Source organism: Notolepis coatsorum, assembly GCF_963971535.1.
Source record: "Notolepis coatsorum genome assembly, chromosome: 1".
NCBI classification, from domain to species: Eukaryota; Metazoa; Chordata; class Actinopteri; order Aulopiformes; family Paralepididae; genus Notolepis; species Notolepis coatsorum.
Window position 1 is genome coordinate 216,315,203 of NC_140165.1, and position 121,896 is coordinate 216,437,098.

Here is a 121,896-nt window from a genome sequence, read left to right on the forward strand (position 1 = left end):
CCAGAATAGGCATTGATATATCATGTAGATTAATAGTTGAATGGTCATAGTTTGGCACCATACCGTCGAGTTGGACGTATTCTATTAAGCTAATAATAGTCTATTTATGTATGGTGCATCGTTCGGTTCGAGTTCTACAGTTATCAGTACCCCCATCGTTCCTGACGTTATCTGGACGCTTATCCAGGCTGGTCAGACCCCTAGTGGTGATTGCATCCGAGGAGCTCCGGGTCAAGAGCGACTGGACCTGTATATTGGATTACTCTACCCGACGACGGCGAGCCTTCCACGGCTCTTGGATTATGCTTTATGTGCTTTGATTATTCCATGGATAAAGGCCAACACTGTCGAGTGTTGGAATTACCCCCCGGAGAGGACTACAGGTGAGGCGGCGCTCTACACGTGAGGTCGCACCACGTCTCTCCGTTGTGGACCGGCAGATACCGTTCCACAGAGGGTCCAGCTGTGTTCGTCTACGGCCCGAAGTTCTGTGGGCACTGGGTCTAAGACTTTGGATTCTCCCAAGACACCGTCGGCCAGATGGGATACCGCCAGCGACTTCTCTAACCCCCCCCTCCTACTGTCTTACAACCAGCGGGACCCCCCCCCCCCTTAGTGTATCCAGCTATAATTATTTAAGTACTATCGCTATCATTTCCTAAATATTCCAGGTTGTATACTTACTCCCTGCGCAACCAGAGATTGGACATTCAATGTTGATTTACCTACGAATACTCATTTGCCATAAAAGTGCATACTTAACATTTCAAATCATAAATGTAATTAAGTGAATATTGTGTACACCCTTTGCTGTATTAAATATTCGATTTGGTCCATTTGTGTTGGTTCGTTTCATCAGGTGGGAAAGTGTTCATCATACTTATATCTTGTACTGGGTGGCCAGAAGTTAAAGTACATGAGGTAGTGGTATTAAATATCATATCTAACAATACAGTCAGGGAATTGTACCCCTCAGCTACACTAACGTTGCCTAATAATAATAAATTACCCTCCAATAGTATTTCTGTGTCAATGCCGTGTACTTGTGAGTGTTCACCATCAATATTTGATGTACTGTTTGGCCAGTAATTAAAGTACATAACTAGCAGTGGTTTAATATATCACAATCTTTAATACAGTCAGGGTTTTGTAACCCCTCAGTTACACAAACGTTCAAACGCACACACACTAATAAGCATTGGAGGCTTTTAACCAGGGCCGGACTGGGGAAATCATTCAGGCCAGGAAATATAGTGTGAAATATAGCCCCAGTCAGGCCACTTTTTAAGCGGGGGGTCTGGGGGTCCCCCACCAGGAATTTTTTTCTTACAAAGACTTCATTTCCTGCATTCTGGTGCAGGCATTTTTTTATTTGTACCCTTTAAATGCCAGTATTTGTGATGGCATCACAAATTATGGTAGCACTTTATAATAACACCCTGTTATAATACATTTATAAGGGATTTGTAGATAATGAACTAATCATGAACAAATCATTTATATACATTCGTAAATTATTATTAAATCATCATATATTTGTATAACATTTACAAATTAGTTCTACATTATTTATAACTCATTATCAACATTGTTTGTACTTGATTTGTTCATCATTAAATAATGTTGTTTAATGTGTAGTAACACATTTGTAGACGCTTTGAAAATGGATATGAAAAAACTACTATACTGTACCTCCATTTATTTGTTCATGTTCAACAAATGATTTGTTAAGACATTCATAAAACATCTATAAATCATTTGCAGATGCTATTGTGTGCCCTAATCTGAAGTGAAGCCTATATTCATCATTAACAAATGTCTAATACAGTTAATTATTTGTTTACTTTTTCATCACCTGTTACAAATGTTGTAGACAGCTTTCGGATACACCCTTCTTTGTGACATCAAACAGTGACAGAATTAGGACTATAGATAAATGCAATTTTATTAACATATAAAATACATGCATGACATATAGTGTAACATGGGGGGGCACTAGGACCCAGGAGTACCCTGGCCAGGTAGAGTATCTAGAGAGGAAGTCTCACGAGACTTGACGTCACGTGTGTTGCCGTCTGTTTGAATGGAAGCACGATACATGCAGAACCAAGTTATCCGTGCTGCTCCTGCCCCACGCTTTTAATAAAGGTATGAGCAGGTTAAACACCTTTTTTGTTGGTAAATCTATTCCATCATTTCCGACCTACAAACAACTCTTATATGTTGTGTAGACGTACTTGATGTGGTGGGTGCTAACGTTACATTTGTTCCTAATGTGTGCTCAGTGCTCAGTATATTGCGGTATGTATACCAACCTGGCCTGCTTCGGAGTTCAGTGGCCTGACTGCGGGCACAAACAAACAAATTTAAAAATAAAAAAAAGCATTTGCCAGTCTGCCAGGGCAGCCAGGCCATGCCAGTCTTGCAGGCCACCGGGAAAACTCCCGCTAGTGACCCTGATCATAACACCACATATTCATTTTATAATTCTAACCCTTTAAATGCCAGTGTGTGTGATGGCATATATTTGCAATATATCAAAAATGTCTGGGGGGGATTATTACAGGCTAGCATGTGTCAATGATTAGCAACAACACTGATTTTGATGGATTTTTGTTTTTTTGTATGGGTCCCGCCTCCACCAATCACATGCGGCTCCCTTTGTGTGTGTGTGTGTGAGCAAGAGAGAGATAGTTCTCCAACTTGTGTGAGTTGCAGTGATCTCCTGGTTGTTCTCCACCTAGGTTATCTAACTATTGTGCCGCTGCAACTAGAAACACTGGCCTGGCCTGCTTCTAAATTCAGTGTTCAGTTCAGTTAAAAAAGAAAATTATAATTTTTTTTATCATCTGGCAACCCCCCCCCCCCCCCCGCACGCGGCGGCGCAACCTCCACTTTGGGAACCACTGCCTTATATGAATGACTGTTGTTGTTTTTCTTTGTTTTGTTTTTACCACAATGTCAGATGGAACCTTATAATTCCCAAATCTCAACCGTCTCCATCCTCGTGATAAAAATGTGACTAGATCCTAATGTCCCACCCCCTCCCATCTCTCTCTAATCCCAGGCCAGCTTGTCGCACAGCCAGCTCCTTACTGCCTGCCTGCATTGTAATTACACTGTATCCCATATCACATGGAAAATTGTTAACAGATGCTGGGCATCTCAGATAAGCATTATGGGACTCATGGTGCTTGGGCTGTCCTCTGGGCCTGCTGATCATAGCACCGTGTGGTGCTGATGTAAATAGGGAGGTCAAAGGTTTTTCTGCCGTCACCGAAAACCAATATTTATTTGAATAGCATATTCCACCTCTGTGAGGTGGTCTACAACATAACCAAAATCAAAACGTCAGTTCTTAGTGGCGAAATAAAGCAATAATCATTTGGTTACAGCAAATGTGATGTAATCTGTTACAGCCACAGACAAGGCTTTTCTGGCTGTCAGCAGGTTCCCATGCCCATACATGGCCCTCTTCCTGTTCCCATTTCACCATAAACCTACTCACCTGTGCCAGCGACTCCTACAGTTCGGTCGGGGCGCCTGCTAAGCGCGGATAGGACTTGAGGGGGATAGTGTGATCCTCCCACACGCTACGCCCTCTCGATGAGAATCCGCGCTGCCAGGTGAAAAGAAGCGGTGATTGGCTGGACGTGTGTCGGAGGAAGCACGTGGTAGCCTCCACTCTCCCAGATGATCTGACTGTGGGGGGTAAGTGCGCAGCGACCAGGAAGGGACTGGGAATTGGCATACGACTAACATTGGGATGGGAGAAAATCGGAGGAAAATGGAGGGGGGAAAATAAAAAAAAAAAAAAAAAATGAAATACGTCATCAGTATGCACCCAAAATATAACAAAAAATCCGCTGAATGACATTCCTAGTTTAAAATATCAACATGTTTCTAAGACACTAAACATGGCAAAGCTGTTGCTCAATCAAATAAGCCTCCCCTACTTTTACTGGTATAGGCCTAAGCTATTTTACGTCTCACTCCATTAATTTCATAGAGTCCCTTGTCTTCTTGTTTTCCCAGAGCTGGTGACGGAAGTAACTATAGAGTTCCAACTTCCACTTCCACCACGTCTCGGTTCCTTCCCCTCTCTGCCTGTAACACTGAGAGAGTCAGGACTACTGTTTAACAGGTGGATGGGTATATATACATGGTGGTCTGGTTGGTAAAGAGCATCACTTTGTTATGGTGATGGTGGTCTTGTGCTCATTCACTGCCATCACTGTTAGATGTCTCACCTTGATTCACAGGCCCTCATTACAATGGAACAACACCCTCTGACCTAGCTGGCGTGCCCTCTGACATAGCTGGCGTGCCCTCTGACCTAGCTGGCATGCCATCTGACCTAGCTGGCGTGCCCTCTGACCTAGCTGGCAAGCCCTCTGACTTAGCTGGCGTGCCCTCTGACCCAGCTGGCATGCCCAACCTACATATTTGCACAACCGCATAGTATGAGTTTGGGAAAAAATACCATAGAACAGAAAACAAATGTTCACCAAACGGGCACAACTCAATGTAAAGAGTTTGTAATGGGTGATGTTTATAATCCCAGCACTGTTTTTGCATATGGCTTTTACGCAGTCTGGCATGTGATTGCATTTGCACTAAAGGTGACCTGCCGCCTTGCCAAAACGAGGGGTTCCTATGGGTTTCCCTAATCAAGATTACCTGCCAGGTCATCTGCAGAAAAGCCATATCCTGTGAGGTAGGACTGCTTTGTTCCATGCGTCTCTCTCTCTCTCTCTCTCTCTCTCTCTCTCTCTCTCTCTCTCTCTCTCTCTCTCTCTCTCTCTCTCTCTCTCTCTCTCTCTCTCTCTCTCTCTCTCTCTCTCTCTCTCTCTCTCTCTCTCTCTCTCTCTCTCTCTCAGGTTGCACAGCAAACTGTAGAGCTGATGGCTCCTCTAAACTGACATTTGCTCCGCTGTAGACTGTGCTACCATAGATTATAGTGAAAATGGAGTAATGGCGTAGAGTGCCCTCTTGTGACCAGCAATGGAACTGCATGAGAGGGGTGGGACTCCCTGAAAACTTGGTATTTCATGTAAACTTACTCCTGCTTTCTAACCTTAACCTCATTGGACCTCACGCCATACCTTAATATCCCATTGGACATGGAGGTACATGAGATACCAAGTTTTTAGTGAAAGGTTTCTTGTTGACTAATAAGCCTTGTTTTATTGTGGTGTTTCTTTTTACATTGGTGTTACTGGATTATTTAAATTGATTCATTGTCTTGTTTGTCTGTATGTAGCTACTGACCAGATCAAAAAATGAATTTCCCTTGTGGACAATCGAATCTAATCGAATCAAATCTAACTGCATTTGGCAAATAATAGGCTCATTCAGAGCCACTGCTGGTATTTCTAGGCCTAGGTTAGATCATTCTCAGTAGTTTTTACATTCAATTTCACACTAAATAATAGCAGTGGCTATGAGTTTATAAGAATTGTGCCTCAGCCTAAAGTTAGCCTAAACTAAAGTTAGCCTAAAGATTCAGCTTGATCCACCATGTAAGCGCAGAGCATGACTGTGAAGCTTTTAAATATAATATAATGGGAAGTTGAATGTGTTTACATTATAAATGCGGGGTAGGCTATATATATTCACAAACAGTAAGCTGTAGTTTGATTTGTAGATAAATAAGCGTATTGGAACTTTCAACCCCAGTTTAATCATAATATACAGTATACCTGTTGTTGAGTGTTAGTTCACGAATGATGAGTTCGGTCAATAAGAAAATATGTTTCCATACCTTTTATATATCCCTCCGGCCTCCCTCGAACCAGGACTCAATCTGTATCCTGTGGTGACCAGACATAGACATAATTCACACACGGAACTGTGGTTGAGAACTTTGGTTCCGCACAGACATTAGACACTGTGACTTTCCTGTTACCTGACCTCATTCGTGTTGTAAACGTTACAGTGACATGTTGTGCTCAGTGCTTTCAATGCATATAAAGTTTATTCCATTCTCCTTCGAGACACCGCCTCCGACTCCCATCTCTCAGCACTACACTGGTGACCCCGACGTTGGTCTCGCTGAAGATTCAGAGACCGAACCGAACATGGCAAACAACGGCGTTATACTTCGACTGCTGGATTTTTGGAAACCGTCGGCGGCAGCGTGGTTCGCCCAGGCAGAGGCACAATTCGCCCTCCGCGGGTTTGACGACGATGCCACAAAATATTTTCACGTCGTCTCAAGCCTCGGGAGCTCTACAGCAGCGAGAACGGTAGGCTTCATCACAGCTCCACCCGCCCGGGATAAATACGCAACGTTTAAGGCTCACCTCCTCAAGACCTTCGAACTGTCATGGTCAGAACGAGCCCGACGCCTGTTTGCTATCCAGGGCCTAGGAGACAGCAAGCCTTCGGAACACATGGAAATGATGCTAAACCTGCTAGGTACGGAGGAACCTAATTTCCTTTTCATAGAACTGTTTCTCAGACACATGCCACCGCATGTACAGACGGCGCTCGCTAATACCACCATTACTGAACCCCGCACTTTGGCGGAGGAAGCAAACCGTTTTTACCTAGCTACTCAACGCTTAGCCCCTGAGGTGCTAGCCCCGACACGCAGTTACACACAGCCGGGGGGAGGGGCACTGAAGGGCAGAAGACCCGCTACTGCCGACAGCCGTGATAACACAGGCCTGTGTTATTTCCATGCAGGCTTCGGTGCGAGAGCAATAAGATGCCGTTCCCCTTGCACCTTCGTCATGGCGGGAAACGCCAAAGCCTGCGCTCAGTAGCGGCCGTGAGTGCAGGCATGTCTAACCGGCTGCTGTTCATTAAAGACACCCTCTCCGGTTGTAAATTCCTCTGCAACACCGGTGCTCAGAGGAGCGTCCTGCCAGCTACAGTGGATGACACCGCTGGCGGAATTAGAGGCCCATGCCTGACATCCGCCAACGACACCCCTATCCGCACCTACGGTGCAAGAGCCATAGAGTTATGTTTCGGGGGCCAGCGGTTCACGTTGGACTTCGTCACGGCCGACATTTTGTTTCCACTCCTCAGGGCGGATTTCCTGTGCGCACACGAGCTCCTCGTGGACGTCAAACATGGCCGCCTCATAGACGCTCTGACATTTTCCTCGTTTGCATGCATCCGGGACAAGGCGGCATACAGCGGGCTAGCCAGCTCACTCGCAGAGGGTGACATATATCAACGCCTGCTCCAGGGATTTCATGATGCTTGATGCAACCTACGTTTTCTGCCACGACTACCAAACAAACACGGGGTCGAGCACCAGATTGACACTAAAGGGGCCCCCGTCTATGCTAGGGCCCGACGGTTCAACCCCGACAGGCTAGCAGTCGCTAGATCAGAGTTCGCTAATATGGAGCAGTTGGGAATTATTCGCCGCTCAGACAGCCCCTGGGCCTCACCGCTCCACATCGTCCCTAAGGCGGACGGCGGATGGCCCCCATGCGGCGACTACCGACGCCTCAACGAAGCTACCATGCCAGACCGCTATCCAGTCCCCCACATCCAGGACTTCTCGGTGCACCTGGCGGGTAAGCGGACCTGGTGCGTGGTTACCACCAGGTTCCGGTGCACCCCTCAGACGTCCCTAAGACGGCAGTGGTCACTCCATTCGGACTCTTTGAGTTCCTGCGAATGCCGCTTGGACTTAAGAACGCGGCACAGTCTTTTTACAAGACTTAGTTGATGCAGCCTGATCATCAACCCGGCTAAGTGTCTGTTCAGGTTGACCGTCATCCACTTCCTTGGGCACCTCATCGACAAGAGGGGGGCCGCCCCCCTCCCGTCAAAGGTGGAGGCCGTTTCCGCATTCCCCCGACCACCGACGGCTCGAGCCCTCCGGGAATTCCTCGCGATGGTGACATTTTACCACCGGTTCATCCACCGGGCGGCCCACACCATGCGTCCGCTCTATGAGGCCTTGAAAGACAAGTCTCCCAACCAGGCCATCATCTGGGCGGCCACCAAGACCGCCCTGGGTGAAGCCGCCATGTTGGCTCACCCGTCACCCGGGGCCCCGGTTGCTATTCCCAACAACACGTCTGACTACGCCATTGGTGCGGTGTACAAGCAGTGGCTCGCATTTTTCAGCCGCCAGTTGACCCGCAGGGAGCGCAAGTATAGATGCGTTTGACAGGGAACTCCTGGGCCTCTGGTTGGTGGTGCGACACTTTCGTTTCCTGCTGGAGGGACGCAAGTTTACGGCCTTGGTTGACCACAAACCCCTCACGTTCTCTATGTCAAAGATGGCAGAGCCGTGGTTTGCACAACAACAGCGCCAGCTTGTGTACATTTCCGAGTACACTACGGACATACAGCAAATCGCTGGGAAGTCCAACGTGGCAGAGACTCGCAGTTTACCTCAGAGCTCTGGAACGCGGTTGCCAGAGGTCTGGGGGTTAAGCTACATCGCACTACCGCCTATCACCCCCAAGCCAACGGGCTGTGCGAGCGCTTCCATCGGTCCATGAAAGCGGCACTGCACGCTGGCTTGTCGGACAGCAACCGGGTGAACAGGCTGCCGTGGGTGATGCTCGGCCTTAGGAGTGCCCCGAAGGAAGACCTGATTGATTGATTGATTGATCCCCCATTGACATTTATGACATACACGACATACAGATATACAGTACTGTTACATCCAGACATTTATGACATACAAGATATACAAATATACAGTATTGTTTAAGAGACAGAGATTCTAAAAGAGAATATATACATTTGAGGGGGAAGAAACTGTACATTGGAGGGGGTTGGGTGGGGGGTTGTTTGGACATTTGCCGGGCCAGTTTCAAATTGCAGCTCCCGTAGGTGCTCTTTGAGAGCGGTTTTGAAGGTGGGTAGGGATTCACATTATTTTACGGCTGTGGGTAGGGCGTTCCGCATTGTTGTGGCATAATTGCGAAATGTGTTTACCTACAGTCCTTGTCCACTGAACTGGTGTACGGCCAGGCATTACATGTCTCGAGGGATTTTATCCCTGACGCGACGACCCCCTGGTCCAAGGCCGGACACCGCTCCTCCCTGTGGGAAGCCGCCGAGACTTTCGCTCTGGTCCCCACGTCGCAGCACGGCACCCCTGTTTCCCAGGTTCCTTGCAGCATACACACAGCGGATTACGTTTTTGTTCGCCACAACGCCCACCGCGGGCCCCTGCGTCCCCCTTACGATGGCCCGTTCAGGGTCTTGCAGCATGGGGATAAGGGCCTGGTGATTGACATGGGCGGTAGGACTGAGACTGTGTTTGTCAGAATTAAGCCCGCCCACGTGGACATTTCCCAGCCCTTGGAGCTGGCCCTACCCCCCCGTCGAGGCCGCCCGCCGCTGCCCCAGCGCCCGCCTTCTGCTGAGGCCCCCGTGGCCCCGTTGGTGCCTGTGCCCCCGGGTGTCGTGGCTTACGCTGCCCCTCCCTCCCTGCCCCCGGTTTTCCGCACTTGCCGTGGTCGGGTCGTTGCCCCTCCCCGCCGTGGGGATTTTGACTATGGGTGAATTCTGGGGGGACTTGTGTGGTGACCAGACATAGACATAATTCACACACGTAATTTCGGTGGTTCGGCCCTGATTGCTGTGGTTTTGGCAGTCTTGTCTCTGGGCTGCTGGGGCCCCGGGTTCGGGGAGTCGGAGTGCCATTGAGGCGTGGTGCTCTGGCTCTCTGGGTTGCTGGACTTGGGGTTCTCGTGGACCGGGGGCCTGGCTGTCGGGCTGGAGCGGGTGGGGGCTTGGGGTCCTCGGCTCTATGTGTGGTGGACCTGAGATATGCGGGGGTCCCGTTTTTTGGGTTGGATGGCAGGAGTGGGTGGACTCTCCTATGGTGTTCTGATATGCTGAGCTTTGCCTAAATTGTATGGATATATATATATTAGGGCTGGGACTTTATCGCATTAATTTCGATTAATTAACTACAGAAAGAATTAAAAAAGTAAAAAACAATTATGCATTTAATCGCATGATGATTTTTCTTTATTGTGTAATAATGTTACCTTTCAAGGGAAACCAAACTCATACATTTATAATGCATGCATTATAAAGTATAATAAATCGCAAATAACCTTTTTTCTTAGTCTGGTTTGTTCATACAGAATACTGAAAAAATAAGAGAAATTGAGATCAATCAAGAGTTTTTTTTTTAATGGTCAACTGTTCTGGAATGTAGTTGAAAGTACTGCGTTTTACCTTTACCTCGAAAGTGCTTGAGTTTACAAAAGGTCCTTTGCGCTATATATTATTCCTAAAACTGCTGCACTTTGTTAAAAATTGCAATTATCTGTTGGTCTGTGTAGTAGCTAATGCAGGATTTTGCTGCATAAACGTATGTATAATGTATATTCATTGATTTACTTGTATACCAAAATCCATTTGAATTGAAACATTTTGCTTTTCGCATCAAATATTGATATGCGATTAAAATGTGATACATTTTGATTCATTAACTATAAAGTCTCAAATTAATTCGATACAAATTTTTAATCAAGTCCCACCACTAATATATATATACACAATATTTTTATCTTTTTTCTTTTTACATAATTTATACAATACTGCTTTATCGATTTAATTTAATTTGATTTAATTGTCTTGTAATTTTTGTTATTATTATTATTGACGTACTGTCCTGTGATGTCTTGTGTATTATTATTATAACTGTATTGTGTTGTGTCTTCTTTCATGTGGAAAATAAAAAAATGCAATCACAAAAACAAAAAAGGATGTAAATACAATAAAGAAATATTACCCCTTAGACATTGATTTCTATTTAAGACAAAAAAACACAAAAGGTTTATTATTTTCCTTCCCATGTATGCTAAATAGAATTTTTTATTTGGTGGGATTATCACAGCCTGGAGTGTCAAAGATTGGCAATTTATTTTGATGCATTTTTATTGTTTGTGCAGTGACTATATATAATTATTATTATTATTATTATTATTATTATTATTATTATTATTATTATTATTATTATTATTATTATTATTATTATATAATAATAATAGCTTAAATCTGTATCCCTTATATAAAAATGTACATGCAATAAATACATTGAAATATTACCTATTAGTGTATCATTCAAATGTTTTTATGAATACTATTATTTCAGTCCTCACCATACATACATTTTCTGAATTGTAACCCCTTAAATGCCAGTTTTTGTGATTATACCTGAATTTCTATGCAGAATAAAACACACAAAAGGTGAAATATTTTCCATCCCATATGCTGTATGCAAAATATATTTTTCTTTTGGTGGGATTATCAGAGCCTGGAGTGTCAAATATTCATTCCTTTTCAGAATTGTAACCCTTTAAATACCAGTTTTTGTGATAATACCTGCATTTTTATGGGAAAAATTTGCCAGAATCTTTTTTAATTTGTATTTATTATTTTAAGGTTAGCCCTCCTTGCATAATGTGCAGATGCACACAGTGTGCTCCTAGCATACAGCATTTCCGCGCTAGGAGCAGGTCCTGGCAAACTGGCAGCGATGGCACTTTCTGCCATGTTAAGCAGGTGAATGAGGCTGAGGGCTTGTTGTACCTGCGTCTGCTCATCTTGACAGTTAGGATGAAATGAGCCCGGATCCAAGTGACACATATTTATTTACCTGCGATAGCAAGATAGCACTGTGTAAACAAAGCCACACTATCCCAGATTTTAGTTTTGGTTCACTTTGTGTAAGCCTTCTGCCCCCCCCACCCGCACACACACACACACACACACACACACATATACACACACACACACACGCTGTAAACACACACAAACAGGCAAGGGCTGCATTGTAACTGCATTTTGGCTACACGTATACGCATGCACGCACGCACGCACGCACGCACGCAGGGGACAGGTCTCCCTCAATATTGAGAAGAGGTCAATTTGTCCCCCTCAAAAAATATAGCTAATATGAACGACAACCCCCTCCCCAAAAGAGGTAAAAAATAACTGTAACCGTTACATGTGTAGGCTAACCATGCACAATACAAGACCTGTAAGAGTAGCTTAATCTTGATGGACTTCCGGTTTACGCTCAGATCAGATGGCAGCGTAATTTTTCCGAGATATGTGACCACTTCACTTTTATATTGATTACGACGTTAATTTTACGACATACTTTCACATAATACATCGCAGAGATGTGAAACAAATATCGAATAAGAAGGGGACATTAAATGAGGCGGACATTGAATGTATCAGGTCTTTGTTCCGTGCTGAGCTCGATGCTCCAGCTATCCAACAGACTGGACTCGCTCCAGGAGGAGGTAGCTAGCGTGACCACGCGGCTCTCTATGGTGGAAGAAGGGATGGCAGAGGTTGCGGTCATGGCTGAAACCAACGCCACAGTGATCTCTGCGATTGAAGATAAATTCCTTTTTTACGAAAATAAGATCGCGGAGCTGCAGGCTATTTTACGAGAAGCAATAAAACATCCCCCGAAAATGGGCAACTATACACTGAGATTTGCCGCCGACTTCAGCGACAATACCGCCAGACGCCGCAGGGCCTTCTCGAAAGCCATGGGGATTGCTTGTGAGAGGGGCATAGAAGCATTCCTAATTTACCCTGCGACTCTGAAAATCAAGGTAGGCCGCGGAGTTGTGTCTGTCAAACACCTATTCACATCGGCGTCCGAAGCGGAGCGGTTCCTCAGACGCGACATGACGACGATGTCCACCCCGCCCGAGGTTGGTGAGCCGCCCCCGGCGGGGCAGGCAACGAGCACTGGGGAGTAGCAGAGCTTCGGGCCTTGGTTAGCTTAGCGCAAGCTATGCTGACTAACGATTTTGTTCCATTCTCCTAACACGGCCTTTCGATTCAACAGAACGGTAACATTCATGGTATTATCTACACTGTATTTCTCCAGAAATGGGTATGTACATTAACTGTTTTCGAATGTAATTCAGACGACTTGTGCTTTTTGACGCACTGGTCTTTTTATAGTCTGATCATTGAACTTCGCAGCTGGACTTCGCATTGACTGTTGTGCATACTGTCTTTTTTCGAGTTTGTATTTGGACGAACTGTACTTCATAACTTTCACTCGAACAAGCTATATGCTAGCGTATCGGCCGGTCGGGAGGGAGGGATCTCTCTTGGCGGAGCTACGTGAATCGGGCTAACAAGCCCTAGCCTAATTACGCTATGCTCAAGGCATGCCGGCTAACCAGCTCTCCTAGCTAACACTGCCTCGCCACGTGTTTACTGTGGCTCTTTAGCTACAGTTGCACACAGACTTTCTTTTTTCAAGTATAATGCGGACGACCGGCGCTCTTTAACGCATTGGCCTTTTATTGTCTGCTCTAGTTAATCTCAGACGAATTGTGTTTTAATATTTCTGCTGTTACCGTCGGCACTTTAAACTGCACATTGAACGTTGTATTGATTTCCCCTCTCAGTTGAGTGAAATGGGTTAAACCTTTCTGATTTGTTACAATATACCTTACAAGTTATTAGTATGGTTAAGATACATATTGTTGCTGTGGTTGCTGTGCTCGGTCAGGGTTGACCAACTGATGTTTGATCGTTACCGGACAAGTATTTTGAAGGAGGGGAGGAGGGCAGGGGCGGGGCTAGGGGGTGGCTACCCGAATGTTTTCTGAAAAGCCCTGAATCTATTTAAAAAAAAATTATAAATAAAATTATAATTTTTTTTTTTTTTTTTTTTTGACAATTAATCATTGTTACATGAAAATATGTTTGCACCAGATTTAGCAGAAGCTAATTTCCATCTGTAGTCTATCCAGCTGCTAACTGTATTTGAGTGAGTTAAGTCTTGGTGTTATGGTAGACTCAGACCTAAGCTTTAAATCACAATCAACAAGTTGAAAAAAACATAATTCTTCCACCTTAGAAACATAGCTAAAGTACGGCCATTTATAAATCAAAAGGACGCTGAAAACCAGATCCATGCCTTTATCTCAAGCCAACTCGACTACTGTAATGCACTCCTTACCGGCCTCCCGAAAAAATACGATGATAACTATTTTTATTGCAATGCACTATTGCATTATTTTATTCTATTTTACTAACTATTTTATTGCACTGCACTATTTTACTTTGTATCAGTGATATAATCAAACCGTAAACAAAGACGCATATTAACACTTCAGTGCCAGATGGCGCTGTTTACTGTTACTGTTGAAAGGCCAGCGCCTTTTAACATGGGGATATGTGGCTGTGTTTGCAGGCCTAAAGCTATATTATATATTATAGCTATGGATCTAATAATATTGTCGATTGTCATTGAGTTTCTTCCGGTCAAGATGCAAAAAACAGAAAATGTTTCCATCCATACATTTCCGTTTTATACCGTCGTGAATATGAGTGTAGTTTCAGGGTGGTCTGGTGTCATTTCCAAAATGACAGACACCAAGCCACCTCGTTTCAAATGGAGTGCAATAGCGGCCGCAAGGTGTTAGGCGGCGGTATTGGACTTTTGAGATCTCAGACCTATCCCCAGTGATAACACGGGCTGCCGGCATGTCTTTATGAATGGAAATATCGAATAAAAGAAACAACGATGAAAACCCGACTATACTCTGGTTTTCGGGGGTCCTGGCGCTCAACGTTCGGCGAGTTAACCCTAGATCTTAGATCCTAATATGAAAAACGATGTGATTTAATGTTCTATATGTCTTACCTTGACTTTGTCTATTTTACTGCTATCTATTTTATGCTTTATGTCTGCACTTTATGCATTGCTCTTGATCTGCCAATGTTGTGCTCATTTTATGCCTGTCTTTTTGTACTGCTGTGAAGCACTTTGAGCTGCAATTCTTGTATGAAAGGTGCTATACAAACACAGTGTATTATTATTATTATAAATTATTATAGTTTGCTTCACGGTGGTGTAGTGGTTAAACACTGTCGCCTCACAGCAAGAAGGTCCAGGGTTCGATTCCCGCTTGGGGACCAGGTTTCCATGATGCCAGTTACCCAGGTGGGATATCTCCCAGGCCTTTCTGTGTGGAGTTTGCATGTTCTCCCCGTGCTCGCAAGGGTTCCCCCCCCCGATAAGATAAACCCAATGGAAAAACATGCACAACAACAAGATCGCTAACGCTGTGGCGTCCTTGACGAAGACGGACAGGAGCACTTGGATTGGTCCCCTGGCGCGGCTCACGTTGCGCCTGTCTGCTCCCGGCTGCCCTTGGGGGGGAAGGACGACGGGATGGGTTAATCGCAGAGACGAATCGCATACATGCATCGCATGCATGCCGATTAATGACCTCTGAGCAGGTCCTAAATTATTATTAATTAAAGGGTGTGAATTTAAATGTTCTCTAGTGCCTTTTGTCCGCTTTAAGGTGGTGGTATACGTTAAAGGTTGTGGTGTTGAAGTAAAAAAAATCTATCTGGGCTAAGCCCCGGATCTCCTACAATCCTAAATCCGCCCCTGGAGGAGGGTGGGAATGGGGGATTGTGTGGTTTTATTTATCCATTCGAATTGCTCTGTTTTATGTTTGTTCTCATGCTCACGCTCTGATCTCAATAGGACCTTAACAAATGGTTATATAACTGCTATGGTACTCTACTCCAAATGAATTACATTCAGTCATACTGCAGCCTTCTTGACTATGGCTAATTTGAACATATTGATCTGGAATACAGGGGGTCTCAATATACCGCATAAACGAACAAGTGTACTAGGGTCAATGACATGACACCAATCTTTTCTGTCCAACTGCATTTTTTACCTTAAAAAAACATCAAAATTCATAAAAAGATAACATGTATCTCTAATACCTTCCCCATATACAGACCCACTCTAACTCCTCCAAACATTTTAGTTATTGGTAATTTTTCTGCTATCTGAAGTGTCAAAAGTCCATGTGGGGCGACCGTCCAGCATTGACTTCTATTTGGACAACTGGCTTAAAATCACTTTAAATCTATTTCAATATATCCCTTGCCCTATTTGGCATAATTTCAAACATGTTTTGCATTCATTGACAAAATGATGAAGCATTTGCACATATATTTCCATCATAATATACAAACGAATGTTGTCAGAATATGTTCATTTTATGAAATATCATCTGGGGCGACCATCAAGAAAACACAATTGTGGGACTTTTATTTTGAAACCACCTCAAGGACAGATGTTGCATCAGCCAGTCACATGTGAGGGACCCAGAGAAACAACTGGCAGGTTAGTAAGTCTCTCATATTTGCAAATAAAACTCTTTTTGAACTGCTGTAATGTAGTTGCCACTTTTGGATGTCTTGTGGGACGACCGCTCCAAAACTGTGAATAATGCGTTTTATCTTCAAATCTATATTTTGACGATGAAATTGATAGTGACATGTGGTAAGAGCTAGCTAGTTTGGTTTCTGTAGCTAACGGTTAGCCTGTAATATTTGACTGAACTTGAAAACATCATCTGGGTGACCGAGTATCATGTGGGGCGACCACTGCTGAGTGTTTTACATGATAGATATGTCCTGTATTTGTAGTTTCTGTATATTTATATTTTATTCGTGATTTATATACATAAAGTTCTTTCTTTTAGCATAACTCTTTGTATACTTTAACATGTATTTTTCAAGATTTCTGTAATTTCTCATTCCTATTTAGGAATTAACGTTTCTTTTTGAGTATTGTACAATCTTATGAGAATTTTTAAAATATGTATAGCATGACATTCCATTTAGGTAATTGTACATGTTTTAATCATGTTTAACAAGTTTAACCTATTGTCTAGATGGCACAAACAAGCAAACAGAAGACTGCTTGCTACAGACAGCAGGTCAATGCAGACTCTACAGCTAGAGCCGACTATCTTGCCAGGAAAAGAGAAAGGTAAAAATATATAGGTAACATGCAGTATATCTTTCTCTGGTGTATTTTAAACTGTCATGTTAGTAGGATTAGGAATGACCTTTTCTGTAATATTTTGAATTTAAGTTTGTTGTATGTAATTTAGCCCACCAGAATCTTTATCACATTATACACTATTGTTTCAGCTATCAGAGAAGAAAGCAACAGGGCAAGATTCAGAAGTCAGATGAGCTATCGGAGAGGGAGAAGGCTCAGAAGTTACAGGGAGAAGGAAAAAGGCAATGCTGGACCTGACACCACCATCCATGGAGAACACTCCACCAGTTCTAGCTGGTGTAGGAGTAGAGAAGAGCAGCAGGGCAAGCTGTGGTGGATCCCCTACAATGAGGATTTTAATCTCTAAAATGTACTTGAAAAAAATCCCTTGAAACCATAGGTTATATATCCAGCTCATGATCAACAGTGACATATTTCAACAACACATTTTCAGTGGATTGCACTGTGCAACATCTGCATTATAATCTGATCAAAGTTTGTTTCGTGTTTGATATATCTTTGGGGAATGTTGACCTAAATGTTCAAAATATCAGTGTTTTGTTTTTTGGTGTGCTTCTTATTCAAGGTTATCAGGGAAAACTGTTTGTTTCAACACCAAAAAATGCACTTGTTTTTCACTGTTTTTTTATGCCATTGATAACATTATTTGTTAAAACATGATTTGCGTAGTGTTGAATATTTAAATCCCATATGTGGGATTTGAGTCACTACCTACCTGTAGCTAAGGGGCTACACAACCCGGACTGTATTAAAGATTGTTTAGATTAAACCACTACTAAATATTATTACTTGCCAGACAGTACAGTTAGATAAATATGGCAGACACTCAATTGACGGCACGGGGACAAGGATATCAAGTTTACAGTATTTTAATCGTCATATCAATATACAACTGAATTATCACGTTGCTCTTTTAATAGTAGAATGTCAGAGTATCAAAGTCAGGGGGAATGAATATTTCCTAGGTTAAGAATACTCGACCGGAGCTCTGCAGGGAGTGAGAGTAGGTGATACAGGGCAAAGCAAGGGGGGTAGCTGGAGACGATGATTTCCCTCTCTGGAGTTGTAATCTCCGGAGGAATTGAAGAATGGTCGGATAATCCTGTGGTCACTGAAGAAAAGGGGTCTCGTACGGAACCGGTCCTTGTAATCCTAGCGCCCGATGGCAGGGTTAATAGCTTTTAATCCAAAGCCTGATGGCATAGATGGTAGCTAGCTAGCTTCGTTTGTACTGGAAGCTAGCCCGATGACGGTCTTCAGGGAGTAGTTAGATCCAAACGCTTATGGTTTTAACTATACGTTTCTCCAAGTTACTTCGCTTACACAAGTCACTATACTGCGCCAATAATGGCTCTACAATATTATGGTCGTATCTAAGTAGCTACTAGCTATCCGTAACGATACACCGCTGGTAGGTCTGTGTACAACTGTACCGAACGTATTACAATCTCGCTCTGCTGCTTCTCCTGTTCTGATACTGCCGACTCGTTACTTCCACTGCTGTTAGGTTACTGCTCACACGGCTGCTTGCGCCATCTACAATATATATACTCAGACTGATTTCTAGAGCGCAGCCGATTTACCTGTCCGGAATCAATGCGCCTGCTATGGGCATGTCTGAACTTGCCCGGACACGTCTTTGAACTCTGTCTGAGGGGCTCGTCTGCTGGCGCCTCCAATGTCAAGGGCGGTGCCCAATGAGGCGAGCGAATAATACTATGGTGCAAACGGATGGCTTAAAGGTATATAGCTTATATATATAAACAATATACAAGTTATACAAAATAATAAACGCAGACTTTCAGTATTAATCTGGACCCTTCAGAACACTACCCATGCACATGCACCTCAATTTGAAATGCCTGCAGAATACCATGAGATAATATAAAAGGAACTAGGGATGGCACCGATCCGATACTCAGTATCGGTATCGGTCCAATACTGGCCAAATTCACAGGATTGGATATCGGAAAAACAGGAAATATTTCCCGATCCGATACAGGCCGTAAAGCATGCCATCACGTGAACAGTAGTAGCATGACAACAACGTTAGCATTAGCTAAACGTGAGTCAACTTGTTAGCAGCGCGCCGCAATCATGTCAACTGTGTGGAGTTATTTTAAGGCGAGACACTGCAGGTGAATAGTCAAATATACTTTTTTTGTTGATTTTGAGATTTTGTTATATTTTGCTTCCTAAACATGTCTTCTATGAAACTAGTGACAATAAAACGTCAATAACACACATTTAGTTGTTTATTTTACATAATTTCGCCTTATTGCATCCATAATTGTGCACATATTTAATGGAGAAGTGCCTAATTTGCATATATAAACATAAATTTCAGAATAAAGACACTCACAAACAAATACAGAGGACTCACGTGTATACTTGTGGAATTACACGACACAGCCGAGTGTAATATCTGCAACGCAAGTATTTCTAGGCGGGGCAGCAACACTGGAAACTTCAACACCACACAACACTTGCAGATTCATCATTGAAACAGAGTATGCCGAGTTCATACGTGCAACGAATGCCAAGAGGAAAAGTTTTTCCGCAGCAGCTAACGTAGCTGGAAACCATTCAGAAGCGTGAGAAACTCCCTGCAGACGGTAACAAAGCAAAGCTGATAACCGAGAAAATAACCAAATTTATTGTGCTGGACAACCAGACCCTTTCTGTCTGAAAATGTAGGTTTCCGACGCTTAGCCTTGCTCCATGTTGCCAAACCGTCATTTTATCTCCGACACGGCTATCCCAAATAAGTACAATGTTGTGTTTCTTTTTCAAATGTAGTAAAGACCCTAACCCATATGTGTCAAACTCAAGGCCCGCAGGCCAAATGAGGCCCGCCATGTCATTTTATGTGGCCCGCGAGAGCTTAACCTCTTAACTGGCACCGACCCGGCCCCGGGACGTTTTAAGGATGATTTGCCCGCCGGCGCCCCACTTTGGCGACCTCTAGCGGCTCGGGTGTGCATATATTTTAATACAATATATAGATCGAATTAAAGCCCTATTTATTGTCTGTCGATAGTATACAGTAGCACATTTAGTATAGTATTGCAGTTTATCATAACAGGATAATATAGCATAGCATTACAGTATAGTAATATAGTATATATAGTATATATATATTATAGAATAATAATATATTAAAATAACAGTATATAAAATAATATTGTATATTACTGTATACCAATATAATATAGTCTACTTACTTTAGTATAATATAGTATAATTTAGTTATAGTATAATACAAATAATACAATTATATAGAATAATACATGATATAATAGAACAGTGTACTATAAATATATAGATACATGTGTGTGTGTGTGTGTGTGTGTGTGTGTGTGTGTGTGTGTGTGTGTGTGTGTGTGTGTGTGTGTGTGTGTGTGTGTGTGTGTGTGTGTGTGTGTGTGTGTGTGTGTGTGTGTGTGTGTGTATAAATGAATGAACCTCAGTAAATATGTAATTTAACTGATATACACAACATTTATTTATTTATGTTAATTTAATTGTGTTTATGTTTTAATTTCTGCAAAATAAGTATGTACATTTTGTTTGGTTTGGTAAACATTGCGCTATGAACAGTCTATCAGTGTACTGTATGTGTGTAGGGGCAGGTACAATATTGAGCCTTCTTCTTCCTGTTCCTTTCGGCCATGGAGTTTAGTGGGTCATATTAAGTCAATATGTACTGAAGACACTGTTGGACTGTAACAATTCCATGTACAAATAAATAAAAATTAAATGAAATGAAAATAAAAAATTGCTTGATCATTGATTGATGGAGTAATATGGGGTTCTTAACCTGATAAATCAAAAGGATTTATCTTAAAATAACGTATATTTTTACATCTATGCAAATGCATATTGTGGTGGCATTTTTGCAAAAAATTACCCAGTTGGAACTGTGAAAGAATGCTTACTTGAATCAAGGATAGAAGCTGATAAGCTAAATGTATTATCTGTGTATTATGAGTGTCACTTCAGTTTACAAGGTGTAGCTGAAAAGAGTTTAAATGCAGAGACAGGATACTGCATACCGGGGGTGGGGGGCAAAAATGCAAACCTGCCATTTCTAACTGGAAACAAGCTTCCTGTGTTGCCCTGGTAACGGGCAGTTTTATCATTATATTTGACGTAGCAGGATGTGTAGGGGACTGGAAGTAACACCTGTGTATCTCCTTGCATCTTTACGAAGAAATATAGAGCAGAAAAACTTTCCACAGAAGTGCATTGTAGACATTTTCTGAGCAGGGTTAAAGAGCAAATAAAAATGTTTCCTATTACAATATGTAATATTTGTAACTTGAAGTTATAGAATAGAAGTAATGAATACAGAAACAGTTATTTAACAATATGTAAAGGAGTAGTTGCATTTATTTTACATTACATTATATTTATATTTACATTTATACTTTGGCCCTTTGAGGGCTACCATGCTGATGTGGCCCTCTGTGAAATATAGTTTGACACCCCTGCCCTAACCCTATCAAAACAGCAGTCAAAGTGTATATTTTCAGCACTGTTTGTTTACCAATGGATTTTAAAATCTTCACGCATTGTACCAGTAAACGGACGTTTTAGACGCGAGGACAGGAAGCCATCATGAAATGTGTGCTATGTATTTCTTCCTTTAAGAGAGTTTTTGATGTTTTATAGATGGACAGGTTTTAGTTTTTTAAGGGGGGGGGGGCAGTATCGGATGGGTATCGGTATTGGCAGATACCGGTATCGTGCCATCCCTGGAACTGATACAACTGTGTTGTAGTTGTGTATTGTTGGATTGTTTCATCCATGCAACTATGTTGGTGGTTATAGTGTATTGACTCTATAGAACTGTGTTGGTGTTTCGTTTTTATTCCAGACATACAACTCTGTTTACTTTCTATTATTGACTGAAATTGTTAATCCCTGTCCAATGTGTCTACCAGGGTCCACAAAAGTAATGCTACCTAACCCTCCTTCTCTCTCTCATACATTGACAAAACCAATGATGACATGACAAGGACATGAAAATGGACATTTGTGAAATGTTCAAGTTCCTGAAGTAATGTGTATTGCACTTTATCTTTTTTTTTCTTTTTTTTTAACTTAAATTTTTTTATTAAACATTTATAGACAAACAACACGACATATACAATAACCTCAACAACACTATTAAACAGACATAAATAATAAATAAAAAATGTAATACCCAAAAGACGAAAAATAAAAAAATACTGACTTAAGCAAATAAAAAACATAAAACAGTTGTCATACCTTAAACCAAAATTAAATTAGAAAACATTAAGTGTGTGACATGGGTTCAGAGACCCTCTTTGAACCTCTTTCCTCCTTTACCCTTCGCCCTCTTGTGGTGTATTTGGTTCTTCCTCTGTGATGTCGTTTTTGTTCCCCTTGTAATCCTCCCACTTACCCCATCTTTCTCCAAATTTCTCTTCCTGTAACCTCAGCATGTGTGTTATCCTCTCCATATCCTGTATCTCTTCCACTATTCCTACCCATTGTGCTATTGTCAGTGGGTCTTCCTTGTACCACAGTCTCGTTATTGCTTTTCTGGCCGCTATCAACATTATCTTTATTAAATATTTGTCCCCCCCTTGTATTCCCTTGTGTGTCAGGTCTCCTAAGTAAAGCACCAGTCCTGTTTGTGGTAATCCGTATCCTAATATTCTGATCATTGCCTCCCCTATCTCCTCCCAATACCCCTTCAGCTTCTGACATCCCCAGAATATGTGCGTGTGATTTGCCCCCTCCTTCCCACACATCCTCCAGCATGCTCTTTGTGTTGGTGTATATTTTCCCTTCAGCTCTGGGGTTATAAAGAATCTGATTATGTTTTTCCATCCAAACTCTTTCCATATCCTCAATCCTGTTGTTGAATGTTGCACCTCGCATATGTTCCCCCATTCCTTCCCTGTTATTTCTATCTCTAGCTCTCTCTCCCATTTCTCCCTTATGTAATCGGTCGTGTGTCCCTTGCTGTTCATTATAGCCCGGTATATTGCTGATATTACTCTTCCTTGCCCCCCTTCGTATGCCCATACTATCATCTTTATTATTCCATTCTGTTCTTCGTCTTTGGCCCCCCTTATTTCTTTGTTGTATTAGTCTCTAACCTGTAGATATCTGAAGTGGTCCCTGTTTTCTAGTCCAAATTTCTCCTTTAATTTATGTAGTGTCTGCATTTCCCCCTTCTCTATCATTTTGCATATCGCTGTCATATCTGACCCGTGGTCTTCTCCCCGCCCATATGAACCTCGATATCAGTCTGTCCCACTCCCTGAATTGATTCTGTGGTATTTGTATCGGTAGTGACTGGAATAGGTACAGTAACCTTGATAGTATGTTCATTTTAATGACCTCTATTCTTGAATTGAAGTCCAAGGGCATTACTGTCCATCTCTCCAAGTCTCTCTTGATGTTCTGATTTATCTGTGTATAGTTCACCTCAAACAGTTTCTCCACCCCTCTCGTGATGTTCACCCCTAAGTATTTAATCTTGTCCATGTCCCATCTTATCCCGTACTGTTCCCTAATTTCCGTCGTTGGGGTATAGTTCCATGCTAAGGTCTGTGTCTTTGTCACGTTTAGTTTGTATCCTGAGTAGTGGCCATATTCCTTCAGTAGATCCATCAGTGCCGGGAAGCTCTTGTCTGGTTGCCTCATGTATACTATCACGTCGTCCGCAAATAGGCCTAGTTTATATTCCGTTCCCTTTATCCTTACTCCCTTAATGTCCTCGGTCTGTCTGATCAGTTGTGCCAGTGGTTCTATGAAAACGGCGAAGAGCGTCGGTGAGAGACAACATCCCTGTCTGGTAGCCCTCTCTAATCTGATTCTATCCGTCAAGCTGCCATTCACCTTAACCCTCGCTGTCGGTTCTTGATATAGCGCCTTGATCATCTTCATCGCCCTCCCGTTCAGTCCGAACCTCATCAATGTTTTATATAAAAATGTCCAGCTCACACTGTCGAATGCTTTTTCTGCATCTAGGCTAATCAGTACCGCGCTACCACCTTGTTTTTGTATCTCCTCTACTATGTGTAATGTCTTTCTCACGTTGTCCTGTGTCTGTCTCCCTTTAATAAATCCAGTTTGATCTTCATCTATAATGTCTGGCATAAACGTCTCAAATCTCTTTGATATTATCAATGTATACATCTTGTAATCCACGTTGAGTATGGACACAGGTCTGAAACTACTACATAATTCTCTATCCTTCCCTTCCTTCGGTATCGTGGTGATTATGGCTTCCTTCCACGAGGGGGGCATTTTTCCCTCTTCCATCGTGTGTCTGAACGCCGCCCCTAACATGGGTGCTAATTCCGTTCTAAATGTCTTGTAGAATTCCGATGGGAATCCGTCGCTCCCCGGAGACTTGTTGTTTTTAGCTCTACTAATTGCCTCTTCCAGTTCTCGTTCCGTAATTATTTTATTTAATTCTTCATTCTGTTCTTTCCCTATCGATGGTAACTCTAGCTTCTCCAGATATGCTTCTATTTCCTCTTCTCCCGCTGCTTTTGGCTGTGTGTATAGTTTCTCATAGTATTCTCTAAATGTCCTCTCTATTTCAGCTGGGTCTCTCAATATTTCATTAGTCTTTATATCCCTTATTGTGTGTATCGTGTTCAACTTCTGTTGCGTCCTAATTCTCCTAGCCAACAGTCTGGTCGCTTTTGGTCCCCCTTCATAGTACGTTTGTTTCATGAACCTCGCTTTCTTTTCTATTTCCGTCAATAATTCCCTATTTATCCTGGCCTTTACTTCTTTGATTTCTCCGAGCGTTTCCTGTTCTTTTGTTATCTGGTGTCTCCCTTCTAGCTTCTTCAGCTTCCCTATCAGATTGTGATATGTCTCCGTTCTGGCCTTCTTCAGCATTGCTGTCTTCTCCATCAATTTCCCCCTTATCACCACCTTCAGTGTGTCCCATAGAATGTTCGGATCTACCGCCCGTTGTCATTTTCTTCCTTATACCTGGCTATCTCTTCCTTGATCTGACTCACCACCCCCTTGTTATTTAATATTCCTACATTTAGTCTCCAGATCGTGTTCCTCCGTCTCCCTTCTAGATCTACTCTCAGATATATGGCACTGTGATCCGATATGTCCACTACTCCTATTCTGCTCTCCCGTACCCTGTAACTGTCCCCCGTCGTCATCAAAAAGTAGTCTATTCTCGCATATGTCACGTGCGGGTGTGAGTAATGTTTGTATTCCCTGTCCATGGCGTGCATCCCCCTCCAAACATCTGTAATTCCCATTTCCGTCATCTGAATATTCATATATCTACTGATTGGTGCCCGTCCTTTTCTAGTACTCGTGGTGTCTAGGTCGTGATTCAGTACTACATTAAAATCTCCCGCGCATATCAATATCCCTTCTAGTTCCATCACATCATATCAAAAATGGTCTCATATAAATCCCTCTCACTCTCTGGGGGTGCATAAACATTCACTAACGTAATCATTTGACCCTCCATTTTTCCCTTCACCAGAACAAACCTTCCCTCCTTGTCTCTTACTTCCTTGATCAATTCAAATTTGACTGTGTTTTTGATTAACGTGATTACTCCTCTCCTCAGGTTCCGTTTAAAGGAACTATAGTATGCATTTTCATATCCAAACCTCTTCAGTTTCTCATGATCCTGTGCTACCAAATGTGTCTCCTGCAGAAAAATCACTTCCATCTCACTTTTTTTACATTTCAACATCACTTTGCCCCTCTTTATCACATTATTCATTCCATTAACGTTTAACGACATCATTTTTATACCTTTAACCATTGTCATCTTTCTTCTTCTTTCGTCTGTCAGTCCCCCCCATGTCACATTCATTCCAGTGGCGAATCCTTATGGAAGCCAACGGAAGCCATGCCTCCCTATAAATTTATATCAAATATGAAATATGAAAAAAAAAGAAAAAAAATATATAATTTTTTTTTAATATAGTTTACATTCTTTTTCATCTGTGCATCTGTGTTATATATATATATATATATTTTTTTTAATGTCACCCTCTTCTCCTTCTCACTCCCTCTAACACACTGTCAGACTCACTGTGCTCACTGCAGCTAGTATAGGAGAGAGGCAGTGGGTAGGTCTCTTTCTCCAGGCTTCCAGCATTATAGAGTCCAAATCCGATCCTAGCCAATCAGATTCGAGCTGACTGCCACACCCTAAAAGTTTAAAACGGAGCTGGGAGGAAAACACTCAGCATATTTTCCCCCCTGGAGGCGGGGCACTCAGAAGTTCACGTTTCCACCTGACTACCTAACGTGACATCCCATTAGTAGTATAAAACTGTCTGGCGTCACTCAGTCTAGTAGTCTACTACAAACATGGATGGATTCTTACCTACCTTGATGTGATATATCTGGAGATATCCACTGCACGAGTTTTAGGGGTTAACGAAGCGAATATTGCTATCTGGTTGGCAGCGTTTGCAAAACTTAAAGAGCGCATATAACGATCAATTGCTAGATAATCTACCATATATTATGTTATGTAGTTAACTCACGTTGGGGTCCTGGGGTGAGTGTGGGGGGGGGTGAAGAGCGAGCGAACACTATTGTCCACTTCTTTTTTCTTTTTGTTTTTTATTGTATTTTTAATTATGTATATATTCTGGGCCCCCTTTAGATGTGGGTCTGGTGGTTATGGGCTCGGACTGGGGGGGGCCGTGGTTCGGTGTCTCTGCGGGTCGCCTATTCTTTAATTGGAGCCGAAGAGTGCAGCCGAGTGCTTCCGCGTTTTCCCTGATTGGCTGCGACACGCCCCGCGGCAGCGCGGCAGCCGCAGAGCGGAGCTCTACCGCGGAGCGGAGCGGCAGAGCTTGCGGCATTATGTAGCCGTAATCCCCGATGTTTTTCCATTGAACCTTAGCTCAACTGATATGCCGCCGTGCTGTGGAGCCTGCAGTGCGGTTGGTCACAAGTTCAAATCACTTCATTTTTTTTTTTCTTTTTTACGTTTATCATCTCTCGCTATAAACGTGCATTCTTCCGCTGGTTAAGTTTAGGCATTCTTTCGGAGTTGGTTAAGGTTAGGGTTAAGTTAAGGTTAGGCATTATTTCGGAGTTGGTTAAAGTTAGGGTTAAGTTAAGGTTAGGGAGGGTTAAGGTTAGGCATTCTTTCGGAGTTGGTTAAGGTTATGGTTAAGTTAAGGTTAGGCATTATTTCGGAGTTGGTTAAGGTTAGGGTTAAGTTAAGGTTAGGGAGGGTTAAGGTTAGGCATTATTTCGGAGTTGGTTAAGGTTAGGGTTTGTCACAGAGAATGCCTGTCTGTCTTTCTTGACGTGGAGGATGCAGCCTATTTCCGCTCTCTCGCGCTGCCGCGGTCACATGGGCGTCATGGCCAATCAGAGAAACGCAACGCACTCTTCGGCTGTGATAAATATAGACGCCTGCGGGTCGGGGCATTAAAGAGGCGTGGTGCTTTGGCTCGTGGGGGCGCCGGGCTGCCTCTTCTTTAAAGGCAGCCCAAGAGTGCTTCCGCGTTTCTCTGATTGGCCATGACGCCCACGTGACACGCCCCGCGGCAGAGCGGCAGCGGCGTATAGGTTGCCGCGGCATTATGTATTCGTAATCCCCCCTGTTTTGCCATCGACGGTTAGCTCAACTTGTTCCTCAGCTTGCTGTGGAGCCTGCGGTCAGTTGGTGACAAGTTGGAATCATTTTTTTTTTTACGCTTAATTAATTTATCATCTCTCTATATAAACGTTCTTTCGCTGGTTAAGTTTAGGCATTCTTTCGGAGTTGGTTAAGGTTAGAGTTTGTCTTAGAGCATGGCAATAGAATGCCTGTCTTTCTTTCGCCGGTTAAGTTTAGGCATTCTTTCGGAGTTGGTTAAGGTTAGGGTTAAGTTTAGGCATTCTTTCGGAGTTGGTTAAGGTTAGGGTTAAGGGGAGACACTGCAGGTGAATAGGGTAAAAAAATTGACTAATAGATATCACAATGAAACTTCCCCAGTTGATTACTTATATTAAGACAAGACTTTTTTGTATTACAAGTTTTCTGAAATTGTATGTTTAAATATGCAAATGAGGCACGATCTACTTAAATATGCACTAATTTGCATATAATTCCAGGACAGAAATCTGAACATTGGATAAAGCCATTTTCAAAATTATAGTTTAATTTTGTTGACATATTAGAGCCAAAGGTTATTACAGAGGGGATTTTGGATATCTCTTTTTATCACTCCATAAATCAGAAAATACTCCATTCAGTCCATTTTTATGGTAAAATTCCATATTTCGCCATGTTTTTAGGAATAAAATGTGATACAAATCAGGGTATGAATGCGCTATCAACAAACCCTTCTGTAAATACCTTCAGAACATAGATATGAATAGAACTGGAAGGTTTGGTGTATGTGAGTGCTACTGAAGTGGAGATTTCTGGCTCAGAGTATGAGGAAAAACTCTTAAAACGCATTTTTGGGAAAACGCCTTCAAAGTTCTGTATTGTAAAATGCCATACTTTTTTTTTTAAAACAGATATTTACAAACACAATACCTAATCAAACCATTTTAATAGACAACCTAAACACATGCCTGATAACTGAATAATAATAATAATGATGTTATTGAACTGAACAGAACTACACACAGGCTACAAACAGTGTAGTACAGTGTAGTACCCCCTAATAGGCAAAACATTTTTGAATAGATATCACTATGAAACTTTCCCAATTTGTTATGGACATATAAACTAAGAAAAAATATATTGCAAGTTTTCTGAAATTTATGTTTATATATGCAAATGAGGCACTTCCCCATTACATATGTGCACATTTATGGATGCAATAAGGCAAAATGAAGTAAAATAAACAACTAAATGTGTGTTATTGACGTTTTATTGTCACTAGTTTCATAGAAGACATGTTTAGGAAGCAAAATATAACAAAATCTCAAAATCAACAAAAAAGGGATATTTGACTATTCACCTGGGGTGTCTCGCCTTAAGTTTAGGCATTCTTTCGGAGTTGGTTAAGGTTAGGGTTAAGTTTAGGCATTCTTTCGGTGTTGGTTAAGGTTAGGGTTAAGTTTAGGCATTCTTTCGGAGTTGGTTAAGGTTAGAGTTTGTCGCAGAGCATGGCAATAGAATGCCTGTCTTTCTTTCGCCGGAGCAGCAGCCTATTTCCGCTCTGCCGCGTACCGCGATAAGCCGCGGTCACATGGACGCCCAATCAGGACGTAGCCAATCAGAGAAACGCGGAAGCACTCTTGGGCTGCCTTTAATATAGACGCCGCCGGGCTGCAGATCCCCCGGGGTCGGGGTTTGCGGCTGCTGGGCCTGTAGATGGAGGGGGCTCAGGAAACCCATTATGTTTGTGTTCTGGGCCCCTTTTGATTGTGTCGGAGTGTCACGTGCTAGGGGTGGGGGGGGGGCCTTGGTTCAGGCCCTCGGCGAGTCTGGGTGTTAAAGAGGCGTGATGCTCTGGCTCGCCGGGGTACCGGACTTGGGGCTCTCAAGGGTTGGGGATCGTGACAGTGATGGGTGGTGAGGGAGGGGGCTTAGGGTGTTAATTGTACAATCTATTTTATTTATTGTCTAGTCATTGTAGTGTTGAGTCGATGTTTTTGGTGTCTTTTTATGTATTATTATTGTTGTAGGGATTGTATTATTGTTATTATGTTGTGAATTGTGTTGTTTCATGTTTGAAAATTAAAGAAAATGTATCACAAAAAAAAGAGTAGCTTAATCTTTAAAGATGTCTTGTGATTTTGACTGTCAAGATTGATCATGCTGCATGTACATGATTCTGAAGAAAGACAAAAAAGAAACACATGTAATATGTTTTGAATGTACAGAAACAATACAAGAGAATAAATATTTGAAAGCAGTAGAGAATACCTAAGAGCCTTACTGCATTATATTCCATTATATTTGTGTCAGCGGGTACCTGAATGTTGTCTCTCCTTTACATAAATAAAGACCATAAATGTATGCAGAAAAGGCACAAATTGGTGCAGAAAATTACACCAGCATGCAAGAAAAGTGTTAGGTGCTCAACCACCGCCCCCCGCCCCCAACTAAACCTACATGCTTTAACCACATCCTTTCGCCTCCTTCACAAAACAACATGCAGTGCAAGACAAATTAAGAAAATGTTGTGCTTATTGGAATTCCCCTTAAGGGGTTAAAAGAAGCAAGGTGACAGAACACCATTGATAAATAAGAAAAATCAAGAGAACATGTGACAGTGGAACTACCTAGGCCCCTGGTGGAACTCATTGAGGTTCCAGAGGGGGAACAGTGGCTGACTCTGTGTTGCCTTAGTGTGGAAAGGAGCTGTGACATATTGATCCCCTGACCACCGGTGTCTTCCTCCTCCTCCTCCCTAGCAACACAGACATAACAGCCCCGATGCACGGACGGAGTAATTATGGACCCCCAGCGGGTCGGGCACGTTCGTTATATGGGGCACGCAACCCACCTCTTCAATAGAGGCCTTTCACATTTAGAATGCCCCGTTTGTCGGGGAGGAATGTTGGAGGAAACAACCGTTGCTATGTGTTGATATACGAGAAAGATATCAACATCACTGTGATAAATCTGTGTTTTATTACTCTATCTTTTCCAGTGTTTTACCTACTCTACCGCTGCACAGAAATTAGGCATTTTCTTTCTGAAGTAGGTACAGGCAGCCATGTTGGAAGGAAGAGAACTACTCAAACATTCTGCGAGAAGGCCTCTGTTGGAATTGTGTCTTCAACGGCACATATTCCAATGAAAATTGTTACCCCACATCAGAGTTGCACTGGCTTCCCATTGCCGCATGAATCCACTTCAAGGTCCTTGTCCTAGCATACCGGCATGCGGTCAATTGTCTCTAACTACACACCCTCAAGACCCCTACACTCTGCATCTTCTGGCCGCCTGAGACCCACTCCTATTTGAGCTCCGGGAGGGTCATCAAAGTGAAGCCGGCTATTCTCTGTCCTTGCTCCACAATGGTGGAATGAACTTCCCACCACAGTCAGGACAACCAAAACACGCCCAATTTCCTGTCGTCGACAAAGAATACACTTCTATATCTAAATATTTTTTATAAATACTAACCTTTGTACTGTCTTTTACTATTATGGACTCTGCTACTAAGGAATCTACCTAATCTACTATAGTATTACCTACTATGCTAATATGCACTCAAGTCTGTAGCACTCAAGTTCAACACTTACCCTTAGCTGCCAGAGTTGTACCCTTCCTGCTGACTTGTTGTACACAACTTGTAAGTCGCTTTGGATAAAAGAGTCAGCTAAATGACTAAATGTAAATGTAGTGAGATGTTGCAAATTCGTATACATGCAAACACTACCGCTAATCCTTTGGGGCACCTGGTGGTCTTTCTTTGGCCCCAGGGGATAATGCCCTCTGCATGCCCGGTCAGTAATCAACTCTTCCATCCAAACTGACAACATTCCCTTGGCATCGGTGATCGGGTGAATGGGAAGTATTTCCATTCAACTGACTGAAATTAGAATTTAAACTGGAGAGACCCGTGGCTGGAGTCCTGTAACCCTTTGACACTTGTCTTTCTTTATAGTGTGAAGGCAATATCTACAGTCCTTACAGAGGCTATTATATCATCAACAATAGGTCAACAATAGATTAATCATTCAGTGTGATCATATACAGATGATTAATGGTTGGTAGGCGTAACTAAATACAATGTTGAAATATTTGTACCTGCGCGGTGATTGATTGAATGAAATTTGTATGAACAGATTGCAGAATGGGTACAATACAGTACGGCTCAATACACACAATTGTTAAGGGGTGCAGACCAGAGAAAGACTTAAATTGTCTTGTTTACATCAGGGTCCCCCATTTTCAATTCATCATGAATTGTAAGTAAGGGTGCAATCCATTCTTTGTGGATCTAGCCCTAAGAAACAAGAGCAAGGTGCAATATAAAAAGAGACAAGAAGTAATAAAATAGATACAAAAAGTCCAGAGTAACAGCAAACATAGTTGACAGGTGGCAGGCTAACTCTGATAAAAGGCCAGGGAGAAAAGGTGCGTTTTAAGCAGCGGTTTAAAGGCCTCTAGGCTCTGGGCAGATCGAATGTGTTTGCTGGGGACCCCCTGGGCCTATCCTACTTCATCCACCTGATATCGAGGCCTGTGTCAGAGGTCAGGATGAAAGGAATTGATCATAGAAATATTTTGATTGTCCTGAAGCTCAGAATACACCTGGAGGTGTTTCAGTCATACAAAAAGACATGGCACTTTCACAAGATTGTGTTACACGACGACTTAATCTAGGGTGACCATATTTTGATTTCCAAAAAAGAGGACATGCCCCCCCAGCCTCGAGATACTTAATGATACTCAGGCATGCGTTGCTCATGGGACGACTGGTTGCACTATGTTTTAATGACGCCGCGTGCGCACGCTCCCGCGCATGCGCATAGATGTTCCCTCGCATAGCACAGACTAAAGACAGTGCTTAATTGCCTCTACGAATGGAATGTAACACATTTCATTCACAAGTTTTGTGTGAATGTATCTGAGAACGTATTTGAACACACCTGACGACCGGCCATATTGTTATGCAAAGTAGTACTTAGCGAGTTGGCGCATCAGTCAAGTGCAGCGCATTCAAGATACACAAGTTTTATTTGTCACGGCATACAGGTATACAGTGAAATGCGGGGGGTCTTGCCCGCAACGATGTGCATAATACAATAGTAATAATATATAATAAGAATCTAACCAATAGAGCGACATTGTGCAATAAACAAGTAAACAAAGTAGGGCATATCGGTATCTGTACATGAGTTATTTACAGAGCATGGTAGGACATGCTAGGTCCTGTGGTAGTGCAGTACACTGTTATCTACGGATGAGGCACTGGGTCTTTATGTACACTGCTATACAATGCTATATTATACAATCTCAAGTTATACTATACTATTCTTAAAGTGACCTTTCCTTCTGTAAAGTGTCCATAAGTGTGAGCGTGTGCAGCATGAGTGTGTGTGTGCTCATGTTAAAGTGGCTGCTAGTGTGTGACCGTGTACAGTGTGTGTGTTGTGTGTGTGCTCATGTGTGCTTGTGCGTGGAGAGTTCAGTGTTCACGGCTCTGATGGCCTGGGGGAAGAAGCTGAGCCGAAGTGTCGCTGTCCTCGTTACTGGTGTTCGCAGGCGTTTGCCTGACCGCAGCAGCATGAACAGGCTGTTGTTGGGGTGGTGAAGGTCTTTCATTATCCTGCAGGCTCTGGATTTGCACCTCTTGTTGTATAGGACCTGCAGGGTTGGTAGTGCAATACCCGTGGTACGCTCGGCTGAGCGCACCACTCTCTGTAGGGCCTTCTTGTCCTGTGCCGTGCTGTTGCCATACCAGGCAGTGATGTTTCCAGTCAAGATGCTCTCTACAGCTCCGGAGTAGAAGGACTGGAGTATCTTCCCAGATACTCTGAACTTCCTTAACTGTCTCAGGTGGTAGAGGCGCTGCTTCGCCTTTTTTACAACTGAGTCTATGTGTGTTGTCCATGTCAGGTCCTCTGCGATGTGGACCCCCAGGTACTTGAAGCTGCTCACCCTGTCCACGGTAGCCCCGTTTATCCTCAGTGGTGTGTGTGTCTCCTGCTGTCTCCTCCTAAAATCCACGATCAGCTCCTTGGTTTTACCAATGTTCAGGAGCAGGCTGTTGTCCTGGCACCAGCGTTCCAGCACCTCAACCTCCTCCTGGTAGGCCTTCTCGTCGTTGTCCGAGATTAGCCCCATCACCACTGTGTCGTCCGCAAACTTCACTATGGAGTTGGGGCTGAACTTGGCCACACAGTCGTGTGTGTATAGTGAGTACAGCAGGGGGCTCAGAACACAGCCCTGGGGGGACCCGATGCTCAGGGTGATGGTGTTGGAGGTCTGACCCCCCGCCCTGACCGCCTGGGGCCTTTCGCTGACGTGTGTGCACATCCGTGCATGTGCGTGCTTCTGCTCACAGACTGGTTGCAACCCCGTCCCATGAGCAACGCATGCCTGATGATACTCAACGTTTACTCAAAGATGCATTATTGTTTTAATATATTTAAAGTATGCCTCCTCTCTATGGATATACAATTATTATTTATATTATTTTACTGTATATAACACAACAATATCTCTCTATAACCAAAGACACACCAAACCAAAGTTACTCAACAATCAGCATGCTTGATTATGCCTAGAATTATCTGACAAATCTCAATGGCACAATAATAACTTAAAAATCAACCTGTAACAAAATAATAGCTCTCTTTTCAAGTCTTACTGGACAAAAATAAATAACAAAATATATGAAATAATAGAAAATAGAAAATCCAGTTTACAAATATATTTTTCAGACAAATCGTTTTTTTTTTGCCATGTTTCAATGATATATTGTGCAATGGTTTCTGCTGTCTCATTTGGTGTATTTGACCTCGATTAATTTTGTTTGCATGTCACCCCTCTTCCAGTCAAAGTACTGTATTATGATTGGGAATATTTTCACTGCTCCGTGGTTACTCCTGTCTGTAGAAACACCACAGTACTGGATTTGATTTGAGTGCTTCATGTGCGACATCAATCGAGTCGAGTGGGGCGCTATAACCTATAACACATTGGCTTCGAATTTAGTGCGCGCACTACTGAACTTTTTGGCAGTGTCAGAGTCTGGAAATGCCTTTTTTAGCAAGGCACTTGTGCAATCCATAGATTATGATGTTTCACAGTATGAAATGCAAACGCACCCTCCGCTGCATTTACTGTTGAGATCAGAGGTTCTGTGTAGGATTGTTAGTAACTGTCTAACTGTACATATGGCACTAGTAACTGCTTACCTGCATATATAACTGTCTCCACCAGTGACTGTTTAGTTGCATATATATCTGTCCCCACTAGAGGGCGCTCTAGGCGGAGCCACCCAGGTACACCACCTTGTGGCGAGTATAAAAGCAAATGTATCCTCCCACTTCGCTCTCTCCCCCTATGTCTCTCAGTGAGAGAAGACCTGTATGTTACTGCTGCTCTTTCCATGTGAATAAAAGAAACCACGCCAGTTCAGGCTCAAGATAGAAACCATGCCTCTTGACCACATTATTGTCGCCCTATAGCCGAATTCTGTTAACATTTACTTTACAGTATCCTCTGTTTTCCCGGGTTTAACAAAGAAGTCTGTCAACTCTCTTAAAAAAATTAATAAAAAATAAAAGACAGTGACACTCCACTAGTAGCTTTTAATAAAGTATCTGACTCTTTATCGATATCAGTGATACTGACCCTGGTATTACTTGGTATTATATCCAATGCAAAATGTGTGGTATCGCCCATCTCTAAAGGGAAGTCGTCATGCTACTGATGTCCGTCATCCAATAGGGTCCAGCTGCAGCGCCGGAGAATCCTCTCACTGGGCAAGCCACAGAGGGTGCGCGCTGATGTACGTCTGGCATAAAGTGCGCTGTTTTAAGTGAGCGTGTGTTATTGGATTGATTGATTGAAAATTGTATTAATGTCCGCCTTGTTTCGAACTGGTTATGCTTAGGCCCTCTTTCGAAGTCGCCCTCTTTCGAAGTCGGTTATGCTTAGAGTTTGGAATCAGGGCTGATGGTCTATCGCCCTGCTCTAAAGATAAACTCTAAGCATAACCAACTTCGAAAGAGGGCGACTTCGAAAGAGGGCCTAAGCATAACCAGTTCGAAACAAGGCGGACATTAATAAAATGTTCAATCAATCAATCAATCATTCCAATAACACACGCTCACTTCATTCTTAGATGGCATGCACCTCCGAGTACTTCGAGAAACGTCCGTACTTTCCGCCAATCAGCGCGCTCTCTGTGGCTGCCGGATTATCCGGCGCTGCAGCTGGACCCTACTCCCGTCATCAGCCATGCACGAAGTTTGCGCCCTCTCCACCGCTGCATGATGAATTGAAAATGGGGGACCCTGATGTAAACAAGACGAAAGTCTTTCTCTGGTCTGCATCCCCTTAACAATTGTATGTATTGAGCTGTACTGTACTGTACCCATTCTGCAATCTGTTAATAAAGTTTTCAATCAATCAATCAATCATGCAGCTGGACCCTACTCCCGTAATCAGCCATGCAGGAAGTTTTCGCCCTCTCCACCGCTGCAGCTGGACCCTACTCCCGTCATCAGCCATGCAGGACGTTTTCGCCCTCTCCACCGCTGCAGCAGGACCCTACACCCGTCATTAGCCATGCAGGAAGTTTTCGCCCTCTCCACCGCTGCAGCTGGACCCTACTCCCGTCATCAGCCATGCAGGAAGTTTTCGCCCTCTCCACCGCTGCAGCTGGACCCTACTCCCGTCATCAGCCATGCAGGCAGTGGCGGCCGCCACTGGGGGGCGCTAGGGCGCCGCCCCCCCTCAGGCCCTGCCCTGGTTATATGAGAGAAGAACAAGAACAATTATTTTTTAGTTTTTAGTTTTATAGCCCTATAAATAATATAAACATGTTTAAAATGAATAATATTTACTCATTTTAAGTATGTTTCCAATGCACAATATAACGTTACTATATAAAATAAAAAATACTCGTTTTCCTGAACAGGAAGTGACTCACTTTTTTTTTTTTTGGTCCGGGCTAGACGCGATAGCGCTCTGAGTGCGCGTCACTGTGTGATCGCTGTATCCGTCTCAGCCAATCAGTGCGTAACGCGTTGTGCGTTGAAATATGATGTTTATGATGGAAGCCGGGCGCGATTTGAAGCGGTCTAAGCAGCAGCGTCTATTATTTTTTTCCGTAGCAGCATTTTTTTCCTTAGCCGCATTTCGCGGAGACGCTCTCTGATTGGCCGACGCGGCGATGCCAGTTTTTTCCTTAGCCACAGTTTGCAACATGTTCGAGGCTGTGTGTTGTGAACTTGTGATTCAGTCTGGAGTCTGGACAGTGGGCAGTGAGTGGAATGGATATACATCGACAACAGTCTGGGGGACAGTCAGTGGACATACACTTTATTAAGCCCTCCGGCTGGACCACGTTTCAATTAAACAAAGTGAGTTAATTCTCTCTCTCTCTCTTAGCCAACTCAGCTAACTTTAGCTGCTGTTAGCCACTCAGCTAATGCTTAACTAACGCACGCTCGCTCGCTCTCTCTCTCTCTCTCTCTCTCTCCCCCTCTCTCTCGCTCTCTCTCTCTCTCTCTCTCGCTCTCTCTCTCGCGCTCTCTCTCTCTAATTTCGCCGCGGGTAGAGCATAACCACTCAGACAATGAATGGTAACTTGTTTAAAATGTCAATATATACATATGTGTTTCTTATTGAATCGATCTGAGAGAGAGAGAGAGAGAGAGAGAGGGAGAGAGAGGGAGAGAGAGAGAGAGGGAGAGAGAGAGAGAGAGAGCGAGAGAGAGAGAGAGAGAGCTGTGCGTGTTTGTGTTGGGCTATTGGAAACGTGGTTGCATTTGACTGACTGTGATCATATATGGTGATAATATTCGCCAATGCGTGACTTGTACATGTTTGCAAAATGTTTGGTATAGCGCCCCTAGTGGCGAAGCATCCAGCAGCCGCTACTGCATGCAGGAAGTTTTCGCCCTCTCCACCGCTGCAGCTGGACCCTACTCCCGTCATCAGCCACATAGATATATATAGAACACTAGATAGCTTAAGGCGGAGTCACCAGCGTCACTGAGCCGCCGCCATCTTGCAGAGGTCAGCCTTGAGTGAGAGTGAGTGAGCTGCACAGACAAAAATACTCATAACTCGCTGAAATATTGACGGATTTACAAACGGGTTGGTTTGCTATAAACATCAAAGATGTAGTTATGATACATACGTATAAAAAAAATTAAAGATGTTTTTTTTACAAACCGCTTGAATCATAGCCACGTTATAAACCAAACCGTTTGTAAATCCGTCAATATTTCAGCGAGTTATGAGTATTTTTGTCTGTGCAGCTCACTCACTCTCACTCAAGGCTGACCTCCGCAAGATGGCGGCGGTTCAGTGACGTCGCTCTCCATTGGCCGGCAGCGCCATAGAAGCGCGGGCAAGCTATCTAGTGTTCTATATATATCTATGATCAGCCATGCAGGAAGTTTTCGCCCTCTCCACCGCTGCAGCTGGACCCTACACCCGTCATCAGCGATGCAGGAAGTTTTCGCCCTCGCACCAACCAAGTGAAACAGCTGCTAGAAAGGGAAATAACTTGGAAGGCGCGCACCGTAACTACAGTACGCGCTTCTGCAAGATAGTGGAGTTCTGCCTCATTTCTCATTCTATCAATGTGTACTGTCTGTTGCTCGTCTTCATCTCGACGGCGAAGAGACGGCGTATTATTCACGATGCCGGTCACCGCTGCACAGGAGTTTTCACGATGGCTAAGATGAAAGTTAAGGAGCAAACTTCATCAGAAGAGCAGGGCAAACTTTGAACAAGGAGCTGGCATTTTTCTCCGAGCTCTGAATCGTCCCTGGTGTTCAGTGTTTTTACCAGAACCATGGCGCACGCCAACGCTGTTCTGCTCTGGACATTTGTTTTCATTTTCTGTATTGGAATGTCGACGTGTTACTTGGCCATTCCACTCAAACTATACGCAGGGAAGTTCAATACCTCTTTCGATTTGTCGTCCGTTCAAAGATTACAACCCGCTGGTGGAAATGTCCTCTCCTTAGCCTCTGATCCAGCGGGCATAGTGAACTTTTTGGACATGGTCGACAACCTGCAAGGTGACTCTGGAAGAGGGTACTACATGGAGATGTTAATTGGTACTCCTGGTCAACCGGTAGGTAGTGCAGCACATTGTAGGCTACATGTCATGTCATTGTTACTTTTCATTTGTACGTGTACACACACACGCACACATAATGTATAGTGTAAGGAGTCAGACATCGTATACAATTGTTTTAAATATTTGAACCAGTTGAGAGCAGTGTTTATAAAGTGACTGTCTGTGTGTGGTACTGTATATTCATTGAGAAGTTGTATCTGTAGATGGAAAATCTGTTACAGACATAAACGACCATAGCTTTTTTACAGTCATAAAATACAACAAATACAATTTTAAAAACTCATATTTACCTGTTATTTAGTCTTAGTCTTTGTATCAAAAGCTCAGTCATTCAACTAGACAATGGAAATATTTTTGGTGGAGCCATGCATAAATACATTTGGATCACTGATTGGAGATCCAATCTAAACAGTCTCTGTAGTGGGAAAAACATAGGAACTTTTTTGAGGAACTCTGTGCGTTTCCACCACTGAGGCACTGCTGATTTCCCTTAATCCTACCATTCTGTTGTGAGGAGGATGTGTGATAATCGGACATGTAATTTGTGTTCTGTGTCTCGAGAGCTCAGCCACATCGGCACCCCGAGAAATTCCTCTGGGTGACGTCACGAGAGGAGAGCCAGACCTCCAGCGAACCGCCGAGACCATTCCTCAACTATTCTCAACTGTACTAGTAGGCTCAACTCGAGGACATAGTGTCTTCAGTTCGCTAGAGGTCTGCTCTCCTCTCTGTGATGTCACCCAGAGGAATTTCTCAGGGTGCTGGAATATTACAGGTCACAACAGAATGATAGGATTAACACTTTCAGCGCCAGCCATTACCCTTATCCCTGTAGCTAATGCGCCAGCTTTCCATAGCCTATTTTCACTGTGCGTCACTATGTTTGGAGAGCTATATCTATATTCTATATTATAGCTAGGGAGACAATACTATAGTCATTTGATATTAACCCTTTAATCGCCAAGGACGACTTTAGACGTCATTCCTCGCCATGCGTAATCTGCCAATGACGTCGTACAGCGTCTTTGAGATCAATATTTCAAAAATCTGCCATGGCAATCATATTTCACCCACGGAGACTTGAGATCTCCTGTAGATCTCCTCTCAACTCTCCAACAGTTCAAGACCGCCATCTGGTGGCTGATCGGCGAATCGCCAAAACCGGAAGTGAGCGGCAGGAAGTGGTGCTCACCCATATTTCGTCCGGCCACTCGCTATCGCTAGCGGGACTCCAGCTTGATACACTGGATAGCGATCCGTTGCCAATAACTCGATAAACAACATGATTTGGACGTATATATTATTATACAACCTGGAACTGGACCAACTAGATCGACATCCCATAATAGCGAACTTTCTGCTTCACGCTGATCGCCCAACGCTACGAGGAAGCCGCGGTGAGTTTCAGCGTGTTTGATTATTATTATACATGCAAACTGCTATGATCAACATATCACCCATACTACATGAATCATTAACGTCGGCCACGGACTTATACATTTTTATTTTTTTTACCTTTATTTACCCAGGGTAGGTTCGCTGAGCACAGATGCTCTTTTTCAGGAACGCCCTGCTTCACATTCACACAGTTCCATTCACACCTGGGAGCTGCCCAGGGCAAAGTAAAATATATTGTTGGTTTCCTGTTGGTTGTCAGTTTGGCCATGGGTAGGTAGGGAATTTATTTTATTTTATTTTTTTATTTTATTCTTTCCCACGGCGACTATGGATAGGGAATTTCTTTATTTAATTAAAATGTTCACAACAACATGGATGCATGTACTCTGCCAGCATGTTTAATATCCATAATACTAAATGTTTGACTAAGATTTCTATGAAACTTTATTCTTAATTTTTTTTTTTTTTTTTAATTTTTTTAAAAAACTCAAAATATATTGGGTCGCACCTAAATCGGCAGGGTCGGTCGGCAACCGGAAACCAACTATTCATTTTGTTAGGCCCAGTACAACCACAGTTGACACCATTGGCCACTGAGCAACTCCACTGGAAAAGTTGATTCAAGCCATGTCACATAGTTCAAGTTTGAAATGATTCTTTCTGTTTTGCTCCTGAGAGTGTGCTAGATACTGTACTGTACTGGTAATATTATTTATTTGTGTTAACTTCTGAATAAAACAACTTATTAAACACAAGTACATCTTATTGAACATTATTTTGATATTTCATTACCAATTATCATAGCAAAACAGCTTTTTCAAACAGTCTGTAATGCATTTTGGAAACGGGAGATGGGCTCATGGTGTAATGGGCCACCTGGCCTGAGAAACATAAGGAGGAAAGAAAAAGTAAGGTCATTATTTGGGTAGAACACACATATTTTGAATGCCTTCGGCAGGTTTTTTTTTTTTTTTTTTGAGCCATTTTAATCTAGATTAATCTAGATTAAATCCAGGATTGCAGATAGATTAATCTAGATTAAAAAAAATTATCTATGCCCACCTCTAGTTTTAACATCTCCCATCCAACTTGCAAAAAAGAGATATTTTTTTCATGTATACGTTCGCGTGTTATCCCGTGGTGAATATTGTATAGTTGAATGATCTGGGCTAATTCCTGAAAAGCTGAGTTATAGGGCGCTATGTGAATTTTACTAAAGTCATTGGCGTTTCTCGCCTGGACACGCTACTATTTCCAATTCAAAGATATATAATAGGTATTATGTTTCATCATGAATGCATCAAAGGGGGGGGGGGGGGGTCGTTTTTTTGATGCTCTGATCATCATCAACGGCCTTCGCTTTTGAACACCACACACGCTGATCAGCTGGATCGATATGAAATCATTGTAGGATCAAGGTGAAATTGACGTCAGATAGTCCTTACCTTTGATCGGGGGTATCTCAAAAAGAATATTCCAATTGTCTGATCGCGATTTCCAGTATAGGTGTCCATCGGGTCCCCGAAATAATCCGGCACAACACATGCATCGAGGGGCAGGGACGCGTTCCAATGTGATCGGGTGAACCGCTAGGCTTGCCTGGACCAAAATTCTGCGCCCGGAGGGGTTTAGATGTAACACACGGTGTTAAATAAGGTTGCAAAGGGTGGGCGATACTGCCACCTAGCAGGATGCGGCCGGTATTGCACTCTCGGAATCTCAGAATGATTTCCTATGGTAACACCGAGGTCCGTGAACCTGTAATGAATAAAAAAAATCGAATAAAAGAAAAAGGATCTAAAAACGAGTTTACTCGTCCTTGGCGCTCAACGCACGGCGGCCAAAAACGAGTTAACTCGTCCTTGGCGCTGAATGTGTTAAGGTTGAAAATCTGCGAAATGCCTCTATTCAGACCTAACGGTTCTGGGGACTCCCTGAGAGGAACTACCCCCTGGGTAGCTCCCCAAGAACTAGTTACCTTCAGGACTTTTCTATTTGCATTCGCACTGCCAATAGGACCGCTGAAGTGATGTAAACCGACCCTGCTGGTTGATAACAAGATGAGTGTTAAAATGGCCAATAACAAACTTTAAATACTTACAAATATGAGACTGTTCTGACACACAATATTGATGTAACCAAGACTGAGATTGTCTGGGGAAAAATCTTTTTAATAAATTGGTATTTCAACTACAATACAAGGTTGAATCGGGCAGACGCCAGACGTGCGGTTGGCTTGCGTCACTTCAGTAAGACGACCATGCTTCTGCTGGCTTCTCTGGAGAAGGACAGTGGCTGGGCGTGTAGTGAGAAAGCTTGGCTGCAGTACATTTCTGGCCAAATAGCGAACATTGGAAATAACGGTACTTCACATATAAACACAACAATACTGCTTAACTTATACAATCTTGTTGCAACTAAGAGATTCGCTGAAAAAAGTTAGTTTTTGTGTATTGATCACACTAGATTGATGAACTTCCAACTAAACATTTCCTGGTTGATGACAAGATGAGAGTGGTAAAATGGCCAATAGTGAACTTTAAATACTTAACCTACAAATATAAGACTGTTCTGAATGATAGCACATTATTGATGCAACTAAGATATTCGCTCTTAGTTTCCCCCAGCGAATCAATATTGTGTTGTCAGAAGAACAGTCTTAATGTTTGCAGGTTAAGTATTTCAAGTTTGCTATTGCCAATTACTAGGCCAAAGGCCACTGTAATCTTATCAATTAGGAAATGCACATAATGTTAGTTCTATGTGTGAGACTCGTATTAGAAGTTGATAAAAGTGATCTATGCACAAAAATGTAAATAAATATTTCAGCAGATCTAAGCTACAACATCGTGTAAACTAAGCTGGATTGTGATTATAGGTGAAGTATTTCCAAAACGCAGCGCCAATAGGGATAAAATAGGATAAGACTAATACTTTAAGTCACTTTCATTTCATATAGGGTTGAAAATGAATTGCAAGCCTTATTCCTCAAGATGAAAAGAGACAATAATTGAATAGTTTTGTATAGGATTGTTATAATTGATATTTTCCCAGTAGAGCAGAGAAGAAAACACAGCATCTACCTTTTAAATTTAGGATGGGGATAAAATAGGATAAGACACTTGACTCGAGTCGTTGCTGTTACTTGACAAACATGTTAATTTCATAGCAGATTGAAAATCAAATTCTGCGAGATGAAACGAGCCAATAAGTCAACAACAACCGCATGGCAATGATGACAGAGAGTTTGGAACCCAACTCAGGCACAGAGAGCGATTTCCATTCCAAACAATCTACAAAGCCCCATTCTGGACTGGTGTGGGTTGCCAGTGCATTGTGCCGTCTGTTGCACGTTCCTGTTCAATGCGAGGAGGACCCATATATGACATAAGTGTATGCAGGGAACATTGGTCTGTTATTTTAACTGATCACGAAGATCTGATCAGAAAACAATTTCCTTTTGTGTTCTAGTATAGTTAACCATTATTGAGACATGCCTGATTAAGAGATCTTTCTCATACATCAGAGCACTACTTTGCTTAATCTTCACATATCTTTAGACCGCCAGACAACAATGAGCAATGAAAATAGTTCCCGGGACTAAAAGGTTTGGGTACTTGGGGTCGAAACTTAGCTTTATTGGTGAAGAACACAGAAATCCCCAATGCTCCTCATGCATCCATTATAGATTGAGCTACTTTGCGTCTTTGCATCAGGTCTGGGATGGCCAGAGCCTAGAAGACGAGGCAGGGAAGGGAAGGTTGCAGCTGACCCAGACAGTGCTCCCAGGCCTCTGGGTCTGATGGCAAGCTAAGCCCAGACTCACATGAGTTCCCTCACATGATCCAGCCTGCAGGACCGTGCTGCTCCACCGGTCTGACAGCTGACTGGGATTATGAGGCACCAAGGAGTAAAGAGCAGCTCCAAAGTTTTGCGAAAACATCACTAGACCTACATCAAACTGACTGCTTCTTTACTTATGCTCTTTGAAATAGCCGACTATGTAAAGAAATGTGAATGATGGGGGACAATAAAGGGGATTGAGTTTAAGAATTCTGTTAATTTCCCTGGTTTGGCCTAAACTAAGGCCCAGTCCACACGATCACAGGTATTTTTGACACCAGGGTTTTTAAAATTATTCAAAAAAATAAAACCGACATCAGACATAATCAGTCGATCACAACACTCTTCAACACAGACGATACGTTTCGAACAAAAGTTTGTTACAATCATTTTCATATAACGCTACTTGGGACAGCTCTGCTGTAAACACTGGTGTAGCTGGCTCTGCTCTAATCTCTCTACCCTGCGTTCGGTTGCTAACTTGCTATTGTTTGCGACAGTCTGCCGTAAACATGGGAAATAATTGCGACAACTCTGCCGTAAACACTGGAAATAACCTCGGTTACTATGCCCACATGCACCCACTGTAACCGGTATGCGCGCAAAACTTCACCCTGGACTCCGGTTTTCAAAGACCGCGGTTGCAGTGTAGCAAAACCCCGGTTGTGTGTAGGCAAACAGTGCAACTGCGCACATACAATCACGGTTACATTAAACCCAGCGTTCGTGTGGACAGGCCCTAAAGCTTTAGGTTATGTTAGGCAGTTACTCAGTCTCAAGTCTATACAGTACAGATTATTTTCCATTTTTATTGCCTATATTGGGAGTAATGTAGAATATAACCAATGGGGCATACAGATCCTCAACCTTTGTTTACGCTGTTTACTTTTCCTCATATTTTTATATTCTGAGTTAATTATATTGCTTACACTGTTTATTTTTCTCTATTTTTATATTCAGATCAAATTTGATTGCCTATATTTTAGTAATGCACCGATGTGAAAATTGTGGCCGATACAGATAACCGATATTAATATTGCTGTTTTGGCCGATACCGATATTTACCGATGTCGATATCTCTGTATAGAAAACACTTTTTTATGATTATCAAATAAAGAGCTATTTTCCAAAACGCATTTAGTTTTTTACTTTTGTTACTTATTTTCAGAAATGACTCCTATTTTGAAACTATTTAAGGCCAAAACATGTTTAAAATATATATATTTTTTAAAGATAAAAAAAAATAAACTTAATTTTTTATTTTTATACCGGCCCTATATTGATATCGGACCGATACCGATGTGTAAAAAAATTTCGTGCATCACTACCTATTACTACCCTGCCCATACCTGTACCTCCCCTCCCCCATGCTGCTATGGCGCCGAATGTCCCCAAGGGGATCAATAAAGGAATATCATATCTTAATTAAGCTTAAACATAATTAGACAATCAGTGAATTGGCCAACTGTGTGGGCCTCACGGGTTGAATAGATTGGTTGGTTGGTAAGAGTAATTAAACTGGACTTTGAGGAAGTCTTTATCCATTGCACATTGTAAGACCATAGTGGAGCCAGCTCAGACTCACAGCAGCTTATCAGTCTTGATTCAGCCATGTCACTGAACTGTGCCTGCCTGGGGAAGGAATGTGTGACATTGTTACAGTAATACCTACTTGCCAAGAAACGCTCTGTTCTGCGATCATGGGACTGCACTGGCTGTACAATTCTGTTTGGACCTTAATGTAGACCCTATTAATACAAAGACAAAACGCTCCTGATATAACATCTCAACCCTCACCATTATAATGACTGCAACAAAGAATGACTGGACCTATACTACAGAGGTATAGAGGAGTAGAAGAAACGCCATAACACAAAAAACGATCAAATGCATGTACACAGCAGTGCTTATTTTGAACCAGTATTGTACCTGCCCAAGTAGCCCTAATTCACTTTGTGCAGTTCCAGGAAAAAAAACTATTACTGTAACCAGGCAGGCCGGTGTATTTCAGTTGAGCTTGGTTTGTTTAGGCAGTGTTACAATGCCCTGTAACTCCTATCAGTGATTATGTGATTGAAGGGCCTTGGTGTTAAATGAGGTGCTATTCAAATGAGTCACTAATTGCCACATCTGTTAGCACATGGCGCGGCTGAGCTGAGGTGTCGGCTGGAGTTTCTCACGTCTGCTAATTGGTACAAACAGGTAGCAGATGCACATGGCAGCCGCAGAGCCACTACCAATTAGGCAGGGAAAGCTCAACCTCAGGCGACTGGGCGGCCATGCCGGCTCAACGACGGGGGAAGAGATTTGCCCGAGGCTCGACAGCCAAGTCTGTCGTGAGAACGGCGGGTTTAGAGACGGTAGGAGGTACACGGGGATAAGGAAATGCCCTGGGTTTCCCCCCACCAGTAGGCCCAACCTGTCTGGTTTGTCCGGTTCTGGCGCAGTGCGGGTGGAGCGGTGCCATCTGTGAGGAGCTGGTGTGGTTTCAGATGGCACCATCGAGGTGCCGGGACCAGGGCCAGATCACTCTGATCTCCACCGAGCAGCAAACTGGAACGTGTCTTTTAACTGACGTTTATTGATATTGCTTCATCGAATTTCATGCCCCAACTGAGAAATAATTTATTGTGGCACCAAAATGTAGGCTAAAAGGAAACGTATAGCCTAACTTTTGTTTTTGATATTATTTGAATAAGCCCTAATTGCTGTGGATGGGCTGAAAGGCTGAGTTCAACAGAGCGTTGAGGAGGTTGATTGCTTCTTGTTATGATTGTGTGTGATGGATTTTTCTGGCCCTTGTTTTTTTTAAAGTCTCCTAATCAGTCTTGGGTTATTTTTAAAGACTTCCTGCTCGGCCGGTCTTTCTAAAAGCAGCCAGCAGCCACAAAATAATGAGTATGGTGTGTTTGGGAACAACATGGTTTAGCATAACGTACTTTCAACCTGGTCACTCAAGATCTCCTAACTGTAAACACTCTGAATGAGTCAGACCTTCTCTCACATTGAATCCTAAAATAAAAGCGTCTTGATCCTCTCTCAGAAAGAGCAGACACCAGATGAGGCAATAGGTTGATCTGGTAATACCAGAACTTGTTGTTGGTTTTCCTAATTTAAACAAACAACTCCCAGCGCCAAGAGGGACGCACTAATAATCCCCTCTAATAATAATTTGCCATGGCGCTGGAACGTTAAATAAACTCCCTTTGTTGTGGGTGAGCGTGGAGCCGCGGAGCGCTGGGTTTATGACCTGGTTCGTGGTGAGGACTGTTTAATAACCAGCGTCACGTGGCCAGTGGGCGTGGCTGAGGTGAGGTGACAGTAGTCTGTTAGCTCATTAGTTCCCTGTCGTTGAGTTGATGCCTGGGAGACAACATTATCTCAACAGATGTTGGCTCAGGTTCACACTCCTGGTTCCTAACACACACACACAAACAAACAAAACAATTGCGTGATTCATGTAAAAATGGCTAGAGGGGCAGAAGTTGTGATCATCAGTGTATAGGCCAATTCATTTTTGCTAAGTGACCGTTCAAGATCTTTACATCTACACGATATTGATTATATAATTTGTATTTATTTTAAAGATTTTTTTTTTTTTTAGCGTTTATCGCTTTTCCTGGTCAGACATGACCGACAGATGCAGTGAGGGTGAAACGGGAGAGAGAGCAGGGGAAGACATTCGGCAAATAACGGCAGGTCCGGGAATCGAACTCGGGTCGGCCGATCCGCGACGCAGCACGGTACTCGGTACATGGTGTGCTACTGGAGAGCCCTAATTTGTATTTATTGTCATAATAATCAATTCTATTCCGGCTCACAAGGTCCCGATTTTATCAGATTTTTTATTCGATTCAATACAGTATTCGCTTATGGATACTTCAGTTACAATGCCAATTTAGCTTGGACATGAAAGAGAATCTCTGATAATTAATGCTGGAAATTGTATAAGGAATCCTCTAACCTGGTGCATTATTAAAAATATGAATGTACTTATAACATGACCAGCACACTACAGCAGTCAACACAATATAGCATATATATATATATATACTGTATATAAATCAATCTGGGATTTTATTAATCGATATTGGATTATTCAAATGAAGATTTGGACAATAGATTTATTTTTAACCAAGCCCTAAGTTATTGTGTTTAACATTGGATGCTATATAATATACAAACGTGGCATCTTTAAAAAAATGTCAACCTTTATTGACATAGGGAGGTTCACTGAGCACGTATGTTGTTCAGTGACGCCCTGCTTCACCCAGTTCCACACATTCACCCCTGCCCACTACAACCACAGTCTTCTATTATTGGCCACTGGGCAGCTCCATTGGAGCAGTTATGGGATTGAGTGCCTTGCTCAAAGGCACTTCAGCAGCAGTGTTTTGAGGGAGGGGAGTTGGCAAATGTAATCATTAGGGATGTCCCGATCTCGGGATCGGGGGCCGATCACATGATTTTCAGAACATCGGGATCGGGGGGGGGGAATCGAGAGTAAAAAGATTTTTATTTTTTTTAAAGTTTTATTCAACAAACATGACCATGTTCACGTCTTAAACTCATACTGAGGCCTTGGCTTATATTAGTTTTGGTTTTAAATTACATATCATTCATTTATTTATTGTCGCACAGAGCAGAAGAATTTGCCAAAACAAACGCATTTCCTTTGATTTGAAAATAGCAGACCTACAAGCTCACAGCGCGTCGCTCCCGCAACACCGGCATGTTATGTCCACCTGATGACTTGGAGCAGCTAGACAAAATGTCAGACGTTTTGGAAGCATTTTAAAATTTAAACCGCCAGTCCAATAGCCAGTTGCAATGTTTGCAAGACGGACGTTCCACGTGGAGGAAAGAACAGAGCTGCGTTCAACACGACCAATCTAATACGCCACCTGAGAAACAGCCACAAACAACAACGAGAGCGAGCAAAGGAATGGGGGAGGCGGCTGGTGCTCTGCCAAACAGCTGTATTGATTGCAATGCCTCGCTTGAATGAAGTTAACGTTCGACTGGATAACGTCAACATTCGCTTTGTGAGGATTATCGTCGGCGTTTCAGACCAAAATGGAGCAAATCATTACGTAAGTCGAACACTGTGAATGTATACTAATGTGCAAACAGATTGAAACTTTGAATATTTCTCCTATGAAGCACATTATCAAGGGCTCAGGGTGAATAATGTGAGCCAACGCGCTCGAGGGGCTATTGAGGCAACAGAGGGGCTTGTCTCGCTTCGCCAGTTTCTGACAAATGCGTCAAATTGGTTACTAATGTGAAAGATCGGATCGGGAAAGATAGGTATCGGCAGATACTCAAAATCACATGATCGGGATCGGATCGGGAGCAAAAAAATGCGATTGGGACATCCCTAATAATCATTCACTTCCCACTAGGGCTGGGCGATATATCGAGTATACTCGATGTATCGCGGCTTGTTCTACATGAGATGTAGTAAATTACTATATTGCGAACATCGAGTATATGTTGTCGCGGCTGAGATGGGACTTGCTTTAGCGCAGAGCTTTCCTCTCATTTCATTATAGACAGACCAGCGCGGACCTTCAATGATATGCATTTAATTGACGCGAGCAATGGGATAACGTTAGCTGCTAACGAAGTTATCCCATACCTAGGCTAAGCTAACTAGCGTTAGCCGCTAACTAGGGGTGGGAATCACCAGTTTCATCACGATACGATATAGATTCTTTGGACAACGATACGATATTTGCCGATATCACAGTCTGCCACGATACGATTCGATTCAGGTGCCTGCGATCGATATGAGGTGATATTATGTGCCCATTTAACACAATCAGTCACATTTAGATCAACTAAAAAAATGCTACGGAAATATCAATTGATGTTTTTATTTTTGAGCTCTTCCAGACATTTAAATGAAAAACAATCTATTGTTTTTAATACAAATAGACCTCCTGTTCACTTTTTATATATTGAGCTTTAAACTTTAAGTAAAATGTTTTGGAACTCACAACCCCTTCCTCTCCCAAACTTCCTACAATTGTTTTATGTTGCATGATGATCATGAATACATTTATTATGTATTAATGTTTAAATATCAACATTATCTGTCCATCCTCAGTAACACACACACACACACACAGAATGCCCCTCCCCCAGTCCCCCACAGAAAGGTAGACTGCCCCCGCCCCTCCTCCTTCCCCTCTGTTCTCTCCTGTTCTCTCTCACGGTTAGCTGCTTAGCTTAAGCAGCCAACGTGACGTTCATTTAGATATTTAACGCGACGTGGGCATAAAGGAATGGCGATGATGCAACGCATGTTAGATGCATTTGACCCGTTGCAGGAAAAAAACTGCACAGACTTATATCGGGTTGCAAAATAGACGCTCTGTAGTGCTTTACAGCAGACGCAAACACTGCTGTAATGTCTACACGGAGTTTCACAATACTGGGTGCCGGCGGATATGACTCGTGGGATTTTCAAAATAAGAGTATCGCAATATGAATCGATCTTTTTACGTTTCATCGATCCTATTTGATTATTGATAATGGATCGATATATCGATCTGAATCGATGTATTGTCCCACCCCTATCGCTAACCCTGGAAACGCTCAAAGCGGACTCCACTCCACGACACCAGTTCCATTCGTGAGGAAAGGGGGTGGGTTATATTGACGAGGCTTGAAAACAGAGGTTCAAAGATAACTTCATATTTATTGGTTATTCGTTTCTTTATATCAGGCATCCAGTTTCCATCTCTCACAACTGTTCCATGTGTTGATGTTCGAGTGTGACATCAGTGGCGTCGCGTGGGTATAATAACAGAGGATGCCAAAAAAGAAAGTTATTAAAAAATGTAATGTAATGTAAAAAAATTAAATTATATTTAAGCCAAGCAGTCACCATGTACAGTATGGCTCGGCGGCCAGTCAAACCAAGCAGTCACCATGTACAGTATGGCTCTGCGGCCAGTCAAACCAAGCAGTCAACATTTACAGTATGGCTCGGCGGCCAGTCAAACCAAGCAGTCAACATGTACAGTATGGCTCGGCGGCCAGTCAAACCAAGCAGTCAACATGTACACTACAGTATGGCTCGGCGGCCAGTCAAACCAAGCAGTCAACATGTACAGTATGGCTCGGCGGCCAGTCAAACCAAGCAGTCAACATGTACAGTATGGCTCGGCGGCGTTACTACTATGAACAAAACAAAGCCAAGACAACAGTTTTGACTCTTCAAATAAAGTGACTATATTTTAGTGATAGCTCAGTGATTCTTTTACTCGTTTATAAAAATGATTTAAAATGTTTATTAGCAACGCCGAGCTTTCAAACCCTGCCGCTTGTGTGTGTGAAACCCTAATGGAACGCTGGGTAGTGGGTACCTTTTGAAATTTATATCTGATATATTTTGGACCCACCGCTAGCTTTTAAGCAGTACTTGGTGGTGCGAATTAACCTGGCTACTATGGAGGAATAAGTGACTGCGTATTCGAGCCCCTGGCTTGCTGTCTCGTTATTTAACACAAACAGCTACAACCAAGCTAGCTTGGATACGTTAGTTAGCATCCAAGCTAGCCTGATAACGTTAGTTAGCATCCAAGCTAGCCTGATAAGTGATAACGTTAGTAGTTAGCATCCAAGCGAGCCTGATAACATTAGTTAGAAACTGCTTAGGCTGCTTACCTGGCCAATAATGTGGTCCTCCTCCTGGACAGATAGATTTGTTAAATCATAATATCCACAGTGGTGTGCTGTGCTGGTCCTCAGTAAATGTCCCGCCGGTGAAAAATAAGTTGCTAATAAAGTGCTAATGTTTGATACTACTAGTACTACTAGAGGATTCGAACGTGCCCGCGAGGGGATGACGTTCAGACGTTGTTTGTCACGTTAGGTAGACGTCAGGTGGAAACGTTCTGGACTGGCCCGCCTCCAGAGCGGCAAATTTGAAGATGCTAGACTACTTCGCTGTCAGACTGCCCCGTGTTAATGTGTGGGAACCCCTTTATTAAGCTCAAATCTTATTGGCTAATAATTTGTTGTGGAGTCCACGCTAGAAAAAGACACCTCCCCCCTCTGCAAATGTTCTCTATTCTGCCTGAGCTGCAGTGAGCACAGAGTGCCAGCCTGCCTCAGTGAGTCTGACAGTGTTATAGAGAGTGAGAAGGAGAAGGAGAAGAGGGAGAAAATAAAAAATAAAATATATAACACAGAGATGAAAAATAGTGATTTTTTATTATTATTGTAAACTATATATAGGTATAGTATACCCAACGAGTGCGGTAGTTATAGACCTGTAAGCCTCCTCGGAACAGATATCAAACTGTACTCTAAGGTATTAGCCATCAGATTACAAAAGCATATGACGTCTTTAGTTCACCCGGACCAAACTGGCTTCATAGGAGGCCGCCTGATCACTGAGAACATAAGACGTATACTGCACGTACTTGATGCCGACAAAGAGGACACCATACCTAAGGCGATGCTGTCCCTGGATGCTATGAAGGCCTTTGACAGGCTGGAATGGTCGTATCTGTGGGCAGTGCTAGAAAGGATGGGGTTAGGAAAAGGATTCATCGATATGATTAAAGTATTATACCCATCGGCCATGATTATAACAGGCACAATCATCTCTGAAATATTTCCGGTATCACGCTCTGCCAGACAGGGTTGTCCTCTTAGTCCCGGTCTGTTCAATCTATCATTAGAGCCGTTAGCACAATATATAAGACAATCCCAATCCATAGAACCTATCGTAATCAAGGGCACACAACAAAAAATTTGTTTATATGCGGACGATGTAATATTGTTCATGAAAAACCCCAACACCACATTGCCTCATCTGCTCAAGTTGATTGAGGACTTTGGTGATTTATCGGGATTTAAGATAAATTGGCCGAAGTCGGCTTTCCTTCCACTTAACACCCCTGCAAAAAAAGATACAACCCTCCCAGGACAGATACCGATGGTAAAACATTTCAGATGCTTGGGAGTGGAAATATTCCCTACCATAAGACAAACGGTGAAGCACAACTACACAAAAATCCAAAACAAAATCAAAGACGACCTTGATAGATGGGCAAAACTTAAGAACACAGTACAAGCACGGATATCAATAGTTAAGATGGATGTACTACCTAAAATCAACTTCTTCTGTTCAATGCTACCGTTACCCCCTCCAGAGGGTTACTGGAAAAGATTACACTCCTCCACATACAAATTTATTTGGAATAACAAACCACCACGTATAAAAAGATCCACCGCACAGAGAAATAAAGCAGATGGTGGCATGGCATTTCCAGATTTTTTCCTATATTTTAAGGCGTACTCATTAAGTCCATTGACAACATGGTTTGACTCCCAAGCATTAGCATCTTGGAGAAAAATAGAAGAAACATAGTAGCCCCACATAGACTGAAGGACATAGCATACACTAAACTACCAATCAAGCACTGTGAACGAAAATTTGGCCCCATAATTACTCATGCGATCCGGATATGGCGTGAATCACAAAAAAAAAATCCTAACCCACAAGAATGGCACAATCATACTCCCTTATTCAATAACAATGCTCTCTTAATTGGAAAACGACCTATAAGATTCCCTATATGGGAAGAGCAAGGCATACACTCATTAGGGGATATTTTTAACAAACAGGGTTTTTGTAGTGATAAAGAAATACGCAAAAAATTTAATCTCACCAAGTCCACATGGCTTTTTCACAAACAGTTAGAGCTATGTTTGAAGTCTCACGGTGTTCCATTAGACAGACCAATTGAACACCACAGATACCACAAATTCTTCTACTCAAGAGAGACATCGAGAGGTTTTGTTTCAGAATTTTATCATCAATTACTAACGTCCTCGTATGAAACCCTCCAACTTGACTCTGTCTGGAGGAGGGATATACCAGACCTGGAAAATGACTTTGATTGGCAAGGAGCCTGGGCAAATGTCCGACTTACATCAAGGAACCCGGATCATCAACAAATCAATCTTAACTATATTCACAGGACATACTTGACTCCTATAAGACTGTGCCGAATGGGGCTCAAACAAGATTCCAAATGCACCCAATGTACAAATGGGGACGAAGGGACATTTATGCACATGTATTGGGACTGCTCACCAGTTAAGGCATTCTGGAAAGATGTGACCCAACAAATATCAAAACTCGTATCTTGGAATATACCTGTACACCCCTCGGTATTGCTGTTGAATGATGTTTTTGAGTTTGCAGTGAATCCACAGCTAAAGAGATTGGTTTTATCGGGTATCACAGTAGCCAAAAAGCTGATCGCATCACGCTGGTTTCAACCGGAAAAAATGTGCCGTAAAGTTTGGTTTCTGACATATCTCGATGTAATTTACCATGAAATATCTACAGCAAGAATTCTGGGTCTCAATGAATCCAAAATGTCAATGTGGTTAGAAGTGGTGGAGAGAATAAAAGCTAGCTTATAATGGTAGTGTCTGGTTAGGTGCGAGGGATAGTGGAGGTACTTCTCAAGGTGGGGTCCGGGAGGGGGGGGTTCGAGCTGAGCATATGTATGTAGTTTTTTTTTTTAGATAACAGGTATTATGGGTATATCTTATATAAAACAACTAACCAAAAGGTGATCCCATTGGATGTGCCCTGACAATTAATGCTTGTATATCTTATCGTGTGTTGTCATGTTTGTTTATATGTTTGTTTAAAAAAGAATAAAAAAATAAAATACAAAATATAGGTATAGGTATATATATATATATATATATATATATAAAAATATTTTTATTTTTTACTGTTCATATTTTTGGGGAAGCCTGGCTTCCCTTGACTCCATGAATATTCTTCACTGGACATCATCGCCTACGGCAGCTTATACGCTCAAAACGCAAACCTAAAACAAAACCCGGGGGGGGGGGGGGGGGAGTGCGGCTGGCTCTCTCGCGCGCTCTCTCTCATACTAATACTAATTGGATAGTTGATGATATAAACATTTAATTTCATTATCTGTAATATTCTAAAATCATTAAGTCTGCTATATAAGCCATTATCCCTTTGTGTGTGATTATTATTTTCTCACAGTAGTGTGTGTATTAGGGCTGTCCCCGACTAAGGATTTGGATGGTCGACTATGATTGGCCAAAATTTGACGTTAGTCGACTATTGTTTTTTTGTTTGTTTTTTAATTAAAAAAAAATGTTATCATTCCATTTGGGCTGTGGGGGGTGCTTAATGTCTGAAGGAGTCGACTGAAGGCTTCTTGTCCTCTGCAAAAGCATGCAATTGGTCCACTGATGGATACATCTTGATATTTGTCTAGTGTGTTCATTAGATGGGTGAAATCCTCTTTCAGTGCCTCTGTGCCTGTTTTCGTAGGCAGTTAGCCTCCGTTATGCGTGCCATTAGCGTTAGCCACGCTTCTAGGCCTCTTTTCTTTTGAAAAGAATGATAATAATTTATTTTTTTTTTTTTTACTAAGAGGTTGGCCAGTCGACTACGGCTCCTTTCGACCGATTAGTCGACTAATCAACAAATATGGGTCAGCCCTAGTATATATATATATATGTGTGTGCGTTTGGCTAAAGTGGATAGAAAACACAGTACTGTGCAAAAGTCTTAGGCACCCAAGAGTTTTTATATAAAACTCTAAATAAATACATTTAATTAGTGTGTCAGTAGACTACTCTTAGTACATTTTCATTTAATAATTTTTTTAAAGCATCTTCATGGTTTAATAATGCAAACATATGTTGCAGGGACTATTATAATCATCATATTGGCGTGACTATGCATCAAAGGGTTAAAGCAAGCATTTTTTAAGTGCTTTTAGAGGAAATGTCAAAATATTGCGATATATATCGTGATATGGCCAAAACATATCGCGATATCATTTAGAGGCCATATCGCCCAGCCCTACTTCCCACAACAAGATTTCCAGACTGGTCTGGGGATTTAAACAGGCATCCATCCAGCCACACACGCCCACATCTCTAACATTCAGGCTCCATCTATCTTTCTTATTTCTTTACAGTCTTTGAAATTCAGAGATCTAATCTTAAGGGAAAATACAACAGAATTTACATGGTGCTATTCCAGTGATCTTGGACAGTTCAGTCAACATCTGTAAACATATCTATAAACGTGTCTCCCTGAGCAGGAAATCAGAGCTCAAAGACTTGAATTTGGAAAAGTTACACTTTTGGTCCATTGACGATCAATTTGGTATTGGTGGCCGACTTAGTGGGCTCATAGAATTTCTGTTTAAGCTGTAAACACGCTTTTAAAGTTGTATTCTTTTTTACAGCACTGAATCATAAAATATACATACCGGTATAACCCAGTAAAATCACCATGACTACTGTCAGTGTCTATTATTATCTACTATTCACCATGTATGGAGCAGCTCTAGGATTAGTCTTTGTTCTCTGTTGTTCACCTTAAAGCAACACGCCAACATTATGGGAAATGTGCTTACCATCTTCTCCAGAGTCAGACAAGAAGATGAATACCAATTTCTTCTCTGTGCGTTCAGTAGAGGGCTATTTGGCTGCAAGCTAGCCTAGCTTAGCACAAATGAATGGAAGTGGATACGGACCACTAGCCTAGTTGTTGGCAAAAAACACCTCTCCCAGAGTTTTAAGCTAGGCTAGTGGTCTATCCACTTCCATTAATTTGTGCTAAGCTAGGCTAGCTTGCAGCCAGATAGCCTTCTACTGAACACACACAGAGGAAATTGGTATTTTGTCTTCTTGTTTCCATAAATGTTTGGTAAGCTAGGCTAGAGACCTGCTCATATTCACACATTTGAAACTGAGCTGTATAATATTACAGACATAATATACTGTATGTGACTTCTATTTCAGGGTGGATATTTATTCTGAGTGATTTATAAAGTGTTAAGTGTTGTTATTGGCGGTCATCTCAGTGACTGAGCGAGCGTTGCCTTGTGTGTTGCAGGTGAACATCCTGGTGGACACAGGTAGCAGTAACTTTGCTGTAGCAGCGGCTCCGCACCCCTTCATTACGCACTACTTCAACAGGGCACGGTGAGTGGCCGTGACTCTCTGGGAATAGCAGGGCTAGACGGATAGCCGGGTTTTGGGTCAGATTGTGATATTTTGAGAGCTTAATCTTCTGATAACCAATAGGTACCGTTATATCAGCCGATGTACTTCTCTTTAAAACCTCTTTAACATGCTAGGCCCACATGTGGGTCCTCTTGAGGACGATTTGCCCACCGGCACTTTGGCGACCTCAAGCGGCTCGGGTGTGCATATTCTTTAATACAATAAATATCTAATTAAAGCCCTATTTGTTGTTTGTCGATCGCCGTTTCAGGTGACAAAATCCGAGTTACATTCCGATATGTGAGGCGTGCACCGAAGTACACGGCAGACTTAAAAAAAATTCAAATACCACTCCCGACTCTCGAGCCTCTACCTCCGTCAATCATTTGGCAATCTCAAAAATGATTGGACAGGGTTGTAACCAATGAGTAGGGCTTTCCAATCGTACCCACGTGGGAATGAGCGAATTATGGATCTAGGTGAAAAGTCACAAGCCAAAACGGGAAGAGAATTCTCCGTCGAATGCATGAGAAAATAGTTTTCTGAGCCCTCTCACCTTTTACCAAAACCGCTTCTAATCACTCATTTATGAACAGATTTTTATGAAATTTGGACATGTACTACAAGAGACTTCAGGCTGTCTGGACCCAGAGTATCTTTTTAGCCATACCAATGTTTTTGGAAATACTACTTCTGGACTACTAACTACTACACCGTGACCGCATAAACTTTAAAACACTACTCCTCACCTTCAAAGCCCTCCACAGCCTGGCCCCCCCCTACCTGACTGATCTCCTTCTTCCCTACCGCCCCACCCGTTCCCTCCGGTCCTCCTCCACTGCCTCCCTCACTGTCCCGACATCCAAGCTTAAAAACTTTGGAGATCGGGCCTTCTCTCGTACTGCACCCCGACTCTGGAACCCCCTCCCCCAGTCCATCAGAGACTCCCCTACACTCTCCACCTTCAAAGCTCGCCTCAAAACCCACCTGTTCTCCCTTGCCTTCAACCCCCCCCCACCCATAAACCCCCCCCCCTCCAACCTGATTGATGTCTGTCTCCAGTCTTTTTGTGCTATCATGCTGTTTTCCCTGTTCCCCCATGGTCTCATGTTCCTTTTGTTTTTGTTTCTTTGTTGTTTCTTTGTTTTTGTTTCTTTGCTTTTGTTTCTTTGTTTTTACTTTTGCTCCCGACTATTGTCAGCGACTTCGGGTTATTGAGAAGCGCTATATAAGTTAAATGAATTATTATTTATTATTATTATTATTATTACAGAAAAAGTTTTTCTACAACTCAAGGTCAGACCTATTTCATTAGCACTAAAAGTGAGTTTTCTTTATTGTATCAGAAACTTCAGGATGCCATCTTTCAAAAGAGACCAGGCTCATGCATGTGCTATAAGTATTGAAAGATAACAGTGTTTCTAGCCTTTGATCATTTAATCCACTCGTCACCTGCTGCTCCGTGCCTTTCCTCCCCAATCTGCGTTGTGTTTGTTTCATACTCGGTTATCTCATTAGCTGTCTCACACTATCAACCCCGCTGGTACATTCGTAATCAGAAGAATTCGACACTGGCAACGTGATCTCTTTCCTGATGTTTATTTTCATAAACATAGCTTCTTACAAGATGTAACCCATTCTGTAATGTCCTTGAACAGTCTTTGAAGAAAAACTGAATTCATTATTCTCTACCGTCTCTTCTGCTATTAGTCCAATGGTTCTGAGGCCTCGTCGTCAGCCAAAACCTCCCGTTAGCCGAAGCTAGCGATGACGTGGCATATTCCCTTCCTCCCCGTGAGGGGAGGAGGGATCCTTTCAAAGTCTTTGATCAACGCGCCTGCTTGCCTCTGCGTCGTGTCTCAATCTAACTTACCCCGGAAGGTACTCACCTCTCATAACATTCTCCCCCTAGCAACGGGCCCGCCCCCTCTTCTCATTACTATGTGACATGCTACCATGGCAACGGCTAGTCACCTTTAACACACTAAACGTCCTCTTCTATCGATGTCGAACTCTCCCCATAACTCTGACCAAACCTCCCCCCACCAGTGCTTATCAGGTGTTGATGTTAACAACCTGCCGACAACCTCGGAGCCCATGGATCTATTACCCTGTGGCTTCCCAGTCTAACTTGAAAACACACACCACTAAATACTGTCCTCCTCATCTGAGATCTAATAGCAGATGCTGTCATCTCCAGATATTTACATTATATACACATTGAAAAACAAGGATTCCTTCAGTATAAAGTATAGTATTTTGGTTTGCAAAAAAAGTATGCAGTCCTCAAAAACAAAAACTAAAATGGCCAATTTTGGGGGCGCCAAACGAAACTAATTTTACAAATGAAATTTCCTTAACACTTTGATCGCCATGGTTAAATTCATAATTTACCATCCCTAGCCAGCTCTATTTGTCTATGGAGAAGTTCCCCTTCTTTGCAGGGCTATAACTTTTTAAATTCTATTGCTAAATTGACATTATTATGGCCCATTCAATGTCCTATATCCATTGTTCAGGGTGTAGCAACTATATACTTTTTCATTCACATATTCATACTAAAATATGGTCTAAAGCAGTGGTCACCAACCCGTCGATCTTGATCGACTGGTCGATCTTTGAGACTGTCCCTGTAGATCTTTCCATGAAAATTTAAAATTAAAAAAAAAAAACGTGTTTTTTTTTCTTCTTTTTTTAGATCTTACCCTGAGAGTCCACATTACAGTTCTACCTTTGTTTTGATGTGAAAAGTGATGCTGCACTTAGCACTGACTGAGAAAGTACACATACAGTTCTACTTTTGTTTTGATGTGAAAATGATGCTGCACTTAGCACTGACTGAGAAAGTACACATTACAGTTCTACTTTATAAAATGCTAATTGTAAATATGTTTGTCAATGTTAATAATATAAGAGAGTCCACATTACAGTTCTACTTTTGTTCTGATGTGAAAAGTGATGCTGCACTTAGCACTGACTGCACTTAGCACTGACTGAGAAAGTACACATTACAGTTCTACTTTATAAAATGCTAATTGTAAATATGTTTGTCAATGTTAATAATATGAGAAAGTCCACATTACAGTTCTACTTTTGTTTTGATGTGAAAAGTGATGCTGCATAAGATGACTACACTTAGCACTGACTGAGAAAGTACATAATGGTTCTACTTTGACGTTTTAATGTTGGACCAAAGCATTGCATGTAATTAGAATACAGGCAAATAAAAGTCATTTCGTTTAAAGTACAATCTTGGCTGTCTTTTTCTCTCAACGCTTCAATCGGTAGATCTTGCCTTCACCAAAAAAAAAAAATGATCTTGGGCTTAAAAAGGTTGGTGACCACTGGTCTAAAGTATAAGTATGTTTTTATCGTTTTCTGCAGCTTTCTTCAGAACTTGATTTATAGCCCCAAATGCATTATATTGATGATCAAATACAGTTTGGTAGCGATCGGTGCCAGATGAAAAATTTCAACTGGAGGTACTTCTAGAAGTTACTACGTATCATCTGATATTGACCGGATGGGCGAGGGGGCGCTTATAATTCCGTGGGCAACGTTATACCATTCATCTAGTGTGGGTCATATGATCATCAGATCAGTTAGTATAGAATACGTTAGAAAATAACGTTGAAACTCACCGTATCTTCCTCGCGCCGTTGGACGATCAGCGTGGAGTAGACAGTTTTCGATTATGGGATGTTGATCCTGATGAACCATTTCCAGGTTGTATAATACTATATACGTCCAAATAACGTTGTTTATTGAGTTAGGGCGAGCGATTGATTATCCAGTGTGTTGAGATAGAGTCCTGCTAATGATCGCGAGTCCCCGGACGAAATATGGATGAGCACTTTCTGTTTGACGAGTCACTTCCTGTTGGCGATCTGCCGATCGGCCACCAGATGGCGCTCTTGAACCGCTAGAGAATTTAGTGGAGCTCAGCTGTACATCTCAGGTCCCCGGAGGAGAAATATGATTTCGATCACAGATTTTTGAAAGACGAGTAACGGCGTCTTCGGCAGAATGAGCATGGCGAGGAATGACGTCTAAACACGTCATCGGCGATTAAAGTGTTAATTAGGAAAAAAGGGTTAACATTGAACTAAAAGCATATTTTGTACCTTAAACTAATTGAATTGTTTTATAATTAAAGTAATTTCTTATCTGACAACTAAATAGCCTCACATATTGACAAGTATTTCAAGCAACAATAGAAAATAGATGTTCTATTAGAACAAAAGCATGGATCTCTGTTTTAACTTGCCATAGGGTTGTGCATTTATTTAGCTATTGTTGTGATTAATTTGAATAGTGAAAAAGTTATTTTATTGTTTATTTTTTGGCCAGCAGAAATTGATAAAAGGCTAATAATAATAAGTCTTTGTCATGCAGATTAACACACGCATGCAAGATGGGAGACTCACAGGAACACACACACACATGCACTTAGTCACAGATGAAATAATATGATATATTATATATCTGCACTTTTCCCATCTCATTGTCCTTCACCCCCCAAGGGTAGCCGGGAGCAGACATGGGCGCGTGGGCCCTGCCAGGGGACCAATCCAAGTGCTCCTGTCCGTCTTCACGACGTGACAGCGTTAGCGATCTGGTCTGCATGTTTTTCCATTGGGTTTATCTTATTGGGGGGGGGATCCTTGCGAGCACGGGAAGAACATGCAAACTCTACACAGAAAGGCCCAGGAGATGCCCCACCATGGCAACCTGGTCCCCAAGCGGGAATCGAACCCAGGACCTTCTAGCTGTGAGGTTAACCACTACACCACCGTGCCGTCTAATATTGGCTGATTATATCGACTGATACCAGTGGACCATCTACTGTATCTGCCTAGCTCTAGTGAACAGTCTTTTAAACTGATTTAATTCATGCAGCCAAATGGCGACGACATTGAAAGGAAATTCATTGAAATTACAAAATGTGGTATGATTTCCCATACCGTGACTATACACAGGATAGCCGCCCTAGAGGTTAAGTGGCCGGTTGATGGTTCGATCCCCAGCACTGTCAGTGAGGCGTATTCCAGCTGTGAGCTGATGCTGAAGGGTGGCTGGTATTGCATATATACAGTGCCCACCATATGTGCCTAAAATGTGCCCTTGAGCAAGGCACTGAACCCTCATCTTGCTCCAGAAGTACCCTGCGTTCTGACCTCTCTGATATAATACACAAGTGTGTTTGTGTAACTAGGTGGGATATGCAAAAAGACAAATTTCGATTGCCTTTTGTAAATTGACGACACAAGTACTTATATAGAAGTGTGGTTATTCTCTGCCTCCTCTTTCTCCCTCCCCCTTTCCGTTCTATTGTTTTATGAACATGTTTGGTATATTTTGTAATACTGAGGTTGCACATTGTCCTATCTGACGCATGCGGCTCTTTAGCCAATCAGCTGCGGCTCCCTGGCCCAAAAATTTAATAAAAATTAAATACCATTATTATTATCTTTTTTTATTGCTTTTTTCTTATTTTGGAGATCGATTTCATACTGTGACACTGAAATGAAAAAATATTTCATCAACTAAGATATTTAGTCAACAAAAATATTTCATCAACTAAAATATACAGTACGTCACACCCCGCGCCTCTCCCTGCCGTCTGCAAGTGGCTAATCTTGCGTTTCCGACCCCCCAGTAAGCTAACCATGGATAAATCCAAAAAAAGGAAAATCTGAGGAAAATAGAGGGTTTAATTCAGCGTGGACAGATTAATTTGCTTTCACGACTAACGATGCAGGCTTACCTGTATGCCTGATATGTGGTGCGAAATTTGCGAACAACGAAAAATTTACTTTTTATTTTATAGATTTTCCACAAATAAGGGAAGGACTCTAATAGAGCTGCATAGTTCAGGGTTTTATTTCAAAGTAGGTCTACAGATGCCAGTGTTTTTTCTCCTTTTCTGTGTTTTATTTCAAAGTAGGTCTACACATGGTAGTCTTTTTTCAAAGTAGACTACCGTACTTTTCGCACTATAAGCCGCACCTGACTATAAGCCGCAGCAGCTAAATTGAATGATGTGTACATATATAAGCCGCACTGGACTATAAGCCGCATGTGTTTTAATGTTTAATTACCATATGTAAGGAGTGGAGCCTGCGGCTTAATTTGACTCAACACGGGAAACCTCACCCGGCCCGGACACGGAAAGGATTGACAGATTGATTGCTCTTTCTCGATTCTGTGAGTGGTGGTGCATGGCCGTTCTTATATTGAGCTTTAAGTTCCCACCTCTACAGAGAATGACTCCCATTGGGACACAATACTGTCGGACAAATAACATTAACTCATTTACAAGTTGTATTAAGTTTAGCAAATAAGGGACCAGATAAATAACATTTCAATGCAGTAAAAAAAGCAATATTTAAATTTTCGGGTTTTGTCCACATATAAGCCGCACCGTTATATAAGCCGCAGGGTCGAAAAATGGGGAAAAAAGCCGCGGCTTATAGTCCGAAAAGTACGGTACTTTTTATTTTATAAATGTTCCACAAATAAGGGAAGGACTCAAATATACCTGAATAGTTCAGGGTTTTATTTCAAAGTCGGTCTACAGACACCAGTGTTTTGTCTCCTCTTCTGTGTTTTATTTAAAAATAGGTCTACACAGCCAGTATTTTTTCTCCTCTTCATAAGAGTTTGAGGTTTTCCTTTGTTATAACAGGTAAAAACAGCAATAAAAAGTCAAATCTTTATTTTTGTTGCTTTATAATCCCATTAATGCAACAAACTGTGTGCTATAAGTATAAAGTATAATAAATCGCAAATTACTTTGGGTATGCAATTGTCAGGCATTTTATGCTAAATGTGGGGTATGTTTGGGGATATATAAAACGTTACACTGTGTTATCTTCATTTTAAGGGTAAATAGGTTGTGCGGCTCCCTGAGCATTTTATTTTGTGGGACGGGGGAAAAGTGGCTCTTTTGATAGTAAAGGTTGCTGACCCCTGGACTAGGCCTTTGCAATTTCTCACAATCTTATGTGTGAAGTGTTGTGCATTTCCATAGTGTCGGGATGAATTGGTCCTCTGTCCCTCCCTGCATTCAGCTCCAGTACCTACCAGTCCACGGGCAGAGCGGTGTCTGTCAGGTACACCCAGGGCAACTGGGAGGGCGAGCTGGGCACCGACCGCGTCGCTTTCCCTAAGGGCCCTGAAGGCGTCTTCATCATCAACATAGCTGCTATCCTCACCTCCGATTCCTTCTACTTGCCTGGAGTCAACTGGCAGGGCATCCTGGGCCTGGCCTACCCCTTGTTGGCACGGGTATGTGTGTGTACTTGTGTGTGTGGTTGTGTGTGTATATTGGCATTGAGATGTATATATACTCATGCAGATGTAATTCCAGGCTCAGGCTACTCAATATCAGCCACTTTTCCCACACAATCTACTGGACTGGACGCAGTTTCCAGTGCCGTAGACTAGGTGCGTTCGTATAGCCTATATACAATCCTATGCTCTAAAAATAAAGAGCATTATGATTCCATGGGAACAGAGCACAAAATACGAGAGGGATTTACAAAAAAAACAGATGATGCAGGAAATATAAAACATTTAAATACATTTAACATGTTTAAGCCTCTACTCCCTTCTGTCATGTAAATAAAAAAGCTGCATTTGGCAAATTGTGATCTGACACAGGGGCGACAGTGGCTCAGGAGGTAGAGCGGTTGTCTGGTAATCGGAAGGTTCCCGGTTTGATTCCGGCTCCTCCCGGCAGTATGTCGAAGTGTCCTTGAGCAAGACACTCAACCCCTAATTGCACCCGATGAGCAGGTTGGCACCTTGCACGGTTGCCTCCGCCGTCGGTGTGTGAATGTCTGAGTGAATGTGAGGCATAAGTTGTAAAGCGCTTTGGATAAAAGCACTATATAAATGCAGTCCATTTACAACAGAAGTAGAAGCCGTTTCCTAAGGTATCAATGGTTTAGAGAAAATATTTAAGCTATTCTTTAGGCTCCAAGATGGAAATTCCACTGATCTACTGTATTAACACTGAGTGCCAGCAGGGGGCGCACAATTTAGCGCTTGAGTGCCAGCACTCTATTCAATGAGAGGGCGAGCACATTTGCGAACGCATAAACTATATCTTAAATTATGGCTGTGTGTCTAATAATAGAAGACCGGAAGGGTCGGTCGAAACGTTGCATCTACTGCCTTTTTGTCAATTAAAACACCTTGGAACAACAAGTGAGTTGCGAGCCCCGCTTTGTCTTATGTATTACTGTTTTTACAGTTTGGCTCAGCACCAACAAACGGAGGATGTGCGTTATTTATTTTTTCTGAATGTGTGTCTAATACGCCCGTCGCTTATCAATGACTTGCTTGCAGTCAACATTGTCGAAACGGATTGTTTTTTCATCGATACATTTCCGTTTTATACCATTTTGAAAAACGCTAGTTTTTAAATATTTTCAGAAAAAAGTGATTCTGCAGGAATCGCCCTTTACAAAATGTCATTTTTCGGCCTATTTATGAATAGTTTTCAAATAAACGCTAGATTATCGATAGTATATGTGTACTTATGCACGCTAGAGAAGCGGGCTGAAAAATCTATTATCTTATTTCCTCATCAGCACACACACACACACACACACACACATAGGGGACACGTTGATATATCTGTGAAAAAAGCTCTGATTACCCCAAGACTGGTAACATAGATTCCTTACCTCAGATCAGATGTTCTCCAAAAAGATTATTCCAAGTCCTGATCGTCATTCCAAATATCGATCACGTTTATTGATCCAACGCTGGGTGCTCGAAACACATTATTCCACGCTGTTCTGAGGGACCACAAAGACTGCAATCGGCTCGGATTACATGCCTGACAAGTAAAATGTGGATTCCGGATTTTCTTTTCCCCATGCGTTTTCATTCAGTCCAATCCAAAGGGTGCATTACCATCCGGGAGATGATGGGGGCGGTATTTTCCCTGTTCGAGCTCAGAGAGAGTCCCAGTGGTAACGTGAGGCTAGATTGATGAAAAATGTATGGAAAAAAAAAAAGATTAATAACGAGATTTCACTCGTTGCACTGAGCGGTTGGCATGAAATAACGAGAATTCTCGTCGTTGGCAGTCAAAGTGTTGAACCAAGTAGGCCCAGGACTTTTGGAAAAATATAATCCCCTTACTAGATCCAAACATCACAAGCATCTACTTATTTACTATATAAATTCCTCATAGGTACTGAACCAGGTAAATATATCTCGACTTTAATGCACTTGAAGCAAACTACACATACAGGAGCTTAACTAGATTCAGACTTTTTACAATTCAGAAGATCACGCATTTTATTTGAATGTTTCCGTTCTTGCTTTTACTGCTTTAGTTTGTGTACATCTTTTTAAAATAATGTATTATTTGTTTATTTTAAACCTCTTGTAAAAGAGAACTTGGTGTGTTCAGACAGCTAGTGATCAATATGCCATACTACTGGGCATTAGCAGATATCCATTAACTGATAGGAACTGACAGTTGCTTCTCAGCTGGGCAGGACATGAAATGCTCAAAAGTTTAAGTTTCATCTAGTGGTCGACTGATATGAGTTTTTCAATGACCGATACCGATATTTAGAGAGCAGGTGGCTGATGGACATATACACATTTTTACATCTGATAAAATACAAAAATGTAATACAAGTGAGACACAAAATTGCTGAACTTAAACAAATAAAATAATAGTTTATTTAATATAGCTAATGTTATAATATAGCTGACCAATTCATTGGTCCCATCACTAGTTGTAACCAATGCATCTAGCATACCTTGGGCGCACTATCAGAAAATGAATGGACTTCCAACGACTAGTGTCCTAAGTTGCTTGTGGTGTGGTCGTGTGGACCAAAGAATTCTATAATATAAGGCAGAGGTTCCCAAACCTTTTCAGCTCGAGACCCAAAGGAGAAATGTGGTGTCTCCCCGGGACCCAAACATACAAAAATACATAATGAATTGCCATTTATTACTTATAAAGAACACAACAAACCATGAACTAATACTAACCCTTTCACTTGTTATCACCACATTAGCCTCACAGACACACACAATTTCTGACATTTGTCCAGCATATTTGTCTCGTCTTCCACTCTCAAAACAATGTTGAATAAATGCTTTTTGCTGTCTAATCATGACATGTAACGTTAGCTCCCTAGCAACATACTGTACTAGTCACCAACTAACCTAGCTAGCCAGCAACATACTAGTCACCAACTACCCTAGCTAGCCAGCAACATACTAGTGACTAGTCACCAACTAACCTACCTAGCTAACAACATACTAGTCACCAACTAACCTAGTTAGCCAGAAACATACTAGTCACCAACTAACCTAGCTAGCCAGCAACATACTAGTGACTAGTCACCAACTAACCTACCTAGCTAACAACATACTAATCACCAACTAACCTAGTTAGCCAGAAACATACTAGTCACCAACTAACTTAGCTAGCCAGCAACATACTAGTCACCAACTAATCTACCTAGCTAACATATTAATCACATCAAGCCTAGCTAGCCAGCAACATACTAATCACCAACTAACCTACCTAGCTAACAACATACTAGTCACCAAATAGCCTAGCTAGCTAACATACTAGTCACAAACTAACCTAGTTAGTCAGCAACATACTAGTCAACAACTAGCCTAGCTAGCTAACATACAATTTAAATAGCTAGGAATTGACGAGTCTCTGTGCTATTTTATTCTAGATTTTCTCTCAGACAGAGAACAAGTGGTTAAATAGGTAATTTGTTCTCTAGATCCAGGACCTTGAACACCGGGGCCCCCCAGGGCTGTGTTCTCTCTGCTCTGCTCTACTGTCTATACACTAATGACTGTGCCTCCCACTCTGATTCTGTCCGATTTTTTAAATATGCGGATGACACAACAGTAGTGGGATTAATGAAGAACAGGGATGAATCGGCCTATAGAGCTGAAGTTGATACCGGTAGCTTTGCTGTATGGTGCAAGGAGAACAACGGTTTCCGTTAGATTATTTTTTTGCAGGTCTGAGTGTCCGGTAGATTTCAATCTACCGGACAAATGGGATAAATTCCGGTCAGAGTTTATTGATCTTAAAAACAATTGATAGGCCTATATAAAGAATGACATCATCAAGGCATTTATAATATTTTAACTTAAAACTAGGCTACTTTTGCGTATATACAGTCATTAATATATTCCAAATAAAATAAGTCCCTCGAGACTTCGTGCTGCTGCCGACTTGAGGTGTCGGTGGGCAGTCTGCCCGACATTAATAAACAGCAGTCTGTTATAATCACATTTTTATGAGCTAACGAATTCCGTTATATTGGACATTTGTATTAATTATATCAAGCGAAGAACTGAGAAATTTGGCAGAGAGAGACGGCAACATTATCGTGGGTTTGCGTGATGTATATTATCTCCACCTCCCAACGACTTGGTGCTGGTCATAATGTCCGGTGAAAATAATTCCCTCTAAGCACAATTTGATTATTTGAATTGTATTAAAATAGGCTCAAATTAAATAGCCTATGCGATGAACGAAACAATCATTACATTTGTTTCATCGTTGCTTCACCAAGCAGCCGGTCTAATAATGACATCGCTGTTGTCAGCGCGAGCTGGCTGCTGCTAGATTTGCGAGAAGCATCCACCTGCTTTTAAACATCTCTAAGACAAAGGAAATTATAGTTGACTTCCGGCGCGGGGAGGCAGTCCACCCTCCTCTGTACATAAACGGCCAGCAGGTGGAGAGGGTAGACAGTTTTAAATTCCTCTGCATCACCATATGTGATAATTTAAAATGGGAAGCTAACACCAGCCTCATAATTAGCAAAGCCCACCAGAGGCTCCACTCCCTGCGCCAGCTTAAAACGTTTGGTTTGTCCAGGGAGGCGATGCTCAGCTTTTACAGAGCCACTGTGGAGAGTGTCCTTACCTTCTCTATGACTGTGTGGTACGGAAACACCACCGTCCATGATCTAGAAAGAACTGTACGCACAGCATCAAAAATCATCGGCTGTGATCTCCCCTCTGTGGCCTCCATTTATGCCACTCAAATCAGGCGGAAAGGGGAGAAGGTGATCAGGGACCCCTCTCACCCTGCTTACGACCTCTTTAACCCCCTTCCCTCTGGCAGAAGACTCCAAAGTCTCAGGTGCAGGACATCCCGTTTTAAAAACAGTACATATCGCGAGGCTGTCCGTCACCTGAACTCAAGTACAAATGTACAGGCACTTTGCACCACAAGGGCTAGCACCAGCCGACAGGCACTTTAAGGCAATATGGACTTTAAACTGGAACACTGAGCTATTTATTTTAGGTACTGTAGCATTTTTTCTTTTTAATTGTTTGTGTAAAACCTTTATTGTGGGGATTGTATTGCATGTATTCTTGTGTTTTTATATTGTATGTTTTTATACTGTATGTACTGTATGTGCTGGCACCAAGACAAATCCCAATCAACCATGTGTTGAAATGGCAATAAAGTTTTCTATTCTATACTAGTCACCAACTAGCATACTGTAGCTTGCCAGCAACATACTAGTCACCAACTAACTTAGAGCTAGCAACATACTAACAACATACAAAACCATTTTGATTTCCAAAAAAGAGGATATGCTCGAGATACTTAATGATACTTCAATCGAAGCGGGCATGGCCACCTTCATTTCACTATGTGTCTTGTGTATGTATGTGATGAATAAACCTCTTGAATCTTGAATCTCTACTCAAAGTTTACTCAAAGATGCCTTATTGTTTTAACCTCTTAACTAGGGATGTTCGATATTGGCTTTTTTACCTATACCGATATTGTCCAACTCTTAATTTCCGAAACCGATATCAACCGATACCGATATAAGCAGGGCCCCCCCCCCCCCCCCCCCCCACAAAAAACGGAATAATTTCAGGTAATTAACATTACATATCTCTTGTTGTGGAATTAACACAACATTATGCATACTTTTGACAATAAATAAAATCAGAATTTGTTCTTACTTGCTTGCCTGGGTAAATATAGGTTAAATAAATGTAAAAAAAAAACAAAAAAAATTTGATACCGATAATTTCCGATATCACATTTGAATGCCAATATCGGCCGATAATATCGGACATCCCTACTCTTAACTCATTCAGCGCCTAGGGGTTGCTGTTTACCTTGTGGTAAGAAGGCCATCGCTTTAAAGAATAGGGGTGGGTGGGGTGGCTGGGTGGCGCAGCAGAGATTACGCTCGTCACCAATGCAAGAGACTCCGGTCTCTAATCCGGGTGTCAGCATTGCCTCCGGCTTGGGCCGGCCGTCATACTGGCTCAATTGGCAGAGTCAGCGGGTGGAAGTCGATGGGTGGTAATCTGGACGTTGTGGACAGCGACTCCTACAGGTCGGTTGGGGGACGCCTGCACAGCAGAGACAGGAAATAGCGGGGGTAGTGTGAGCCTCCCACACGTTACACCTCGCCAATGAGAGTCCACGCTGGCAGGTGAAAAGATGTGACAGGCTGCCTCCTCGTGTACCGGAGGGGACACGTGATGCAAGGCTTCTATCCTCCCTACAACCGACCAGTGGGGGGCATATGCGAGCAATGTTCAAGACAGGGGAGTTTTTGTGTAGTAGCAATATTCCAAAATATTATATATTTTTTGTATAAGTTGGAAAACACCGGAAATCCATAGCCTGAAGTCCTATGTAGTACAGGTCCAAATTTTATTAAAATCCGTTCAGAAATGAGTCTTCTAGAGACATCCGGGTAAACCGTGTGCCAAGAAAAAAGCTCTCCATTTCCTCATCCAAGTAAATTCATTCGGAATTTTTATCACTTCCTGACTTCGCCTGTAAATTTTCACCTAGATCCCTGATTCGCACACCCCAACGTGGGATATCACTGGAAAGCTACACTCATTTTTGGCTACAAGTTACAACACTGACCAATCATTTTCACCATCAGCTGACATATCGGCATGTAACTCGAGAACCGAGGCACGGATTTTGTCGAGTGAGGTGGCATTCAAACGGATGTTCGGTGAAAAATGCAGCCCGAGCCTTCAGACGCTCACAAAGTGCAGTGAAACTGAAAAACAATGAAACCCGGAAATGTTCATGAATTTATAAACCCCCCCCCGGCTGCTTCATTACTTCAGGCAACCTTCTTGCGTTCAGCGCCCCACGTGACCACGCCTAGCACGCCCCCGCGGCAGCGCCAGAGCGGCAGCGGCTCGCAGGTTGCTGCACGCAATCCCCCCTGTTTTAACATCGACGGTTAGCTCAACTCGTTCGCCGCCTTGCTGTGGAGCCTGCAGTCCCAGTTGGTGACAAGTTCGAATCACTTAAATTTTTTTTTCTTTTTTTACGTTTAATTAATTTATCGCCTCTCTATATAAACGTAACTAGCGTCTGTCTTTCTTTCGCCGGTTAAGTTTAGGCATTCTTTCGGAGTTGGTTAAGGTTAGGGTTAAGTTTAGGCATTCTTTCGGAGTTGGTTAAGGTTAGGGTTAAGTTTAGGCATTCTTTCGGAGTTGGTTAAGGTTAGAGTTTGTCGCAGAGCATGGCAATAGAATGCCTGTCTTTCTTTCGCCGGAGCAGCAGCCTATTTCCGCTCTGCCTCTCTGCCGCGGTCACATGAGCGTCGTGGCCAATCAGAAAAAACGCTGAACGCAAGTAGGTTGCCTGAAGTGTTCACGCCCCCCGGACAGGGCATGAAAAGAGGACATGTCTGGGCAAAAGAGGACGTTTGGTCACCCTACTAGTCACCAACTAACCTAGAGCTAGCAACATACTAATCTGCAACTAACCTAGCTAGCTAACAACATACTAGTCACCAACTAACCTAGTTAGCCAGCAACATACTAGTCACCAACTAACCTAGTTAGCCAGTAACATACTAGTCACCAACTAACCTACCTAGCTAACGACATATTAGTCACCAACTAACAGACACACGAAACAGACAATTAAAATACTACATAAACAAACTTTTCCACTGTCAAAACAGTCTCCTGAAAGCCGCTTATTATTTTGACGTGCCCTGATGCTGAAAATGCTTAGTTTGGAGATGTCTGTCCAATTTGTTGATTTTTAAGCTCTCATTACTGAGCACCTCCTCACATAGGCTACAACACGTTGAGGCCTCGCCTCTGCATTTCCAATGGCTTTGGTGAAGCCAATATCTAGAAACTCCTCCTTGTATTTTTGTTTTGAGATCGTGCACGCTCGATCAAGTGTGGGAATCGTACATTAGTCACACACCGCTCAGCCCACCACCCCTGTCTCTGCTCAGCCCAGCCTACGCCAGAGAGCGCCACCATATTCTCAGGTGACTCGTGGGGAAGAGGGAGACCAAGGGGAGGGTGACAGCCCCGCACACAGCATCTGAACAGACCAGCATAGCAAAAAAGAATGCTCTTCTTTGATTTTAATTAGGAAAATGTATTCACATATCATAGGATTGTTGTGCGTTTTACTCTGCTAATTGATGACCCAGTAAAAATGGGACCCTAAGCTTGGGAAACGCTGATATAAGGTGTTGATACGGAGGACGTGTGGCGTTCAACTCTGTGGCTGAAACAAAGACGTTGACTCAGCTCAGCACCTCCTACCTCCTAAAGTGTTAGGACAAACTCGACCTGGGATCCTTCACACTAATAACCCGCTGCACCACACTCTCACTACACAGGAACATCAGGAAGGGGTTACGGGGGCAAGAAGGAGCTCAGATAGACTGACGCCCACGGACGCCTCTGTCGCTTTTTTATGCTGATTAGAGCAATCTGTGAGATCAAAATGTAAATGATGTAAGGGACGATATGCTTACACTGACCACTTTGTCTCGCCCTGTATTGAGAGCCTGGGGGCATTAGCCATGTATCACATGCATAGCCCTGGCCCTGACATAAAAACCATACAAGGTCAAGGAGACAGGGGGGAACATCCTTTAGTCAGGGGGGAATAGTCTCTCTCTCTCTCTCGCTCTCTCTCAATAGTACCTAACACACAGTCACTGTCATTATTTTTTGCAGAAGTTTGTTTGTTTACTATTTTCATATTATATCTTGTTTTTACTTCTACTCTGATATTTTGTATTTTATTGTCATTTGTATTACCCTGCCTGTACCTCCCCTCCCCCTCCTCCATGTTGCTATGACACCTGAATTTCCCCAAGCGGATTAATAAAGGAACATCTTATCTTTATCCATCTCTAGCCGCTTCGAGTGAAACATGCATCACGCATTCTACATGCCTGTCGATCTTTGTGAATGTACTGGAACCTGACACTTAAAAGAACATCTTTAGCCTAACTTAGCACAATGAATGCAAGCGGACATGACCGGTTAGCCTTCGGGAGAGGTGTTAATTGGACAATGCCTAGGCTAACCGGTCATGTCTGCTTCCATTCATTGTGCTAAGCTAGGCTAACATGCAGCCAGATAGCTTTCTACTGAACGCACAGAGAGGAAACTGGTATCTACCTTCTTGTGTCTCTCGATAAGCTAATTTGCCAAAATGTTGGCATGTTCTTTTAAGTATTTAAAATTCTGTGAAAGCCACCCCCTGAAAACCAACAATATATTACTCAAATAGCCTAGCAGTAGTGAGTTTGCACATGCCTCAGGTATATATGCCATGACAATATATATGTTGATATAGTATGTCAATCTCCATAAACAAACAAAAAGCTAAACATTCGTGACACTGTTTGAAGGTAGACTGACACTGTAACAACATTCCATGCAAATCAAAAGTCAGTCTCTGTTCTAAAAATTACGGTTGTAACAGATGACCATTACATGTCTCTGCTGTTATCTCGCTACGCCCGGACTTGTGTTTTAACTTTGAATGTTTCCACCTCAAACGGTGGTCTCAATTGATATGTCATCTTTTTACGCTTTTGTTCCAACTGAAATACAAATTTCATAGAAAATGATGAGCAAATATCTAGCACCGCAATATACTTTCAATAAGCATTTGATTTTGATTTGTTGATTAAATTAACTGTTGGATTAGTCTAAGGCTGACCTTCGAATTTTTTTTGGGAATTCGAAGCTTCGGGGCCGAGATTCGATTTTAATTCGAAGCTTCGAGATAAAAAGAAAATGTTAAATTACTTTCTTTTTAATTTAATAAAAAAAAAATGTTGTGGGACTTGTACAGCACTTTGTTCAACGTTGTCAGTGCTGTAAAGTTTAAACCTTTTAAAATCTTAGACAAGAGATTTGCTTTCATGAAATATTGTAATGAGTCAGACCTCATCTTAAATAACAAACTGCATTGCTTGTTGTAATTACCAAAGAGAGGCAGAGTTGATTTTGCAAAAATAAAATTTTAAATATTTAAATTTAATATATTCGAATTTTATTTTCATATTCGAATCCCATGCCCATCGAACGAAGCTTTGACGTATTTAAGACAGCCCTAGATTAGTCAAAGTCCTAGTACTGTTAGTCGACCTAGACATTCTTTTAGCTGAGGAGGGCCCATTCATCTTTCTCAGCTAAATGCCAGCTAATTAAAGTAGCACAAAAACTTCAAGTATGATGCATGACGATGAGATATTGTCTTTAGTGATGGTCTACAGTGGAATTCCATTGCTAGGGAACAGCTTGGACTCAAGTTTATCTTCTGTTGCAGTGTTACTGCCAATATCGGTAGCTGACAGGAAATCAAATGCTGCCGTCTTTTCTATAATGTTTGTTTTCACTGTGAAGGTGAAACCGTCTGTTAGGGCGGCCGCCGGCCGGGTAGCGCAGCGGACTAAGCGTCTGTCTACCACCGCAGAGACAGTGGGATTGAATCCGGCTGCCGCGGTACCTCCGGCTTGGTCGGTCGTCCATACTGACACAATTGGCAGTGTCAGCGGGTGGAAAGCCGCTGGGGTGGGTCCTGGTCGTTGTAAACAGCGACTCCTACAGGTCGGTCAGGGCGCCTGCACAGCGAGGGAGGGAACTGGGGAAGGTAGTGTGATCCTCCCACGCGTTACACTTCCCCAGTCCTCGCTGTCAGGTGAAAAGAGGCTGCTGGCTGTCTCCACATGTATCGGAGGAAGCATGTAATAGACTTCAGGGCTCCCTAGACCGGCAAGTGGGGGGGGCAAATGCGTGCAATGACCAGGAAGGGGAGGGGGAAATGGCATAACGACTAAATTGGGATGGGAGAATACAGAAAAATAGGAGGAGAAAAAGTACGTAGATAAAAAAAAATAAACCGTCTGAGTTATAGATATATATAACTAGATGGTGCAAGGCGGAGTCTCAAGCGTAGTTCACCGGCAGCCATCTTGTCACAGGCAGCACGCCCACTCATAACATGAATGTCTATGGTGCATGTACTATTGAAATAACCATAGCTTGCTCAATTTGACAATTTTCAACCGATTTACAAACGGTTTGGTTTATTACAAACGTTATTAACGTGGCTATGATTCAGGATGCTTGGACATGTTGAAATCATTTTCATATGAAAGTCGATTATAAGTATGCAGTATGATAACTACATCTCTGACGTTTATAACAAACCAAACTGTTTGAAAATCGGTTGAAAATGGAGCAAGCTATGGTTATTTCAATAGTACATGCACCATAGACGTTCATGTTATGTGGCAACATCGGTCTCTATTGGCCAGCAGCGCGGGTGAGTCATCTAGCCTTTATATATGTCTATGGTCTGAGTAACCTACCTAGCTTACATACTAGTCACCAACTAGCCTAGCTAGCTAACAACATACCACTCACCATCTAACCTAAGTGAGGTGAACAACACATGAAATTAAACAAATATCTCTCTCTGTCTCTCTGTCTGTCTCTGTCTCTCTCTCTCTCTCTCTCTCTCTCTCTCTCTCTCTCTGTCTCTGTCTCTCTGTCTCTCTGTCTCTCTCTCTGTGTCTCTCAGCCGGACCGATCGGTGGAGCCTTTCTTCAACTCAATAGTGCGACAGCTGGGGATCCCCGACGTGTTTTCCCTCGAGATGTGCGGGGTTGGACTGTCGGCCAGCAGCACGGCCGACCCTGCGGGCGGCAGTCTTGTGAGTAGTCAGGAGGGGCACCCGGGGGAACGAGGAGGGCGAGACACTCACTCTGAGAAACAAAGGGGAGCTGTTGGTACCGTCGGAGAGCGCCAGTATTGAGAGCGCTCGTAGTCTCAGCAATAACGCGCTGGAATGAACTCGATAGAATCTTGTTAGAACCTCCTTGACTGCCTTGCTTCTTGTTTTTTTTTTAATCCTTGCCTGCTGACAGGATATATTATACTGTATGTACTCGTAGCGTTCTCATGACCTTTGACGCCAACCAAATATGCCACAAGCTCATTGGCCACAGTTGTTATTTGATTACAATCACCTGTTGTGTGCCGACCACGATGTCTGTGATCGAATACTATGAATTGAACAGCCCATGTATTTGCAGTTGTAAAGTCGATACAAATCGCTTGGAGTGTGAATGTGTGATTGATCACAATAAAGTACTCTGCATCTACTGTCTTTGACTATGAATGTACAAAACGTCTCTGTAGATTATAAAATTATAAAACACAAAACAGAGTTATATGGTACTTCGTCTGAGGTACTCTGTAAATGTACACCTTGTATTCAAACCATGAACAATATCTGCTCTTTCCATGAAGAAAATTCAGGTGAAAGCAATGATATTGACCTATTGAATCCACCTCAGTCATGAAGGAGAGATGTAGAGGAAGGGGCAAAGACGGGTGAGAGAAGGATTTTTAAGTCTTGCAAGTAGGGATGTTCGATATTGTCTTTTTTTTTTTTGTATCTCTCTTTCTCCGATTTTCTCTGTTTTCTCCCCATCCCAATTTAGTCGTTGTGCCAATTCCCCCCCTCCCCTACCTGGTTGTTGTGCGCATGTTCTCCTACTGGTCGGTACAAGGTAAATGTAAATGTACAAGGGAACCCTGAAGTATCCGCACGCTTCCTCCGACACGTGCGGCGACAGCCAGTGGCTCGCTTCTCACCTGGCAGCGAGGGCTCTCATTGGTGAAGCGTAACGCGTGGGCGGTCACGCTGCCTTCATCAAGTCCTGCCTCCGCTGAGAAAGCGCCCAGACCTGACCTGTAGGCGTCGCTGTCCACAACGCCAGTTTCCCACCCACGGCTTCCCTCCCCCTGACCCAGCCAAACGAGTTAGTATAGCGATCAGCCCAAGCCAAGGCAATGCTGACTCCGGGAGTCGAGACCGCAGCCTCTTGCATTGGTGACGAGCACAATCTCCGCTACGCCACCTGACCGCCCCGATATTGGCTTTTTTACCGATATACCGATATTGTCCAACTCTTAATTTCCGATACCGATATCAACCGATACCGATATATAATTTCAGGTAATTAACATTACACATCTCTTGTCATGGAATTAACACAACTTTATGCATACTTTTGACAATAAATAAAATAAGAATTTGTTCTTACTTGCTTGCCTGGGTAAATAAAGGTTAAATAAATGTTTAAAAAAAATATATATATATATATTTGAATACCGATCATTTCCGATATTACATTTTAATGCCAATATCGGCCGCTAATATCGGTAGGCCGATAATATCGGACATCCCTACTTGCAAGTCAATATTAGGAAGTTGTTCCTTATGTATATATTTGTGGGGTAGCATTATGGGAACAATACAGTATTTGAGTGTAGGCAATCTCAATACATTATAGAATATTCTAAAAGATTTACACTCAATGCAGTGTATCGAATTTTAAAACCATATCGACAACTCTGCTCCGTTCTCTTCCCTAGTGTTAGGAACTAGAGCAGCCTAGGGGTAGGTAGTTTGACAATACAAGCTCTAGCAAAGAAGACAGAGAAATAACAGGAGGGGTTAGCTTTCCAAGCCAGTACACAAGATCACAAGCCCGGGGCTAGTGCTGTCTGATGCTGCCTCCTGAGTGGCGCGACTCGAAGGCAGATGAGCCGATAGCCAATAGTTGTTGTTTTTTATAGGTTGGTTGGTCTGGTGACGAGACAAATACTGGATGTTTAAATAAATAAAGCCCATGGGTGTTCAACAGGAGTAGAATCCTGTCCTGTGATAAAGGGTGGACAGTTCAACTAACCCCCGCCCCCCTTGTACTTCCTCATTACACACTCTTCGCACACCGTCTGGAAACGCCAGCAGAACTCTTATCAGTTCCGGCTCCCAGCGCACACACACGCGCACTCATTCCCAGACATTTATCGATCAGCTTAACACCCGATTATTTCTCAATTAACTCGAATGTCTTGTGAATGTGAATGAACGAAAGGAAAACGGAGAAAACTAATATCGCAGCTGTAGTACATTATACAGTAATAAATTTAACGCATAAAGAATCAAAAGACAGTCGCTTCCACTAGGCTGGGTCTTGGCTGAGTGCTCCATCGGAGTGTATGGGCGGATGAGGCACAGCAGCTCATGTGGTGTTTTTGAACCATGATCGCTAGCAGCTTCCTCGCCTCCCAATGGGTTTCCCCATTGGAGACCCAATCTAGTTAGCGAGTGGTTAATTAAGCTAAGATAGCCCCATGCTGAGAGCAGGTCTGTCGCCGTTACACACAGGGGTCCTTGCTCACCGCGCCTGCACCACGTGGCCCATTGGAAGGAGGCAGATGGATGAGAGAGAGAGAGAGTGAGTGTGCGTGTGTGTGTGTGTGTGATAAACTGCCGCCAAAAGTGTAGCCTTGTTGGTTTATCAAACTGCTGTTGTTTTCACAGTTGACCCAGGGGTGAGTAAAGTTTGTTGTTGTTTTGTTCCTTCCTAGATCATGGGAGGGGTTGAACCCACTCTGTTTCGGGGCTCCATGTGGTACACCCCCATAGTGGAAGAATGGTACTACCAGGTGGAGGTTTTGAAGCTGGAGGTTGGAGACCAGAATCTCAACCTTGACTGCACAGAGGTAAGCCCAACACATTTTCTCTGATTTATATATAAATCAAATAAATCAGGAAAATTATAATAATTTCAGTAAATGTTGATTAATTATATGATGTCAGTTTGGAATGATTTGTCAAGGTCAGGCCAGGTTTGTACAACTACTGTAGTCCGGTGAGATTTTAGGGAACAATAGGCCAACCCTGGCCTCGCACCAGAACATTCTTGCTTGATGAGCTGATACTGAGGAGGTTGGAATGGGGAAATAAAGCAGCAGCTCGGCTCCATAAAGCCAGGAATGTGCTAATCCTGTTTGTTCACTTCACCAGGAACAAGTCGTCCAGCGATTAATCGGGCCGATATTTGACATTTTGAGATAATCAGCTTCGGTCGATTCCTGAGCTCACGAAGCCTTTAAACAAAACATGTCTGCAGACACATCTTGCTCTTGTGTGCTTGCTTTTCCCGTTGTGTGTGTCCCCCATCAGCCGCATCTAGCTGGTGTGAGGCCACGCCCCCTCAACATACTGAAGGTTGGCTGTGCTCACTAAAGATACATCTGAAGCAGAAAAAAAAATTATTAACATTCCACAATACGAATTTTTATTTTGATCTACTTTTTTCTCCCATTTTCTATTTTTCTCCCATCCCAATTTCGTATCGTCCAATTCTACCCTCCCCTGTCTCGAACGTTGTTAGGCCATGCCTCCCACAAGCCGGCTGCAATGTGGACTAAGCCTTACATCACGTGTCCCCTCCGGTACTCGAGGAAGCAGCAGTCGCATCTTTTCACCTGCACAGCGCGATCTCTCAGCATCGGGGGTCTGCGTTTGGAGGGCACGCCGCCCCCGTCGCTTCCTTATTCTGCTGCGCAGGCGCACCAACCGACCTGTAGGAGTCGCTGTCCACAACGTCCGATCCCCACCCATCAGCTTCCCACCCCCTAATACTGCCAATTGTATTAGTATGAACGACCAGCCAAGCTGATAGCAATGCGGAGAGCTGGGCTCAAACCCAGAGTCTCCTGCATTGGTGGTGAGCGCCTTGCCCACTGCACCACCTAGCCGCCCTCACAATACAAAATTTTTAGACTGAATTAAAACATAAATTATTTAAGTTCAGCAATTTTACGTGTCATTTGTTATTATTATAAAATTGTTCCGATGCAAAAAAAAACTTTCCATGGTTCTCGACACCTTTGTTTGCGGCTCCTAAATACAGAGGGATGCTTGTTCGCGAGTGCTTAGACCTCTACCCAGATGTCCCACAGTACCATTTATAACGGCAGGGCATTGCGATACCTTTCTAGTATTGGTGTACTGTGCAACACTTATTTGGCAGACATCGTTAAACATTTTAAACGCCTTCAAAATTCACATTTCAACTCAAAATGCAAAGAGTGCTCCGTCTCCTCACTATACAGTATGTTGTGTCTCTGTCTTTAGTTTCTGGAGGGTCTTGGTTCTAAGTCTTTTCCCCCTCTCTCCCTCCCTGTCTTTCAGTATAACATGGATAAAGCCATAGTTGACAGTGGGACTACACTTCTGCGTCTTCCTATCAAGGTGTTTGAAGCTGTGGTACAAGCCATCAGCCGCACCTCCCTGGTAAGCTAGCTACTCTACATGGATAAACACATTCACGTGTGTGTGCGTGGATCAAGGACATGGCTTTGTAAGATGAAGTGCGTGCTTATGTATTTTATATGTACCGGTATGTGTGAATTATTATTATTTTTATCTTTTCATCTTTAATCTTTATTTTCTTTTGTGGTATTACATTTGTGGATGGATTCGTATGGATCGTTTCATCCATCTATATGTCATGTAGGGCAGACAAGAATTCAGGGCCAGCTCTACTGCTAGATAGATACAGTACTGTAGATCAGGGGTAGCAAACTCAATAACCAAGGGGGCCGAAATGAAAAATACAGATGATTTTGCGGGCTCATAATACCTTCAAAAAGGTGCATTTTCCTGAGGTCACTAGCTTAATTGGTCATTTTGTTTGTCTATTTGTGCATACCAGCTCAATATGTTGTTGTAAATACACTTGTGTTCATTCGGCATCTCAATGAATACAATGAGGGCTGTTTAAGGAGACATAATTTATGGATATTTATAAATCTTTTACAGATTTAAATGACATATTAGGATTAATTATCCACCCACAACAGCTTGTAAGATTAGAAATTGTAGGCTAAACTGGTCCTGGACTATTGGAGAACGAAGTAGAAAACAGTCACACACGTGACACGCAAAACATTTCTCACCTCACTTTCACAGGTCTAGCGCAAAACAATTAATTCCAGAGAGAGTAGGTATGTCAAATTAAAATAATGATGAATTTGTAAGCTAATAATACTCATTATGTTTCAATTAATTATTTACCCACAAGAGTTTGTAAGATTAGCAATTATAGGTTAAACTGGTCCTGGACTTGGGCATGTCGACTTACACGCCATTTAAATAAATATTTAAGTTCTGTACACAGGTGGAAGAGGTAGGCTTTTTGTGTCATGCCCTCTCTCTACCTAGACACCACCCCTCGCCCTAAACCAAGCGCAGTATTTCCATAATGTCCCAACACATCTGTCCCGGAGAATTGCATGCTGTGTTACTCAAAGGCAACTCCAGGGAATGCATGCAGGGGTTTAAGTGTCACGCACAAGCAACACGCAGAACAAATCTCTCACCTCTTTCTACTGTAGCTTTCACTTGTCTTGCGCAAAACCAATAATTTCTTTCTCCCTCCCTCCCTCCAGATTCAAGACTTCTCGTCAGGGTTCTGGTCTGGCACCCAGCTTGCCTGCTGGATGAAGGGAGAGACTCCATGGAGGTTCTTCCCCAATCTCTCCATCTACCTGAGAGCCACCAACACCAGCCAGTCCTTCCGTATCACCATCCTTCCCCAGGTACCTCAAAACACACACACACACTCTCTCTCACTCTCTCACACACACACACACACACACTTGCAAAGAAAGACCAACACCAGTCATTACTTTTAAAGGACAATATAAGTGTGGTGATGAACCTACGTTGCGCTATGGAAAGAGTTCATGAATGTAAACAAGGAAGTACATGCGTAGAGAGAGAATAACACGTTTTCTAAGCGGCTATTTGTTAGAGCAACGGATCCTTCTATATAATTCTATGGTGTATCACCATAATGGTTGCATAAAAAATGAAAAATAAAGGTAAAAAAAGCAAAAATCTCATTCACTTGCGCCTAATTTATAATCAGACGTCAAAGTGGTTGTGAAGGTTGTGGCAGACGAGGCCTACATGCAGCTGGCAAATTTTTTTATTGCACGTCATATCTACGCGAGCTGGCGCAGAGTGGTGATTGGCCACTGGGCTGGGCCGTGTTACCATTTATCATTTCGGGAGCTTGGTCGGAGCATTCCATTATTGATCGTAATTAATTACATTACAAACATGGACCGAATCGAAGAAAGACTGGCCAAGGAAGTCAGAAAATATAGCTATTTGTACAACGCAACGCAGCACAGCCACCTAGTGGTTCAGCAGTGTACTGCAACCCATGTGTGGAACTCACTTTGAAGTATGTCAATCTAGCCCCCACATGCAAAAGACATTGAACTCACTCCCGGCCTTCACTCACTCACTATCTTGTCTGTGTGGCTCCTCCTACAGCTGTACATCCAGGTAATCACGGACATGGATGGCCAGCTTGACTGTTTCCGTTTCGGCGTGTCTGCGTCGGCTAGCGGCCTGGTGATCGGCGCTACCGTCATGGAGGGTTTCTACGTGGTGTTTGACCGAGCTCAGAAGAGGGTAGGCTTCGCGGTGAGCAACTGTGCAGGTGAGTCACTTTAACTAGTACATATCACAGCCGGTAAAATGAACATTTACCAAGATGAGTTCAGGCCTCCTCAGGCTTTTATATCATACTGTTTCAGGTATATTATGGGTTCACCCCGACCGCTGCTGCCACCACGTCCCCGATACGATAACTTTACTTATTTAAATATTTTCAGATTTGGTGTGCACATTCATGACCCCTAGAGGAATTAATATTTTGAAATGACTAACTCCTGATCCATCAGTTGTACAGTCTCAAAAATACCCAGAGATGTGGCCATGAAGTCTGCCTTTTGGAATTTTCAAAGATGGCGTTTTCCATACTTTCCCTTCCTAAGCTGTTCATCTGATTCTCATGAAGCTTGCGGTGTGTCATCAAGGGACTAACATCTTCAAATGTATAATTTAGATACTGTAGATCAGTGGTTCCCAAACTGTGGTGCGCCAGCGCCCTCTAGGTGGTGCGTGACATGAAAAGGCTAATGGTGGTAAACATTTTTTTTTTTTTTTTTATACAATAAAATTTCATAAACATCTTAGTCAAACCTTTAGTATTATGGATATTAAACATGCTGGCAGAGTACATGCATCCATGTTGTCGTGAACATTTTAATTAAATAAAGAAATTCCCTATCCATAGTCGCCGTGGGAAGAGATAAAATAAAAAATTAAATCTGTGCACGGAGACCAGCAACAATTTTTTCTAACAGAAACCCATTGGGGGGTGCGTCAGCTAAGTCGGGAGGTGACAGGGGGTGCACGGCCAAAAAAGTTTGGGAACCGCTGCTGTAGATGATGGGCCAAACCATATGACCACTAGATCTAATGGATTTTCGGAAGAACACGTGGTAAAGTTTACAGGAAGTGATTCTTTGTCCAGTTTGCACCAAAATAAATGGTAAATGTCTGCATTTTATATAGCGCTTTTATCCAAAGCGCTTTACAATTTGTTCCTCACATTTTATACATTTTACCCATTCACTCACACATTCACACACCCATGGCAACCATGCAAGGTGCCAACCTGCTCATCAGGAGCAATTAGGGGTTAAAGGAAAACTCCAACATTTTGGGAAATTAGCTTATTTAACATCTTCCCTGGAGTTAGACAAGAAGATACATACCTTTTTTGTCTCTGTGCATGCATTAGGCTTAGGGAACAGGCGCTCCGTTAGCGTAGCTTAGCTTCATCCCTGGAAGTGGGTCAGAGTTGTAGCCTGACGTTCCCTACAGTGCCCTACAGTCACGAAATACACTCCAAATACAACTCCAAAACGTTCCTGTAAACATGTTGTGACCTGTGTATTTACCACGTGGAGAAATAAAAAATAATTGAATTAGACAATTACCGTACTTTTCGGACTATAAGCCGCAGCTTTTTTCCCCATTTTTCGACCCTGCGGCTTATATAACGGTGCGGCTTATATGTGACTCGACGTGACCAAACTCGAAAATGTAAACATCTAAATATTGCTTTTTTGACTGCATTGAAATGTTATTTATCTGTTCCTTTATTTGCTAAACTTAATACAACTTGTAAATGAGTTAATGCTTGTTATTTGTCAGACAGTATTGTGTCCCAATGCTAATGACATATGGTAATTAAACATTAAAACACCTGCGGCTTATAGTCCAGTGCGGCTTATATATGTACACATCATTCAATTTAGCTGCTGCGGCTTATAGTCAGGTGCGGCTTATAGTGCGAAAAGTACGGTACGTTTTCTAAGCAAATATACTCTGAACAATATTTTGCCTAACCACTCGTCTCTGGGCGCAGTCAGTGATTTCAACGTGTCGCCCTGTTTGTTTACATTCTCATTCATTCAAAGGATCCGAACCGATTGAAGTTTATGGATACCATGACTTAAAATCCTCTTACCTTGACGATTAAAAGCCTCCCCAATTTAGAAAACAGTATTCCAATGGCTGGTCTTGATAGGCTGCTAGCTAACGGAGCTAACCAACAAACACAGAACCGGGCGGACACTAAAGTAAATAACGAGAGCAATGACTTCCTTTCTGGGGGGTTTCAAAATAAAAGAGCGACGTCTATAGCAGCGGAATATGTTTATTTTGTACATTATCTAACGTTAACACGAACCTAAACTAACGTTACAACTAACCTAAAGTTAGTTTAGGTTCGTGTTAACGTTAGATAATGTACAAAATAAACGTATTCCGCTGCTATAGACGTCGCTCTTTTATTTTGAAACCCCCCAGAAAGGAAGTCATTGCTCTCGTTATTTACTTTAGTGTCCGCCCGGTTCTGTGTTTGTTGGTTAGCTCCGTTAGCTAGCAGCCTATCAAGACCAGCCATTGGAATACTGTTTTCTAAATTGGGGAGGCTTTTAATCGTCAAGGTAAGAGGATTTTAAGTCATGGTATCCATAAACTTCAATCGGTTCGGATCCTTTGAATGAATGAGAATGTCAACAAACACGGCGACACGTTGAAATCACTGACTGCGCCCAGAGACGAGTGGTTAGGCAAAAAAAGTTTCAGAGTATATTTGTTTAGAAAACGTAATTGTCGAATTCAATTATTTTTTATTTCTCCACGTGGTAAATACACAGGTCACAACATGTTTACAGGAACGTTTTGGAGTTGTATTTGGAGTGTATTTCGTGACTGTAGGGCACTGTAGGGAACGTCAGGCTACAACTCTGACCCATTCCAGGGATGAAGCTAAGCTACGCTAACGGAGCGGCTGTTCCCTAAGCCTAATGCATGCACAGAGACAAAAAAGGTATGTATCTTCTTGTCTAACTCCAGGGAAGATGTTAAATAAGCTAATTTCCCAAAATGTTGGAGTTTTCCTTTAAGTGTTGCTCAAGGACACGCTGCCCGGGAGGAGCGGGAATCTAACCAGGAACCTCCGGATTACACACAACTTGTCTCTACTTCCTTAGGCGCCTAAGGAAGTTCAAAGTGAGTCAGAAGATCCTCAAGAACTTCTACTCGTGCACAATAGAGAGCATCCTGACTGGTAACATCACCTCCTGGTTTGGGAATAGCACCCCACAAGACCGCAGCAGACTACAGAGTGTGGCCCGTTCAGCCGAGCGCACAATTGGAGGTGGGCTTCCCACTCTCCAGGACGTTTATAACGAACGTTGCAGGGCCAAGGCTAAGAGAATAATCAAAGAATCTAGTCACCCAAACAACTGCCTCTTTGAACTGCTGCGGTCAGGCAAGCGCTACCGGAGCCTCATGGCCAGTACAGAGGCGTGATTTTTTTCCGTAGCCGTAAAAGCCGTAGTTTGCGAAGACGCTCTCTGATTGGTTTAGCTCCGAAGGGCTCTTCCGCCTTGTACATATATATTCTCTGCTTCGAAGTGGTTATGCTTTGGCCCTCTTTCGAAGTGGGTTATGCTTAGAGTTTATCTTTAGAGCAGGGCGACGGACCACCAAACAACTGCCTCTTTGAACTGCTGCGGTCAGGCAAGCGCTACCGGAGCCTCATGGCCAGTACAGAGGCGTGATTTTTTTTCCGTAGCGTAAAAGCTGTAGTTTGCGAAGACGCTCTCTGATTGGCTAGCCCGCGTACAGCGAAGACCCTCTCTGATTGGTTTAGCTCTGAAGGGCTCTTCTGCCTTGTACATATATATTCTCTGCTTCGAAGTGGTTATGCTTTGGCCCTCTTTCGAAGTGGGTTATGCTTAGAGTTTATCTTTAGAGCAGGGCGACGGACCACCAGCCCTGATTCCAAACTCTAAGCATAACCCACTTCGAAAGAGGGCCAAAGCATAACCACTTCGAAGCAGAGAATATATATGTACAAGGCGGACATTTCTATCCGAGAGCCCTTCGGAGCTAAACCAATCAGAGAGGGTCTTCGCTGTACGCGGGCTAGCCAATCAGAGAGCGTCTTCGCAAACTACGGCTTTTACGGATACGGAAAAAAATCACGCAGTACAGAGAGACTCAGGAGCTTCTATCCCCAGGCCATCAGGATGCTCGATGACAATGCCACTATGTAACAACCCATCATCTACACACACTGCACACACATCCACATGTACACACTCACTTTAAACAAACACTCACCTTACCACTCACTTTATTCACTTTAGACACTTTAACACACTTATTTATCTATTATTAAAGAAATTTGCACCACATTCATACCTCATTTGCACCCTACCCCAAGTTTTGTAACCTCACTGTTACTCATTTGACTCTGTATTGTATATATGTATACTTTACCTACTTTTTACTTCTTACATTTTTTTTTACTTTCTTTTTACTGTATGTAGCACACTCTCAGGGGCTCATACAGAAACAAGCATTTCATTATAAAGTATTCTGTATTTTGTTCTGACAAATAATAAACAAACTTGAAACTTGAACTTGTCTACCTCCCAAATATGTTTGTCCTATTTATATAGTTTTGAGTCATTTGACCTCATGGTGGCACAGGGCTTGATGGGTTATTTTTTTTTATTATTAATTTGTGTAAACAGTAACGTGAAGTTAGCATGTCATCCACGGAGTACATCTCGACGAAAATGGACAAACACAATGTTCGCAAAAAAGGTTTCTAAACTGTTATATGGATATACGCTACTTGCTATAGGCGTTTTATCGACAACAAGCGATTGGATACAGCTGAGAAATGGGCCACAACGTACGATGATATGCAGCATATTTGTATCAAAAACACTTAGATAGATAGATGGATAGATACTTTATTCATCCCCTTGGGGAAATTCAAGGTATCTCGCATAGCTCACACATATATTGACTGACAGTTTCAGTCATTCACAATTATGTCTGCATCATGAATATAGTGACCTGCAATATTAAAGATGCTGATAAAATGTTCTAAAGATTTAGGTTCTACACATAAAACAGTTCAGTGGATAGTATAATGAGAAAAAGAATAGACCCACACACTTTTGATCAAGATAGTTAATCAATCAAAACACTACACCACCCCCTTAATTTGGAATAATGTCAACTAATGGACAAATCAATAAGTTCCTCATTAACCTTTTTATTTTCCATTTAAAAACAAAATAGAATGCAGGTACAAAAATGCAAACAAATCACACTACCTACTGTATAACCCTAATCCCTTCGCCCTACACATCCCAACCCCAGTCCACACCCTCATCCACCACCACACTTCCCAGGCAACACTGATGTTAATCATCCTCACCACTATCATAATGAGTCATCATCCCATGTAGCCCTATCCATCCTGTCTCACATTTGATTTGCCTTAACTGAGAACTGTAAGTCACAGTAACCAAACATATTTGAGTTGCCTTAACTAAGAACTGTAAGTCACAGTAACATATTTGAGTTTCCTTAACTGAGAACTGTAAGTCACAGTAACATAACTTGAGTTGCTTTAAGGCGAGACAGCACCCCCTAATAGGGAAAATAATTTAATAGATATCACTATGAAACTTTCCCAGTTGGTTATGTACATATAAACTAAGAAAAAATATATTGCAAGTTTTCTGAATTGTATGTTTATATATGCAAATTAGGCACTTCTCCATTAAATATGCATACATTTGCATGTATCGTCAAGAATCGCATCACCAACATGGATAATGCCAGATTAAAAAACTTAGTTTCATTTTGTTGATACATTCAAAACAAAACGTATTAAAGAGGGGATTGTGGCTATGTCCTCTTATCAGCCCATCAGGAAATACTGTCTGTCATTAAAAAAAAAAAATCTTTGCCTAGTTTTGGTATAAAATGTACTATAAACCCGGCTATGAATGATATATCAACAAACCCTTCTATAATAAGAAGCATAATAAGAAATGTGGAACGGTTGGTGTGTGTAGGTACTAGGGAAATGTAGTCCCAAGACTTTGTGCGTAAGTAAAATGCATAAAAACTAGTTTTTCAGAAAACAACCTCAAAGTTCTGTATTGTAATTGGGATCTATGGACACAATCAGACAAAATGAAGTATGTGTGTTATTGACGTTTTATTGTCACTAGTTTCATAGAAGACATGTTTAGGAAGCAAAATATAACAACATCTCTATCGTTGAGAAAGAAAAAGCAAAAGTGCTGTCTCGCCTTTACGGAGAACTGTAAGTCTTAGCCAACTGAAAACATTTCAAACATCATCAACAAACCTCTTGAACCTTGAAAAAATGTAGGTACTTTTTTAAGGTTCTGGTAACTTATTAGGGTTTACAGTGCATGAAAGGCACTTGTAGAGTCACAACCCCAATACATCCCAATAAGTGCTGAACACACATTTGTGCCAAGGGCTGATGACACCTACTGTAAGCCTAGCTACACTAATATGAAAAATAGACAATTTGATGCTGTGCTGAGCGACAGTTTAGCTGTGTTTTTATAGTTTACATAACTAGCATTCTAGTTTTCAGATACTGTATGCCATCTAGTTAGCCCCCCCCCCCCCCCTAGGGGTGCATGCTAGCTCTATTGTCCTAGTGTGTGGGGGGAGGAAGAGGTTCTGAAAGCTAACATACTTTAAACATCACTATGAACTAGCAGAGCTACATAAACATCACTGTAAACATTAAAACTAGATGGCATACAGTATCTGAAGAAAACTAGAATGCTAGTTATGTAAACTATAAAAACACAGCTAAACCGTCTCAGCACAGCATCAAAACATTTTGCCCGAGTGTAACTGAGGGGTACAATTCCCTGACTGTATTACTAGATATGATACTTACTACCACTACCTTTGTACTTAATATTCGGCCACCCAGTACACGGCATAAATATATTATGATGAACACTGTCACGTAGATGAAACGGATCCAACACAAATGTACGAATTAGAAATAGGTCTTTATTTCTACACAGCGATGGTGTGTAGAGCAAGCACTTAATCAAATCAATCACATTTATGAATGGAAATAGTATGCACTTTTATGGCAAGAGTATTCGTCGGTATATCAATAGAGAATGTCCAATCTCTGAAGGCGCAGGTGGTACATATACGACCTGGAATAGTTTAAGGAATAACAGCAATGATACTTTAATGATTATATACTGGACACACTAGGGGGGGTTAATCCGGTCGCTTGTAAGCCGACAAGAGTAGGAGGGGGGGGGGGGGGTAGAATCCGGCTGCCTCATCCGGCCAAGGGTATCCCAGGTGAACCCACTGTAGTGCCGTTCAATGCGCCGGCGATCCTTGGACCACAGATGAAAGCAGGTGGACTCTTTGTGGGCCGGCGTCATCCGGTCCACGGAGGAGAGACGTGAAACGACCTCGTCTTGCAGAGCGTCTCCTCACCTTGCGTCCTCTCCAGGGGGGGGGGGGGTTCCAACACACGGCAGTGTCGGGTGTCTTTATCCATGGAATAATCAAAGTATACAAAGCATAATCCGTGCCTGGGAAGGCGGGCTGTCGTCGGTAGAATAATCCGGTATACAGGTCCACTCGCTCGTCGGCTCTGGGGCTCCTCGGGTGCAGCTTCACGTGGGGTCAACCACCCTGGGTAAGCAGCCAGTTCTCTGCCCGAAACGATGGGGTACTGACTACGGTAGTATTCTCACCGCACGAAGCACTATATATTAACAGACTATTATTAGCTTAATAGACTACGTCCAACTCGACGATATAGTGCCAAATATGACTATTCAAATATTAATATACACGATGTCTCAATACCGATGGTAGGCGAACTTGGCCTTACTCCCACACGTGGCGTCGCGGGGAGGCTTTACGTCTGTGACTCTATTGGAGGGTAAGAAACTGGACTGAAAAGAAAGTCCTACTTTAGTAGCGCAGTATATATACGCACTATGAACAAATAGTCCCATTAGTGGTGCGGTAGCCAGATTCCTACGCGGAACTAGGACTTGTTCGTACATGTGGAGCGGTACGTTTGAACTGGGTCTGAGGGGTATGGCAGCCTGGCACCAAGGTCTCGACCAATAGTAGAATGGAGACTATTATGGGATGTTCAGTAGGCTAGAATGGATATTCAATGCATATTGTACAAGGAATATACAAGGGATATCAGGGAATATTAGAGAATATACAAATACAATTAAATATATATATATAAATAAATATATATATTCGGTTTAATCTGGCCCTTCACAACAGCCACCCCCTGATTGGTCCCAGACCTAATCAGTTAAACAGAGACAGATTAATCGCGTTGTCTATTTACACATAAGGGTTTGCTGTAGGGGTCAGTCAACTTCACAAAGTCATAGGGTTGTAGGGTCATGGTCATCATCGATTGTGTCTGGGAGTCGAGGCAGTTCTATGAGCCTCGCCACGGGACGGGTGTAAGTGCGACCCTGGACGAGCACTTCAGCTGCTCAGACCTTGCCGTCGGCACCGGTGATCACTTTGCTTACGCGGCCGGCCGGCCACATAGCTCTGGGCAGTGATTGATCAATAATCATGACGACTGTTCCTTCTGTCAAATTGTCTCTCTCCTTTACCCACTTCTGGCGGGTCTGTAGAGACGGTAGGTAGTGCAGTAGGAAACTGTTCCAAAACTTGTCGGCTAATACTTGGCTGTACCTCCACATTCGTCGGCCGTTCGCTTCTTCAGGCCGGTACATTGTCTGGGGTAATGCAGGATCTAGCCGCCCCATCAGGAGTGTGTTGGGGGTAACTGGGTCGATATCCGCCACATCACTGGAGACATATCCGAGGGGCTTCGAGTTAAGTACTCCCTCAATCTCCGTGAGGACTGTCATTAGGACTTCTTCCGCCACAGTCTGGGCCCCAAGTACTGCGTACAGGGCTGTCTTTATGGAGCGCACTTCTCGTTCCCAAGTGCCACCGAAGTGGGGTGCGTTTGGGGGGTTGAATTGGAAATCAACCTGTGCTGGAGCGAGGTGGGTCTTAAGTTCTGGGCCCATAGCTTGGAAGCTCTCTCTCAGCTCTCTTTCGCCGCCTTTGAAGTTTGTCCCATGATCGGACAATAGGGTAGACGGTCTTCCTTTCCGTGATGTGAATCTACGGAAGGCCATAAGGAATGAGTCTGTGCTCATGGTCGGGAGAAGTTCGATGTGTATCGCTCTGGTGGTCATGCATTTGAATACAATACCCCACCGCTTCTCGGTTCCTCTTCCTTTCTTTATGTGCAGCGGGCCAAAGCAGTCCATACCCGTTGAGTGGAATGGCTTGTCACCGATTCGGAGGCGACATGGAGGAAGGTCAGCCATCCTTGGTATGCTGGGCTGCGCGCGCCACTTGCGGCAGTCTAGACATGTTCGCTGGAAGCGTCGTACCGCCTCTCTTCCTTGTAGGATCCAGTAACGACGTCTGATTTCCGCGAAGACTCTTTCTGCTCCTGCGTGATGTACATCCTCATCGTATTTCTTTATAATCAGCTCTGTGACCTTGTGTCGGCTGTTCAATACGATCGGGTATTTAATGTCATCCGGTAGATTGGGGGCTCTGCGTAGGCGACCACCCACTCTGATGAGGGTATGAGCGTCGCACTCGGGGGCCAGATGAATTAATCTGCTGTCGGATGGGACGGGCTTTCCTCCCTGTAGACAGGCCAATTCATCGGGGAACGAGTCTCTCTGGGCTCGCTGCAGTAGAAGCAATTCTGCTTCCTCGTAGTTAGCTGCTGACATATCAGCGGGGGACTTGCACTCCGGGTGGTACCGCAGGAATGTTCTTTGTTGTGCACTCTCTATGGACGTGCAATCGTCTATGTTAGGGTCGGTGGAGGCTACGGTGCTCAATCCACAGAACACAGACTTCTTATTTTCCACCTCCTCTGGACTTGCTTCCCTCGGGATAGGCATGGGCCACTGTCCTTCCGGGAGTCTTAGGAATGCGGGGCCGTCACTGTAGACATTGCGACGGGTGAGGTCATCCAGGGGCATCCCCCGGGTGATGACGTCAGCTGGGTTCTGTTTTGTATCAACGTAGCGCCACTCTGTTTCTCCGGTTAACTCTTCGGTTAAGTCTTGAATCTCGGTGACACTGACTCCCACGAAGACTTTGTACTTGCATGAGTCCGATTTGATCCAGGCGAGTACCGTCGTGGAATCTGACCACAGGATTGTTCTAGACACCGGTATGGTGAGCTCACGTTGGATGAGCGTGGCTAGGTGCGCTCCGGCTAGGGCTGCGCAGAGCTCTAGACGTGGGATAGATTGTTGCTTGCGTGGGGCTATTCTCGAGCGGGCGAGGACAAATGCTGTGTAGATCTCTCCCCCCTGGTCTTGGGCCCGCAAGTAGGCTACTGATCCGTATGCGACCTCTGAGGCGTCACTGAAGACGTGTAAGTCCATTTTACATGTCTCTGGCCTCACCGTGGGTGGGAAGTAGCTTCGGCGCATATTAACGCCTGGGAGTGAGTGGAGCTCCATCTCCCACTCTCTCCAGGTGGATGCAAGGTGTGCGGGAATGGGGTCGTCCCAGCCCTGGTCCTTGTCCCACAATGCTCGTACAATCATTTTTGCCCTGGTGGTGTACGGTAGAATACATCCTAGCGGGTCATATTGTCGGGCGAGTGTTGTGTACACACTTCGTCTGGTGGTCGGCGCCGCCGCCGGCCTTCCCTGCTCCGTAGTCAGGGGCTTGTGTCTGTAGTGAAGCGAATCTGTTTTGAATCGCCACACCAATCCCAGGGTCATCTCCTGGGCTTCTCCCGGGATTGTAGCCATCCAGGTCTCGCTGCTGGCTGCCTTGTCCTCGGAGGAGAGGCTGCGCAGTACTTGCGGATCGCTGCTGGCCCACTGCCTGAGATCAAAGCCGCCTTTGATCAATGAGGCGCGGAGTTTAATCAGGAGAGCCTCGGCTTCTTCTTGGGTTGAAAGGCTTTGTAGACAGTTGTCTACGTAGAAGCTGTTCTTTACGCTGTGTCGGACCTCTTCGTCCGCTGCTGGGTCCTCTGCTACATGTTTCTGTAGTGCAAATGTAGCACAGCAGGGGCTGCACGTCGTTCCGAAGGGGAGGACTTCCCATTGGTAGATGGCTGGGTGCTCATCTCCTGGCTTCTCTCTCCATAGGAACCGTAACAGGGGCTTGTCCGCCTCTACTAATCTCACCTGCAGGAACATTCCTTTAATGTCCCCGCTGATGGCCACCTTTTCCTGGCGGAAGCGGAGTAGAACGCCGAGTAGGGAGGGGCCGAGTGTGGGACCGGGCAGTAACTCTTTATTCAGATTTTGGGATCCGATCTGGTAGCTGCAGTTAAATACTATGCAGTCTTTACCGTTGTGATGGACCTTGTGGTGAGGCACGTACCACGATTCAGTGGTCTGGTCAGCCTCTTTAATGTCCATCTTTGTGACGTGTCCCGCTGTGATGAGCTTCTCAATCTCAGCGCGGTATACACTCTCTTGGGCGGGGTTCTTGGCTAAGCGCCGCTCCGTGTTCAGCAGGTACCGTTCTGTGGCGTCTGTCTTGGCGTGGAAAGTAGGCATTCCTTCTCGCCGCAGGAGTGGCGTGGCGTATCTCCACACGCCGTTGACCGGGACTCTCTTGGTCCCTGTCTCGAGGAGGTGAATGGCGTAAATGTCATCTTTAGAGCGAATGTCTTTCTTTCCGTTCTTAAAGGGCATTTGTTCCAAGGTCCATAGCCGCTCTACGTGTTGCAGGAGTGCGGTTTCTCCCTCTGTGACTCGGGAGTGGAGACATCTAGTGGCTGTACTTCGGTTGAGAGATTTGGCGAGCGGGCCTTGGAGAGTCCATCCCAAACGGGTCTCGACTGCTGCAGGACAGCCTCGGGGTCCGGTATGAACCCGGTCTATCGGGACAATGAGGTCTGCATGGTCGGAGCCTATCAACAGGGTCGGCATAGCATTGTCTATGAGCGGGATCGGTAACTTGCGCAGATGTGCATATTTCTCCATCAGCTTGGCGACGGGGTATGTGTACCGCGACAGTCCTATTTCTTGGCTGGTGAAAGCGTCTGTAATCTGGTACCGTCGCTCAGGCTGGCCGCTTGCTGCGATAGAGAATGAGACATTCTCGCCCTTTATCGTCTTCAAATCTCGTCTTATTGTCCGAATTGTCATTTGGGTTTCGCTTCCCCGCAGCCCTAGCTGGGCCGCAGCGGAGGCGAGCAGGAGGGTCTTCTCTGACCCGTCATCGAGGACGGCGTAAGTGTCCAGGACTTTATTCTGGTAGCTTAGTGTCACACGCACTACTTTTAGGAGTACTCGGGCTCCACTGCTGCTGGCGGGATCGATGTACATGACGCTCGCTTTGCGGCTGGATGGTGCGGGTGAAGGGCGCCGTCTGTTACTGTCGTGAAGTATGTCCAGATGGGCTCCATCGCACTTGGTGCACCTTTTCTTTAAGCGGCATTCGGCTGCCATGTGTGAGCGCGCACAGCGAAAACAGCGCTTGTTGGACTTTATCCATTGACCTGCTTCCTCCGTGTTCAGCTTGGGGAAGGAGTCACATTGCGCTAGCCAGTGTTCTTTCTCACAGTAGGGGCACACTATCTTCCACTTCTCCGTTCTGGAGGGGGTACTGTGGCTCCTGCTGCTCGGTACTGACTCCGATTGGTGCATCACAGTCACCGATCTTCTTCCATCATTTAGTCGTCTGGTTCCTTCTCTGGAGCCAGGGGTGCTCCGTCCGAATGTATCTAGCCGTAGGCTGCTGACTTCTCTCGCCAGGAAGTCTGCTAGATCGAGGAGGTTCGGTTCGGGGCCATTCGGGTCTCTGTGGTCCCTCTGCCGCCTAAAGCGCTCCTGACGAGCGGGCGGCAGCTTCTCCAGAATCCTTTCCACATTTGAGTTGGCGTAAAGTTCATGCCTCCCCTTCTCTCTTTGCGCTCCCAACATCCCTACCAGGGACTGCACTCTGATGGACAGGTCGTCCAGTGCTCGATTGTCTATTGCTGGGGGTAAGCGGTCGATGTGTCGGATCTCCTGGATCACGTAATCCCATATGCGCCCATACCTCTGGTCCAATGCTACCAGCGCTGCTGTGTATGGGGTGGTGGAAGTCGCGTAGGCGAGCGCTATATTATGTGCGCGGGGCACCTTTAAGTGCTTCAGTAGGATGGCGTATTTGTGGCGTTCATCCAATACATCCACCAACATGGTCTCCAGACACATGCGGAGTTCTGTATACTGGGCCCGGTTCTCTTGGGTGAAGTCGGGTACCATAGGCGTGCCAATGTATGACGCTGACTGTGGATACATCGGCGAGCGTTGGGGGAGAGGCCTCCTAGGCGAGTCTCCTCCCGCTCCTTGGTATGGGCTGGTACCGGCAGTGTACCATGGCCCGCTTGTCCAGGTGCTGTTCCTCGGTGCGGGTCGTGCGTCGTGCTCACCCGTGTATAGAGTCGGGGGTCTGTAGCGCAGCTCCGCGGGAGTATAGCCTGGGCTGTACCGGACCTCCTGGTCCGGTAGAGTACTGTGCTGTCTTCGGGCGTGGTTCTCCTCCTCTTCCTCTTCGTCTTCAGTTAGGTCATCCAGTGCTTGTAGTCTCTGGTTTAGCCTCTCCACAGGATATGCTGCTCCTTCCCGGTTGCTAGGTCTCGCTTGGACCGGTGGGGGGAGGTGGTCTGTGGGGGGTATAGACCTTGTCTGTTGGTCAAGTTCAGGGTTGTTTACTCGGCTAGGGGATGCCGCCCTGGAGGTGTCTCTAGACGAGTTCCTGGAGCCTCTGGCGGAGGGAGAGGGTGTTGTCCGTCTGATCAGCTGTTCTATTAGTTGCGACTGCTGTCTGTCGCGCGCTGCGTCCCGTTGAGCACCGGCTCGTTCTCGGGCCACATTCTCTTCCATCTGAATGCGTCTTATTTCTAGACGCATCTGCTCGTGTTCGCTTCGCTGCTGGATCTGCAGTCGGTCGCGTTCAGCAGCGGCGTTCAGGCTGATGAGGAAGGCCTGCTGTAGGGTCCTCTCTGCCTCGCTGGGAGAAGGCGGTTGTATAGGGGAGCCTTCCCTCGGGGTACTCCTTGCGGAGCCTTGGAGCTCTATCTCCACGGTGCTCTCCCCGTCTTCTTCCGTGCCGAGTTCTCTCTCGGTAGCGTTGTATTCCTCCCGGGACTCATCGGGGACTACTTCTTCAGTACTGGCGGGGTGTGAAGTCATGTCTGGTTCCCACTGGTCCCCACCGTGAACTTGGTCAGTTACATTAGAGCCCGTAGGGGCCTCTATGGTCGGGGTAGTCTGGGCGTTGGGGTTAGACATACTTTTACTTTCTAGTTTTACCGCGTTTACTGTTAGTAGAAGACTAGGTTGTTGACTGACAGCGTAGGCCTCTAAGTACTGAGGGAGCCGTCGTTCGCGCTGCGGGCGTTGGTTAGGAGGATCGTTTCGTGGAGTGTTCATCATAGGCCATTTCAATATTAATAACACTATATTAATATTACACTAATTACCATCCGGCTCGAAGGACCAATTGTAACTGAGGGGTACAATTCCCTGACTGTATTACTAGATATGATACTTACTACCACTACCTTTGTACTTAATATTCGGCCACCCAGTACACGGCATAAATATATTATGATGAACACTGTCACGTAGATGAAACGGATCCAACACAAATGTACGAATTAGAAATAGGTCTTTATTTCTACACAGCGATGGTGTGTAGAGCAAGCACTTAATCAAATCAATCACATTTATGAATGGAAATAGTATGCACTTTTATGGCAAGAGTATTCGTCGGTATATCAATAGAGAATGTCCAATCTCTGAAGGCGCAGGTGGTACATATACGACCTGGAATAGTTTAAGGAATAACAGCAATGATACTTTAATGATTATATACTGGACACACTAGGGGGGGTTAATCCGGTCGCTTGTAAGCCGACAAGAGTAGGAGGGGGGGGGGGGTAGAATCCGGCTGCCTCATCCGGCCAAGGGTATCCCAGGTGAACCCACTGTAGTGCCGTTCAATGCGCCGGCGATCCTTGGACCACAGATGAAAGCAGGTGGACTCTTTGTGGGCCGGCGTCATCCGGTCCACGGAGGAGAGACGTGAAGCGACCTCGTCTTGCAGAGCGTCTCCTCACCTTGCGTCCTCTCCAGGGGGGGGGGGGTTCCAACACACGGCAGTGTCGGGGGTCTTTATCCATGGAATAATCAAAGTATACAAAGCATAATCCGTGCCTGGGAAGGCGGGCTGTCGTCTGTAGAATAATCCGGTATACAGGTCCACTCGCTCGTCGGCTCTGGGGCTCCTCGGGTGCAGCTTCACGTGGGGTCAACCACCCTGGGTAAGCAGCCAGTTCTCTGCCCGAAACGATGGGGTACTGACTACGGTAGTATTCTCACCGCACGAAGCACTATATATTAACAGACTATTATTAGCTTAATAGACTACGTCCAACTCGACGATATAGTGCCAAATATGACTATTCAAATATTAATATACACGATGTCTCAATACCGATGGTAGGCGAACTTGGCCTTACTCCCACACGTGGCGTCGCGGGGAGGCTTTACGTCTGTGACTCTATTGGAGGGTAAGAAACTGGACTGAAAAGAAAGTCCTACTTTAGTAGCGCAGTATATATACGCACTATGAACAAATAGTCCCATTAGTGGTGCGGTAGCCAGATTCCTACGCGGAACTAGGACTTGTTCGTACATGTGGAGCGGTACGTTTGAACTGGGTCTGAGGGGTATGGCAGCCTGGCACCAAGGTCTCGACCAATAGTAGAATGGAGACTATTATGGGATGTTCAGTAGGCTAGAATGGATATTCAATGCATATTGTACAAGGAATATACAAGGGATATCAGGGAATATTAGAGAATATACAAATACAATTAAATATATATATATAAATAAATATATATATTCGGTTTAATCTGGCCCTTCACAACACCGAGCATCAATAGTTAAGATGGATGTTTTGCCTAGAATCAACTTTTTCAGTTCAATGTTGCCGTTACCACCCCCCCCACCCCCCCTGTTGGTTACTGGCAAAAATTACAATCCGCCGCATATAAATTTATTTGGAACAATAAACCTCCACGAATAAAAAGATCCACTGCACAGAGAAATAAAGCCGACGGGGGTTTAGCATTCCCAGACTTCAGCTACTATTTTAAAGCGTTCTCTTTAAGACCACTGATCACCTGGTTTGATTCTCAAGCATCTATATCCTGGAGACCATTAGAGGAGAGCATAGCGGCACCACATAGACTGCAGGATATAGTATACACCAACTTATCAATTAAGCAATGCAACTTGAAATTTGGCCCTCTTATTACATGGCGTGACACACAGAAAAAATGTACTAACCAACATAAATGGCACAGTCATTCTCTCCTATTTAATAACAATTCACTCCTTATTGCACAACAATCTATCAGATTTACCAAATGGGAAAAGAAGGGCATACATACATTGGGGGATGTTTTCAACGACCGGGGTTTTTGCAGCTTTAAAGATATATCCAACAAATTTAACCTCACCAAATCCACTTTTTATTTCTATCTACAATTAAGAGCAGCTTTAAAGGCTCATGGAGTCCCATTAAAGGTGCCACTTGAACACTACAGATATCACAAATTCTTTTATGGAAAGGAGACATCGAGAGGCTTCGTATCTGATTTTTATCGTCACTTACTTACGTCCTCATATGAGGTCCTTCCTCTAGACTTAGTCTGGAGGAAGGATATACCAAACTTGGAAGTAGATTTTGATTGGGATGAAGTTTGGGCAAACGTACGGCTTTCATCACGCAACCCGGATCATCAACAGATGAATCTTAATTTCATTCATAGGACTTATTTAACTCCTAGACGTTTGTACCTAATGGGGCTTAAACAAGACTCTCGATGCTCCTTATGTTTAAACGGTGATATTGGTACATTTATGCATATGTATTGGGAATGCCCTCCGGTTAAGACATTCTGGGAAGAAGTAACCACGCAATTATCAGAATTTTTATTTCTGACCATACCTGTACTGCCTTCTGTATTGATGTTGAATGATGTTTCTCAGTTAGCAGCCTCTATACAGGTAAAGAGACTAATTTTGTCCGGTCTTACGGCTGCTAAAAAGCTGATAGCATCACGCTGGATTCAACCGGATAAAATGTGCCGGAAGGTATGGGTTCTTACCTATCTCGATGTGATTTATCTAGAGATATCTACCGCAAGAATTTTAGGTGTTAGTGAAGCCAGCATAGCAATCTGGTTAGAGGTGGTGGAGAGGATAAAGGTTAGCATATGAATTTGTAATACCTGGTGTTAAACGGAATAATGGATGGATTGTCCAAGAGGGGGTCCTGAGGGGGGGGGGGGAGAACGAGCAAGAGCATATGTATTGTATTGTATAGGGGCGGCTAGATGGTGTAGTGGGCAAGGCACTCGCCACCAATGTGGAGACGCTGGGTTCGCGTGTTCGAATCCAGCTCTCCACATTGTTTTCAGTTTAGCTGGTCGTCCGCAGTAATACACATTGGCCGTATTACGGGGAGGGAAACTGAAGGGTGGGGATCGGGCGTTGTGGACAGCGACTCCTACAGGTCGGTTGGTGCGCCTGCGCAGTAGAATCAGGAAGTGTCGGGGGCAGCGTGAGCCTCCCACGCGTTACTCCTCGCCACTGAGAGATCGAGCTGCGCAGGTGAAAAGATGCGACTGCTGTTACCTCAAGTACCGGAGGGGACTTGTGCTATGTATGACTTAGTCCACATTGCAGCCGGCTTGTGGGAGGCAAGAAACAGCGTTCGTGACAGGGGAGGGTTGAATTGGATGATACGAAATTGGGATGGGAGAAAATATAGAAAATGGGAGAAAAAGTGGATAAAAAAAAAATTTATTGTATTTATTATGGGTAAATCTTTTAACACTTTGGTCGCCAGGCTTATATTCTTAATATACCATCCTCCGCCAGCTCTATTTGTCTATGGAGAAGTTCCCCTTCTTTGCAGGGCTATAACTTTTTAAATTGTATTGCTAAATTGACATTACTATGGCCCATTCAACATCAAGTATCTATTGTTCAGGGTGTAGCAACGTTATACTTTTTCATTCACATATTCATACTAAAATACGGTCTAAAGTATAAGTATGTTTTTATCGTTTTCTGCAGCTTTCTCCAGAACGTGATTTATAGACCTAAATGCATTATATTGATGATCAAATACAGTTTGATAGCAATCTGCGCGAGATAAACATTTTCAAATGGACGTGCTTCTAGAAGTTAATACTGATCATCTGATGTTGACCGGATGGGGGGGGGTCGTTTATAATTCCGTGGCCAACGTTAGATGATTCATCTAGTGTGGGTGATATGATCATCAGAGCAGTTTATATCGAACACGCTAAAAAAAACGCTGAATCTTACCGTAGCTTCCTCATAGCGTTGGGCGATGAGCGTGGAGCAGAAATATTCCTATTATGGGATGTAGAAATATGCGTTCCATTTCCAGGTTGTATAATAGTATATACGTCCAAATCATGTTGTTTATCGAGTTATTGGTAACGGATTGCTATCCGTTGTGTCTAGCTCGAGTCCTGGGACTATTAGCGAGTGATCGGACCGAATTGGAATGAGCACCAGCTTCCATTTCCTGTTTCCGCTCTGGGCGATCCGCCGATCGGCCACCAGATGGCACTCTTGAACCGTTGGAGAGTTGAGAGGGGATCAACAGTAGATCTCAAGTCTCCGGGGGAGAAATATGATTTCGATCACAGATTTTTGAAATATTGATATCAAAGACGTGGTACGGCGTCTTTGGCAGAATGAGCATGGCGGGGAATGGCGTTTTTGGCGATCTACATTTATTTTGATTTAAGTACTGGACTGTCATTGTTATTATTATGTCAATCATAGTCCTGTGATTTATTGTGGATTTCTACTGTTTATGTATTGTGTGTCTGGTTTTATGTAAAAAAAAAAAAGGGTAAATAAAAAAACATTTGTTCAAAAAAAAAAAAAAAACATTTTGCGAACTTTAGAAGGTGTTTTTTGTCTATTTTCGTCCTTTGTGGGTTCAGGCTGTAACATATCATCCCAGCACAGTATACATGTGCTGGACATTCTTATTCTTATTCTTATTCTTACCCCTTTTGATGTGGAGCGCAAACTTAAAACGTCAGATTTCCTTCTTGCATCACAAGACTGTTGGAGTGGAATCTTGAACCTATTCAACACGTTCAAATGACTGGCTGGTTCTTAGGGTTCCTCGAGTTTGCTCTGAAGTAGTAAAAAATGCTTTTTCCTTTGATGGGAGCGACAGTGGCTCAGAGTCAGGAGGTAGAGCAGTTGTCGTAATCGGAAGGTTCCTGGTTAGATTCCCATTCCTCCTGGGCAGCTTGTCGAAGTGCCCTTGAGCAGGACACTTAACCCCTAATTGCTCCCGATGAGCAGGTTGGCACCTTGTGTGTAAGTGATTGTGAGGAACAAATAATTATAAAGTGCTTTGAATAAAAGCGCTATATAAATGCACCATTTACCATTTTGATGCTTCCAACACCTGGAATGACCTCCAACTGACTCGGAAGCTGAATGTTCTTCCTTCTTTTGCTGCATTTAAAAGTATGATCCCTGATCCCCTGTGTCTGTCGACTAACTGTTGATTTTCTACTTGCTGTAAATGAGGGTAACCTCAGTGTCTTACGAGTTGAAATTAAATTTCAGTGAAACCTCCGATTTACATAAAGCATCTAAAACGGAAACGTTCCCCCCTGTAGTGTCGGGCGGAGCGCCGGTGTCGCAGATCACGGGACCCTTCTCCCTGGCAGACGTGTCGGCAGACTGCCACGGCGGGGCGCTGAAGGAGCCTCTCCTCTGGGTCATCTCCTACGCCCTGATCGGTGTCTGCTCCCTGGTCCTCCTCATCCTGCTGCTGCTGCTGGTCATCCTGCCTTGCCGCCGTCACCGCCACAGCTCCGGGGAGATCACGGACGAGTCGTCGCTGGTCCGACACCGTATCAAGTGACTGAGGTGCAACGGGCGGCAGGGGGGAGGCGAGGGGAACGTACAGAGGACACCCGGGGCGGAGCTCAGTGGAAGTAGCGGTGGTGGGTGATGGGGGTGGGGGATTCAGGCCGCACTGACCGATGACTCACTGTACGATGGGGGGGAAAGAGCACTGGAATGCACAAAGTGGTTTGTCTTTCTATTCCATAAACGATTTGACGCCGACTGTGTCTTCATCAGGGAATTAGGGGAATTCATCAGGGAAGTAAATTTTAGGTGTGAAAATGCAGGCGTTAAAGTCGCCTGTGTGCTCCAGTGGTCTTCTCCTATCTTGCTGTACTGTTCCTGTTCTGTTGGGCAGCACGCTGCCTGTCTTTGAGGTGACTGGTGGGCAGTGGAATCCCCCTGTTACTAGTCACCAGATGTGACCAGTCTCTCTCTCTCTCTCTCTCTCGACATGCTAAACGACGGCACTTGTAGGCTTTGACCCCACAGAGATAGATCTTTTAAGAAATCAACCCACCCCCTAAGGACAATCACTGGGAAGGCATAGGACCTGCAGTGCCAACCTATCCCCATGGGGGCGCAGAGTGGAGAACCCGATTCATATGCAATTTAAATGTTACCCGTTTACCTTGTGCTCAAAGTATATGTGACGCCATTAATTCCCAAGGGCAACAGTCGCCATCATAAAGCCTGGAGAGAAACGCTCTTAATAGTCGATGCTGTACCTCTAAACGGTGTTCAAACAGTACTGTTCTTCAATGATAGCTATCAAACACAACACTCAGATGAAGGAATGGAGGAATGTTTCTGGTGCCTTCTTGTACAGTAACTATATGGGAGTCAAATTAATCATTTTAAAGGGGAACACCACCCAAATTAAGAATTCCAATATGTTAGAACGTGTGACGTCATCAGGTCTAAAGTCTGGAGCTGCTCCATAGACGATGCATGGGGGGCTGGTTTTGTGGACCCACAGGGTGTTTGTTTAATGAGCTTCGTTCTCAGTAGGGTTCTCTGTTCTGAAACGGGAAATGCACCCATATACTCGGCACATTCTCCTGGGTGCTCTCAGTGGCATCTATACCATGTTATCTATGGAGCAGCTTCAGACTTTGTACCCCAATGACATCACAAGTTTGAGTTTTAGCACACTTGTTTATGGATTTGGGAGAGAGTTCATGTTCATGAATATTTTGGACCATCTTAGACCAGAGGAATGAATTCTTAAATTGGTAACTAGTTCCCCTTTAACGCACATTCAAGGTATTGTGGAAACGCCTATTAATGGACAACACCAGTATTTTTGACATGTGGGTCCGCAAATAATGCTTCAGTAATTGCATTACTGAAAATGTGTTTTTTTCCCACTGCCATAGGCTTCCATTTGTATCAAACAATTACAAAAATGTATCTTAAAGTACAATGATGTTAATTCAGGAATATTAATGTATTGATATAAGAAGAATTCTTATATCACAGGACAAAATAAATGCCATGTTAAAATGAGTATTGTGATGACTTTCATGGGTTTATGCTGTATTTGAGCAATTTTCAGATACACTGGGAGTCTATAGGACTGATTAATAATAGGCGAAAAATATGTATACCGGTAAGTACATTTTTGTATCAAAGCAAGAATGACTTGAGGGACCAACATGTCAGAAACACTGGTATTGTCCTTGACGTGATCAATGTCATGTAGGAAGATGTTTACAGTACCTATATGACATGATCAATGTCATGTAGGATGATGTTTACAGTACCTATATGACGTGATCAATGTCATGTAGGAAGATGTTTACAGTATAGAGTGTCCATGTCTCCGCTTTCCTCGTACACAGGGATGTATTCATGATCTGAGACGTACTCTGCTCAATTGCACTTTGTTTTTAAAAAGCTGATAAAGTGTCAAATAAATACAAAGATCAATATTTACTCCACACACTTTGGAGTGAAATAATAAATGTATGTAGCTATGGAAGTTGTTGTTAATATAGTTTTACTAATACTGTATGTACCATTCATTTGATATTTAAATTTCTGTCAATGTTGATTTTACACTATTCAGAAACTGCTACCTAGGCACGAGTATGCACACTAGATTTCAAAGGGCACATATTACAATCATCTTTTTTTTATGCAAATAAAAAAAATGAAATTGAAGCCAATTCTTTATTTTTTGCCTGTCACACCAGCCCAAAAATGGGCAGGACACTGATATATCACACAACGAAACAGACAATTACTGCACTGTTTTGTTTGTCCTGGTTAGGGGTTATCACATGACCACATAATCAGTCTTGTGTGAAGATACAAGCTGGATCTTACTGTATCTGCCAAAATCTAAAAGTGTTACATGTCTGGTATACCTGCATTTTATGAATGTTAAGTTTTCTCAAAACATGTATTTTCTGTGCCAAAATTGTGATTGTTCTGTAAATGAAAGAACTGAAGTAACCTGATTAAATATATTTGAAATCCTGCTTAAGCTTAATAATGATCTTATTGTGTGTGTGACATGTGATTGTGTATATATGGGGGTCGGTGGTGTAATGCTTTTAGGAATCAATGGGACCAACTTGCCAATGGTTTGAGAGCGACATCTTGTGTTGACACAAGGTACTTCCGTTTTAATAGCTTATCAGACGGCATACGTCTAGACATTGATAGATAATATTCTGTATATCACAAATGTACATTTGTGTAATAACACTATGATATGATATTTTCATTTATAATTCTTACATCGGTCTGGGGCGCAGCCCGGGGAAAAAAAAGAATACGAATAAATGGACAGGACAATGGAGACAGGGAACCAGGCAGACAGAGACTATGTACAGATTAATAGAGATGAGTGTTAATTTCATCCCATTGTACCTTACTGTATTCCAGCATCATAAAAAAAAAATACATGCACCTTTTAAATACATGGCAAATAAATTAACTATGCAGTGATGTATGTAGTGTAGAGGCTATACTACTATATATCTACATAAACAAACTACATTTAAGTCATTTTGTCATTTAGCTGACGCTTTTATCCAAAGCGACTTACAAGTTATGTACGACAAGTCAGCAGAAAGGGTACAACTCTTACAACTGAGTAACAATGTTCATCAAACAGTGCTGAAACATGGGTGCTGCAGTGTTGAGTGCGTAGTAGAAACAACACTTCATTCAGACACTGACAAACATCTTTACTTGATTTTCCAACTTGGGTTTTCTTCCCGTTCGGAGCCCATTAATCTTGGTGTTTCTGAAAGAAAACACAACATAAAGCAATCATTAAAATCTTTGATACGTTTTAAAACCTTTCCTTTACAGACCTGATACTACAGCTACTACTACATTTTTCATTGTTTCGGCTACATCAATGGGTGATGCGCAATCATTGCTGTTGGCATTTTTGCACTGTATTGATGTGCTGTGTCCATCTTGAAAACTGACGAGTTATTCTTCTATCCACACCAAATAAACAACTAAACGTAAAACATATCACTTCCTGTGTGTCGGATGAGTTTCCTGGGAATGTCCTACCAGACACCAGCGTTTAGAGCAGCCAAGAACAGCACATGTAAAGACATTCATGATGATGGATAAATCACTATTGTGTTAATATCAATTGGCGATAGAAATAGAGGCCAAAATATACATAAATGTATATGAAAATGTTCAAGATTATCAACGTATTAGGACTTATTGTGTAAACTTAATATAAAATAACCTATTGTTTAAACTTAATATAAAAGAAGAGTCTTGAAATGTTAGGCCTGTATGTATAAACATTCTGTCTATAGGATCACTGTTTAACACTACTGTATATTTGCATATCTTGTATCATACATGTAACAGTACTGTATACCTGTATGTCATGTATGTCAGAAATGTCATGATATATATCTGTATGTTGCGTATGTCATTATGAATTTAAAATGGGGGACCCTGATGTAAACAAGACGAAAGTCTTTCTCTGGTCTGCATCCCCTTAACAATTGTGTGTATTGAGTCGTACTGTATTGTACCCATTCTGCAATCTGTTAATAACGTTTTCAATCAATCAATCAGTCTACACAGTAGATGTGATAATAGAGTGAGGGTAATGAGAATACAGGAACATACATTAAATCAGTGGTTCTCAAAGCAGGGGGTCGGTAGATGATTTCGGGGGGCAGAGAAAAGATGCATAAATGTACGTTACCATGTTAATAATGTACCTTGTCTTTGGCTTTATTTTGTGTGAAATAATGGATATTTATATTTTCCTATTCCATATTATCATATTCCATCATTAATTAAGTTAAATAGAGTAAAAGGGGGAATAAAAACATAATTCTTGCTAAATGATGCATTTATATACCAAAATGAACTGACTAAGACACTTGGACTAACACATTCAGTCATTTGGACAGAGTTGTTAAAACTCACTCCACTCAAATCAATAGTTATAATTCTACTCAAAATAAAATTTAAATCGACGTGGCTGGAAGGAATGTTGCCAGCCAGTCAAAACAAATTCCGGACGACTCACCAAGGACGAACCAGAGAGCTGCTGATAAGACTTTGCAGTGAGACTCCCACCCCCACCCCTCCCGCGGATGCTCACGCCAAATATGGCAGCGGAGCTACTGTGGCTGGGGGGGGCCACCAGGATGTTGCTGTCTCGCCCTCCCAGGGGTCTTGCACCCAAATGAGGTTTATATTCTAGCATTGCTAGAACGTCTGCACCTCATTTGGGTGTAAGAACTCACACAAACATATTATGGCCTCATAAAATCAGAGCCCCATTCATTATCTATGGAGCAGCGCTAGAGTTTACATCCCAGTTTGGAGGATTTAGAGAGGATCCTCTAGCTTTAGGAGAGGGTGAATTTAAAAAAAGAATTAAAAAAAAAAAACATTATTTTTGTTTACCATATGGCTGACTAGTGACTATAATGAACAGACGTCAGGCGCCCCTCTGTTTTTAGGGTTCATGAACCCCAAAGGTTGTGGAGCAGCGTGGTGGTCTACTGTACCTGCATCTGATGGTAGATCCAATCCAGGAAGTAGGTGACGTTGCCATAGACACCTGGTTTGTTTTTCATAGCGCAACCCCAGCTAGTGTCCCCAAGCAGCCACCATATACCAGCCTTCTCTGACACCAGAGGACCCCCACTGTCACCCTGGCAAATGAAATGCATTCATAATAAGAAAACATGTACGGAACAACTATACTGCCCTGTCAAGGCTAACCGCACTTTCATAACTTAACCTAGCCATTTTATTTGGATCATCATCATTCCAATATATTCAATATATAAAATTTCATTTTCAAAATGGCTAGGTTAAGTTATGAAAGCTGGAGGGAAAACAACATTGTATTTGAAGTTACTGCACTTTGCCTGTACATTACCTGTATAATTATTTAAGGAAATCGTGCAGCAGAGTGCAGCATCTGATTTTTTGGGGTTAATTAAAATAATTACATCATATTTTTGTATGCCTAAAGATTACTTCATTAATACATGTTAAATCTGGGTACTATCATCTATCTACCTATAACACATTTTGGATGGCAAGTCAAAAAACTTTAAAGCCATTTTTCTCAGTTTCACTGTTTGGAAGTTACTGCGGTCTGCCTGGGTTTTGAGTGTGATTTTGTAGTTACTGCAGTTTTTAAACCCCCATATCTCCAAAACTGAGCGACATTAACATCTGAAACTTGGTCACAAGATAAAACATTTATTGACAAGTTCAATTTCACTCATAACTCAATTTTGACTTTTTTCGAGTTACTGCGGTTAGCCTTGACAGGGCAGTATAGCACACACACACAAACACACAACCTCCCACACACACATGCAAACACATTATTAAACAGGTTATTTGCATTATTAAACAGGTTATTGAATGATTAACTGTCTGTGACACGCTTAGAAATATTACAGACCTATACAATCCTACACACACACACTTGTGCATAGAAAGATGAAATGGATTATTAGAATCAGCTGCTACTTGAGTGATCTCATTTTGCTCTTATTATAGACATTGCAGATGTAATATCCTGGGTCATTCGTTCATTTAATGGTATTGCTTGAGGTTACAGGTTACATTTATCCTGCGCTCGGGGCAGAGTCTGGCACACAGTGCAGCTGTTGTTTAGTCGGGGACTTAGGAACATGTCACAGAATCGCATGAAACCCTTCGACACAGTCTTGATGTCACTGTTCTATTTGTGCAAGAAAGATTTCATTGTGTTAGTGCCGTGTCTTCGATGGATGTGAGGACTTTTGGTCGCTGCTCTTCCTGTAGCCCAGGACAGTTCAGTCTGTATCTGTGAACAGGTACCACTCTCTTCCTAGTGCAAGAGTTCACGCAAACATTTTATGGCCTTGTAAAATCAGAGGCCTATTCATTGTCTATGGAGCAGCCCCAGAGTTTACATTCCAGTCGTGAGAATCAGAGAGGATCCTCTCTCTGATGTCTAGCTTTAGGAGAGAGTGGTGCGTGTTCACAAATACTGGGGGCACAGGAAGAACATTTGTGAATTGACAACACTGACTGTTTATTATACAGTGTGTTTATATGATTATTTTACGGGCCAGAAACATATCCACCTGATTCTTCACTGTAGATGTATTCTATGTGTATGTGTGTGTACACGCCTATGTGTACATGTACATGTATACGTGGTACATATGTGTGTATAGACCTTGTCTATGCATACATTGTACATATTGTGTATAAACCTTTTTAACGCATACATCGTACATGTGTGTATAAACCTTTTCTATGCATACTGTACATACATCATACATATGTGTGTATATAACTTAACTATGCACAAGTCGTACACATGTGTGTATAGACCTTTTATATGCACACATTGTACATATGTGTCTAATCTATAGACCTTTTCTAACATACAACATACATTACCATAATTTACATGTGGTTGTTTAGCTGACACTTTTATCCAAAGGAACTTACAAATTGTACAACAAGTCAGCAGGAGGGGTACACCTCTGACGGCTAAGGGTACGTTGTATTGTTCGTCTAGCAGTGCTGAACTTGAGTGCTTCAATTTGAATGCATAGTAGTATTCTATGCATTTGTATATGGTATGAATTATTATTTTGTGTAAACTAGGTTGTACGCTGACCATCAAGTGATACTTGTTTAGTTTAGGAATAGGGGGCAGGTAACTATACGATGTATTCTTCTGCCTGCTCCTTTTGCCCATGGTAGAACTGTATTTATGATTGTGTATGAAAACTGTATAATTATATTACTTCCATGTGTCAAATAAAACTCTGAATCTGAATCTGTATTGGCATAGTACATAAATAGATATAGTAACACAGTACATAATAGTAATAGACAGTAAGAAGGTTATTAAATAATATATATATATATATTATTATTTATATACTGTAGGTATTGATTGAAGTGTGTTTTTAGTCAATGGCGGAAAGTTGGGTGGCTTTCAGCTGTCCTGACTGTGGTGGGAAGTTCGTTCCACCACCGCTGAGCCACGACTTACACATTCTAACAGATAAATAACATTTCAATGCAGTCAAAAAAGCAATATTTAGATTTTTACATTTTCGGGTTTGGTCACGTCGAGTCACATATAAGCCGCACCGTTATATAAGCCGCAGGGTCGAAAAATGGGGGGAAAAGCCGCGGCTTATAGTCCGAAAAGTACGGTAGGCACTTTTGTATTTCCTGTTGCAATGTTTGTTAGTTGCTAACAGGGAATAAACGGGGGCCAAAGCTGTTCCCCCTAGAAACGGAATAGCAACAGAATACTTCTGAAAGGGTCTATACTCTATAGCAGCCAATGGTCTACATGACCTGACTTGAGTTCAGTCCTCTCTCCACATGTGAAGTGTAAAGACCAGTAGGCATACATATGAGCCTATAAGCCTACATGTCCCAGTCATGTTTTACCCAGTGGTGGAAGAAGTAAACAGTGTCTTTACTTTTTTGTACTCTGGTAAAAGTAAAAGTCCTCCATTCAAATTCTACTAAAGTAAAAGTAGAATAGTATTTGCTATTGAATGTACTTTAAGTATCTAAAGTAAAAGTATGCATTCTACATAACGTGTGTGTATTCCAGTGCTTGGGAGCATTCAGTCCTCTAACCATTGACCTCTATAGGTTATGTTAAAGTGGTGCCATGTTTTCTATGCAAAATATTTGTCTTCAAAGTACAGTAACTAGTAACTGATGGGTTCAGATAAATGGTAGTGGAGTAAAAAGTACAACATTTCCTTTGAAATGTAGTGGAGTAAAAGTATAAAGTTCCCTAAAATGAAAATACTCACGTAAAGTAGCTCGAAATTGTACAGTACTTAAGTAAAAAATACTCCACTGGTCTTACCTGACATGAACGCACAGCTCCCTCCATCTCTCCGGCACATAGCATGTCCTGCGTGATCCTGCCGTTGTGGGCTGCGGAGCTGTTACACACAGAGCTGTCCATCAGGGAGACCTCAGCCCCCGTCAGGTTCTGGGAGCGGACGTCTGAGGGACAGACACACCGGGAGACGGAGGGGGACGCATGTCTTTCATTCACAGCTAATTATATAAGGCTACTGTACCAACAGGAACTCAACTCTCTAGTAGGGTCTGGTAGCGAACTCTGTACTTTTAAGGCGGCCGACCGAATTATATCGGTACTACAGAGATTCACACTACATCAATCGGTACCACATTTTAGTACCTTTACATCTTTAGCATGAGAGTGTATAGATGGAGTGTATCCTAGACAAGAGGGAGCCTTTTCCACAAATATATATATTACTGTCCCATCTCCTGGGTCTTTGTAAAGACCAGACGAGGTCAGAGGAGTTTGATCATATTGAGGATGGCCAGATAATGATGATATATAAACATTTAAAAACATAATACATGCTCATTTATTTTGTGAGGTGTGTTACAACAATACCTTCCAAAATGGTCAACATCATTGGAAAATTCTATGAACATCCTTGATAACACCTTGACAGAGTAATTTCCCATTAAATCTGGAGTAAGACAAGGCTGCATCATCTCCCCTATTCTGTTCCTGATTACCATCGACTGGGTTATGCGTCAAACTACATCAGACCGTCCCCGTGGAATCCAATGGACCCTGTTCTCCTTTATGGAAGACCTTGACTTTGCAGACGATCTGGCAGTCATGTCATCCACTCGTAGCCACCTCCAGGAGAAGTTTGACCGGCTAAGCAATTATGCAAAGCAAACTGGTCTCTACATCAACCAGAAAAAGACCCAGGTGATGTGCATAAGTAAGTACCGGGTAAGTAAGTAAGTAAGTAAGTTACAACAATGAAAAACGAAATGTTCTAAATAAATAACAATGTTGAAATTGAGAAGTTTGGACAAATTTTTAACAACTGAAATACAATTCTTTGTTATTACAGAGAGAGTTAAGTACAGAAAATAGCTACCGTTGGGTATCGATACCGAACTGGTACTGGTACCGGTATCGGTTCAAATGTGAACGGTACCCAACCCTACTCAGTGGCTACTTGCACAATACACGTTACTTCGGACAAATGAGGGCAATAAGAGACTACTGCTCGTATCAGAGGCGACACATACTAAGACTCACAGAGTCACACATGAAGATAGATGGGGACAGAGAGGACATTGGTATCTTCTTGTCTGACTCTGGAGAAGATGGTAACCGCATGTCCCATAATGTTGGCGTGTTCCTTTAACAAATCTGAATAAAATGCTTTAGGCTGGTAGGTTAGTCGCCTAAAACCAGGGTAAATTCTGTTGTATTAATCCTTCAAAATCACTCTCTGGCCACAAAAGAAAGAAATTAAAACGTTTTAACCTCTTAACATGCACCGGGTCTTATACGACCCGTTTTGCAGGTTACTCATATAAAATGTTTTAAACCATCGCTGACGGTCGGAACAGAGTGTTAAAGTACACTCACCACCGTTCACAGTGTTACCAAATCCTGATATCCAGCACTCCTGGGGCAATGTTATGTTCAGTCCAGCATTGGGGAGACACACCGGTCCCACTGGACTAGAGGCTGGAAAAACAACGTTGCAGTTTTAGGTCTGGAGAAGAGAAAAGCACTGTAGCTTCACAAAGTTATCTTTATTAATTGGTTTGCCTGGAATTCGATTAAGCATAGTCCTACCCGAGAGCATGGTTATTGGGGCTGATCCAAATCCTTTGACCAAATCCTTTTCTAAGCTTCAACTGCTGCCATGGTGACACCAAAATCACGATTCTAATGCTTCTGGAACACCCCCCCCCCCCCCCCCCCCTTCACTCAAAAAATATGCCTACGTCAGCACAATAAATTGCTTATATATAATAATCCTACTTACAAATTCTTCTCATGAATGTGATTGTTTTGTGGGAGAGCTCAAGAACGCATTATAATGTTAGGGTTAAGAAATCTTAATAGTATAATGATTATACTACACTACAGTATTATGATTTCTTAATGTTTACGTTCAAGCTCACTCATTTTGTAGGCGTCACCTTTTTCCAAATGGAGCATATTTTCTTTTGGATCAAAACTCTTCTTTTTGTTATGTTTTATGTATGTCATATATGTCTATTTGGGAATCCTGTGAAGAGATACACCGACACAACCACCACTAATAACTACAGTATGTCATAATAAAACGACAACGATCCAAACCTGTCATGTCTATGGGGCGTGAGAGCTTCATCAAGGCAATGTCATTCTTCATGGTGAACCTGTTGTAACCTTCATGGGCCACAATGCGGCTCACAGACTGAGCAGGGGTGAAAATCGTATGCACTGTGTTTGCTAGCCCAGCGTAGACGCTCCATTCTGCAGGGTTAGAGTTCCTGGGGAGAAAGAACATGAAACAGACGGGTATGAAGTAGATTCAGAGGAGCTGTGATCACAGCAAGCAGGTCATTGTCCTGGAGAAGTAACTTATATATTTTAGAATTTTCATAACGTCATCACTGTCTTCTGTATTTTTATTTATCTTTGCCTTTTTCATGCTTTCTCCAATCTCCCAATTTTGTTGTTGCGCTACCCAACTGTCAGTCTGGGGAGGGTGTAGAGTAGACTACCACCTGCCTCCTCTGATACATGTGGCGTTGCCAGCTGCTTCTTTTCACCTGATAGCGAGGAGTTTCACTGGGAGAGCGTAACATGCGTGGAGGTTCACGCTATCTCCTCCAGATCCCCTCCCTGCCGAACAAGCCGACCAGTAGGAGTCGCTGTTGCAATAACCAGGACTCATACACCAGCGGCTTCCCACCCGGAAACACTGCCAAAGCCGGAGGTACTGCTGAACCCGGGTCGCTGCGGTGGTAGGCGTTATTTAATAAATAAAACAATTCTAAACTATAGTCATGAGGCCCTGAACCTACCATGGATCAGAAGTGCTGCTCTGTCACGCCTGGTAAATGGAGAGAAACCCACACTCACCTGAGGACACAGTGTGCTGCAGTCACTATCCAGTAGGGGCTGATAATGGAGCCTCCACAGAAGTGTGATCCATCTGACCAGAGGCTGACCTGCCACGGCCAGGACCCCCGGGCAGCAGCTTGACCCCTGGTAACATGGCCAGAGCTCCCCCTGCTCCCACAGTCTGAAGACGAGACCGGTGTTACGGCGAATGTACACTATGAGATTTGAACCAATTAGGCGATTGACCCCATCTCAAACCCGCCCTCTTTTCTTGAACTTCCAATCACACCTGTTGCCATATTGAAGAAGCCAAATCGCAACATAATTTTCCTTATTTCTATTGTAGTGACTGTACAACTTGTATGTGTGTATGTATTAATGTGTGTGTTTGTGTGTGGTGTGTGTGTGTGTGTGTGTGTGTGTGTGTGTGTGTGTGTGTGTGTGTGTGTGTGTGTGTGTGTGTGTGTGTGTGTGTGTGTGTGTGTGTGTGTAGACAGGCAAATCTTCATACCTGTATATACTATAATCCCTACCTACCCTTACTAGGGTATACTGCTGGCCATAGTATATTTACTACCATAGTGTTTTTATACCTGTATCCCTGTACATAATATTACTATAACACTGTACACACATCTGATTAGCATTATTACTCAGTTAGTACTCATTTATATATACTCCTGTATATAATCACCTGTACATTGTATATTGCTATTGCACTTTACTGTTTACATTTGCACTTCAACTTATTTTCGTACTGTACTTGTGCTGTATAATTATACTATAATGACATTATGACTATATAACAACATACCAATGCAGCGTAGGGTCACCACACTATTGTTTGGACATGTATTCCTGTGGATGAAAAAAACAAGAAAGATGAACATGCCAACATTTTGGGAAATTAGCTTACCGTCTTCTCCAGAGAGAGACAAGAAGATAGATACCAGTTTCCTCTCTGTGCGTTCAGTAGAAAGCTATCTGGCTGTATGTTAGCCTAGCTTAGCACAATGAATGGAAACGGACATGGCCGGTTAAGTATAAGTATAAGTCTTTATTTGTCATCAGATTAACACACACACACATATGCGATGGGCGACCCACAGGAACACACACACACAAACACATGCACTGAGTCGCTGACTAAATGTTCTCTGCACCTCCCATCCCGTCGTCCTTCCCCCCAAGGGCAGCCGGGAGCAGACAAAGGCTGCAGCGAGCGCCGTGCCCGGGGACCAATCCAAGTGCTCCTGTCCGTCTTCGTCAGGGACACGACAGCGTTAGCGATCTGTTCTGCATGTTTTTCCATTGGGTTTATCTTATCGGGAGGGGAAACCCTTGTGAGCACGGGGAGAACATGCAAACTCCACACAGAAAGGCCCGGGAGATACCCCACCTGGGTACCTGGCAACGCAGCGACCTGGTCCCCAAGTGGGAATGGAACCCTGGACCTTCTAGCTGTGAGGCGACAGTGTTAACCACTACACAACCTTCGGGAGAGGTGTTAGTTGGACAATGCCTAGGCTAACTGGCCATGTCCGCTTCCATTCATTGTGCTAAGCTAGGCTAACGTGCAGCCAGATAGCTTTCTACTGAACGCACAGAGAGGAAACTGGTATCTATCTTCTTGTCTCTCTCTGGAGAAGACGATAAGCTAATTTCCCAAAATGTTGGTGTGTGTTCCTTTAAGTTCATACTGTCATCAACATTCTGTTCATCTGTTTGTTTGTTTTTCTTTTTAGAACTCAATCTTCAGTCTTTCGGCCTAATGACGTTGTTTATAGCCCTCTTACTGACCTATACTTGAGTTGTTGCAGTATGGGTGTATCAGAGCTGGAGGCACGTTTCACCAGCAGGAATCCATCACTGGCATTAGTCATCTGTTGGCCTGATTTTAAATATGTGTCCCTGTCAAATATAGAAGAGATATATTAATACGTGTGAAATAAGTAAGGGATAATGTATAGCTACGAGGTCATTGTCGCAAAATAATTGACCGACACAGAGTTTAAAATACCGAGGCGCCTCGCCGAGGTGTTTTAAACGTCAGTGAAGGTCAATTATTTTGCGACAATGATCGAGTATAGCTATACATTATCCCGCTTATTACATGGCTAACTTACTAACAATATAACTAATTCATTTTACATCGACTCGCAAGTCGCAACACTGGTTCTGGGCTTCTGGCTCCGCTCGTCGCTCCGCCCCCTGTCATCGCCGGCAGCTTCGCCGGCGGCAGCACTGATGTCAGTGGGCTTGATTGCGAACAGCTGCGCACAGCGGTCATTATTGTGTGATAATTGACCGCTGCTAGGGGTAACGGAGCGCTATTGACCAATCACAAGCAAGCATTTCGGCGAATGTGAAAACGCCATGTAATAAAAGTAAATTATTTGTCAGTCAAACTCATAATGCTTTTACAATTTTACTACCAAGACTACCACCTCTTGTGTTTTGTAGATATGCAGTAAAAGAAGCATCTTACCTGCTGTACCCGATGTGTTGACAGCTGTCTTCTCCTTGTGCGTCAGTCCACCCATGTGAACACACAGGCCTCCAGGACTTAGTCTCTAAAGAGTAGATCTGGAGAAGGAAACTGGAACCATATACCCTCACTAAAAATAAACAAACAAGATACAGACACAAGATATATATATATATATATATATATATATGCAAATATTTATATATTTTCTAGAAGATGTCTTGTTTTTATTTTATACCTTTATACCTTACCAATTCAAATGTATTTATTTCTATTGTCTTTAGGGTGGGTGGGAGGGAGGGCATTTTTATATATATATACATATATATATAGATATATACAATATATATATAAAAAATAACCATTACATTTTACTCTTAGTTTGTGACAAATCAGATATAAATGTGGACTATTCCTTTATTTAAGTGGCAGGCTGTGTGTGAGGACACTTACAGCAGGAAGCCTCATCCTGACCTCCTGGACAGTCCCTCACCCCGTTGCACCAGTCTGACTCCCACACACAGCTGCCATCTCCACAAGGCACCCCGTGCACACACCTAGAGGACACTGAGCAATGTGGAGAGGAGAAGGGGGGCGGGGGTGTGTGTGTGTGTGTGTGTGTGTGTGTGTGTGTGTGTGTGTGTGTGTGTGTGTGTATGAGAGTGAGAGAGTGAAAGTGAGAGAGTGAGAGAGAGAGAAAGAGAAAGAGAGAGAGAGAGAGAGAGAGAGAGAGAGAGAGAGAGAGAGAGAGAGAGAGAGAGAGAGAGAGAGAGAGAGAGAGAGAGAGAGAGAGAGAGAGAGAGAGAATATAATCTGTATTGTCATGTCATCACATACAGAGTACAGGAGAGTGAAAGTATTTGGTTTGGTTCCTCAACCTCAGAGCAGCAATGGTAATATAATTAAACAAACAAGAGAAGCAGCACAAAATAGCAGCATAAAAAGTAGTGTTAAAAATATGATACTGAATAAATATGATAGAAAAGTATATGGTGTGGATAGGCCTATAGTGTGTGGAAAGTGCAGTGGATGTGCATATGTGTGTTTGATTCTTCTCATGTTTGTGTTGATTGCTGTGCGCATAGTCTGTCTGTGTGTGTGTGTGTGTGTGTGTGTGTGTGTGTGTGTGTGTGTGTGTGTGTGTGTGTGTGTGTGTGTGTGTGTGTGTGTATGTGTGTGCGTGTGAGTGGTGGACAGGCAGGTAGCAGGCTAATGTTAGTGTTATTTGTTCATGAGTCTGACTGCCTGGGTTGAGAGAGAGAGAAAGGAAGACATAGATAAAAAGAGAGAGAAGGAGGAATGGGTTGGACGAGACAAATGAATCTGTACTTGCAGTATGGTGTCTCTTACTGAAACAATCCCCATTACTGGCTTTGTTAGCTGCAACCAGCAGCTCTACGGTATAACTCGCTCTGTTGGTTGGTTGGTCCACCAAAGTGTCCCCACCCTCTAGCGGCCACAGATTTTCGCTTGGAGATCAAGTGTCTTGTGTGTGTATGTGTCAAATGAATGCATGCACTGCTGGTCTCTGACAAGAACAAGTTACAGGTTGAAAAACCCTCAGCTCAGAACTCGGCAGAATCTGCACCTGGCTCGCTGATAAGAAACTATCATTACACCTGGGTAAAACAGACTCCATTCTCTTCGGATCAAATAACAAACTCAGCAAGACCGACGGCTTCTCAGTTACAGTGGGTGACAATATTGTCACAAGGAAAGATGAAATTACATACCTAGGGCCCATCCTAGAGGCAAATCTTTCCTGTGACAAAATGGCATCCAAGGTAATAAAAAAAAGTCAACCAACGACACTGGCAGAAGCACTCATTCAAGGGTACTACGACTATGCTTGCACCTCATGGTACCAAAGCACCTCAAAGGCACTAAAAACAAGATTACAAACATCACAAAACAAACTGGTCAGACTACTACTTGACCTTACTCCTAGAACCCACTCCCTGCCCACTTTGACTACCTAGGATGGCTTAGAGTAGACGACAGAGTACAGCAACTTGCAATGGGCCTGGTCTACAAGATACACTATACGACTAAGGTACCCATGTACATGTCAAAATACTTCCCAAAGGTCAGTGAATACCACAACCACAACACCAGAGGAAGCTCAACAAATCATGTTAAACCCAGATTCGGCTCAAACAAGGGAGTAAACACGTTTAGCAATTATGCCACATCAATGTGGAACGCCCTACCCAAAGCTGTAAAGGAATGTGAATCCCTACCCACATTCAAAACCGCTCTAAAAGAGCACCTACGGGAGGCTGCAATTCGAAACTGGCCACCGTAAATGTCCAAACCCCCTCACCCCCTCCTAATAGACAGTCGCCTCCCCACCGTATGTATATATTCTCTTCCCACCGTATGTATATTTCTCTCCCACCCACCCACCCCCTCATAATGTACAGTCTCCTCCCCACCGTATGTATATATTCTCTCCCCACCGTATGTATATTTCTCTCCCACCGACCCACCCCCTCCTAATGTACAGTCTCCTCCCCATCATAATATATATACTCTGTCAGGATCTATGGGTAACAGTACTGTATATTTGCATATCATATGTCACAAATGTAACAGTACTATATACCTGTATGTCATCTATGTCCCTATGCCATAAATGTCATGATGTCATGTATGTTGTGTATGTCATAAATGTCACTATGAATTGAAAATGGGGGACCCTGATGTAAACAAGACAAACGTCTTTCTCTGGTCTGCATCCCCTTAACAATTGTATGTATTGAGCCGTACTGTATTGTACCCATTCTACAATCTGTTAAATAAAGTTTTCATTCATGCATACATGGTCGCACCTATTGTGGATTTGTGCTCGTTAACATGGTGATTTATTATACATACAGTCTATATCATATATTATTATAATTTCTCATCCTGAAATGTGTTGTATGAGGCTTTCTTGCAGGGACTGACAGTATGTGAAGTTATAGGTTTGTTTATATCTGTATTATTTGTAAACAATGGAGTAAATCACAACTTATTTTCCCTAAAAAAAACATGTGAATGTGAATATACCCAAAATCTAGAATCAGGGGTGTCAAACTCATTTTCACAGAGGGCCACATCAGCATTATGGTTGCCCTCAAAGGGCCAAAGACCGTATAAATGTTAATGTAATGTAAAATAAATGTAGCTACTCATTTACATATTGTTAAACATGTTGTTTCTGTATTTATTACTTATTCAAGTTATACATATTGCATATGCATTTGCATAGATGTAAAAATATATGTTAGCTTAATATGTTATTTTAACTAATATTTTTTGTTTATCAGAACCCCATATTACTCCATCAATCAATGATCAAACCATTCAAGTAAATAACAAAGAAGACTATCATCAAATACAAGCTATGACATTAAGTTTGTTCAAAACCTTTGTCACAGTCAAGAGGGGCAGAACTAACAACTGTGAGCTGCAAAGAACACGTGGGACAGATGTAGCAGATGTTACAAAAACAAATGGCTGCACACAACCTTGCAGAGGCCATACATCCAACTAATGGAAGATAGTTTAATTAACTTTAATTAACAGATTGCAGAATGGGTACAGTACAGTACAGCTCAATACATACAATTGTTAAGGGGATGCAGACCAGAGAAAGACTTTCGACTTGTTTACATCAGGGTCCCCCATTTTCAATTCGTAATGAAATTGCTATTATGTGTCTGCATGAACACACAACTGTAACTGTACTCAAAAATAACAAAATAAGGGTTGTCTCAGTTCACAACTATATTGGTCAAGTTTTGGGTGGGACTTGTTTGCGTCCCTACAGCTTCTTATTCAATTGAGCGAGATCCTCGGTTATGTCACACAGCCAGTTTGCATCTGACAGTTCAGACAATATTTCTTTAACCCTTTGTTACCTATTCCGCCTGGATCTTTTTTGTATTTTAGGCTGTAAAATTGTCAAAGAATGTCTGAGGAGTAAGTGCTTTTGGCTTTTTTCCTTTGTTACTTCATCAATACCTCAGATGTGTAATAACTAAGGCTGTCAAAGTTAAAGCTTTATTAACGCATTAACCCACAATTCTTTTAACGCCGCTACTTTTGAACCCAAGATTAATGTTTAACATTTTTATTTTTATTTTTTACCAGAGCTCTTGGGGGCCACATCAAATGACGTGGCGGGCCATGAGTTTGACACCTATGGTCAAATCAATTCTGTATAGATACACAGGAAATAACTGCAAAATAGCCAAATACTGTACTTACAGTAGTAACCAAGGAGTACTCCAGCCACCAACAGCAGCAGCAGCAGGCTGATGACAGCGGCTACTATGTACTTTATACACTTCTCTCGCTTCACTGAAAAGTACATCAAATAAAATAAATGTATGTACAGTATATACATGCATACACATACCACTATATATACAGTATATATATATATATATTTTGACTTAATAGCTAAAATAATTAACATTAAGTGTATTACTGCCTATAGGTTTTTCTCTTTCAAAATAATGAGTATGAATTTTGTATTTTATTTAGTATTATAGATTTACTTTATTTTTCATTTATGTCAAAATCATAAATTATAAAAAATGTGAACCTTGTAGACTCAACCATGTACAATTATGTGCGCTATATCCACATAATTTAGTCTATATTTAATTAATTTAGATTAAAAAGACACAATTAGAGTAGTGTAATAACTTGACTTTCTTCTATTCGCTCTATTAAATGGAGAATGGAATCACCTTTGTGGTTGGGGATAGAGTCTGTGATCTCAGGGGGAGGCAGGGGGTCAGGTCTGGTATGTCCCAGGTGGTGGACATACTGCGACTGAGCCTCAGAAGGGCTGGATGGAGGGGGCCTCTCCTCACTGTCCTGGGGCCCCACATTGATGAAATAAGGACCACAGTCCTCATACTATATACAGTACACAGGAATATAGGCATCATTTAAAATACTGAAAATGATATATTTAATATGCACATAGAAAATACGATTATAAGCGTTTATATATATATATATATATATATATATATATATATATATATATATATACATACATATACATATACATATACATATACATATACATATACATATACATATACACACACATTATTGTGTTGCAACATTTCTATGCTAATTTATATAGAAACTAAAGTTAGTTTACCGGATTGGTGGTCATTTTCTCTCAAATTACCTTGAGACAGAAGAAAGGATACCATTAAAGACAATACTGACAGTTGCAAGTCCTCAAAAACATAGATCTGATAATTATACAAGTTATTCATATGATCAAGTAAAAATTCTCACCTGTGCTATAATTGTTTAAAAGAAGAAATAATCACTTGCATGCAACTCCACTAACATCTCTCCCTTCTTCTGTCCACCTCACATTCTCACACCACTACGAACTAACACCAGTGAGTTTGACGGGTCCAGATGGCCACTCCTAAACACTTGACATTGGTTAGACGTCTACCACTCAGTTTAAACATAGGACAAACTCAAGAGAGAGCACACATCGTGGACAGACTCAAGAGAGGGCACACATGATGAACAATGGGGAACGTTACTGCAGAGTGCCTGGAGGTGTTATCTGGCCTCTAGTGAATGTGTAGAGAGGGTATTGTTTTGAATATGC

At 42.8% G+C, this 121,896-nt stretch overlaps 2 protein-coding genes across 2 annotated transcripts; one reads left to right on the plus strand and one right to left on the minus strand.

The window, feature by feature from the left end:
• The first annotated feature begins 37,950 nt into the window (after positions 1-37,950).
• Positions 37,951-104,834, plus strand: bace2 (beta-secretase 2). Its single transcript, XM_084323207.1, has 9 exons — positions 37,951-38,568; positions 56,753-56,841; positions 63,936-64,152; positions 75,752-75,883; positions 78,616-78,750; positions 80,228-80,329; positions 81,487-81,636; positions 82,382-82,550; positions 102,117-104,834. The coding sequence occupies exons 1-9, from the start codon at positions 38,284-38,286 to the stop codon at positions 102,362-102,364; spliced, it is 1,527 nt and encodes a 508-aa protein (XP_084179333.1). The 5' UTR covers positions 37,951-38,283; the 3' UTR covers positions 102,365-104,834.
• Positions 104,835-105,592: 758 nt separating this feature from the next.
• LOC311224068 (transmembrane protease serine 2-like) lies at positions 105,593-121,437 on the minus strand (the record flags this gene model as incomplete). Its single annotated transcript, XM_084308883.1, has 11 exons — positions 105,593-105,607; positions 107,367-107,513; positions 110,720-110,862; positions 113,018-113,190; positions 113,786-113,935; positions 115,568-115,678; positions 116,256-116,385; positions 116,709-116,822; positions 120,510-120,602; positions 120,998-121,169; positions 121,423-121,437. 11 exons carry the CDS (start codon positions 121,435-121,437, stop codon positions 105,593-105,595), a joined length of 1,263 nt encoding a protein of 420 aa, XP_084165009.1.
• Between the last annotated feature and the right edge of the window lie 459 nt (positions 121,438-121,896).

Coding starts and splice junctions, on each gene's coding strand:
- bace2 (XM_084323207.1), top strand. CDS start 38,284: ATGGCGCACGCCAACGCTGTTCTGCTCTGGACATTTGTTTTCATTTTC. Junction 64,153..75,751: donor CCTACCCCTTGTTGGCACGG/GTATGTGTGTGT, acceptor TGTGTCTCTCAG/CCGGACCGATCGGTGGAGCC. Junction 78,751..80,227: donor TCAACCTTGACTGCACAGAG/GTAAGCCCAACA, acceptor CCTGTCTTTCAG/TATAACATGGATAAAGCCAT.